Source organism: Corvus moneduloides, chromosome 10 (genome assembly GCF_009650955.1).
Source record: "Corvus moneduloides isolate bCorMon1 chromosome 10, bCorMon1.pri, whole genome shotgun sequence".
Classification (NCBI taxonomy): domain Eukaryota; kingdom Metazoa; phylum Chordata; class Aves; order Passeriformes; family Corvidae; genus Corvus; species Corvus moneduloides.
This window is the reverse complement of record NC_045485.1, coordinates 28361762-28467184: the sequence shown is the minus strand read 5'-3', so window position 1 is coordinate 28467184 and position 105423 is coordinate 28361762. Positions and strand designations below refer to the sequence as shown.

General features: G+C 58.9%; 3 protein-coding genes across 7 annotated transcripts; all 3 read left to right on the top strand.

The window, feature by feature from the left end:
- The first annotated feature begins 3838 nt into the window (after positions 1–3838).
- Positions 3839–39983, top strand: EPPK1 (epiplakin 1). Its single transcript, XM_032118920.1, has 4 exons — positions 3839–3927; positions 8879–24310; positions 34193–34582; positions 36839–39983. The coding sequence occupies exons 2-4, from the start codon at positions 8914–8916 to the stop codon at positions 39850–39852; spliced, it is 18801 nt and encodes a 6266-aa protein (XP_031974811.1). The 5' UTR covers positions 3839–3927; positions 8879–8913; the 3' UTR covers positions 39853–39983.
- A 10607-nt stretch (positions 39984–50590) lies between these two features.
- Positions 50591–74451, top strand: NRBP2 (nuclear receptor binding protein 2). 3 transcript variants are annotated; one of them, XM_032119143.1, is made up of 18 exons: positions 50591–51060; positions 63052–63174; positions 63443–63544; positions 63671–63760; positions 64681–64721; positions 64806–64900; positions 65413–65436; positions 65644–65787; positions 65959–66014; positions 66260–66355; positions 68035–68167; positions 68712–68814; positions 68916–68966; positions 69199–69334; positions 69534–69587; positions 70139–70202; positions 71233–71288; positions 72051–74451. In XM_032119143.1, the coding sequence occupies exons 1-18, from the start codon at positions 50944–50946 to the stop codon at positions 72117–72119; spliced, it is 1554 nt and encodes a 517-aa protein (XP_031975034.1). In that variant the 5' UTR covers positions 50591–50943; the 3' UTR covers positions 72120–74451. The 3 variants fall into 3 exon arrangements, with proteins under 3 accessions (XP_031975034.1, XP_031975035.1, XP_031975036.1); XM_032119145.1 differs by having other exon boundaries at positions 50592–51060; positions 65704–65787; XM_032119144.1 differs by lacking the exon at positions 70139–70202.
- A 1449-nt stretch (positions 74452–75900) lies between these two features.
- On the top strand, positions 75901–98405 carry PUF60 (poly(U) binding splicing factor 60). Of its 3 annotated transcripts, none has more exons than XM_032119128.1 (11): positions 75901–76002; positions 84692–84787; positions 86082–86171; positions 87109–87159; positions 91003–91164; positions 92257–92349; positions 93368–93581; positions 93986–94176; positions 96228–96363; positions 97035–97270; positions 97663–98405. In XM_032119128.1, exons 1-11 carry the CDS (start codon positions 75976–75978, stop codon positions 97960–97962), a joined length of 1596 nt encoding a protein of 531 aa, XP_031975019.1. In that variant the 5' UTR covers positions 75901–75975; the 3' UTR covers positions 97963–98405. The 3 variants fall into 3 exon arrangements, with proteins under 3 accessions (XP_031975019.1, XP_031975022.1, XP_031975021.1); XM_032119131.1 differs by having other exon boundaries at positions 87109–87481; XM_032119130.1 differs by lacking the exon at positions 87109–87159.
- Positions 98406–105423: the final 7018 nt, after the last annotated feature.

Sequence of the window (105423 nt, the reverse complement as noted above, 5' to 3'; positions counted from 1 at the left end):
GGGCCCACACCAAACTGTTTTGTGTTTTTGCTGCAGTGCAGCCCCTGGGGGTGCAGCAAGGCTGGCACTGATACAATGGACAGACACACCCACGTGGAGCGCAGGAATGGGCACACGGGAACTGCACCCACTGAAACTTCACCATCCTCAGGGAGAGGAGGTGGGGAGCAGGGATGCACTGGGAGAGCCTCTGTGGCTCTCCGTGGTTGGTGTCTGCAGCATATGCTGAGTTTGAGGGATCACATTGCCAGGGCAGCAGGTGAGCAGGAGGTAGCAGTGGGGAGTGGGGCTGGACACTCGGCCCCAGGTGGGACCACCATGGTTGGGTGCTCAGCTGTGAGCCCCCGAGTCCCACAGCCCCGCTCATGGGTTGAAGCAGCTGTCCCAGAGCTGGCTGACCCCACTGCAGGGAACCAGAGGCAGGTGCTGCCCTGTTGCCCAGCCACCCCAGCACTCACCCTGGCTGTGGGAACCCTGGCAGGGGAACATGGCCTGCCTGACATCCCGTTCCACACACCCCACGCAGCCAGCCCAGACCTGGCTGGAGCCACTCATTTCATCCCACCCAACAGAGCCTGGGTCCGCCTTGGGGATGAGTGGCCGTGCCCCAGGGCAGGGGACTGGCAAAGGGGAGAGCACTCAGGTGTGTCCCCCCAGACACCTCCGATCCTCTCTCTGGGGTGTGAAGAGAACCGGTGCCAGGGCAGCTCCCCCAGCCCCGAGGCACCGCCCAGCTTGTGCCACTCTGCTCCTGGCTTTCCTGCCCTCAGCACAGCTGTGTCCCAGGCTGCTCCATCTCCCACCCGCAGGCATCGGGCTCTCCTGCCTGCAGCTTGCACCCACCCACATCCTGGGTGAAGCCTTTGCCCGGTGCCTTGGGCTAGTGTGGCTAGGGAAGGAATGAGAGCTACAGGCTGGAGCCCTCCAGGCCCCATCCTGCCCTATGGAAACCACTATCCAGGCACAGGGCCGGGACGGTGGCGGAGCTGGAGGCAATGGCGTGTTGGCAATGGAGGCTGGCAGGGCTGGAGGCCCCAGGGCTGTGTGGCTTGGCATCAACACCATCTCTGATCTCAGCTGGGGCCAGCTTGTGTCCAAGCACATGCATGTGAGTGTGTGGAGCCACTTGCACGGCAAATGTGTGTGAGCATCTGAGCTCACTTGTACGTGAGGTTGTGGGCACCAGTGCTGGGCATCGAAGCCCCAGCGGGCACCTCCCGGTGCTGAGCTCAGCGTCTGACCCCAGCCCCAGTGACGGCTGCGCTCCTGCTCTGCCTCTGCCCTTCCCCAGCATCTGCCCCGAGGGATGGGGAGTGTGGCGACTCACACCCAAGCCGGCCCATCCTCCTTGTGCTGCCACTGCCACTCCGCCGGTGCCACCAGCAGCACACTGACCCCCCCCAGAGCTGGGGCCTGTGCACTTTGCTGCTGGTCCTTGGGCTGTCCGTGAGCCTGGGCTGACAGCAGCTGGGACACACAGACATGGCACAGGGGACTCGTGCTGCCTGGTGATGCAGCGAGCACCAGGGGCTGCGCTGGGGGCATTGGATGGGATGTCCCTGCGTATGGGAGCTCGGCCAGTGGCAGCAGTTTGTGGTGGGTGGAGTGGCTGCTGCTGGGACCCCTCACTGGCTCTGCCAGCTCCGCCCAAGCTCCCGCCACTCCTGCTCAGACCCAGCGCCTTCCCCACAGCCCTTGCTGGCAGCTGGGCATGGCAACTCTGCCAGCGCACCCGTGACACCCGGCTCAGTTGGCCACCAACCCAGCACGGGGGGTTTCCACTGTAGGACAACTCCTCCAACACAGAGTGACCACATCCCAGCGCCTCTGGGCTCCCCCCTCCCCACAGCCATTGTCCCTGTGGCCCCACAGCTTGGCTGGCATGGCAGGGGTGTCACCGAGGCTCCGGGAGCCGTGGCTGCCCACAGGCAGGGGAGAGGTGCCCAGGCTGGTCGCTCCTCGTCCTTGTCGGCAGCCGAGGAGCTTTGATGAAGCTGTGCGTGCTTTGGTTGGATTTGCCCACATCGCAGCTGCTCATTACGGCTCATTAACACCACAGCCCTTTCCCGCCGCCACGGGCAACAACAGTCACCCTGCACTGGCTGGGGGAGTGTTGCAGGGCTCAGCATGGCCCAGTATGGCCCAGCACAACCCAGTATGGCCCAGCACAGTGCACTGGGTCCTGTGTGCAAAGCTGTGCTGCCCCAATAGGCACCTGAGGTCTCCTCCTGCCTGTCCCTTCAGCCCGGCAGAGAGGCCATGCCCCCATCAGCCGTGCCCATCTCGCCGGTCACTGGCCACCATGTCCATGCCTGGTCCCGCTGCAGCCCCGGGGCTGGCTGGACGCCCAGCATGGGTCACAGGGCCGCAGGGCAGCTGCAGAGAGGCTCCGCTGGTCCCTGCCCTGCTGGAGATGAGCAGCTCAGCACCTCAGCAGCAGAAGTTCCGCGGTGCCCGTGCCGAGCCCTCTGTGGTGGCAGTGAACACTTAAGCGCTGTTTGCCGATGGATTAAAGCTCCTCAGCACCTCTCATGAGCAGCACCTCCGCCAACGCCTGGGCAGCCGTCAGAAACTTGTGCCAGTTTCTGGGACACAGCTGCCCCTCCATGGCCCATAGGAGCAGGGAAGAGCACGGTGGCAGCCACCGGCCCCGCCAGGAAGGACGCAGTCCCTGCCGCTCTCACCGGCCCTACTGGTGCTGCCCCTGTTCAGACATCACCCCACAAGTCCAGGGCATTGTGCCAGCCAGTGCCTCTCTTGATTCGGCAGCTCTGGGTGCTCCAGGTGACCCTGCCCGGGTTCCTTCGCCCTCCTGAACCACCAGCTTGGCACTGCCAAAGCAGGGGGCACACAGGGGCCACCCTGCCCAGGTGTTTGGCAGTGCCATTCCAATGGGAATGCCCCTCCACCTGGAGTGCACCACCACTGCCAGGACTGGCTGCACCCACAGCGGGCACCAGGGCTCCGTGCCCACTGGACCACATCGTGCGGCATCGTGGGCTCGCCCAGCCAGCCCCGTGCCTGGATACCGGCACCTCTCCAGATAACACACTCCCACACACCATAAACATCTTGCCCAAGTGCTGCATCCCTCCCGCAGCACCTCGCCCTGCAGGGTGGGACTGGAAGAGGCTGTGGCATGACCCCCCTGCCCCAGTGGCCCCAAAGGCCTCTTTGCCCTGTGTGGTACCCGCTGCTCTCACAGGGCCCACCAAGTACCTGTGGCACTGGGGAGAGGGCTCAGGGTGCTCAGAGGGGAGCAGGAGCAGGATGTGGAGCTGGCTGCAGGGTCTGGAGAGAGGGTGTGGAGCTGGTAACAGAGGCAGGGCAGGGGTGTTTGGGTGACTCAAGCAGCAACAGGATGGTTTGGCATGTTTTGGGCAATTCAGGCTTCATGCACATCCAGGGGTGTGGGCAAGACTGGGGGGAGCAGGGAAGGATCCCTCCTCTACCCCAGCTGCCGTGGTGCTGGGTTTAGGCCTACACTGGGGGTCTGTCAGCCCTGCAGGTGCAGCCTGGCCAATTCGACGAGGCACAGGGGCACTGCTGGCAGTGGGGGGGGTTTGGGGGGGTGATGGAGAGAAGGATGAGGAGCTGCTGGGGATGAAGGCAGTGCTGACCCTGGGGAGGAAGGTCTCTGCTCTTCACTCTCACCTCCTCTGTGGAGGGCACAGCCCACCGGAACAGGGCCACCTTCTGCACCTCAGCCCTTTTGGGACCAGTGAACCCCTGCAAGGAGGGACCCCAGCTCCCAGAGGGAGCTGTGGGGAGGGCTGGCCCGAGAGTTTCTGCGAGGGCTGGGCTGCTGTGTCATCCCCAGGGGCGGGGAAGGGCCAGGTTTTAAACGTGCTCTGGTCCCGGCCAGGAAGCAGCAGTGGAACTCCGGGCACCTGTCAGAGGAGCCCGTTGTGTGACCGCCGTGCACAGGTAGGAGAGCTCGGGCGGAGCGGACCCTGGCTGGGCACCACGGGCCCCCCGTGCCGGGGGCTGCAGGGGATAGAAGCGCTCCCTCGATCCCCGGTATGGGAGGAATGCAGCAGCACTGCCGGTGCCGGGGTGGGACCGTGGGCGTAGGGCAGCAGCCGCACGGGGCTGTGGCACCCTGGGCACTGCCAGCCGTCCTGCGGCACAGGGGGAGGATGGCGGTCCCTGACCCCGGCACTTCCCAGGAGCAGGACAGGAGGTGATGGCTGCCCGGGCAAGACGGGCTCCCGGGAAAAGCCCGTGATGCCTCGAGGCTCCGACGGCGCAGGTGGGCTCGGTGGGTGCTGAGGAAGGGGCAGGTAGTGGGGCAGGGCAGGCGGTGGACTGGCAGCAGCCTCCCACAGTAGCCGGTGAGGCGGGTCCACGGTGCGGTGGGGTCGTCCCTATGGACAGGGTGCGACTTCATGCTACAGCAGCCGCATTCGGGCACCGGGTAGGACCCCGGCGCTGCGGACCCCGCAGCACTGCCCGGGAAGGGGTGCTGAGCTGCCCCCAGCCCGCTCAGAGCAGGGCCCCCCAAAGCGCGGCCCAGCTCCCTCCCTGTTCCCATCACCCTCCGCCACTGCCCCAGAAAACTTCCCTGCTGCTCTCCCTCCCCCGAAACACTGCCGGCCTCAGCCTGTCCCACGAGACACCACCCTGCAGACTCTCCCCGGCCCCGCCAAGCTCCCACCCCCAGCCCCAGCCTCTCCCAGCGCTCTGCAGTCCCTGCCCCAGCAGACAACTCCTCCGCCACCCTCTCCCGACACCATGTCCCCCACTCTGCCAGTAAAACCTGTCCCTTCTCCCGGTCCCTCCCCAGGGCCCCCGGCAGCCTCTCCCTCCCCAGCCGGTGCCGGTCTCCGGGTGCTCCCTGAGGGTGCAGACGTGCGGATTGTCCCGCGGGACGTGGGGCAGCGGCACCGCCGAGTGTGCGAGGAAGGGCCTTGCAAGGGGACTCCCGCGGGTGGCGGTGGGTGCGCGGAGGCCGCGGCTCATACTGGTGCCAGCGACTTCCCTGACGCAGCCGGGAGTGAAAGCCACGGAGCAGTGGTTGGGGCTGCCAGGGAGTGCTGCCCGCGTCGGGGAGAGACCGTGGCCCCGGGCAGGGTGGCAGGTGCCAACACCTCTGCCAGGAATCTCCCTGCCTTCGTCGGCAAAGTCGGTTACTCAAAGTTTCCGATGGGGCTGATGCCTTCTGACGAAAGGGAGCGGAGCCCTTCCCCTGCCGCTCCCCCTCCGCCTCCCCCTGCCCGGGGAGGGGCAGGGGGCAACACCTCGGCCCCTTGATTCCCCAGACCTCCAGGCTTGCAAGCTGCCACAGTTCTGGGTGGTAATGCCAACATTCCATCTGCACTGCGGGGCCAGTGGCCAGTTTGGCTCCGGGAACATGTGGGGACCTGCCTGGGGCTGTCCGGATACTGGAACCACACCGGTGCTGGTGTCCGCGGCCGTCTCAGCTCTGGGACATGCAGGGACCTGCCTGGGGCTCTCCAGACACCGGGGCCACACCGGGGCCACACCGGCGCTGCCACCGCTGCTGTGCCCACGTCACGGCTGGGCTGAGCCCAGCTCCTTCCACGTGCAGCACAGCCGGTGCCATCCAGCCCGGCACCTCTTGCCAGGAAAGGGCTGCAAGACCAGAAACAGCTTTCCCGGCCCCAGGAGTGGGGCGGGCAGAGGTGCTGGGAGGTGCTGCCAGCCCCGCAGGTGTTTTGCATGCGTATGGCACAGGGATGCCATCACCGGCCCGCGTGGGCGTGGGCAGCCGGTGTGAGCCCGTGGGACAGCAGGGACAGCCCTGTGAGGCGGGCTTCTGCCAGCCCACGGCGCAGGACCGAGCAACTGCCCCGGCTCTCAGCCAGCAGCCGGACCCCTTGCACTCCCCCCCAGGACCCCCCTTCCCCCCAGGCAGAGACCCCCGAGTCCTCCTCCCCTCTCCCAGTCCTTCCCGGAGGCAGGCGCAGCCCCGGGGCCTCCCGCCCGTCCCCACCTCTTGGCGCCGGAGCCGGGCGCAATCCTGATCCTTGCAAACACAAACAGCATTGCCTGGGCAGATCCGAGCCGCACTGACATCACCGGGTGGAGGGAGCCGGCTCCTGTTGAGACCTTTCCCTGGGCCGGGCAGCGAGCCCAGAGCACGGCTAGGACAGAGGAGCAAGAGTAAGGAAAAGGTGCTGGCGTGGCCGCGGGGCACGGAATGAGCTGGAGGGACATATGGGGATGAAGCCGGGCGCACGGAACCCCGTTGGAGAGGCTGCTCCTGGGGTGGGCAGGGCCCGGGCACAGCACTCGCCGGCACCGTCATGGTGCTCTTTGCTCCACGCACTTGTTTACACGGGTGAAGCCGGGGAGGACCTGGGTCTGTGAACTCCAGGCAATGAAACAGAGCTGCTCCACAGTGTGCCCACTCGATGTGACCTCTGCGGGAAGGTCAGTGTGGCACCAGCTCTTCCTGGGGCTCTGTGTGGTGAATACCTCGAGGCAGCCCTGCCCGGGCTGTGTCCTTGCAGCCGGGTCCAGAGATGCCGGTGGGCAGCACCGTGACCCCCGTGCTGGGCTGCAGGAGCTTGGGCAGGCGCGTCTCCTTGGTCCTCCACAGCACTTCGTCCGGCCCTGACAGACCCCGCTCGGCACCGGAGCTGGGGCTCTGCCTTGGGGGACGGCGTTCACGAGGGAATGAGCCATCGGAGCTGCCCCCTCGCTCCTCAAACCTGCTCCAAGCCCCTGCTGCAGGACGGCCTCCTGAAGGGTGCTGGCACAGACGCTGTGGAGTCTGCGGGCAGGGAGGCTCCTCTGCCGCCGTGTGCCGCGGCCACAGCCCGGAGGCGGTGGCTGACCGCAGCTCCCAGAGCTCGGCACACCCGTGCTTGACCACAAGCACCTTCCAACCTCCCGGTGTTCATGGCCCAGTGCCGCGGCTGTGGCAGATCCAAGCTGTCAGGATCCAGTTATTAAAGTTATCAGGAATGCCTCTGCCCGAATTAAGGTGCAAACGAGACCATATGCCGAAGTCAATAGCATGGGTTTTATTTGATAGTAAACATGAGAGAGATAGAAAGAGAAATAGAAAGTAGGGCGTGGAGACAGAAATAGAGTGACAGAGACAGAATAAAGAAAATATCACCACTCCGTGGATCCCAGCGATGTTCTGTTGATCCTCTCCAGCTGGTCTTCTCGGTGGTGAAGGTCCCCCCAAAAAGCAAAGAATCCGATGGGTTAATATAGCTCAGGCCAGGTAGGAAACCCCAGGCATCTCCCTGGGTGTGGGGGCAGGATTTGCTGCTGTCTCTTACAACAGACTCCGGGTTTGTCGTATCACGCGCAGCCCTGTGGTGCAAGGCCTCAGGAATGGCTCTGGGCGGCACTTCGGGGGGTCTTTGATGGATTAAGGCACTGCCTCCGGTGCTCCTCACTTGACTGTACCGTGGGTGTGGCCTCCCCGGGGCTGAGGGCTCCACAGCCAGGCCGGTTTGAGTGAGGGAGGATGGGTTCACTGCCCCTGAGCAGAGGTTACCACACAGCGAAACTTCCTCCCCCCACCTCGGCTGGGGGGCAGATCTGTGCAAACCTGCTCCCAGCAAATGAGTCTGTGGGCTACAGCCTCCCCCACCCCGAAGCAAGCCAGAGATGATTCTTAGCACGGCTGCTGGGTTAGGCTCGCATTCTTTTCCTTGTTTACTTGTTTACTTCTCCCCTGAAGAATGGGTTCCCTTATCTAATCTCAGCAGTCTGATTTTCAGTCCAAAGTTCCAGCCAGGCATTCTTTAGAGAGGGGTGGGCTTCGACGGCTCCTTTATTCAGTTTTATGAGCAAAACTTTATCTCAGTGCTTGAGACATGAACTGTTTCAGTCAAGCACATCCCGCAGCTCTGCAAGCAGGAGGGCAGGTTTGGATTAGGTGTAATCTCACCCTAAGGTAGCCGTGGGGGCTCTTTGCCTGGTGGCCACTGCTCACTGAGATGGAGCCTCTGCCTTCCTTGCATTGCTTGGACAGGGTGAGAAGTGGGGCACAGTGGAAGGAGAGGGAGGCTCATGTGGCACCCGTGATGGGAGCACACGGACCTGCATGGCAGCAACCCTAGAATCACAGAATCATGGAATGGTTTGGGCGGAGAGGGACCTTAAAGCCCATCTGGTCCCACCCTGTGACATGGGCAGGGACGCCTTCCACTATCCCAGGTTGCTCCAAGCCCCATCCAACCTGCCCTGGAAAATTTCCAGGGATGGGGCAGCCATAGCTTTTCTGGGAAACCGGTGCCAGGGTCTCCCCAGCCTCACAGGGAAGGATTTCTTCCCAACATCCACCTAACCCTGTTCTCTGGCAGTGGAGAGCCATTTGGCCTTGCCTGACCCTCCATGTCCTTGTCCCCAAGTCCCTCTCCAGCTCTCCTGGAGCCCCTTTAGGCCCTGGAAGGGGCTCTGAGCTCTCCCTGGAGCCTTCCCTTCTCCAGGTGAGCACCCCCAGCTCTCCCAGCCTGGCTCCAGAGCAGAGGGGCTCCAGCCCTGGGAACATCTCTGTGGCCTCCTTTGGACTCTCTCCAGCAGCTCCAAGTTCTTCTGCTGTTGTTCTCCAGGGCTGGGGCAGCTCTGCAGGTGGGGCCTCACCTGAGCAGGGCAGAGCGGCAGAATTCCCCCCTTCCCTGCTGCCCACGCTGGGGGGTCAGCCCAGGGCACAGGGGGTTTGGGAGTCCCAGTGCACGTGGACAGGGCATGTGGAGCTTCTCATCCAGCGACTCCTTGAGTTTGGCCAGATCCCTCAGGATGGCACATCAGGTTTAGACATGCTCAGCCTTTGGCTGTCACTTCCTCCTGCCTGAGAATATTTAAGTTTCTGACTTCCCTGTATTTAACACGCAAAGCATAAAGAAGTTGATTTCTCACTGAGCTTTCCCACTCTCCCCTCTCTCTCCAGAGTCCTGAGAGCTGTGGAAGGCGTGCAGCAGGAGGATGGAGAGCAAGCCAGCAGTGAATGGCCACGCTGTTCCCAGCTCTCCCGGGGAAGACATGCCAGGGACAAACCACTTGTGCCAGGACGTGATGTCATGCAAACAGCAAAAAGCAGCTGGCAGGGATGTGGCGGGTCCGGATGCGCCCAGGGAACCCTCGGAGACAGCTGGCAGCATTGCAGGCGTGTACGTGGAGGCTTCAAAGAGGATAATGAGCTTTTATGAGGCCACCAGAGAGCATCTACTGAGCCTGGATTCAGCCCTCTGCCTCCTTGAGGCCCAGGCAGCCACGGGCTCCATCTCCGACCCGGTGGGGAACTGCCGTGTCCCCGTGGCAGAAGCTGTGCGGATGGGGCTGGTGGGGCTGGAGCTAAAGGAGAGGCTGCTCTCGGCAGACAGAGCTGCTACTGGCTTTGTGGACCCCTACACAGAAGAGAAAATCCCCCTCTACCAGGCGATCCAGAAGGAGCTGGTGGGGAGGGAGCAGGGCATTCGCCTGCTCCAGGCCCAGATGGCAACCGGAGGCGTCATCGACCCAGCCACCGGCAGCCGGCTCCCGGCAGATGTGGCCTGTGAGAGGGGATATTTGGATGAAGAGATGAGGCAGCTCATTTCTGACCCCAGCAATGAGGACAGCAAAGGGTTCCTTGACCCCAGCACTATGGAGAAGGTCTCTTACTCGGAGCTTAGGAAGAGGTGTGTTGTGGATCCGGCCTCAGGCTTCCTCCTCTTGCCACTGCAAATCACATTCCTAGGGCTGGGAGGGAGGGTGAGCAGCAGGGACCTGATGGACTCTGGCATCATCAGCCCTGATGTGTTCCGAGGCCTTGAGGAAGGAAGGATCTCTGCCCAGGAGGTGGCAGAGAATGACATTGTTCAGCACTTCCTGCGTGGGACAAGGAGCGTGGCTGGTGTTGTCTTGCCTTCTGGGGAGCAGAAAAGCCTTTACCAGGCACTGAGGGAGCATCTCCTTGTGCCTGGTGCCGCTCTCATGCTCCTGCAAGTCCAGGCCTCCACTGGCAGCCTGACAGACCCCCTAAAGAACAAAAGCTACTTCGTGGATGAGGCTGTCAGGGTTGGTCTCATTGGCCCAGAGCTTTATGAGAAACTGTCTTCGGCTGAGAAAACCATCACTGGATACAGAGACCCCTCCACCGGGGAAATGCTCTCTCTGTTCCAAGCCATCAGGAAGGGCTTTGTTCCCAGGGATCATGGCCTGTGCCTTCTGGAGGCTCAGGTGGCCACGGGGGGTGTGATTGCTCCGGGCAGGCACCTTCGTGTCCCCATGGAGACAGCCTGCGAGTGGGGGTATCTGGACGAGGCCACCAGACAGCTCCTCTCCAGCCCTCCTGACGACGTGAAGGGGTTCTTCGACCCTGGCTCCGAGGAGAAGCTGAGCTACACGGAGCTGCTCCAGCGCTGCGTCACCAATCCCAGCACAGGGCTCCTGCTGCTGCCGCTCAGTGGGGACGGCCGTGAAGGATCCCAGGGAACACTCACCTTCTTTGACCACAGGACCCAGACGGCTCTGGAAAACACAGAGGTACCCATTGCTGCAGGGAAATTCAAGGGCAAGTCGGTGTCTCTCTGGAAACTGCTCTTCTCCGACTACATTCAGGGTGAGCAAAGAGCTGTGCTCGCTCAGCAGTTCCTGGCAGGAATGCTCTCCCTGCAAGGACTGGGAGAGGCCCTCAGAGCTGCCATTGAGGAAAAGGCTGCTAATGTCACCTTCAAGGGCCTGAGGGACCAGGTGACGGCTGACCAGCTCCTGAGCTCGGAAATTATCAACAAAGACTTGTTTAAGAAACTCAAGGAGGGAGAAACATCGGCCAAAGAAGTCGTCAGCATGGACACTGTCAGGAAGTACCTGCAGGGCACGGGAAGCATCGGTGGGCTGCTGCTCCCCGACTCCCAGGAGAAGATCAGCATCTACCAGGCAAAGCGGAAGGGACTTCTGAGGCCGGGAACGTCTCTGATTCTCCTGGAGGCACAGGCTGCCACGGGGTTTGTCATTGACCCAGCTGCCAACAAGAGGTATTCTGTGGAGGAGGCTTTACGAGCAAACGTCATTGGCCCGGACGTTTACGACAAGCTGCTGGCTGCGGAGAAATCTGTCACTGGCTACAGAGATCCTTACTCAGGGGGTAAGATCTCCCTGTTCCAGGCCATGCAGAAGGAGCTGATCGTAAGGGATCACGGCATCCGCCTGCTCGAGGCCCAGATCGCCACCGGCGGCATCATCGACCCCGTGAACAGCCACCGCATCCCTGTAGAGGTGGCCTACAAGCGTGGCTACTTCGACAAGAAGATGAATTTAATCCTCTCCGACCCCAGCGATGACACCAAGGGCTTCTTCGACCCCAACACCCACGAGAACCTGACGTACCTGCAGCTGAAGGAGAAATGCATCACCGAGCCCTCCACCGGGCTCTGCCTCCTCCCTCTGAACAGCAGGAAGCGGCAGTTCATCGATGAGGCCACCAGGCAGCTGTTCAGGAGCTCCTGGCTGCCCGTCAGGTTTGGGCGCTTAAAGGGGGAGAAGGTCTCTGTGTGGGACCTGCTGAACTCCGAGTACTTCAGTGAGGGGAGGCGCCGGGAGATTTTCAACCACTTCCAACTGAGGAAGCTCAGCCTGGAGCAAATCCGACTCATGTTGGAGGAGGAAATGAAGAAATGGGCCTCCATCAAGTTCCCAGCCATGAGAGGCAATGTGAGTGCTTATCACCTGATGGAAACTGGTATCATTGACAGGGCCCTGTTTGAGCAGGTGCTGGAGGGATCCATCACTCCAGAACAAGTGCTGCACATGGACTCTGTCAGGAAGTACCTCTATGGCCTGGGCAGCATTGGGGGGATTGTGCTCCAGCCATCCAACCAGAGAATGAGCATTTATGAGGCCATGAAGCAGAACATCGTGGTGCCAGGAGTAGCCTTGCCCCTGCTGGAGGCCCAGGCTGCCACGGGCTTCATCATTGACCCTGTGAGCAACCAGAAGCTCCGTGTGGATGAGGCTGTGAGGGAGGGCGTCATTGGGCCAGATGTCCACGAGAAGCTGCAGCACGCGGAAGGGGCCGTGACAGGCTATAAAGACCCTTTCACAGGCAAGAAGATCCCCCTTTTCCAGGCGATGAAAAAGGGCCTGATCGCGGACAAGCAGGCCATGCAGCTCATGGAGGTGCAGATGGCCACAGGAGGCATCATTGACCCAACGTGTGGCCACTACATCCCCCTCAAGTCAGCCCAGCAGCGAGGGTGCCTGGATGAGGACACAAGCAAGGCCCTTTCCAAGCCTAGTGATGACCACAGAGCCTTCTGCCTCCCAGACAGCAAAGAGAGCGTGACCTATGCTGAGCTCATCCAGCGCTGCCAGAAGGACGATGTCTCCGGCTTCCACTTGCTGCCTCTGGCACAGACAGCTGCTCCTGCCTACACTGATGAGCAAATCCAACGGATTTTCAAGGAAACCATGGTGAAGGAAAAAGGAGTCTCCCTCTGGCAGCTCGTGCACTCAGGGTATTTCACCGAGGAACAAAGGAGCAACTTCATGGAGAAGTTTCGGTCAGAGGAGCTGTCGCTGGAGCAGCTGGTCGCTCTTGTGCTCAGACTGGTGGGGGAGATGGAGATGAAAGCCAAGACCCAGATCTCCCTGGAAGGCCTGAGGGGCAGTGTCCCTGTGGTCTGGCTGCTGGACGCGGGCATCATTTCTGAGAGGACGTTTGAAGAACTGGCTCAGGGTGTAAGAACTCCCGAAGAAGTGGCTGCAATGGAGAGTGTAAAGAGGTACTTGCAGGGCACAGGCAGCATTGCTGGGGTCTTCATAGAGGCATCCAAACAGAAGATGAGCTTCTATGATGCCGTGAAAAACAATCTCCTCCTCCCTGGGGTTGCTCTGAGGCTGCTTGAGGCTCAGGCAGCCACAGGATACCTGACTGACCCTGCAACAAACCGGAGGCTCAACGTGAGGGACGCCGTGAGAGCGGCTGTTGTTGGAGAAGAGCTTAGCGAGAAACTCCTTCTGGCTGAGAGGGCTGTGACGGGCTACACAGACCCCTACACCGGGAGCTCCATCTCCCTGTGCCAAGCACTCAGGAAAGAGCTCATCCCCCTGGCAGAGGCTGTGCCCTTGCTGGAGGCCCAGCTGGCCACGGGAGGGGTTGTTGATCCCATCCACCACCTCCACCTGCCGCTCCAGGCTGCCTGCAGGTACGGCTTCTATGACGAGGACCTGAACCAAACCCTCTCTCAGCTGGATGACAGCACCAAGATATTTTTTGACCCAAACACCAAGGAGAACGTGACCTACCAGCAGCTGAAGGACCGGTGCATTTGTGAAGCTGAGTCGGGTCTGTGGCTCCTCCCTCTGTCAGAAAACGCAATGTTCTGTGTGGATGAACAGACCATGAAGGTGCTGAAATCTGTGACTGTTTGTGTCAACGTGGGGCGGTTCAAAGGACAGACCGTGTCTGTCTGGGACCTCCTCAACTCTGAATACTTCTCAGACAGCAAGAGAAGAGAGCTGGTGCAAAAGTACAAAGATGAGAAGACTGAAGTGCTACAAGAAATCACAACGATCATCACCACAATCATCCAAGAGACTGAGGCACAAGGCAAGAAATTTGCTTTCAAGGGCCTGCGGAAAAGAGTGTCTGCCAGTGACCTCTTCCAGTCCCAGCTGATAGACAAAAAAACCCTCGATGAGCTCAACCAGGGGAAGAAAACAGTCAAAGAAGTCACTGAAATGGAGTCTGTCCGCAGGTACCTGGAGGGCAGTAATTTCATAGCAGGGGTCCTTATACAGCCAAGCAATGAGAAGATGAGCATCTACCAGGCCATGTGGAAGGGCATCCTGAGGCCAGGGACCGCCCTGGTGCTGCTGGAGGCGCAGGCAGCCACCGGCTACATCATCGACCCCGAGAAAAACAAGAAGTTTTCAGTGGAGGAAGCATTAGAGGTGGGTCTGATCGGAGGGGAGATTTTTGAAAAGCTGCTCTGTGCAGAGAGAGCTGTGACGGGCTACACTGACCCCTACACCAAAGCCCCAATGTCCCTGTTTGAAGCCATGAACCAAGGGCTGATTGTGAAGAGCCACGGCATCCGCCTGCTCGAGGCCCAGATTGCCACCGGTGGCATCATCGACCCCGTGCACAGCCACCGTGTCCCTGTGGAGGTGGCCTACAAGCGTGGCTACTTCAACCAGGAGATGAATCAGATCCTCTCTGACCCCAGTGATGACACCAAGGGCTTCTTTGACCCCAACACCCATGAGAACCTGACATATATGCAGCTCCTGGAGAGATGTGTCCAAGACCCAGAGACTGGGTTGTACATGCTGCAAGTTGTAAAAGAGAGAGGAAAGTACTTTTACATTGATGAGTCCACAAAACAGGCTTTGCGCTCAAAGCTCTTTCAAGTGAAAGTTGGAAAATTTAAGGACCAAACAGTTTCTGTCTGGGAAGTCCTCTGCTCTCACTACATCTCAGAGCAGAAAAGGAAAGACTTGGTGATGCAGTACAAAAGCAAAACCCTAATGCTGGAAGACCTGATATCCCTCATCTTAAAAATCATTGAGGACACAGAGCGAAAAGGAGAAGCCCTCAAGGTCAAAGGACTGCGGGGGGAGGTGTCGGTATCAGAATTGTTCAACTCTGAGATAATTGACAAGAAAACTCTGGATCAGCTGCAGGATGGGAGTCTCACACTTGCCAGCCTCAGAAAGAGGGACACCATCCAAAGGTACCTGGACAGCACTGGGTGCATCGCTGGGGTTCTCCTCCCATTGAGGAAAGAGAACATGAGCATCTACCAGGCGCTAAAGAAGGGCCTTCTCACAGAGCAATGCGCACTGGGGCTGCTGGAGGCACAGGTGGCCACCGGCTTCCTCATTGACCCCCGGAACAACCAGAAGCTCTCTGTGGATGAGGCCGTCTCATCCGGGCTAGTGGGCAGCGAGCTGCGCGAGCAGCTACTGTCGGCAGAGAAAGCTGTGACAGGATACACAGATCCTCAAACAGGAAATAAAATATCTCTCTTCCAGGCTGTGAGACAGAAGATAATAGCCAGGGATCGCGGCATCCGCCTGCTTGAGGCCCAGCTTGCCACTGGTGGCATCATTGACCCCAGGCATAGCCACCGCCTGCCCATGGAGGTGGCTTGCAAACGTGGACACCTGGATGAGGACACGTTCCTCCTGCTTTCAGATCCAGATCATGGTAGCAAAGGCTTTATAGATCCAAACACTCATGAGAAGATCAGTTACAGCCAGCTCCTGCAGAGGTGTGCCAAAGACGGGGAGAGCGGCTTGTACCTGCTGCAGGTCCTGGAAAAGGAAGGCGACTATTTCTACATTGATGAGCAAACGAAAAATGCCCTGTTGTGTACAAAGGTCCAAGTGCCTGTGGGAAAATACAAGGGACAAGTGTTATCGCTGTGGGAACTTCTCTGCTCTGAGTACATCACAGAGGAGAAAAGAAAAGAACTGGTGAAAAAATACAAAGTGGAATCCCAACATATTGTGCAAGGACTCATTGAGACAATACTAAAGATCATTAGAGAAAAAGAAGAGGACAGAAGTGATGTCTGGTTCCAGGGAATCCGACAGCAAATTACAGCATCAGAACTGCTCAGTGCACAGATAATTACAGAGGAAACAATGGAAAAACTCCAGGAAGGAAAAGAGACGGCACAAAAAATAGCACAAATAGATAGTGTAAGGAGATACCTTGAGGGAACTGGAAGCATTGCCGGCGTGCTGGTGCCCTCCAAGGCCGAGCCTGGCAAGATGGAGAAGATGAGCATCTACCAGGCCATGTGGAAGGGCATCCTGAGGCAGGGCACGGCGCTGGTGCTGCTGGAGGCGCAGGCAGCCACCGGCTTCCTGGTCGACCCAGTCAAGAACCAGAAGCTCTCTGTGGACGAGGCTGTGTCCTCCGGGCTGGTGGGCAGTGAACTACAAAACAAACTTATCAGTGCCGAGAGAGCTGTGACGGGCTACACCCATCCCTACACGGGACAAAAGATGTCCCTGTTCCAGGCCATGAAGCAGGAGCTGATCGTCAGGGATCACGGCATCCGCCTGCTCGAGGCCCAGATCGCCACCGGCGGCATCATCGACCCCGTGCACAGCCACCGCCTGCCCGTGGAGGTGGCCTACAAGCGTGGCTACTTTGACCAGGAGATGAGCCAGATCCTGTCCGACCCCGGCGACGACACCAAGGGCTTCTTCGACCCCAACACCCACGAGAACCTGACGTACCTGCAGCTGCTGCGGCGCTGCGTGCCTGACCCGGACACGGGGCTGCTCATGCTGCAGCTGATGGACAAGGGCTCCGTGCTCTACCAGCTGACCGAGGATGCCCGCAAAGCCCTGCAGGCCGCCCGCACCACCCTGGCGGTGGGGCTCTTCCAGGGCCAGAGCGTCAGCGTCTGGGAGCTCCTCTTCTCCCGCTACGTCCCTGACCACCGGCGCCAGGACCTCCTGCGCCAGTACAAGGCGGAGACGGTCACCATTGCAGAGATGATCGACCTCCTCACGGCCATCATCACCAGGGCTGAGGCCCAGGGCCACAGTGCCAACGTGGCCCCCAAGTCCGCAGAGAGAGAGGTTCTGCCAGAACCCATCCAGAACGGCAGTGCCGCAAACTCCCAGAAGGAATTGGAACAGAAGCGGGAGCAAGAGCGGGACCAGGAGCGACAGCAAGAGCAGGAGCTGGAGCGATCCCTCAAGTCTTACACCGTCGAGGTGTCGGCAGGCGGCTTCCACGGCAGGAAGGTGTCCCTGTGGGAGCTCCTCTTCTCCAAGTTTGTGTTGGAGGCAAAGCGTCGGGAGCTGCTGGGGCAGTTGCGGGCCGGGAGCCTGGCGCTGGCCGAGCTGGCCACGCTCCTCACCCTCCTCGTGGAGGAGGCGACGCAGCGCAGCAGCAGCGTGAAATTCACAGGCCTCAGGAGGCAGGTGAGCGCCTCGGACCTGCTGGACTCGGGCATCATCGACACGGACACGCTGGCCGACCTGGTGCGGGGCACCAAGACGGTGCAGGAGGTGACGCAAATGACCTCGGTCAAGCGCTACCTGGACGGCACGGGCGTCATCGCCGGCGTGCTGGTGCCCTCCAAGGCCGAGCCTGGCAAGATGGAGAAGATGAGCATCTACCAGGCCATGTGGAAGGGCATCCTGAGGCAGGGCACGGCGCTGGTGCTGCTGGAGGCGCAGGCGGCCACCGGCTTCCTGGTCGACCCAGTCAAGAACCAGAAGCTCTCTGTGGACGAGGCTGTGTCCTCCGGGCTGGTGGGCAGCGAGCTGCACGAGAAGCTGCTGTCGGCCGAGCGGGCCGTGACGGGCTACTCTGACCCCTATACGGGCGACAAAATCTCCCTGTTCCAGGCCATGAAGAAGGAGCTGATCGTCAGGGATCACGGCATCCGTCTGCTTGAGGCCCAGATCGCCACCGGCGGCATCATCGACCCCGTGCACAGCCACCGCCTGCCCGTGGAGGTGGCCTACAAGCGTGGCTACTTTGACCAGGAGATGAGCCAGATCCTGTCCGACCCCGGCGACGACACCAAGGGCTTCTTCGACCCCAACACCCACGAGAACCTGACGTACCTGCAGCTGCTGCGGCGCTGCGTGCCTGACCCGGACACGGGGCTGCTCATGCTGCAGCTGATGGACAAGGGCTCCGTGCTCTACCAGCTGACCGAGGATGCCCGCAAAGCCCTGCAGGCCGCCCGCACCACCCTGGCGGTGGGGCTCTTCCAGGGCCAGAGCGTCAGCGTCTGGAAGCTCCTCTTCTCCCGCTACGTCCCTGACCACCGGCGCCAGGACCTCCTGCGCCAGTACAAGGCGGGGACGGTCACCATTGCAGAGATGATCGACCTCCTCACGGCCATCATCACCAGGGCTGAGGCCCAGGGCCACAGTGCCAACGTGGCCCCCAAGTCCGCAGAGAGAGAGGTTCTGCCAGAACCCATCCAGAACGGCAGTGCCGCAAACTCCCAGAAGGAATTGGAACAGAAGCGGGAGCAAGAGCGGGACCAGGAGCGACAGCAAGAGCAGGAGCTGGAGCGATCCCTCAAGTCTTACACCGTCGAGGTGTCGGCAGGCGGCTTCCACGGCAGGAAGGTGTCCCTGTGGGAGCTCCTCTTCTCCAAGTTTGTGTTGGAGGCAAAGCGTCGGGAGCTGCTGGGGCAGTTGCGGGCCGGGAGCCTGGCGCTGGCCGAGCTGGCCACGCTCCTCACCCTCCTCGTGGAGGAGGCGACGCAGCGCAGCAGCAGCGTGAAATTCACAGGCCTCAGGAGGCAGGTGAGCGCCTCGGACCTGCTGGACTCGGGCATCATCGACACGGACACGCTGGCCGACCTGGTGCAGGGCACCAAGACGGTGCAGGAGGTGACGCAAATGACCTCGGTCAAGCGCTACCTGGACGGCACGGGCGTCATCGCCGGCGTGCTGGTGCCCTCCAAGGCCGAGCCTGGCAAGATGGAGAAGATGAGCATCTACCAGGCCATGTGGAAGGGCATCCTGAGGCAGGGCACGGCGCTGGTGCTGCTGGAGGCGCAGGCGGCCACCGGCTTCCTGGTCGACCCAGTCAAGAACCAGAAGCTCTCTGTGGACGAGGCTGTGTCCTCCGGGCTGGTGGGCAGCGAGCTGCACGAGAAGCTGCTGTCGGCCGAGCGGGCCGTGACGGGCTACTCTGACCCCTATACGGGCGACAAAATCTCCCTGTTCCAGGCCATGAAGAAGGAGCTGATCGTCAGGGATCACGGCATCCGCCTGCTCGAGGCCCAGATCGCCACCGGCGGCATCATCGACCCCGTGCACAGCCACCGCCTGCCCGTGGAGGTGGCCTACAAGCGTGGCTACTTTGACCAGGAGATGAGCCAGATCCTGTCCGACCCCGGCGACGACACCAAGGGCTTCTTCGACCCCAACACCCACGAGAACCTGACGTACCTGCAGCTGCTGCAGCGCTGCGTGCCTGACCCGGACACGGGGCTGCTCATGCTGCAGCTGATGGACAAGGGCTCCGTGCTCTACCAGCTGACCGAGGATGCCCGCAAAGCCCTGCAGGCCGCCCGCACCACCCTGGCGGTGGGGCTCTTCCAGGGCCAGAGCGTCAGCGTCTGGGAGCTCCTCTTCTCCCGCTACATCCCTGACCACCGGCGCCAGGACCTCCTGCACCAGTACAAGGCAGGGACGGTCACCATTGCAGAGATGATCGACCTCCTCACGGCCATCATCACCAGGGCTGAGGCCCAGGGCCACAGTGCCAACGTGGCCCCCAAGTCCGCAGAGAGAGAGGTTCTGCCAGAACCCATCCAGAACGGCAGTGCCGCAAACTCCCAGAAGGAATTGGAACAGAAGCGGGAGCAAGAGCGGGACCAGGAGCGACAGCAAGAGCAGGAGCTGGAGCGATCCCTCAAGTCTTACACCGTCGAGGTGTCGGCAGGCGGCTTCCACGGCAGGAAGGTGTCCCTGTGGGAGCTCCTCTTCTCCAAGTTTGTGTTGGAGGCAAAGCGTCGGGAGCTGCTGGGGCAGTTGCGGGCCGGGAGCCTGGCGCTGGCCGAGCTGGCCACGCTCCTCACCCTCCTCGTGGAGGAGGCGACGCAGCGCAGCAGCAGCGTGAAATTCACAGGCCTCAGGAGGCAGGTGAGCGCCTCGGACCTGCTGGACTCGGGCATCATCGACACGGACACGCTGGCCGACCTGGTGCAGGGCACCAAGACGGTGCAGGAGGTGACGCAAATGACCTCGGTCAAGCGCTACCTGGACGGCACGGGCGTCATCGCCGGCGTGCTGGTGCCCTCCAAGGCCGAGCCTGGCAAGATGGAGAAGATGAGCATCTACCAGGCCATGTGGAAGGGCATCCTGAGGCAGGGCACGGCGCTGGTGCTGCTGGAGGCGCAGGCGGCCACCGGCTTCCTGGTCGACCCAGTCAAGAACCAGAAGCTCTCTGTGGACGAGGCTGTGTCCTCCGGGCTGGTGGGCAGCGAGCTGCACGAGAAGCTGCTGTCGGCCGAGCGGGCCGTGACGGGCTACTCTGACCCCTATACGGGCGACAAAATCTCCCTGTTCCAGGCCATGAAGAAGGAGCTGATCGTCAGGGATCACGGCATCCGCCTGCTCGAGGCCCAGATCGCCACCGGCGGCATCATCGACCCCGTGCACAGCCACCGCCTGCCCGTGGAGGTGGCCTACAAGCGTGGCTACTTTGACCAGGAGATGAGCCAGATCCTGTCCGACCCCGGCGACGACACCAAGGGCTTCTTCGACCCCAACACCCACGAGAACCTGACGTACCTGCAGCTGCTGCGGCGCTGCGTGCCTGACCCGGACACGGGGCTGCTCATGCTGCAGCTGATGGACAAGGGCTCCGTGCTCTACCAGCTGACCGAGGATGCCCGCAAAGCCCTGCAGGCCGCCCGCACCACCCTGGCGGTGGGGCTCTTCCAGGGCCAGAGCGTCAGCGTCTGGGAGCTCCTCTTCTCCCGCTACGTCCCTGACCACCGGCGCCAGGACCTCCTGCGCCAGTACAAGGCGGGGACGGTCACCATTGCAGAGATGATCGACCTCCTCACGGCCATCATCACCAGGGCTGAGGCCCAGGGCCACAGTGCCAACGTGGCCCCCAAGTCCGCAGAGAGAGAGGTTCTGCCAGAACCCATCCAGAACGGCAGTGCCGCAAACTCCCAGAAGGAATTGGAACAGAAGCGGGAGCAAGAGCGGGACCAGGAGCGACAGCAAGAGCAGGAGCTGGAGCGATCCCTCAAGTCTTACACCGTCGAGGTGTCGGCAGGCGGCTTCCACGGCAGGAAGGTGTCCCTGTGGGAGCTCCTCTTCTCCAAGTTTGTGTTGGAAGCAAAGCGTCGGGAGCTGCTGGGGCAGTTGCGGGCCGGGAGCCTGGCGCTGGCCGAGCTGGCCACGCTCCTCACCCTCCTCGTGGAGGAGGCGACGCAGCGCAGCAGCAGCGTGAAATTCACAGGCCTCAGGAGGCAGGTGAGCGCCTCGGACCTGCTGGACTCGGGCATCATCGACACGGACACGCTGGCCGACCTGGTGCAGGGCACCAAGACGGTGCAGGAGGTGACGCAAATGACCTCGGTCAAGCGCTACCTGGACGGCACGGGCGTCATCGCCGGCGTGCTGGTGCCCTCCAAGGCCGAGCCTGGCAAGATGGAGAAGATGAGCATCTACCAGGCCATGTGGAAGGGCATCCTGAGGCAGGGCACGGCGCTGGTGCTGCTGGAGGCGCAGGCGGCCACCGGCTTCCTGGTCGACCCAGTCAAGAACCAGAAGCTCTCTGTGGACGAGGCTGTGTCCTCCGGGCTGGTGGGCAGCGAGCTGCACGAGAAGCTGCTGTCGGCCGAGCGGGCCGTGACGGGCTACTCTGACCCCTATACGGGCGACAAAATCTCCCTGTTCCAGGCCATGAAGAAGGAGCTGATCGTCAGGGATCACGGCATCCGCCTGCTCGAGGCCCAGATCGCCACCGGCGGCATCATCGACCCCGTGCACAGCCACCGCCTGCCCGTGGAGGTGGCCTACAAGCGTGGCTACTTTGACCAGGAGATGAGCCAGATCCTGTCCGACCCCGGCGACGACACCAAGGGCTTCTTCGACCCCAACACCCACGAGAACCTGACGTACCTGCAGCTGCTGCGGCGCTGCGTGCCTGACCCGGACACGGGGCTGCTCATGCTGCAGCTGATGGACAAGGGCTCCGTGCTCTACCAGCTGACCGAGGATGCCCGCAAAGCCCTGCAGGCCGCCCGCACCACCCTGGCGGTGGGGCTCTTCCAGGGCCAGAGCGTCAGCGTCTGGGAGCTCCTCTTCTCCCGCTACGTCCCTGACCACCGGCGCCAGGACCTCCTGCGCCAGTACAAGGCGGGGACGGTCACCATTGCAGAGATGATCGACCTCCTCACGGCCATCATCACCAGGGCTGAGGCCCAGGGCCACAGTGCCAACGTGGCCCCCAAGTCCGCAGAGAGAGAGGTTCTGCCAGAACCCATCCAGAACGGCAGTGCCGCAAACTCCCAGAAGGAATTGGAACAGAAGCGGGAGCAAGAGCGGGACCAGGAGCGACAGCAAGAGCAGGAGCTGGAGCGATCCCTCAAGTCTTACACCGTCGAGGTGTCGGCAGGCGGCTTCCACGGCAGGAAGGTGTCCCTGTGGGAGCTCCTCTTCTCCAAGTTTGTGTTGGAAGCAAAGCGTCGGGAGCTGCTGGGGCAGTTGCGGGCCGGGAGCCTGGCGCTGGCCGAGCTGGCCACGCTCCTCACCCTCCTCGTGGAGGAGGCGACGCAGCGCAGCAGCAGCGTGAAATTCACAGGCCTCAGGAGGCAGGTGAGCGCCTCGGACCTGCTGGACTCGGGCATCATCGACACGGACACGCTGGCCGACCTGGTGCAGGGCACCAAGACGGTGCAGGAGGTGACGCAAATGACCTCGGTCAAGCGCTACCTGGACGGCACGGGCGTCATCGCCGGCGTGCTGGTGCCCTCCAAGGCCGAGCCTGGCAAGATGGAGAAGATGAGCATCTACCAGGCCATGTGGAAGGGCATCCTGAGGCAGGGCACGGCGCTGGTGCTGCTGGAGGCGCAGGCGGCCACCGGCTTCCTGGTCGACCCAGTCAAGAACCAGAAGCTCTCTGTGGACGAGGCTGTGTCCTCCGGGCTGGTGGGCAGCGAGCTGCACGAGAAGCTGCTGTCGGCCGAGCGGGCCGTGACGGGCTACTCTGACCCCTATACGGGCGACAAAATCTCCCTGTTCCAGGCCATGAAGAAGGAGCTGATCGTCAGGGATCACGGCATCCGCCTGCTCGAGGCCCAGATCGCCACCGGCGGCATCATCGACCCCGTGCACAGCCACCGCCTGCCCGTGGAGGTGGCCTACAAGCGTGGCTACTTTGACCAGGAGATGAGCCAGATCCTGTCCGACCCCGGCGACGACACCAAGGGCTTCTTCGACCCCAACACCCACGAGAACCTGACGTACCTGCAGCTGCTGCGGCGCTGCGTGCCTGACCCGGACACGGGGCTGCTCATGCTGCAGCTGATGGACAAGGGCTCCGTGCTCTACCAGCTGACCGAGGATGCCCGCAAAGCCCTGCAGGCCGCCCGCACCACCCTGGCGGTGGGGCTCTTCCAGGGCCAGAGCGTCAGCGTCTGGGAGCTCCTCTTCTCCCGCTACGTCCCTGACCACCGGCGCCAGGACCTCCTGCGCCAGTACAAGGCGGGGACGGTCACCATTGCAGAGATGATCGACCTCCTCACGGCCATCATCACCAGGGCTGAGGCCCAGGGCCACAGTGCCAACGTGGCCCCCAAGTCCGCAGAGAGAGAGGTTCTGCCAGAACCCATCCAGAACGGCAGTGCCGCAAACTCCCAGAAGGAATTGGAACAGAAGCGGGAGCAAGAGCGGGACCAGGAGCGACAGCAAGAGCAGGAGCTGGAGCGATCCCTCAAGTCTTACACCGTCGAGGTGTCGGCAGGCGGCTTCCACGGCAGGAAGGTGTCCCTGTGGGAGCTCCTCTTCTCCAAGTTTGTGTTGGAAGCAAAGCGTCGGGAGCTGCTGGGGCAGTTGCGGGCCGGGAGCCTGGCGCTGGCCGAGCTGGCCACGCTCCTCACCCTCCTCGTGGAGGAGGCGACGCAGCGCAGCAGCAGCGTGAAATTCACAGGCCTCAGGAGGCAGGTGAGCGCCTCGGACCTGCTGGACTCGGGCATCATCGACACGGACACGCTGGCCGACCTGGTGCAGGGCACCAAGACGGTGCAGGAGGTGACGCAAATGACCTCGGTCAAGCGCTACCTGGACGGCACGGGCGTCATCGCCGGCGTGCTGGTGCCCTCCAAGGCCGAGCCTGGCAAGATGGAGAAGATGAGCATCTACCAGGCCATGTGGAAGGGCATCCTGAGGCAGGGCACGGCGCTGGTGCTGCTGGAGGCGCAGGCGGCCACCGGCTTCCTGGTCGACCCAGTCAAGAACCAGAAGCTCTCTGTGGACGAGGCTGTGTCCTCCGGGCTGGTGGGCAGCGAGCTGCACGAGAAGCTGCTGTCGGCCGAGCGGGCCGTGACGGGCTACTCTGACCCCTATACGGGCGACAAAATCTCCCTGTTCCAGGCCATGAAGAAGGAGCTGATCGTCAGGGATCACGGCATCCGCCTGCTCGAGGCCCAGATCGCCACCGGCGGCATCATCGACCCCGTGCACAGCCACCGCCTGCCCGTGGAGGTGGCCTACAAGCGTGGCTACTTTGACCAGGAGATGAGCCAGATCCTGTCCGACCCCGGCGACGACACCAAGGGCTTCTTCGACCCCAACACCCACGAGAACCTGACGTACCTGCAGCTGCTGCGGCGCTGCGTGCCTGACCCGGACACGGGCCTTTATTTCCTTAATATTTTTAGAAAATAATTGTAAAACCTTTTGAGTTTTTTCCTTGTTTTTGCCTTGCACAAGAATGTTGCTTTTGTGAATAATTCTTTTGCTACTGGTCTTTGTCTTTTTTTTCAAAGTGTTTTTTTACCGTCTATGATCTCAGTGAGGGAATTTCCTCCATGATCTCTTTCTTTTACCACCAGCCATCTACATCAGGTGCTGCTTTGAAGTGCTTCCCTCGAGCAGTGTTGTTGCAGTGCATTGTGCCTTTTCCTTTGGTCGCCTTTCAGGAACAGAGGAGCCAGTCTGGGTTATCTCAGGTCATTTTGGTGAAGTGTGTCATCCTCATTTTCCTCACACAAGTTTAAGTGCATATCTTTGTTCCGTATCTATACCACTGGTGCTGTGAGTGGTATTTTTATTCTTTTCCTCTGTTTTCTTGCATATGCCAGCTATTTTCCCCAGAAGCTTTGCAGGACGATATTTGGGTTGCAGGTTTTCAAGCCTGAGTTTTGCCTGGAGAGCAGATTTCCACATGGGCAGGATGCCAGGCTTGCGTTGGGTGTCACTGGTGTGGGACACATCATCTCTGTTTCCTCTCCATGCCTCAGCCTGCCCTGCTTTTCTGGGGGTGTCTGGAGTACAAACAGCCCCAGCCCAGAGTGGTTTGGTCTCTTGCTGTGCTTTCCCTCCCTCCATGAAGCCTCTGTGGGGATGGATCCTCACAGGAGCTGAGAGTGTAAGTGGCTGTGCTGTGCTTCCAGTCTGTCCACCCACAGTGGAGCCTCCATTCCCTCCTGCTCCTTCTGTCCTCCCGTGTCCTGAGCTGACTCAGCCCACATTCCATGCTCCAGGAGAGGAACAGCCCCGAGCCACTCTTCCATGGAGTTCAGGGATGAATAATTCTATTGCTGTTTAATAGAAGGAAACTTACCCTCCTTAAATGTGCTGCCTTGGGCTGTTTGCCTTAATTAACGGTAATGTCCTAGAAAATTGACTTTTGGCCAGAGCTTGTACAGCTGATACCTGGGAACAAGTGTAGAGGAGCTGTGGGACTCCTCACCGTAACCTGCTGTGGAGCCCGAAGAATTGCACAGGCTCAGAAAGTGATGGGACAAATTAATGGGAGAGAAGTCACAGAATCATGGAATGGTTTGGGTGGGAAGGGACCTTCTCGTCCCACACCCTGCCATGGGCAGGGACACCTTCCACTATCCCAGATTGCTACAAGCTCCATCCAACCTGGGGATGGCTTCCAGGGATGGAGCAGCCACAACTTCTCTGGACAGCCTCTGCCAGGGCCTCCCCACCCTCACAGGGAAGAATTCCTTCCAACATCCCATCTAAACCTACTTTCTTCCAATTTGAAGCCATCCCCCCTTGTCCTGTCACTCCAGGCCTTTGTCCCAGGTCCCTCTCCAGCTCTCTTACAGCCTCCTTTAGTTACTGAAAAGCCACAACAATGTCTCCCGGGAGTCTTCTCATCCTGGAAACTCAATTCTCCTTTCCATGGAGGTGAGCAGGAGCAGCCGCTGTCGGGTCACTGGGCTGTGTCTGTGCTGCTGCTGTGACATCCGACTGTGTCGGTGCCAGCGCGGTGTCCCTGCGGCTGCTGCACTGTGCCATGATTTGGGACACTCCCAAGGACAGGGCACAAGCCACCCTGGGCTCTGGCAGCACCCAGACCTGGGTCAGGGACCGGCAGGTGCTGGGCTGAGGCCTCCAGGATATTAAACACTGAGTCTGTGGACCTTGTCCTCCGTGCCACACTCCCTCCTCCCCTGCCTCCCTCCCCACCTTCCTTCCCAGTCCTTACAGCCATGGAATCATTTGGGCTGGGAAAGCCCTGTGAGACCATGGAATCCAACTGCTCCCCCAGCACAACCAAGGCCACTTCTAACCCAGGTCCCCACGTGTCAAATCCACACATTTATTGAACACTTCTAGGGATGGGAACTCCACCACTGCCCTGGGCAGCTGTCCCAGGGCTGCACAGCCCTTTCCAGGAGGAATTTTCCCAATATCCCTCCTGAACCTCCCCTGGCACAGCTTGAGGCCATTTCCTCTTGTCCTGTCCCCTGTGCCCTGGGAGCAGAGCCTGACCCCCACCTGGTTCCACCCTCCTGTCAGGGAGTTGTGGACAATGAGGTCTCCCCTGAGCTTCCTTTTCTCCAGGCTGAGCTCCCCGAGCTCCCTCAGCCTCTCCTGGGGCTCCAGACCCTTTCCCAGCTCCATTCCCATCTCTGGACGCACAGGCAGCACCAGGGCTGGGGAGACGAGAGACTGGAGCATCTCTGAGGGATGGGCTGAGGGAGCTGGGCCTGGTCAGCCCTGAGAAGAGACAACTGAGAGGGGACCTGTGCAATGAAGGGAAGTGTCAAACCAGGCTCTGCTCCATGGTGCCAACCACAGGACAGGAGGCAATGGGCAGGAACTGATGCCCAGCGAGTTCCACCTGAGCATGAGGAAGAACTTTTTTCCTGTGCAGTGACCGAGCACTGGAACAGAGACCAGAGCGGGTGTGGAGTCTCCCTCACCAGAGACATTCCAGAGCCATCTGGACACACTCCTGTGCCATGTGGTCTGTGATGACCCTTCCTGAGGATCCCCACTATGGGTCCTTCCAGCCTGACCCATCCTGGTATTCTGTGAGTCTGGGATTTCGTAACCCCGCCGTACCCAATCCAACCCACAGCCCCACTGTGTCCGGGGCACATTTAAGGATCAGCTGCTGAGAAAACTGGAAGTGGAAAACACAAGAACCAAAGGCCCTGCTGAGGCACAGGTAGGGACTCACCTCTCCCCCTCCATCCCTCCCTCGCTGCAGCCCAAAGCCAACCTGCTGGGGAAGCCCTGGGTTCCTTTTGGTGGGGGTGCAATTGGAATACCCCGTGTTCCAGCTCTCCACAGCACAGCAATCCTCCTGGATTCTTGGGTATTGGGAAGATTCCTCCCTGGGAGAGTGGGGAGGCCCTGGCAGAGGTTGCCCAGAGAAGCTGCAGCTGCCCCATTGCTGGAAGTGTCCAAGGCCAGGTTGGATGGAGCTTGGAGCAACCTGGTCTAGCAGAAGGTGTCCCTGCCTATGGCACTGGATGATCTTTAAATTCCCTTCCCAAACCATCCTGTGATTCCATGACTCCTGAGCTCCTGGCAGAGGCACATCTGCCTTTGCTCTGTGGGCACATTTGGGAGTGCTTGGCCAAGCACCACGAGCTGCCACAATTGGCACAGGTCTGCAGGTCCCCAGAGGCCACTGCCCACATCTGGTCTGGCCACAGTGGCCATGTGTGTGGTGGCACTGTCCTCCTGAAGGTGTTGGTGGCCAGGTGCCCCGTGAGCTGAGCCAGTGGTAGAAGGCTCAGCTGGGGGAGCGCAGGCTCAGCCACCCCAGGCAGAGCAGCCACTTTTATCCAGTGACGATCTCTGGGGCAAGGTTTCCCCTGTCTGCTCTCAGCAGGACGTTCTACCAGCACCAGTCACCTGTGTCTTGGGGTGACTTTATGATGTTGTATCCCATATCGCTGCCCTATGCCCAGAAATTAATTCTGTGTCTTTCTATGCCTTTAAACTGAGCCTGAGAGGGGAGAGAGAAAAGTGTACTTTTCAAAGCAGTTTGCAGTTTGTTTTCATGTTCCAAGGACACAGAGATAAAACCTGTCTGCTTCTGCAGCGGCGGGAGCGGGAGGAAGCAGCTTTCCAGCCAGTTTTTGGCTTTCTTTTTCTCCAGAGAGAGACGGAGAGTTGAACTTTTGTTTTCCTGGGACTTCGTTTTTTCCTTTTTTTTTCTCTGCTGGACGGTTTCAACATCAGGATACATTGGGAGGAATTTCCACCGAGACCTTGGCCCTGGAGGTGGGGCCACCACCCCATCCCAGCTCCAAGGATGGGGAGAGAGAGACTACGGAAGGACTCTGAAATTTTCCCAGGTTTTCTCTCTACAGTGAGAGGTATTTATTTAGCATTAGTATCTTTTTCCTGTGTGTTCGTTAAATAAACACTTTTATCTCTTTCACTTTCCTTTGAGGAAAATTCTTTTTTTCCCTGAACCTGGTGGGGGGAGGGATGGTTGTTACCTGCCTTCTCTCAGAGGATATATTTCCAAATTTGCCCAAACTGGCACAACCTGTCACCTGCGTCCTGGGAGAGGGGGTTGGCACAGACGGCTGACCCTCAGAGAAGGGCAGTGGAGCTGCATCTTTGGCCAGCTGGGCAGAAGGTCAGAGCCCACCAGCTCCAGTTAGATCTGCACATCCTCCAGTGCCCAAGATGAGCTCCAGAGATGCCCCCACAGCCTCAGCTGTGGGGGGCTCGGGGGCTTGGGGTCCCCATGGAGCAGGCACTGAATGAGCAGAGCTCTGTCCATACCTGTGCCCTGTCCCAATGTGCCTCAGGGGAAAACAGGAGTGTGGCTGGGGGCAACCTGGGCCAGATCTAAAGCATGTTCCTTCCCCTCGCTGTGCTCCAGAGCTGCTGAGGGAAACTTGGCTGCCAGGAAGCCAAAAAATAAGCAAGTTCCCTGGGAAGGGTGAGGGAAGCATTTGCAGCCATGGTGCACCCCTGGCACCACCCCAGTGACCCGACACCATCCCTGCAGCTCTGGCACCATCCCAGCACGCCCAGATTATCTCCCTCCCGGATCCTGCCACAGGCCAGGTGCCCTGAACACCAGGAAAAGCCTGGCCGATCCCTTTTTCCCAGGAATCATGAGTCGGGGAAGAGGATACTTGATAATCCGTTTCCCACAGAGATCAGAGTTGTGCAATCTCTCCCAGCCAGAATAAAGAGCATTTTTGTCTGTGTCCGTGTCTGCCTGTGCCCGTCCCCTGGGCGCGGGGCTGCTTTGAAAGGGAACATTTTTGTTATTCTTTCCTCCGGAGGCGCCGGCGCTGAGAACAGGCGGGGCAGGGGTGGGGGCCAGCGGCACCTGCAGGGGACGGCAACACCGCCGAGGGTCCAGCCCCGCCGAGGGTCCAGCCCCGCCGAGGGGACGTTCCCCCTCGGGCCCAGCTCTGCCCGCTCACGCAGCTCGGCGGGTCCCGAGTCACTCCGCAGCTGCCCGGAGCTCGCTCCCGGCGCACGGCCGGCTCCACGCCCTGGGAATGCCGGCGCACGAGCTCCCCGCCGTGGGTCGGGCCAGGCAGAGGGGCACCGGGTGCTGCCGGATTTCTCTGGTTACCGGTGTCCCCTGTGTGACAGACAGAACTCTTTCAGACAAACTGGTTGAGCCCTGCACTCCTCGTGGTTCCCTGGGATTGATGCCTTAAACCGGCTGATTTCTGGCCAGGCAAAGCAAAACGCCGGTCAGAAGCAGATCCTCTGATAAGGATTCCTTCTGATAAGACACCGCTGACTCGGCTACGGCAGCACGAGGAGCAGCGCCAAACAGCATCATGGCATTAGAAGGGGCCAGCAACCATCAGAGACCCCCAAAGACCCCCGAAGCACCCCCCGACTCATTTCGGAGGCTTCCTCCAGAGGACAGCACGATTCACAGTGTTGCATCCAGTAGTGTAAAATTGCCCTCCAGGGGAAACACCTGGACACCCCCACCTAAAGCTGAATGTAAATTAACCCACTGGATTCCTGTTTTGTGGGCCCCCACCCCTGATGGATGGAGGCTGTGACCATCAGTCCGACCACGGCCACCGAAATTGCAATGGTCAAGTCTCCTCACTGGGTGATGGGTGGTGGGTGATACCTTTCCTCTCCATTATCTACTGTCCTTCCTTCCTTCCTTCCTTCCTTCCTTCCTTCCTTCCTTCCTTCCTTCCTTCCTTCCTTCCTTCCTTCCTTCCTTCCTTCCTTCCTTCCTTCCTTCCTTCCTTCCTTCTTCTCCTTATATACATTCCTAAGCGATATACTTCTAAATTTTTATAGATGGTAACCAAAACAGCCACATCCTTCCTTTCCACTGAAAGGAATTAAAGCAATCACATTGTTTTAAAATAACCCTGGTCATGTATACACGGGTCATTCAGTGTCGTTTCACTCTGATACACCCCAAGGGGTGGATTAATAAGAACCCTGCCGTGCTCTGCCTGTGCACAGATGTTTCCTAGGGCTGTCCAAGTGCAGGGGCTGCCATCCCCACATCCAGCATAGGCTCTGTGCATCACCCTCCACAGGAAAACGCCCTCAGCAGCCACAGGTCCAGAGGTTCAGGGACCAATGCTCCTGGGACCAATGCTCCCGGGACCAGCCGGAAGGGAGCCGGGAGCAGCGTCAGCACCTGAGCTCTGGCACCAGAGGTTTCCCAAATCAATCACTGAAGGAAAACCCTCCCCGAACACCCCAGTGCTGAAACATCCTTGGGAAAGGCATCTCCCAGCCCTCTGATGTGGTTCATGGCTGCTTCAGCCAAGACTCCCACACCTTTCGGCAGGTGAGGCTGCGGGGCTGTGGATGCCCGAGCCCAGGTGTGTCCCGGGAAGCTGCAGGACCAGCTGGTGAGTCAGCGAGCGCAGGGGCATCCCCGGGGTCTGTGCCCCTCTCTGTGCCCCAGGGAGCTGCGGAGGCAGCGCACAAATGTTTCAGGGGCTCCCCCAGACCTGCACTCACCTGGTGTTGCTTTTCAGCATAAAAACATCAGCCCTTTCTAACACCTGACAGCTTCGAGGCCACACGGGCACAGCGGCGAGGCAGCACCGGCAATCCAGTGCCACTGATTCATGGAATCACACCCGAGTCCAACTGTTCCCCCAGCACGGCCAAGGCCACCACTGTCCTATGTCCTGAAGTGCCACATTCACACAGCTGTTAAATCCCCCCAGGGGTGGGGACTCTACCACTGCCCTGGGTAGCCATGCCAGGGCTGGACAGCCCTTTACTGAAAAGGTATTTTCCCAATATCCCAAAAGAACAATAATAATAAAAATTTTTAAAAAGTATGTGTTATATATATTAATAATTCCCAATAACTTGAGGTCATTTCCTTCCATCCTGTCCCTTGTTCCCTGGGAACAGAGCCCAGCCCCCACCTGGCTGAACCCTCCTGTCAGGGAGTTGTTGAGAGTGAGAAGGTCCCTCCTGATGTGACATGAACTGTCCCCAGATGTGATGCTGTCCCCTCCCTGCCTCCTGCTGCGCACAGGACATGCGGTCACTCAGGGACCTATGGTGCCACCTTGCACAGAGGCACAGGGCCCTGGCAGGTGCCAGAGCACGTGCCAGGGGGGTATCAGGCAGCTCAGCTCTGGCTGCTCACGGGGCAGCTCTGGGAAGCTCCAGGATGTCCCTACGGATGGTCCAGCTCCCAGGGAAGGGGAGAGCTGGGGCCTCTGCAGGTCCACTAACTCCCCAGGCCTGAAGCAAAGTGGTAAGCCAATGTTCTCCCCAGTCAACCCAGCACAGTCTATTTGTGTTCTCACAAGTGTCCCGCTCCTGGCACTTCAAGGAAAGTGACATGTGGAATCACTGTGTTCGAAACCCAAACAGCAGCTGCTGCCCCAGTCACAAACCTCTGACCACGTTCACAGCACAGGAGGCCCAGCGCCAGCCCCAGTGACACATCAGCTGCTTCCAGAGGGAGAAGATAAAACAGGCAAAGCCATGCGTTGCTTGAAGGGACAGCGGCTCCCAGGATCCCTGCAGGTCTCCACCGGCGCAGCTGAAACCCACAGTGCAGTGCTGCAGGGATCCACATCATCCACCCACCAACGGGTCTGCACAGCCTGGCTGGCACCCCTGGACAGTCTCCTCTGCAGGAAGTCTCCAGGACTTGGCACAGACTGGGAGCAGCCTAAGGAACAGCTTCCCCGTGGGGTGGACAGCTTATAGCCCATCCTCCCCATGCAGCTCTTTCCAAAAGCTCGGGATTAATCCCTCAGTCCTCAGGGATAGCCTGGTTGGCTCTCCACCAGAGAGGGGATGACCTGGGAGGGGCATAAGGAGAGGCACCAGCATTTCCACATGACCCAGCTCTGTCAAAGGCACCTGTGAGGTGCCTGTGAGGGAGGTGGGGCTGCTCAGAGCCCGGAGGAGGTGACGCTCAGACCGACTCGCTGTGGATGATGTTTGTCATCGGTGACACCAGCTGCCCCGGGCAGCCAAGGGACAGCAGGTCCGGTTGGCTGGTGGCTGCTCTGTGGGCACATCCCACATATGCAAGTGATCAGAGGAGTCATGCCCTGGATTCTGGAGAGTGTCCCAGAGTGCTCTCCACAGCTGTAACGGGACCAGGGCTCCGGTGCCGTGGGACACATCCACTGCAAGGACATAAAGCACAGCCTGTCTGCCAGCGGCAAAGAAACCTCCGAGGGAAGCTGCCAAATGCTGGCACTTCAGGGGCACCTAAATGAGCTGTGCCAGCTCCAGAGAGTGCTCCAGGGCCACTGGCACACTTTGGAGGAGTGTCCTGCATGGCCATGGCTGTGCCCAAGGAACAGTGGGGAGGACCAACATGGGGTAACTTGGTGCTGCCACACTCAATGGGCCAGGTCTGTGCATGGAGCCTGGGCTGAACTGAGCGGAGCTGAGCGAACAGAGAGGTGGGATCCTACTGCCTGAGAAGGCCAGGTGACCCTGCACCCCTCGCACTCTCTCCTGCCAAGGACGCAGCCCAGGAGGAAGCATTGCTGCAGCCCGGCTGGAATGGCTGAACCTACCGTGAAACAACAAAATCACCGTGGAATCACAGAATGGGTTTGGGTTGAAGTATCCCGAAAGCTCATCCAGTCCCAACCCCCTGCCATGGGCAGGGACACCTTCCACTACCCAAGGTTGCTCCAAGGCCCATCCAACCTGGCCTGGAACACTTCCAGGGATGGGGCAGCTTCTCTGGGCAACCTGTGCCGGGGCCTCACCACCCTCACAGGGAAGAACTTCTTCCTCTAAATAAATCCCTCCTTTTTCAATTAAAAACTGCCCCCCCCCCCCCCCCCCCCCCTTGTCCTGTCACTCTCTGCCCGTGGTAAGAGAAATGCAATTAACGAAGTTCCAGTTATGCCGCAATTACCAAGTGCAGCATCAGGCAGGCTGAGAGCAGATGTCAGGCAGGGAAGGGCTTTGGAGCAGGGAGCGAAGACACCAGGACCGGGTCCTGTATCCACCTCTCCCCCGAGGACAGGGGACCTCCTGCCCAGGTGTGTTCCCTGGAGCCAAACCCCCGCGGTGAGTCAGAGGGAAAAGCTTTCTGTGTGCTGATCAGCCAGTCTGGCGAGCGCCTACGCGAGCAGGAATGTGCTCCTGGAGCAGGACATCCAGGAAAGGCAGGGCCGGGGCCGGCAGCCCCTCCTGCACGCGGGGCACCGAGCCACGGCCACGCGGGGCAGTCACACACCCGGCTGTGGGCAGCTGTCCGTGCTGCCTCACCCACGCCTTGCACACGCACTGTCACACGCGTCCCCACTCACAGGGAGTCACCCACGCCTTGCACATGCACTGTCACACGTGTCCCCACTCACGGGGAGTCACCCACGCCTTGCACACGCACTGTCACGCGTGTCCCCACTCAGAGGGAGTCACCCACGCCTTGCACATGCACTGTCACACGTGTCCCCACTCACGGGGAGTCACCCACGCCTTGCATACGCACTGTCACGCGTGTCCCCACTCAGAGGGAGTCACCCACACTTTGCACACGCACTGTCACACGTGTCCCCACTCACGGGGAGTCACCTGCACACAGAGTCACACCAGAGCCCACACAGTCACACACACACCGAGGCACACACACCTGTGCAGGTTGACAGGAGCACAGACACTGTCACGAGTGTTCCCATGCACATCCGTGGCCAGCACTGTCCCTTCTCTGTCAGCCCAGGCATGGCTACAGGGACAGGCTTGGTCTCTGTCCCGGCTGGGGTGCAGGGACAGCTGCAGGATGCTGGCTGCAGCTCCCAACCAGCCAAGAGACTCAGCCAGGGCAAAGGCTGATCCAACAAGCCCAGATCCGTGGAGACCCCCGTGGCAGCTGGGGCCATGGGCAGGGCTGTCCACAAGCAGCTGTGCTGTCAGAAAAAAGCGGTGGCTGAGTCCAGAAGCCTCCTGGAAAGAGACGTGTCCCACGTTTTGCAGCGGGACTGCTCCCCGTGCCCCAGCCCCTGCCACCTCAGGGGTCCTGGGCTGTGGCTCCGTGGTCAGTGCAGGTCCGTATCCCAGGTATGCTCCCAGGTGTGTCAGCACAGGGCAGGGCCTCCCTGCCATCCCCAGGGGCGGGGGAGGGAAGGATTTAAATTGGGCACTTGCCTCCTCTGCTCACCTGGCTGGCAGTCGGCGGGAGGAGGAGGAGGAGGAGGAGGAGGAGGAGGACCAGGACCGGAGCCTGCCGGCGATCCAGCCGCTCTGGATATACGTCCAGGAGGTAGGACAGAGCCCACCTGAGGGTCACCGAGGCCACCACAGGGGGCCTGCACGGGAAGAGGGGACCTCACCTCTATCCCAAACTCCAGCACGGAGAGGAGGTGGCTGCTGAAACTCTGGGGATGGGTGAGCAGGAGATCTCCAGGCAGAACTTGGTCCTTTCTGGGAAGGGACAAAATGACCGAGTGGCACCAGGGCTGACCGGAGCTGCTGCTCTGCGTGATGTGTTTTGTGTCGCCAGTGCTTCAGCTGAACTGGGATGCGGGAGGGAAACAGCCGGAGGCCGTGGCTGGAGCAGTGGGGCTCGGCCCGGAGCCCGGCGAGGAGGCTGCGAGCGAGTGCTGGGCTGGGCTGGGGGCACTGGTGTGATTCCCCTCCCCGGGGCGCGGGCAGGGCTGGGGACCCCCGCGCTGTGGGGCCACCCTGGCTCGCTCCGGCTGGAAAACCGCTTCCACTGGAGCCTCCTGGGCTGGGCTGCTGCGACAGCTTGCAGAGCCAGCCAGCCCCTGCCCCGGGAGCTGCGTGTGCAGCCCAGCCCCGGCATCAGGAGGCTGATTAGAGACCAGCTAATGACAGGCTGCAGTTGGGAAATGACTTTGCCGTGCAGGGTGTTCACACGACATCCGTGTCCTACAAAGGTGTCGCTGGCTCCAGGGTGTGACACCGCACTCCGGGACCCAGTGCCACCCCAGCAGGCAGCACAACCTGCCCATCGCCTCCCAGCTGCATCCTCGGAGTCGGGCAGGGAGGGAGAGAAGCGGCTGCCAGGGGCTGGAGGCACAAGGTGGGACAGAGCCACGGGCAGGGTGCCCGGAGAGCAAGGGCTGGGCTGGGATTGCTGGGATAAATCTCTCCCCAATCGTGATGCATCTGCCCCAGCATCAATCCAATATTTAAATGGATCAAAAGCAATGACTCAGAGACTTTCCAATCAGTTAGGTAAACATCAGAGACTTAATCTCTGACCTTGATAATGAGTTAAACGTGTTATTAATGTCACTCACCACAGTTTACGGGAGATGGGTGTTCCCAAAGAAATCCTTCGGGTTTCGATTCTGCTGTTTTTACAAGACTGTGGCCTCATCACTGCACAGTGTTGGAGATGCTGAAAGTTTGTTTACAGGGCTTCCCAGGGGACCAAGTGACAACATGTGAGACATCCTGTGAGTGGGTGGCATCCCTGCCCATGGCAGGGGGTGGAACGAGATGAGTTTTAAGTTCTCTTCCCACCCCAGCTATCCTGGGATCCCATGATGCGTCTGTGATTGCTGCATTAAATCATACAGAGCCCAGTTTTGCAGGCAGGAGGGTGATAGGATGGGGTTTGGGGTCTCTGCCCACCTGGTGGCCTTAGAACAAACAGAGACCCGGAGAACCCAGAGACCCACCCCAGCTGCAGCAGCGGCACAGCCAGAGGGAAAGTTTCTCTCAGCTCAGACCAGCTGCTGCCCGTGGATCTGAACAGCCACTCATCCATTCCTAAGACTGTTCCTGTGTCCTGTGGACTGCCAGGGTGGTGTGGGATCCCACAGCACCCAGGAAGATCCCCACGGAGAGCCGTGTGCTGGGCTGTGCCTGTCACCCTGTGTCCTACCATGCTCACAGCCAGCCCGTGACCAGCACAGGGCCAGCCAGGGCGACGGTCTTGGAGGGCAGAAAATTACTGTCAGCACCAGCCAGCACCTCTCTGAGGCTGTGGCATTGTGTCAGGAAGCCACTGCTGTCTCTTGGCATGACCTGAGCTTGGGAAGAGACCACCAGCCAAATCTGCCTGCCCCAGGGCAGCTCCAGGGAGCAGGGAGGGAGCAGGGAGGGAGCAGTGGGGTAGGCAGTGCTCCTGCCTCGTGCTAGCACCCAGTGGCATCAGCCCAAAAGTAAGTGGTGGTTGTGTCACCCAGGAAAGAAGAGAGAAGTGGTTGAGGCCAGAGGTTTGAGGCAGCGTCGGGCTCTGAGAGAGCAGGTGGGTCCTCGGGGGGCTGGAGGGAGGCCAAGGTGTCCATGCTGCTGAGATTATGCTTCTTTGCATGGCACGTGTCTGTCACGAACCTGTGGTGTGTCCCCAGAGCTCTCTGCCTACCCCAGATGCACTCTGGCCCTAGGATTGCTCTGAGGGAGCAGCAAAGCCCCAGATGCCACTCCTCGCTTCTCCCTGGGCTCCTGCGGCCACCTCCAGGGAGAGGTTTCCTCCACACCCACTGTGAAAACCGCACACGGACTTGTGTCTTACCACAGGCTCTGTTTGTTTCTCCCTCCTCAGACACATTCGGTGCCCCACAGGAGCAGGATTCTTCCCCAGAGATGATGCAGAAGATGAGTGGATGCTCCCAGAACAACAAGTCGAGCAGCACAGGGAGTAACCCGGTTGCAGGTGAACACAAAGAGATGGGTGGGGGTGGGAGTAACTTCATCGCTGGAGTCTTCATCCAGGCCAAGCACAAGAAGCTGAGTATCTACGAAGCCATGATGAGGGGGCTGCTGACCCCGGGCACGGCGCTGGTGCTGCTGGAGGCACAGGCAGCGTCTGGACTGCTCACAGACCCCGTGAGGAACGAGCAGCTCTCGGTGAAAGAGGCGCTGGCTCAGGGACTCATCGGTCGGGACTTCTACGAGAAGCTGCTCTCAGCGGAGGGAGCCGTGACAGGGTACACAGAGCCCTACACTGGACACAGGATCTCCCTGTTCCAGGCCATGAAGAAGGAATTCATCGTCAGGGAACACGCCATCCGCCTGCTCCAGGCCCAGATCGCCACTGGTGGCATCATCGACCCCGTGCACAGCCACCGCCTGCCCGTGGAGGTGGCCTACAAGCGTGGCTACTTTGACCAGGAGATGAGCCAGTTCCTCTCTGACCCCGAGAATCAAACAAGAACTTGCTTCGACCCCAACACCCACGAGAACCTGACGTACCTGCAGCTGCTGCAGCGTTGCGTGCCTGACCCGGACACGGGGCTGCTCATGCTGCAGCTGATGGACAAGGGCTCCGTGCTCTACCAGCTGACCGAGGATGCCCGCAAAGCCCTGCAGGCCGCCCGCACCACCCTGGCGGTGGGGCTTTTCCAGGGCCAGAGCGTCAGCGTCTGGGAGCTCCTCTTCTCCCGCTACGTCCCTGACCACCAGAGAGAAGAGCTGCTGAGGAAATACAAGGCGGGGACAATGACCATCCTGCAGATGATGACCGTCCTCACTGCCACCATCACGGGGGCAGAAAGGGAAAACGGGGCTCTGGGCTCATGCACAGCCAAACCCAATAACAAGGTGAGGGCGTCACCCCCGGCTCAGGACACGCAGTCCCAGGAGCAACAGTTGAGAAAGTCCTTGAAGTCTGCAACCGTCCGTGTCACTGCTGGGGAGTTCCGGGGGCAAAACATTTCTGTGCTGGACCTGCTCTTTTCCAAATACGTCCCTCAGGGGAAGCGGCAGGAGCTGCTGGAGCTGTATAGGGCAGGGATACTGACCACGGAGCAGGTGGCCACTGTGGTCACCACCATCGTGAACCGAACAGAAGCCACGAACGCCAAGCTCGTGGCAAATGCCAGGAGCCCACACAGGGCAGCGGCAGTGGCAGGGGAGGATGAAGACGATTGTTCAGCACACCTGGATGACTCCTTGAAGTCCACCACCATCAGTGTGCCGGCTGGGGAGCTGCAGGGAAAGCAGGTCTCACTGTGGGACCTGCTCTTCTCCCACCACATCCCCGAGGAGAAGAGGCAGGAGCTGCTGGAGCTGTACCATGAAAGGTTATTAACTCTGGAGCAGATGACAACTGTTGTCACCACTCTCATTAAGAAAAAAGAATCTACAGGCAGGAAATTCCAAATTACAGTCAAGAGTTCCAACCAGGACACTCTGACAGCAGCAGGAGAGGAGAGGGATGATCCCCCCAAAGAGGAACCGTGGGAAACAGCCTTAAAAACCACAGTGGTCGACATTGAGGTTGGGGAGTTTCGGGGCCACAAGGTCTCCCTGTGGGACCTGCTCCACTCCCACTACATCCCCGAGGAGAACAGGAAGGAGCTCCTGGAGCTGTACGAGGCAGGTGAGTTAACCCTGGAGCAGGTGAAGACCGTTGCCAGCACCATTGTGACCCGGGCAGCAGCAGAAGCAGCAGCAGAGAGGGCAGAGCCAGCAGCACCTGTGAATGAGCCCGGGGCAGAGCCAGCAGCCACAGAGGTTGAACCCACCCCCCTGCATGGGGACAGGGCTTGGGAAGAGACCCTGAAGGCCACCACAGCCGAGGTGTCAGTGGGGGAGTTCCAGGGCAGGCAGATCTCCCTCTGGGACCTGCTCTTCTCCCACCACATCCCCGAGGAGAAGAGGCAGGAGCTGCTGGAGCTGTACCATGCAGGGACATTGGCATTGGAGCAGTTAAAATTTGTTGTCACCACTCTCATTGAGAAAAAAGAATCTACAGGCAGGAAATTCCAAATTACAGTCAAGAGTTCCAACCAGGACACTCTGACAGCAGCAGGAGAGGAGGGGGATGATCCCCCCAAAGAGGAACCATGGGAAACAGCCTTAAAAACCACAGTGGTTGACATTGAGGTTGGGGAGTTTCGGGGCCACAAGGTCTCCCTGTGGGACCTGCTCCACTCCCACTACATCCCCGAGGAGAATAGGAAGGAGCTCCTGGAGCTGTACGAGGCAGGTGAGTTAACCCTGGAGCAGGTGAAGACCGTTGCCAGCACCATTGTGACCCGGGCAGCAGCAGAAGCAGCAGCAGAGAGGGCAGAGCCAGCAGCACCTGTGAATGAGCCCGGGGCAGAGCCAGCAGCCACAGAGGCTGAACCCACCCCCCTGCATGGGGACAGGGCTTGGGAAGAGACCCTGAAGGCCACCACAGCCGAGGTGTCAGTGGGGGAGTTCCAGGGCAGGCAGATCTCCCTCTGGGACCTGCTCTTCTCCCACCACATCCCAGAGGAGAAGAGGCAGGAGCTGCTGGAGCTGTACCGTGGGGGGACACTCCCCATCCAGGAGCTGCTCAGCATCACCAGCAGCCTCGCCATTGACGGCCACGAGAAGCACTTTGGGGCCCTTCCTGCACACACCGTGGATCTTCTGCGTTCTGAGGGCTCCTACATCACCTTTGGCCCATCCCAGGAGCACAGGGTGTCGGTGTGGGAGCTCCTGTCCTCCAAGCAGGTCTCCGAGTACAGGCGGGAGGCGCATCTTGACACCTACCCCTCAGGAGGGCTGACAGTGAACAGAATCACCATCACCACCACCATCACCACCGGCCCCCAGCGCGAGAAGAGCCACCCCTGGCACCACTAACACCGACGCCGGCAGAGGAGGGTCCTGAGCACCTGTGGGACTTGGCTCTCCATGCCCCTCCGTGTGTCACAGCAGCGACAAACCCGTGTGTGGAGTGGGGTGGGAGCTTGGTTAAACTCCTGCTGTCTCAACTCTGGTTGTGCTGAGATTTCTTTTGCCCAGCAGAGCTTTCCCAGAGGGGCTCTGGGGATGTCCAGGAGCCTTGGGACTGCACTGTGCATGCAGAGGCACTCACCGAGGACAGGGACACGTGGAGCCACCACCCAAGTCAGGTGGGCTGGAGAGTGCCCTGGGTGGGAGCAGGCAGAGACCCCAGGGCAGGGGCTGTGGGCAGCAACACCCGGCCCCAGGAGAGCCACAGAGGGACAGACACCTCCTGTTCAGGACAGCTGGGACCCCGGCCCTGCTGCACAGCAGGGCCAGCATCTGGGGCTGTGGGACATGGAGACCTGACCTGTCCCTCAGTTCTGCTGCAGAATGGGGCCACAGGGGTCCCTGGACTGCAGGGTGGGGCTGCGAGGGTCTCTGGGCTGCTGGAACTTGTGGCACATGAGCACTGAAGGAGACGGACACTGGTGCCAGAGCTATGACACCTGTGACAGCGAGAGGTGGCTGGGGGCACCCACAGGCGCGGTGGTGCCTCCATGGAGCACAAGGACACTGCACACAGGGCATGGGGCGCTGCTCCACAGAGGGAACGAGGATGCTGGAAATTCCTAGGAAGGGAGCACAGAAAAGGACAACAGATCCTGAGGCGCTTGTTGTCCCATCCCATTGTCTCATCTCGTTGTCCCATCTCATCCCATCCCATCTCATTGTCCCATCCCATTGTCCCATCTCATCCCATCCCATTGTCCCATCTCATCCCATCCCATCCCATTGTCCCATCCGATCTCATTGTCCGATCCCATCCCGTTGTCCCATCTCATTGTCCCATCCCATTGATCCATCTCATCCCATCCCATCTGTTTGTCCCATCTCATTGTCCCATCCCATCCCGTTGTCCCATCTCATTGTCCCATCCCATCTGATCTCATTGTCCCATTTCATTGTCTCATCCCATCCCTTTGTCCCATCTCATCGATCCCATCCCATCGTCCCATCTCATTGTCATATCCCATTGTTCCATCTCATCCCATCCCATCTCGTTGTCCCATCTCGTTGTCCCATCTCGTTGTCCCATCTCGTTGTCCCATCTCGTTGTCCCATCTCGTTGTCCCATCTCATCCCATCCCGTTGTCCCATCCCATTGTTCCATCCCATCCGTTTGTCCCATCTCATCGATCCCATCCCATCCCTTTGTCCCATCCCATCCCTTTGTCCCATCCCATCCCATCCATTTGTCCCATCCCACTGTCCCACCTCGTGAAGACTCAGAGAAGCACAAGAATGATGAGGCACTGGGAAGGAGAGGGAGGATGAGTGGACTCCTGGGATGGAGAAATGCCCAGGGTGGATGGCACAGCAGCCATGTGCTCCATGTCCTCTCCAGCCCAAGGATCGTGGGTTATTCCCAGTCCAGCATGAGACCAGCTGAGGCTGAGGGAAGGAATTCTGCACACTCGGGGTGGCTAGGCTGAGGAACTTCCCGTGCAGGATGTCCTGGGAGCTAAAAGTTCCCGTGGACTCACACAGCATTTGGAGTAAGTCATGGAGGAAAACCCATCAGGGCTGCTAGCCAAGAGGAGAGGTGGCTGTTTCGGTCATTCCCAGAGCCACCAACACCGTGGGGACACTGGGGCGGTGCTGCCATGTCCGTGCCTTTTCCCCACACCACGTCCCCTCACCATGTCCCACCCACCGGCTGGCAGCTGATGCCATGGACGGGATAGAGGTGACACTGCAGCCCCCCCGCGTCCCTGTTCCCGGCAGGGGCTGGACACCAGCCTGTGCCTCTGGCACCGGGACACGCCGGGGGCTGGGGTGGTGTCGGATGGCTAGGGAGGGCTCGCAGCCAGGATGGGGTAGGATCTGCAGGGACCCGGCGCCAGCTTCAGCCTGCCCGGGGAGCTGGGGTTGGGAGAGCTCCAGACGGCTCCGGGGACTCGGGTTGCACTCCCACAGGAAGTGCTGGATTTCCAAAAAAGCAGCTGAAAGAAAACAGGAGGTTGTGCGAGGGGAGCGCTGAATACATTTGCATAGCTAAAAGCTCGTTGCATAACGGGACGAATCGGAGCAGTCTCCGAGCGCTCCCGGGGGCACGGGGGAGAAATGAAGGGTCGGGCAGCGGGAGCTCCATCCCTGCGGGAATGTCGCACCACAGCGGATGCACCGGGAAACGCCTCAGTGCTGTGGGAGAAGAGGTGGGGGACAGAAAAAGCTCCAGGACGGGACCTGACCTGCCGGAAAAGGAACGGGAAACCAACAAATCCCTCGCTGTGCCCACGGGCGTGAGTGGGAAAGCAGGGGCAGTACCCACAGCAGCTTTCCCTGCAGTCTGATCACAGAATCACGGACACATGGAATGGTTTGGTGAGAAGGAACGTTAAAGCTCATCCCGTTCCACCCCCTGCCCTGGGCAGGGACACCTTCCAGTATCCCAGGTTGCTCCAAGCCCCGTCCAGCCTGGCCTGGAACACTTCCAGGGATCCAGGGGCAGCCACAGCTGCTCTGGGCAACCTGTGCCAGGGCCTCACCATGCTCACAGGGAAGGATTTCTTCCCAATATCCAATCTAAATCTACTCTTTTTCAGCACAAAGCTGTTCCCCCTTGTCCCCTGTCACTGCAGGCCCTTGTGAAAAGTCCCTCTGCTGGGACCCACAGGGGCACACACCCCTGCAGCGGTGCCTTCGAGTGTGGGATGTGGTGCCAGCCTGGCCCATTGCCCCCCTGGAGGCCCCAGCCCACCTGGACACAGCCCAGGGGGCTGGCAGGGCACTCCCAGGCCAGGTTCCGATGGCAGCACCTTCCCCAGGAACCTTCATGCGGAACAGGCAGGCTCTGCCCTTCCTTTTCCAGCAGCCACAAATGTTCTCTGAGTATCCAGCCCAATCTCCTCACATGCAAACCCCTCCATCAGCTGAAGCAGACCCACTCTGGCCCCCTGTTTGTCCCTGATAAGGCTGCCCTGGGCAGTTTTATCTCCCAGCACATCTGTCCTGCCAGAGCTGCTCCTGCTCTGCGTTCCTCCCTCAGTTGTGTCTCTGCCCCTTTTCCGCAGCGAATCCGTGGGTTTTTGGCATGGCTGGTGCTCGGGCTGCACACGGAGCCCTGTCTAGCCGCCGGCACCATCTGCCCCTCTGGAAACACCTCCCGGGGCAGCTGAGAACATGCCATGGCCTCATTACCCTGAGCCCACGTCCCTCCTGAGGCTGCTGAGCCCACACAGGCCTTTTCCTCTTTAATCACCCCTGTGTCCTACACTTCATGGCGTAACTGTTTGTTCAGTGACTCCAGGGCATGACTCTGCATTCGGGCCCATTCCTGATGGTCCCATGACTGTTCCTCCAGCTTCAATGTCACCTGTCCCGGCCCTCTGTACTCCCTCAACTCAGCCTGCTCACCGCACCTGGTGTTTATTGACAAAGCTGCTGATAAAAATATGAAATTAATTTGGCTCTGAGAGCCCATGTTCCCCCTTACAACTCCCCTTCCAGCACACTCCAGTCTCTGGGGCAGACAGGGCACTGCTCGTGTCTCTCTCCCACCTGTGCAGCAGCCAGGCTGTCACAGGGGACAGAAGTTTCCTTTTTGGCTTTGCTGCTGCTGAGATCTGCTGGGGAATGCAAATTGTCCTGGTTTGTCCCAACAGCACAAAGAGAGGGCTCAGCAATGGAGCCCTGGGGTCCCCAGCATCTTCTCCCCAACTCCAGAGGTCACACCTGGCACCAGCTCCATCTGTTACGTTTCTCCTCATGAAAGGTTTGACCTGGAAGGTAAAAAGGAACAAACCAAACTGTTACGATGAAGCTTTGTCCAATTTTCCACTCAACTGGTTCCACATCTTTGCTTTAATCAAAGCTCAGAAAAGTGTTAAAGGTTGTTGGGACAGGGAACTCCCCAGCTGTGACATGACCGAACTCCTCCCTCCATGACAGCCAGGAGATGGTCCTGCAGCCCAAAGTCCTCGTGGGGTCACGATGTCCTCCCTCCTCATCCTCCCTGGGTGGGAGAGGTTCTGCCAAAAGTGTGACATGGGCTGTCCCCTCCTCGCCTCACCAGGAACTGCCCATCCCATCCCCCAACATCCACCAGTGTCCCCTCAGCATGGGGAGTGGGACAGGGGCCTCGGCCAACTCTGCCTGGGGACGGGGCTCCTTTGGGGGTCCTGGGGAGGATCCTGGACAGCAGTGGGATCACAGAGGGATGGGGGCTGAAGGAACCAGCAGAGATTTCAAAGTGAAACCACAGCCTGGAGAAGCAGGGAATTCCCCATCAGCCAAGCACAGGGTTCAGGACATGGAGACTCTGGGGTCGGGGTCTCAGCCACACTCAGCACCAGGTGTGCCCGCACCATCCCCACCAGGAGCTCCACCAGCTCAGCTGCCACCCTTGTGAGTGGGGCCAGGAGTCAGGAAACCCTGACCGGGGCCCTGAGGAGCAGCAGTGAATTCTCCCAGGAGCTGCTGAGGGCCAGCAGGGGCTGACACAAACCAGGTGCCCTTTGTGCATGACCAGCTACAGACAATGGGCAAAGTCCAACAGCTGCCTCCAAAACCCAGCCAGCCTGCTCCAAAATACATCCCCTCTGCTCCAAAATACAACTTTCTGTCTCCAAAACCCAGCCAGCCTGCTCCAAAATACATCACCTCTGCTCCAAAATACAACTTTCTGTCTCCAAAATACAACCAGCCTGCTCCCAAATCCAACCAGCCTGCTCCAAAATCCAATCCCTCTGCTCCAGAATACAACTGTCTCCCAAATCCAACCAGCCTGCTCCAAAAATACAATTACTCTGCTCCCAAATACAATCCCTCTGCTCCCAAATACAATCAGCCTGCTCCAAAATACATCCCCTCTGCCCCAAAATACAACTGTCTCCCAAATCCAACCAGCCTGCTCCAAAAGTACAATTACTCTGCTCCCAAATACAATCCCTCTGCTCCCAAATCTAGCCAGCCTGCTCCAAAATGCAATTGCTCTGCTCCCAAATCCAACTGGCCTGTTCCCAAATACAATCACTCTGCTCCAAAATCCAGCTGGCCTGCTCCCAACTATAATTGTCCTCCAAAACACAACCAGCCAGCTCCGGTGCGAGCAGCTGCTGACAGTGCTCTCAGGGCCCTGACCCCCAACTCCCTTTGTTATCTCTGCCCTGAGAATCACTGAATCATGGAATTGCTGAGGTTGGAAAACCCCTCTGGGCCCACTGAGTCCAACCATCCGCCCAGCACAGCCCAGGCCACCACCAACCCATGTCCCCAAGTGCCAAATCCACGGGGATGTTAAATCCCCCCAGGGATGGGGACTCCCCCCTGCCCTGGGCAGCTGTGCCAGGGCTGCACAGCCCTTTCCAGGAGCTTGTCCCTCAGCCCGTGGCCTGTCCCGTGGTCTGTCCCAAATCCCATGGCTATGCTCTCCCACCTGCCGTGACCCATCCCCTGCCCCACTCACGGCTCAGCCTCTGCCCCCGTTCTGCCCCTCGGCTGCCATTCCCTGCACCCCCCACTCCAAGGGTGGGTGAGCCTTCCCGAGTGGCTTCAGACCAAAATTCCCATTTTTAGCCGCGGTCAGCTCCAGCCAATGCCCTCATCCAAGCAGCGCCCACGGCTCCCGTGGTCAGCCTCACCTCCACACAGGCGCTGGCTCCCTTCCCGCTTCTGGAAGCACTTAAGGAAGAGCTGGAGACGTGTTTCCTGCCCAGCAGGAACACAGGCAGGGCTGGAACGAGCAGAACGAGCCATTCCAAAGGCTGCAGCCCCTCTCCCAGCTCTCAGGCCCGCCCCGTGCCCCGGGGGGATGGCGGGGATGTTTTCAGCGGCACCAGATGTGGAAGCAGTCCCAGAAAACTGCTCTGCCCCTCTCCCGGGATTGCTCTGATCGCGTGTGTTGGATTCCTGCTGACCTGTACCCCCCTAATTCACACACCTGAGTCACCTGCTGACACCAGCGGCGTGTCCACACCTGCTGCAGGTGAGGAGCTGCAGGACAGGGCAGGTTAAAGCCTGGTGCAACTCAGCCCCACCAATGGATCCTCCGGAGTCCTGTGCCGGCCACGTTGGCCCCCAGAGTGCACGGACAAACGTGCTCAGACAGACGGAGCAGCGGGAAGATGTTTTGGCACCTAAACCTTCAACCTCGACACAGAGTGAGCTGTGCAACAACACATGACATCATCACACCCCGGCCCCATCCATCACACACGGATAAAAATAGACACACAGCAAGAGGGGCCTCCCGGCAGCGAGAGGGGAAGGGAAGCAGGGAGCTTCCCCAGCCCCCACGGAACCAGCCTGGGGGTGTTCCCGCAAACCCCAGGGCCTGCAGAGGTTCCAGAGCGGGATGAAAGCAAACTGACCCGAGAGGGGCTCAGAAGCCCCCACGGATTCTGTCAGCTCACAGTCAGAGCTGGCTCAGGGGGATCCATACCTGGGATCCACCTCAAATAATGCAAGGAGCTCCAGGCTGGCTGCACATCCCTGTGGGATAACCCCCTCCAGATCTCCATGCTGGGAAGCCGTTTCAGACCCCCTGCACCTGCCAGCCCCACCAGGGTCAACAGCACCATGGGGTCTGGAGGTCCTGGTCCAAGCCCTGGAGGGAGCCATGCCCAGGGCACCTGGGGACAGGGGTGACAGGAGCCCCAGCTCTGCCCTCTGAGTGCCGCCCGCCCGGGGCAGTGCAGACAGAACTCGCCCCCAGCAGCAAATCCTGCCTGCCTGGCCTCCCACACACCAGAATCCTGGGTGGAAACCAAAACCTGAACCTTTAGACCTGTAATGTCACTGCTGAGATCCCCAAGCTCCTCAGCCAGGAGCTCTGGCCTGCTCCTGTGCTCAGGGCAGCCAGAAAGGAGTTGGGGAAAGGAGGGGTTGATGGCAGCGCAGCCAGGTGAGCTCCTCTGCCAGCAGCATTCCCTCCTGGAGCCCTGCCAGAGGCATTGGACCTTCCTAGGGTCCCTGACTGCAAACTGTGGTGGGAGAAGGTGAGACCGAGCAGAGGGACAACCTGAGAGGGGCTGGCAGAGGGACAGAACAGAATCTGGGACTAAAGGTCTCTGCAGCTGCCCCACACCAGGGGATTCCCAATGGAAATGGCCTTGTAGGGGCTGGTGAAGGAGATGCAGCCAGCTCCTGGGCATGAGAATCCTGGAATCATTTGGGTTGGAAAAGCCCCCTGAGCCCACCAAGTCAAGCTATTCCCCAGCACTGCCCAGGTCACCACTGACCTTGTCCCCAGGTGCCACATCCACACGGATGTTAAATGCCCCCAGGGATGGGGACTCCCCCCTGCCCTGGGTAGCTGTGCCAGGGCTGCACAGCCCTTTCCAGGAAGAATTTTCCCAATATCCCTCCTGAACCTCCCCTGGCCCAACATGAGGCCATTTCCTCTTGTCCTGTCCCCCCTGCCCTTGGAGCAGAGCCCGACCCCCACCTGGTTCCACCCTCCTGTCAGGAAGTTCTAGGGACTGAGAAGTTCCCTCCCCTCGAGCCTCCTTTCCTGCAGTGCCCCCAGCTCCCTCAGCCTCTCCTGGTGCTCCAGACCCTTCTCAGTTCCATTCCTGTCTCTGGACATGCTCCAGCCCTTCAATGTCCTTCTTTTCATGAGAGAGAGGGACAAAACTGCCCCAGGACGAGGTGCCTCAGCAGTGCCAGCACAGGGGGTACTGCCCTCAGCCTGTGGCCACACTGTGGCTGGAACAGCCAGAGGCTGCTGCCCACCCAGGCACACCCGAACACTCTGGCAGGGTTGTGTTGTAGCATTCAGCTCCAGACAGGCAGAGCCCGGGGCTCTGGATGTGGGTGTGGAGCAGCCTGAGGGTCCCATATCCTCGGGACAGCAGTCACAGGCAGGGGTCAAGCACAGGCTGCCTGCACTGCTCGGGCCCTGCTCCCTGTTAGCATTCCCAGCTGGAGCCCTGGGAGCAGCCAGGGGCTGATGCAGGAGATGCGGCAGGAGGCAGATGCTGCAGGAGGTCACACTCACCAGGACGGAGCCCATTTCTCCTGTCTTGGGTGATTTGATGGCTGGGACAACCAGAGGAGGAAGGACCGTGTGCCTCCTGCCTGGAAAGGAACAGCAGGACAGGTATTGCTGCTGTGTATCCTCCAGCAAAAAACAATCCATGGATGGGACACTGAGGATGAGGAGGTGGGACATCGGGATGCTGTCTGGACAGGGGTGATGAGCAGTGGTAACACAGGAGGTGTCACTGCTGCGGGAACAGCCACTGCCCCTGCCCCTGTCCACGGAAGGATTCCCACACCTGGAATGTTGCACTCAAAGTGACCAACCTTGAACGAGGAGATCCAGGGCCCAGCCAGCTACTGCTGCTGGATGGGATTTATGTGCCTCAAAGGACCTTAAGGATTCCCATAGGAGCTGCTGGGCTGGGCCAGGCCAGGGACATGGGAATCTCCAGCCAAGGATGTGTCCTGCATGTGAGCGACAACATGTGGGAGATCCACAGAGTGCCTCTGAAGACCAAACACTTCCCCCCAGAAAGTTGGAAGCAGCTCCCCAGCTCAGACCTGAGCCCACCATGTCCCTGCATCCTATTTTGGCCCATTGCCAACAGCAGATCCCGAGAGGAAAAGCGCAGGGACCTGAGCAGGGGCCAAGCTGTGTTTCATCAGCTGCAGCTCCTGGCAATCCAGAGCGCGGAGCCTCTGGAGCCAGAAGCTGCATCTACGTCTCTGGTTAATAGCCTTCAATCAATTTTTCTCCCACAAATTTGCCTAATGGCTTTTAAAATCCCTTTAAAATCTGCTAGGGCCGCTGCAAACACCCTGAGGTAACGAATTCCGCTGCGTATCACACCGAACACTCACCCCAAGGAACAGTAAAAGATTTCCCTCCTCCATGTACTCCATAGCTCCCATTGGGCTTGCCAGCTGCCTCCCCGTGTGGAATGACATGCCTGGAATGAACAGGCAGGACAGATGTGCCCTGCTGTGCGTTCCCCAGGAAAGGAAAAGGGAGTTGTGGAAGGACAATGAGGTGTGGAACGGTGAAGAGCCTCTCCCCATGCCCACGCCGGCCCCACACTCCAGCCCTGCATGTCCCCAGCTCAAGTGTTCTCCAGCTGAGTAACTGGTTTTACACGAAAGCTTGTCCACACCTCTGCCACCCCTCCCTGCACCACCAGAGCCAGCATTGTAGCTGAACCACCCAGAAACTTCAGCGGCATCAGCAAACTCTGCCAACTCATTGTTCATCCCTTTTCAGGGGGTGCTGGAGGTGATGAAAGGCAGCTCCACGGAGAACCAGAGTCAGCCACGGACAGGAGGTGGTCACAGGAGTGCCATTGGGAACTGGAGCCAGCTGAGGCTGGGAAGTGGTCACAGAAGTGCTACGGAGGCTGTGAAGATGCAGCAGACGGGAAAGGTGCCTGGGTGTGGTGTGTGGTTTGTGTTTGGTTTCAACATTTTTATTCCTCGTCCTTGAACTTATTCCCAGACTTCCCCATGATAAGAACCAGGGGTTGACTTCCCTTCCAGCCCTGTGTGGCACACACGGGACAAGGTCACCCACCGTGGGAGCTTGTGGCACCTGGCACTGACACAGAGCACAGGGGTGCAGCGGGGCTGGATGGGTGCCAGGAGGTGGCTGTGCCCCAGGGGGTGATGATGGGGGAGCCTTTACCACGGCCAGCTTCGGGTTGCACTGACAGTGACAGCACAGACTCACCCAGGTGGGCTCAGACACGGGGCCACCACGGGGCCCTGGCAGTGCCCATGGCAGTGCCACAGGGCTGTAGCTGGAGGCACCAAATACCCGGGTGGCACGGTCAGAGCAGCCCAGTCGGTGGCCCAGCAGAACCTGGTGGTGGCCCACACCAGGAAACACCTCCTGTGTCCCTTCTCCTGTGTCAGGGGCGGGATGTTGTGTACCATACCTGTGTGCACTTCCTGTGTCACCTCGCCCAGAGCCACCGTCATTGCGGTCCCCTCGGTTAACCACGGCGGCCAGAGCAGCCACAGGCTGGAGGGGGAGGACGTGCCCAAACCCAGCCAGGCGCCAGTACAGCAAGGAAGAAGGGTGGGACAACGCGTGGTCGGGCTAAGAGTAACTGGAGACGGCCAGAAAAAGAAAAAGAAACATCCAACAAGCCAGACACTTTCCCAGTAGAATGAAAACATCTGTTGGGCGCTGGGTGGGGGTTGGTCCAGCCGTTTCGGGGTGCCCAGAGCCCGGCGAGGGGGTCCTGCAGGGGTCCAGCCCCCGGCACTCGCGCGGAGCAGTGGCTGCTCGGGAAGATGCCGCGGTGGCCCTGGCACGTCCAGGGACGACTGCGGGAAGCGGGGAGGATGGGAGCCCCCCGAGACGGGGCTGGAGGGGGCAGCGACCGGGGAGAGGCTGGGCAAGGCGGCACCACCGGCATGGAACGCGGCTCCGAGGGGTGGAACAAGCCCCGGGGCCCCGGGCGGGGGCAACCGGCGGGCGCTGGCCGGGGCGGCGCTGAGTCCTGCGGGGAGCGGGGGGAGGACACGGACACGCTCTGGGCGGCCCCGGGGAGGGTCGAGGCTGACGGCGCATCCCGGTGCGGGGTGCGGGAGGTGCCGGGGGTGCCGGCGGTGTGCGGGGTGCGGGGGCCCCTCCCGGCGGGGCGGGGCGTGCGCGGCCGCACGTCCGGAGCGGGGCGGGACGAGACCGGGCCGGCCCCGCGCGGCACCGGCAGAGCGCGGTGGGGCTCACGACGGTGCAGATCCGTGCGGTGCCGCTGGGGTCGGTGCGGCTCGGCTCGGCTCCGTTTCGTTCCCTTCAGCTTTGTTCCGTTCGCTTCGCTTCGCTTCGGTTCGGCGCGCATCAGCTCGGCTCGACGTGATTCGGAGCGGCTCGTGTCGGATTAAAGCGGATCGGATCGGATCGGACTAGAGCTCGGCACAGCCCGGCACATTTCGGTGTAGCTTGGCACAGCTCGGCTCGGCACGGTTCGGCACCGCCCGGCACAGCTCGGCACAGCCTGCACAGCGCGGTTCGCGGCGGGGATGGCGGTGCCGGAGCCGGACGCGCGGCTGGCGCAGGAGAAGGAGGAGGAGAGCGAGGAGGAGAGCGAGGTGCTGGAGGAGAGTCCCTGCGGCCGCTGGCAGAAGCGCCGCGAGCAGGTGGGAGCCGGGCGCGGCGGGACGGGAACGCCGGAGGGCGGCCATGGGAATGCCGGGCAGGGGGACGCCGGGAGACGGGATGTGGATGCCGGGGAATGGGGATGGGGACGCCGCCGCCGGGCCCTGCGGGGCCCCGGGCTGTGCGGGGCGCCCAGCGCGACCCCTCGCCCATCGCGGGGGCCGGGGCGGCCGCAGTCCCCGGGCGCGGGCAGAGCCCGCAGGTGCCCAGGGCACGGCGATGGCCGCGGCCGGAGGGCGATGCGGGGAGCGGTTCCGCGGGGAGCGAGTCCCCGGGGGCGGCCGGAGGCGCGGGGAGCCGGGCTCGGTCATGCCCGGGTCGGGGTGTGCCGGTGTGGAAAGCCGGGCTCGCCTTGTCTCGGTGCGGGGAGCCCGGTGCGGGGAGCGGGCTCATTGTGCCCAGGTGCGCGGGGACCGGGCTCGCCATGCCCTTGCGTGGGGAGCCGATCTCATCGTGCCCCGGTGCGGCTGCTGGTGGGGGGTGCTCCGTGCAAGGAGCCGGGTTTCTCCGTGCCCTGGTCTGGGGTGTCTGGAGCAAGGAGTCGGGCTCATCGCGTCCCAGTGCACGGTGCCAGATGCCCGAAGCCGGGCTCATTGTGCCCCACTGGGAGGGCCCAGGGGCTGGGCTCGCCATGCCCTTGTGTGGGAAGCCGCGGTGTGCCCCGGGGCAGTCCCGGGCACGTTCCGCAGCGCAGGGCTTCGATGCCCGCGGGACCAGCCGTGCTGGGCTGCCGACAGCCGTCCCGCGGGGCTGCTGGGGTGTCCTGGAGGGTTTTGCTGGTCTGGGTCCTTGAGCGGTGCCCGGTGACTGCGACACAGGTCGCAGGATGGTGACCCCTGGGCGCTGGCCCGGAGCTCCTGCGGGGACGGGGACTGGCCGGGTCAATGGTGGGGTGTCGGGGCCGGCCCTCACAGCCCACCCTCAGGGCCGGAGAATCCGGTTCCTCCTCTCCAGAGAAGGGGGTTAGTTCACTTCAGCTCATCTTCCTAGGCCAGGGCACAGCATCGGGACCATCTCCCGAAAAATGGGGCTGGAATCACCCTGTCTCTGTCAGGGCACCCAGGAGCGGGGACCAGAGTCAGTGGGTGAATCCTGACCCCAGCAGGGGCGGGACAGCACCGAGGGAGAGACACGTCAGGCACTGCCAGCACCCGAAGGGGAAAAGGCCCATCCAAGGCCGAACTGCTTCTCTTCCCGTTATCTCCCCTCTCCACGGTTAAGGACCCGGCCCCAGCGTTCAGCTCTGCCTGCGGCTGCATCTCCCAGCCTGAATTCCTAGTCTGGGCTTTGCTGAGATCTTGATAACCTGCTCCTGGCTGATAACCTGCTCCTGGCTGATAACCTGCTCCTGCCAGCGCCGTCAGCACCTGCCCTTCCATCCCTCGGTGCTGCCAGGTGCTTCCACACCCACACAGCCCCCTCCCCCCATTCCTGCTCCCTCCTCCTCTCTGGAAGACACCTTCCCCACACCAGGGTGCCTAATCCTGACCCTGACACTGGTGAAGAGAAGGACATTGAGGAGCTGGAGCACGTGCAGACACAGGAATGGAACTGTGAAGGGTCTGGAGTAGCTGAGGGAGCTGGGAGCCTCAGCCTGGAGAAAAGGAGGCTCAGGAGGAACCTTGTGGCTCTGCACAACTCCCTGACATGAGGGGGCAGCGGGGGGGGTTGGACTCTGCTCTCAGGGAACAGCGACAGGACAAGAGGGAACGGCCTCGAGCTGTGCCAGGGGAGGCTCAGGTGGGATAATGGGAAAATTCCTTCCGTCTGTTCTGGCCAAACAGTGGTGTTTAACGATGAGGATTTCAACACTAATTTTGTGCAGGAGCTCTCTGGAGCGGTGCCGCCATGCTCAGATCTGGCCCAGGGGGTTCATCTTCCTGTGCAGGCGTGGGAGTAGTGGAAACCCCCCCGTGCCATCTCCACACGAGTGCTTTGGGTTGCTGTCTCTGTGCCGTGCTCTCGATCCACAGGGATTTTCCAGCCGGAGCAGTGGGAGGGGTGGGTTGGCCTTTCCAAGGGCAGGACAGCTCTTCCAGGAGAGCTGGAGTGGCAGGAAGGCTCCTTGATTGCCAAGTGGAGGAAGCTTTGTGGAAGAGCCGTGTTTGTGCAAATTCACAGATGCTTCATGACGTGCAGGAAGGGGCTGAGTGCTGCCGATCTGCTCTCCTCTCACTGCCCTCAGCACTCCCGGGATTTGTACCCATAGGGAGCTTCCCTCACTCTCCTGAAGAGTCATTGTAATCATTTATTTCCCTAATCTGGTTTTGTGAGAAGAGTCGAGCCCTGTGTAGGACCTCCGGAGCTATGCCCGATCTCTGGTTTGGAGAGCAGGGCCATCAGGGTGGGAGCGTCCTGGTGGGCAGAGCTTGAAGCTGGAATGCCAACAGAGCAGGGGCAGGTGCCCTGCTTGACCCGGGGTGAAAAGGAGGCTCAGGGGGGACCTTCTCCCTCTCCACAACTCCCTGACAGGAGGGTGCAGCCAGGTGGGGTCAGGCTCATCCCAGGGAACAAGGGACAGGACAAGGGCAAACAGCCTCGAGTTGTACCAGCGGAGGTTTAGGTGGGATATTGGGAAAATTCCTCCTGGAAAGGGCTGCCCAGCACTGCCCAGGGCAGTGGTGGAGTCCCCACCCCCGGGGAGATTTAACATCCCTGTGGATGTGGCACTTGGGGACGTGGGTCAGTGGTGGCCTTGGGGAATGGATGGACTCAGTGGGCTCAGAGGCTTTTGCAACCCAACCCACTCCATGGTTCCATGGTTCTGCAGACTGAAAGGCAGTGTCCGATATATTAACAGTATTGTTCACTGATGGTGTGGGCACAAGGACTGCACCTTGTTTTCACACACAGGGCTGTGCTGGGCCTGCCCTGCCCCCCCCCGGAATGAACCAGCTCCCCTCCCAACCTCCTTTGCCTGTTTGTGATCATTTATTCCTCAGGGATGTGAAGTCACAGGTTGCTGCGAGCAGCTCAGGGAACAGCAGCACTCGGACAAGGTGTGACGAGAAGCAGTGCTGTGGCCCTCGCGGTGTCACAGCCCCAGCCCTGCCCTGCCCTGCCCCTCTCAGTGCTCTCCTGTTGTTTGTGAACTGCTGCTGGCGCAGAATTTTCCACGTGGGAACACCGGGGCTCTTTCAGCCTTGCTTTGATGACCTCATTTGCTTTTCCCACCCACCCTGGGGAATATGAGCAGAAGGGAGAAGAAACTTGGTTTTCTGCTCCTGTGAAAAGTTTTGCACCTTTGCTGGTCTGAGCAGGGGTTGTGGCCGAGCCCCAGCACCTCGTGCTGGGATGAGTCTGGTTTATCCCTGCTGGTTTGCGTTCCCAAACCCTCAATCCACCCAGAAAGGGGGGGTGGGGGGGGCTTGTGACCAGCAGGTGTTTGCTGGTCACGAGTGCTGGTCCCACCATGCTCATCTGTCACATTTTCTGGGTTCAGGCCGTGATTTCCACATCCTCCCCCTCATCTCTCCCACCCATCGGCGCCTGTCAGTCCTGCCCGTTGTGCTCCCTGTGGGAATGCCCTCATGCTCTGGGTTCCTGAGGGCCTTCCCCTTGGGATGAGAGTGGTGTGTGCTGTGGCAAAGCTCAGCTGTGGTTCATGGATGGAACTGTGGAGTTGTTCCTGTAATTTATTCCTCTAAGCAACCCCAGAGCTGTCTCTTGCTCATAATTCTGCTGCTGCTTCCAGTGTGGGATTTGTTTTGGAGCGCCCTTGGACTCCGGTGAGGGAAGGGATGGGGCATCCAGAGGGACCTGGGCAGGCTGGGGAGGTGGGACCGAGGGAACCTCGTGAAGTCCAACAAGGGCAAGGGAAGTTCCCGCATCTGGGTTGGGTCCCAGCACAGACACAGGATGGGGGAATTGGCTGGAGAGAGTCCCTGGGGAGAAGGACCTGGGGGTGCTAGGAAAGGCTGGACATGCCCCAGCCACATGCACTGGGATCCCAAACCCCCTGTGCCCTGGGCTGACCCCCCAGCGTGGGCATCAGGGAAGGGGGAATTCTGCCGCTCTGCCCTGCTCAGGTGAGGCTCCACCTGCAGAGCTGCCCCAGCCCTGGGGAGCAACATCAGGAGCACGTGGAGCTGCTGGAGAGTCCAGAGAGGCCCTGGAGCTGCTCCAGGGCTGGAGCCCCTCTGCTCTGGAGCCAGACTGGGGGAGCTGGGGGTGTTCACCAGGAGAAGAGAAGCTCTGAGGAGAGCTCAGAGCCCCTTCCAGGGCCTAAAGGGGCTCCAGGAGACCTGGAGAGGGACTTGGGGACAAGGGATGGAGGGACAGGACACAGGGAATGTCTTCCCACTGCCAGAGGGCAGGGATATTGGGAAGGAATTCCTGGCTCTGAGGGTGAGGAGGCCCTGGCACAGAGAAGCTGTGTCTGCCCCATGCCTGGAAGTTTTCCGGGCCAGGCTGGACAGGGCTTGGAGCGTCCTGAGACAGTGGAAGGTGTCCCTGTCCATGGCACGGGCTGGCACTGGGGGTCTTGAAGATCCCTTCCTGCCCACTCCATCCTGGGATTCTACAATTCCAACTATGAGCTTTAATTCATCCAGCAGGATGAAAGAAGGGAAAGAGGGAAACGACAGTTCAAATGCAGAGAAGAAAGCAGAATTTGAGGAAAATAAAGTGATTTAAGGAAAAATCAGCAAGAGAGGGAGGTTTTGGGGTGTTGCTGTAGGTTCCCAGAGATCAGAAAACAAAAACAAAACATGGAAAAATAGTGTAAGTGCTGGAATCCCGTGAGGTGCAGGGGGTTCCCATTTTTAGGCATTAATGAGGTTTGCAGTTGGCAGCGGGATCGCCGGTTCCATGGTGGATGATTTGGGAAGGCTCCAACTATGCAATATCTGCCACAGGGTTATTTTTAAAAGCTGCTTTGTTGCCAGCCGTCCCCAGGGATCTGGGCTCGGAGCATGCGGAGCTGTGAGGAGCTTTTCCAGCACGGGGGGGATCAGCTGGAGGACTTGGCTCCTTCTTTTCCTGCCATCTCTTTTGTTCCTGCCTCTTTCTGCTTCTGCAGCTTTTGTTTGCTGCGGGTGAACTCTGCAGGGTGAGTTTGGGGTGACTGCCGAGCTCAGCTGATCTCGCAGGTGAACTTCTGAGACTTTTGGGTTAATATCCAAGAATTTAGGGTTAATGTCCAAGAATTTAGGCTAAGATCCAAAACTTTAGGGTTAATAGCCAAGAATTTGGGGTTAATATCCAACCTTTAGGACAGTGAAGGCTTCACCCTGACTGTGCTCTGAACAGAGGTTTTGGGGCACCCCAGAGGCTTCTAGCTGAGGATAAACCAAGAGGAAATGGAATTCTAGTGGAAAACTCACCAGTAGATAAATGTTGCTGGAAGCAGACAGTGGAGTTCTGTCCCCAGCACGTGTTCCGGGGGTCTGGCAGGGAACAAGCCTTGGCTGTGCCAGATTTAGAGTCCTCCCCATCACCCTCCAAGCTCGTGTGGGCGGTGCGGGGCCTGTTCTGGATGGTGCCTCGGGGCCGCTCTCCCCGTGCCACATTCTCCATTTCACGGAGCCTTTAATCCTTCGGGATCTTACCCGGCCACAACAATCCTGTGCCTTGTTCTCGCTGCTGGGGAGGGAGTTGACGTCAGCCCGCAGTGAGGCTTCAGTGCAGGAACTTGTGGTTTTTCATGCAGGAGCACGCTCCTTTATCCCCATCCATATTCTGCAAGGAATGCCTGGTTGCAGCTCCTTTATCCCCATCTATATTCTGCAAGGAATGCCTGGTTGCAGCTCCTTTATCCCCATCCATATTGTGCACGGGAATTCCTAGCTGCAGCTCCTTTATCCCATTCCTATCCTGCACAGGAATTCCTGGCTGCAGCTCCTTTATCCCATCCCTGTGCTGTACAGGAACTCCTGGCTGCAGCTCCTTTATCCCATTCCTATCCTGTACAGGAACTCCTGGCTGCAGCTGCTTTATCCCATTCCTATCCTGTACAGGAATTCCTGGCTGCAGTGCCTTTATCCCATCCCTGTGCTGCACAGGAACTCCTGGCTGCATCTCCTTTATCCCATCCCTGTGCTGTACAGGAACTCCGGGCTGCAGCTCCTTTATCCCATTCCTATCCTGCAAGGGAATTCCTGGCTGCAGTGCCTTTATCCAATCCCTGTGCTGTACAGGAACTCCTGGCTGCAGCTCCTTTATCCCATCCCTGTGCTGTACAGGAACTCCTGGCTGCAGCCCGGTGCTCTCTGCCTGCTCCAAGGCAGTCCCTGTGTCCTGACTCTCCTCCGTTTCCCAAACGGATGCAGCTCCTCAGCTCCCAGACCGTTCCTTCTGTGCTCCCCCCACCCGAACTGTTACAATTACTGGCATTTGCCATGTTTTCTTCCCTTTCCTGTCTTTATCCAAGCTTTTTTGGCCCTTTCCCTCGCTTTCCCAAGGGGGTGGTTTTGTTTGCAGTGCCCAGATGTCGCAGCCGAGTCCTGCAGGCTTGAGCCCCCTCTGTGCCCCTTGGCTCTTTCCTGCTTTTCCTCTGCTGTAACCGGAGACCTCTCGCAGTCCCAGAGGGTTTTGTATTCCACTGCTGGGCCTGGGGGTGTCCCAGGCCGTGTTACAGCACGGATGAAGCTGCTGGAGTGCTGCGGGTTAGCTCCTCACTGAGCAGTTGGACAGCAAACCTGTGGCAGAGCTTCCTGCAGAGATGACAGACTGGTCACCAAGGGTTTCCTTGGCTTTCCTGGAGCTGCTTTGCTGATGGCTGAGCTGGTTAGCCGGGCAAAACCAGGGAAATCAGACCAAATTCCTCTGAGCTGGGCTGATTCCTGCTGGTCACTGCTCCTGCCCGGCCCACAGAGGCTGCTGGCTGCAGCTTCCCGCTGGGTTCGGATGCTCATCCAGCACACTCTGGTGTATCCTGGCTGAGCACTGCAAAGGCTCCCTGGGTGTTTATCCCCGGGCTGGACTGGTGGGCACTGGGGGCCTGTGCAGTGGGATGGAGTATGGCATTCCCATGGAATGGGGCACAGCATAACCACGGGATGGGGTGCAGGAAGCCCATGGGTAGGGCACAGGAAGCCTATGGGATGGGGCACTGCATGTCCACAGGGATGGGATACAGGATGCCCAGGGATGGGGTACCACCTGCTCATCCTCCCCTTGGGCATCCCCTGCTCCCACTTTCTGCCCCAACCCCTCTGGGTTCCATTTGCCCAGTGCAGGCTGGCACTGGGATCCTCTCCCTTTCCTCCTGGATCCTGCAGAGCCCTGTACCACTGCCAGCCCCATTTCCTGGGAGAGGGTGCTGGGCTTGTCTCACCTCCCAGGGCTGGGCAGTGCTGGGCTGGGGCTGACCCCAGGTTTGTGTCCCCTCCCGGGGCCATGCAGGGCCTGGGGGTAAAGCAAACATTGCTCCAGGCTCCAGGCGTGCGCAGGGAATGGCTTCTCCCAGGAAATAACAACCCTGGTACTGCCCCATGCAGGATCTCTCCTGGCTCTGGTCTGGGCAGTGGAAAAATACTCCTCTGTCCCTTTCCTGCAGCAGTGGCCAGAGAACAGGGATCACAGTGTTTGCTCCAGCAGCTGCTGGGCAGGAGGGAAGGGCAGCTGTAGGCATGGAGGGAAGCAAAGGCTTCCAGCCCTCCCACCCATGGGCTGGGGCACCCTCCAGCTGTGTTCCCGAGGAGCCCTGCTCAAGATCCCGCTGGGAGAGGCAGGATCCCTGTCCGTGGGATTACACAGGGACCCCTGTGCAGCAGGAATCTCCTGTGAATGGACAGTGGCCTCCCACTGCCAGAGGGCACGGTTAGGTGGGATATTGGGAAGGAATTCCTCCCTGTGAGGGTGGTGAGGTGCTGCAATGGATTTCCCAGAGAAGCTGTGGCTGCCCCTGGATCCCTGGAAGTGTCCAAGGCCGGGTCAGACAGGGCTTGGAGCAACCTGGGCTAGTGGAAGGTGTCCCTGCCCATGGCAGGGGGTGAAAGGAGATGAGCTTTAAGGTCTCTTCCTACCCACTGGACTGGACTTTGATAATTCTGTGACAGGGAGAGTTCCTGGGAAAGACCCTCCTGCCCTGGGTGGGGCAGCTCTGCCACTGCCCATCCTGCGAGGTTGTCCCTGACTCTGTCCCTGCCCGCTCTCCCAGGCCGGGAGCACAGCCCCGCACTGGGGTGGTTTTTCTGGTTGACTGAGTGGCCCTGCTGCTTTGTGCCCCAGCTCTGCTCCTTCTTCGAGGCTCCAGGATGGAACTGGTCACCAGTACCTGCCTGTGGCACCAGGTGGCATGGGGTGAGCTGTGCCGGTGGCAGAGCTCACCCCGTGCCTCCCTGCCCTCAGCTGGGGCTCCTCAGCCCGTCGGGCACAGGGCTGAATTAGTGTTGAGATCATGGGTTTGTGAGAGACAGGATCAAATGCTGTACTGGAATCAAAGTATTTTCCATCTCGTGCATTCCCTTCACCTGCTCGTTGTGTAACAGGATCTCACGGACAGAACAGGTTTGTCTGGCACCGCGGATTCCTTGGCAGAGCCGCAGGGCCCGTGGGTGTCCCCAGCCCTGAGTGCTCCTGCCAGCTGATGGATAGGTGGATCTGTCATTGCCCAGGGCTGCTGCTGGTCCCAGTTCCCTCCCTGGGGACAGAGGGGCTGCAGGTGGCCCTTCTGGTGTTGAATGGGGCCCCTGAAGCAGGAGCTGGGAGCTGGGAGCAGAGCCTGGGAGCCTGGAATGTGTTCCCAGCTCGGGAGAGGGGCACGGCAAGGGCACAGAGGGGTCCCTGTGGGGACCTTTGGGGACCTTCAGGATACAGCTCAGGTGTCCCTGACTGGGGCCTCAGCCCTCTCAGCTCATTTTTTTCCTTTCCCATGTTTTCTGAAGCGATTTCTATGTTGCAACAGCCACCCCTGCCCTGCCTGGGGCCACAGCCGGGGACGGCGGGGCACAGCCTCGGTCAGGGCCAGGGGACACGAGGTTTGGGGGGGCAGGGGTGGCTCAGCGCCAGCAGCCCCCGCAGGGACTCCCCCCCTTCCCTGCTGCCCGCGGGGTGTCCCCGTGCCCGGCACTCCCTGCTCCCGTGTCCCACGAGGAGCCGGACACGGCCCTCCCTGTCACCCAGCTCCCGGGACGCTGGGGTGGACAGGCCAGGTTGGGATTCACTCTGCAGAGGTTTTCCAGGCACGCCGCGTTCACTGCTCAGCCCCGAGGGCCGGCAAATCCCACCCGTTCCCGGCACCAAATGTCGGGGTGGCACAAGGAGTGAGCGGGGAATCGTGGAATGGTTCGGGTGGGAAGGGACCTTACAGACCGCCCTGCCATGGGAGCAAAACCTCCTCTCGCCGTTATTCCCAGCCCCATCCACCAGCTGCTCTCGCAGGCCCCAGAGCTGCATCCCCGAGCCCGTTCCCGTGCCTGTCTCAGCCCTCGTTGACGAGAAAACCTCAGAAGGGAGCGATTGAGTGGAAGCTGCAACCTGATCTTTGGTAAACCCGCCCTGCCCTGTCCCCAGCGATCGCTCCGGGCGCCGGTCGAGCCTTTCTGGCAGCGGGGGCTGTCCCAGCCCGGCGCTGGAGAGCCGCCGGTTCCGCTGGTGCTCACCACGAGCAGCGCACGGAGCTGCCGGGAGCCCCGGACAACCACGGGGGACAACCACGGGGGGACAACCACGGGGGGATAACCACGGGGGGATAACCACGGGGGGATAACCACAGAGGATAACCACGGGGGGATAACCACGGGGGGATAACCACGGGGGGATAACCACGGGGGATAACCACGGGGGACAACCACGGGGGAATAACCACGGGGGACAACCACGGAGGATAGCCACGGGGGGATAACCACGGAGGATAACCACGGGGGGATAACCACGGAGGGATAACCACGGGGGGATAACCACGGAGGACAACCACGGAGGATAACCACGGGGGGATAACCACGCGGGATAACCACGGAGACCCTCGCCGCTGCCTTTTGCCCCAGTCAGGCTGTGCGGAAAATGCCGCGTTTATTTATTTATGGAGGCCGGGCCGGAGCTCGGAGCGGGAGCAGCTGGTGGGGATCAGCTTTGCTCCCACTCAGCTCAAGACGGAACACGTTCGTGTCCGCACGGAGCGGGGAAGGTTCCTCCTCTCCGTCACGTTCCAGAGCCTCCCGGAGCCCGGTAGATCCACTGCCCGCGCCCTGAGCACCGGGATGCCCCTCAGGCTCTGAAAGCAGCTTGTTCGGAGCTGTGAGGGACCCCCGGGCTCCTGCTGTGCGTCACCAGGGAGGATGGGCTTTAAGGTCCCTCCAACCCAAAGTCTGTGGTTCCAAGACGATTCTGTGATTTCCACTCTGGCTGTGAGTGCAGTGGGATCACTGGGATCACTGGGAAGGCTGTGGCTGAGTCCTTGGCGGTCCGTGCTGGGCTTTTTGCGGAGCACGTGGAGCCTGTGCCGGGCAGAACAAGGAACAGAGGTGCTTTGTGTGGCCGCAGCACGAACTGGGCCACGAACTGCCTGGGCGTGCCCTGCTAATGAGCTGGGGGTGCTGAGCGCCTACGGCTGCCCCGAGCCCCGCAGGGACCAGCCCTGGCAGCAGGACGAGCCCCGAACCCGGGCAGTGGGATGAGCCCCAGCAGTGGGAGCAGCTCTGGCATCAGGACAAGCCCTGGCAGCAGGATGAGCCCTGAGCCCCAGCCGTGGGCTGAGCCCCAAGCCCCACCATCAGCACGCCAGTACCTGCCCCGGGAGCAGCAGGACAATCCCCCTTTTCTCTCTGGCTTCCCGTGGCGTGGCAGATGGAGTGGGCACTGTGCCCCTGCTCGGCCTGATGGGGGCACAGCCCCAGCCCTGAAGTGCCCCCGACCCCACAGGAAGGGGCAGGAGCAGGTGGGGCTGCAGTCCCACTCCCCAGGGATGCTTTGGGGTAGGCAGTGGGTCAGGATGCAGCGGGTCAGGATGCAGCAGGCACCACTGCTGGGAGGCAGGAGCCCTGTCCTGGGGTGGGAGTCTGAGCCAGGTGCCTTGGAGTGGGTTTTACCTGGGCTGGAGGTGGGTCCTGGTGGTCGTGGCTGGTCTGGGGACCAGGAGGGTCCTTGCAGGATGTCACCTGTGGAGGTGACACCCACAGAGCTGCTCTGCATGGGGTCCTAGGATGGGGATCTGTGACCTCTGGGGATAGGAAGTGCTTGGACAGATCTGGGGGCTGTATGCAGGCTCCTCAGGATGCTCAGAGATGATGTGGTGGCTTTGGTTTGACCACACCTTCTGATTTTCCCTGGACAGTGCAGGTACGGGTGGCTCCCCCACGGCTTCTGGGCTGGGGGGGCAGGGCAGGTCCCCACCTGTATGCAGGAGTGGGGCCCGTGACTGTCACCCCCAGTGAAAAGCCAGAGGGGCCAGCTTGGGACCTGCTCGAAGGGCTGGTTCTCCTGCTCCCTCCTGGCCCAGAGCTCCCAAAGGACAGGCACCAGCTGGAGATTTGCTCCACGCTCCAGTTCCCAGCCAGAGCCTCTTCTGCGGCCACTCCAGGCACCTTAATTCCAAAAAAGCTTTATTTGTAAGACAGTCCCATGTTGCCATGGCAGGGAGTGTTGTAAGAGCATGGAGGCTCTGCTTTTCCTGAGCAGGAATCGGGTTTCAGGCTGATTTATTTATTATTTTGTATTTATTTATTTATGCTTTTACTCTGGGAAGTGTCAGTATCAATCACTCTGGACGTGCCACTGCTCTGCCAGTGACACAGAGGGGATTGCACAACAAAGCTGTAGTCACAAGGTACTCACCCAAGGGGTGGGTTCATGTGGTCAGAAAACCTCTGAATTCCCAGAAGTGGCTGGAGCTGGGGCCGTGGATAAACCAGTCAGATAAACCAGTAAGATCTGGCTGATCAGGCCAGGATGAGCTGTTCCTGTGCCACAGACAAAAGAAAATGGATTTTTTTTTTTTTCTTTTGTGAGTTGCCTGTGGAGCAGGTGGTGCCATCCTCCCCCAGGCCACCCCCGTCCCCTCAGTGCGTTCCTCAAGCCTTCCCTTCCCCCAGGTGAACCAGGGGAACATGCCCGGCATCCAGAGCACCTTCCTGGCCATGGACACGGAGGAGGGCGTGGAGGTGGTGTGGAACGAGCTGCTCTTCACTGACAAGAAGGCCTTCAAAGCACACGAGGTGAGACCCTGAGACCCCCCACACCTTCCTGGGTGGGGCATAGCCTGGCAGGATGGGCCTGGGCCTTCCTTGGCTGCTCCCTCAAAGGCAGCTCCAGTGTCCTCTGCACCGCAGACCAGTGTCCCTGTGATGTCCCCAGCCCTTGGGATGCCCTGCCCCATCCCAGAACCCACACCTTCCCTGTCCTGCCCCATCCCAGAACCCACCACCTCCCCTGTCCTGCCCCATCCCAGGACCCACACCTCCCTTGTGCTCTGTGGGCCCCCAGGAGAAGATCAAGACCATGTTTGAGCAGCTGGTGCTGGTGGATCACCCCAACATTGTGAAGCTCCACAAGTACTGGCTGGATGTGAAGGACTTGAAGGCACGGGTAGGGGGTCTGGGGGGGCACAGGGGAAGCAGGTGGGATCCCAGCTCTGCTCCTCATCCTGCTCCTGGGCCTCCCTTCCCCATGTGGGGCCGGGCTGGGGGGAGCTGACCCCCTGTCCCCTGCTAGGTCATCTTCATCACGGAGTACGTGTCCTCAGGGAGCCTAAAGCAGTTCCTGAAGAAAACCAAGAAGAACCACAAGGCCATGAATGCCCGGGTGAGTTCCCGGGAGCACGACAGGGGGTCCAGCTGGAGCGGGTGGCTCTGGCCGTGTCCCAGGAGGGTCTCTGGGATCTTACAGGGCAGAGCAGGTGGGGGTTGCTGTTCCCTGGGTCACATGGGGACCCTGCTGGACCCCAGGGGAGCCCAAACTGGATCCCACTGGCTCCAAGGTGGGAGTGGCTGCAGTGGGTGACACTGCCCAGGGCTGGCACCTGGGGACAAGGGACCAGCATCCCCTGCAAAGCCACTGCCCAGGGCTGGTGTGAGGGACCTGTGGGATGATCCAGAGCCACCCCTACCGTGTGCAGGGACACCTCCCACTGTCCCAGGCTGCTCCAAGCCCCAGTGTCCAACCTGGCCTTGGACACTGCCAGGGATCCAGGGGCAGCCACAGCTGCTCTGGGCACCCTGTGCCAGGGCCTCACCACCCTCACAGGGAACAATTCCTTCCCAATATCCCATCCATCCCTGCCCTCTGGCAGTGGGAAGCCTTTTCCCTTTGTCCTGTCCCTCGATCTCTTGTCCAAAGTCCCTCCCAGCTCTCCTGCAGCCTTGAGCCATTTGCTGGAGTCATTTGAGCAGGGAACAGGGGCTGCTTTTGTGGGACAGTGTGGGACACACCCCTGAGCCTTAGTCGGGCCTAGTGGGATGTCCCTGTCGCTGGGAAGGGGTGGGAAGGACCCTGAGCCTTGGCAGGGCACAGGGGGATGTCCCTGTCACTGGGAAGGGGTGGGAAGGACCCTGAGCCTTGGCAGGGCACAGGGGGATGTCCCTGTCGTTGGAAAGGGGTGGGAAGGACCCTGAGCCTTGGCAGGGCACAGGGGGATGTCCCTGTCGCTGGGAGGGAGTGGGAAGCCCTGGCCTGGCCGTAGGTGCTGGTGTGTCCTGGCTGACGGAGCTCTGTCCCTGCCCTAGGCCTGGAAGCGCTGGTGCACCCAAATCCTCTCGGCTCTCAGGTGAGGCTCCCCTGGCTCCCTGCCCTGCCCCGCAGGGTCCCGGGGGGTGTGGGCTGTGCTCGGGACACCCCTGTGTCCCCCCAGCTTCCTGCACTCCTGTGAGCCCCCCATCATCCACGGCAACCTCACCAGTGACACCATCTTCATCCAGCACAACGGGCTCATCAAGATCGGCTCCGGTGGGGCAGCGCCGGCCCCACCCCAGGGGTCCGGAGGGGTCTGGGGGTGTCAGAGGGGTTCAAGGGGGTCTGAGGGATCCAAAGGGGTCTGAGGGGTCTGAGATGGTCCAAGGGGGTCTGAGGGGTCCAAGGGGGTCTGAGGGGGTCCGAGGGGTCCAAGGGGTCTGAGGGGTCCAAGGGGGTCTGGGGGGTCTGAGATGGTCCAAGGGGGTCTGAGGGGGTCCGAGGGGTCCAATGGGTCTGAGGGGTCCAAGGGGGTCTGGGAGGTCCAGGGGTTCAAGATGGTCCATGAGGGCCCAGGGGGTCTGAGGGGGCCAGGGGGTCTGAGGGGTCCAAGGGGGTTGGCAGGAGGAAGGGGGCAGGGGTCATGTGGGGTGTGGGGGGGGTCCTAGCCGGGCAGGAGCCCCAAGAGTTGTGGGGTCCCTTTTGGGGTGCCAACCTTGGCATTACCTGTTCTTCTCTGTCCCCTCCTGCCTCCCCAATGCCCGGCTCCCTCTGGCGCTGCCCGGCAGTCTGGCACCGGGTGTTTGCCAATGGTGAGTGACCCATGGCCACCTTCCAGCATGTCCCCTGCCCTGGGGACACCCCCCTGTGGCCCCTGAGCCCCCACCAGTGGGGCACCGGACACAGGGGAGGGGGGGACCTTCATCCCTCTAGGAATTGCTGCTCCTGGGTTGGGAGCGGAGGGGTCTCCTGGGATGGGGTGGGCAGGGGCACACACAGATCCCCCCTCATCCCCTCAGACCCCCACGGGTGGGCACACACAGACCTCCCTCAGACCCTGCCTCGTCTCACCCCCCCAGCGCTCCCGGACGATCTCCGCAGCCCCATCCGGATCGAGCGGGAGGAGCTGCGGAACCTGCACTTCTTCCCTCCGGAATATGGCCGTGAGTGGGGGCTGGGACGGGGGAAAAGGGGGACATGGGGGGTCGGGCACGGGCAGGGAAGAACAGGGGAGGGCAGGAGGAAGTGTCTACAGGGATGGCATGGGGCGGGGGTCTCCAGGTGGGGGTCCAGGCCTGAGGCTCTGTCCTGATGTGTCCTGGTCCGTGTTCCAGAGAAGGCAGATGGGACAGCCGTGGACATCTTCTCCTTCGGGATGTGTGCGCTGGAGGTGCGGAGCGGGATGGACCCTGGGAATGGTGGGACCCTGGCCCTTGTCCGGGGTGTCCTTTGTCCGGGGCTGTCCCTTGATGGGAGGTGTCCCTTGTCCAGGGGTGGCCCTTGTTGGGAGGTGTCCTTTGTCCAGGGGTGTCCTTTGTCCAGGGGTGTCCCTTGTCCAGGGTGTCCCTTGTCCCTGCCCTGTCCGGGGGTGTCCTTTGGGAAGCCCCCATGGACTGGCCGTGCTTCCTCTCGCAGATGGCCGTGCTGGAGATCCAGACCAACGGGGACACGCGGGTCTCGGAGGAGGCCATCGCGCGGGCCCGGCATTCCCTGGATGATCCCAACATGCGGGTGAGTGCAGCTGGAGGAGCCTGCTGGGGGTAAATCCCTGTCCTGCACCACTCCTGGGATGTAAATCCCACCCTGCATCCTTCCTGGGGGTAAATCCCTGTCGTACCCCTCCTGGATGCAAATCCAGCCAGTTCCCAGTAGGTGCAGGTGGGGTCTGGCCCTGTACCATGAGTGCCCGTTTTCCCTCAGAGCTATGGTCTCCTGAGTATCTGTGCCCCCTTCCCAAGCTCCATCTCACTCCTCACCTCCTCAGGAGGCCCACATGGATCCCAGGGAACAGAGAACAAGCTGCCCCACAAATATTTGGGAACAGAGTTTAATAAGGAGACAGGGCAGTTTGGGGGGGTAGTTGGGATTCGGGCTCAGCCAGAGGAAGGCATGGAACAGCCGGAACCTTTGATACCCGTCCATCCTCCCTGACCCACTCAACCCCCCTTCCTCTTCCTTTGGCAGTCTCCAAGACATCCCATAATGAGTATGTACATTCCCCAAATTCTCTTGTTTGATCACAGGATTTCTCGAGGCATCCCACAGTAAATCCTGCCCCTTAGATCCCACAGTTCCCACGACTCGGGAGAGCCAGGGAGTCTCCTCTGCAGAGCATCGGCTCCGGGAGTGGTTGGAGTCACGCCCGAGGGTCTCTGGGGCAGGTGGCTCTGAGGGGTCCAGTCTAGGGGTGCCCACCTTGGGATCACTTTTGGATCTATCCCAGATATCCTGGCCCATTCCCTGTCAGCAGCACGGCAGGAGCTGCAGGAGCAGCGGAAGATTGGGCTCCTCTGCTCTCAGTGAGCAGGAACGGGCAGATCCCTTGGATTCCGCTGCTCATCCTGCCCTTTCCCCACTCCCACCACCACATTCCTGCTCTTGGGGCTGATCCTGGTCCTGCCCCTTCTCCTGCAGCCTTTGTTGGCTCACACCCGGGATGGGGCCAGTGGGGACCCACTTCCCATCTCTGCCCACCTGGAATTCTGCTGTGGCTCCCTGTCCTGGGGCTCCTGCTGCAGAAAGAGCCCTTTGGTTCCATTTCCTGGGAAATTGTATCAAAAATAGTGTGACCTCAGGCCTAGGGCAGTGACCCCTGTGCTGGCACTGCTGGGGCCCCTCCAGTCCTGGGGCAGGTTTGGGGTGCCCAGGTAAGGACATTGAGGTGCTGGAGCGTGTCCAGGGAAGGAAATGGAGCTGGGGAAAGGTCTGGAGCATCAGGAACAGCTGAGGGAGCTGGGAAAGGGGCTCAGCCTGGAGCAAAGGAGGCTCAGGGGGGACCTTCTGGCTCTGCACAACTCCGTGACAGGAGGGGGCAGCCGGGGTGGTTGGGCTCTGCTCCCAAGGAACAGGGACAGGACAAGGGGAAATGGCCTCAGGCTGTGCCAGGGGAGGCTCAGGCTGGACATCAGCAGGAATTTCTTCAAGGAAAGGGTGGTCAGGCCTTGGGAGGGGCTGCCCAGGACAGTGTGGAGTCCCCACCCCTGGAGGTGTCCAAGGAGTGACTTGGACACTCGGTGCTCTGGGCTGGTGACAAGGTGGGGGTCGGGCACAGGGTGGACTCGATGGTCTAGGAGCTCTTTTCCAGCCTTAGTGATTCCTGTGATGGTTCTGTGCTTGTGTGAAATGCTCCTGTGAGAGGAGCAGGGGCATGTCCCGCTCTGTTCCAGCTCGTGCCCCTGCTCTGATCCCAGGAGTTCATCCTGTCCTGCCTGACCCTGAACCCGGACAAGCGCCCGACCGCCCACAACCTCCTCTTCCACCGGGTGCTCTTCGAGGTCCATTCCCTGAAGCTGCTGGCAGCCCATTGCTTCATCAACCACCAGTGTGAGTGCCCGGGACCACCCGGATCTCTGAGCTCATCTTCTCCCAAGGAGCCAGGCAGGGAGAGCTGGGAATGTTCACCATGGAGAAGAGAAGGGTCCAAGGAGACCTCAGAGCCCCTTCCAGTGCCTAAAGGGAGAGCTGGAGAGGTCTTTGGACAAGTGATGGAGTGACAGCACAAGGGGGAATTGTTTCCCACTGCCAGAGGGCAGGGATAGATGAGATAATGGGAAAGAATCCTTCCCTGTGAGGGTGGGGAGGCCCAGAGGTTGCCCAGAGAAGCTGTGGCTGCCCCATCTCTGGAAGTGTTCCAGGCCAGGTTGGACAGGGTTTGGAGCAGGCTGGGATAGGGGAAGGTGTCCCTGTCCATGGCAGGGGCATAGAACTGGATGGGATTTAAGGTCCCTCCCACACAAACCGTCCCGTGATTCCATGTGCAGAGCCTGGGGAGGGAGGCGGTGACTCCCATCCCCTCCCTGGAGTAGGGGCTGCAGGACCCACCCTGCAGGATCCCCCAGCCCCTGAACTCGCTGTGCCTCTGCCCCAGATCTGATGCCAGAGAACGTGGTGGAGGAGAAGATCAAGGAGCTGGACCTGAACATGGTGATGGCCGAGATCCGCAGGGAGGGTCGGCCCGGGGCACAGTGGAGGTGAGGATGGGGGAGATTCCACAGCATCCAGCCTGGAGATCCCAGTGCCGTGGGGAGCAGCCCCTCACCCCCTGAACCCTCCTGTCCTGTTCCCTGCCCAGGTACTCGGAGGTTTCCTTCCTTGAGCTCGACAAGTTCTTGGAGGACGTCAGGTGGGTTGGAGCTCCCAGCTCTGCTCCCAGCTCTGCCTCAGCTCCCCAGGGAATGTGGAGCCAGGATGGGCACAGGGGATTGTCCGTGCTGTCCCCAGCTGTGCTTGGTGCCTCGTCCCTGTGGTGTCCCCAGGCTCGGGGAGCTGCCCACCCCTGCTCCTTCCAGAGCCAGCTCTGCCAGGGCCATAGGGGATGGAATCAGCTCTGTGTCCTCCCTCTGTGTCTGTGCCAGGAATGGGATTTACCCCCTGATGAACTTCGCTGTCTCCAGACCCCACGCCCTCCCACGTGCCTTGTCCCAGCCCCAGGAGGATCCTCAGAAAGCCAAGACTCCCACGCCAGAGCCCTTTGATGTGGAGACCAGGAAGGTAAGGCCAGACCCAGGTGGGGACAGCTCCTCACTGGTCTCCATCCCTGCTGCAGGGACACCTCTCCTGTTAGCCATGGCCCAGGTGAGAGCTGGGAGAGGAATTACAGGGTTTCAGTGGGAATTCCAAAGTCCTGCTTGGGAAGGCCCCAGAGCCAGAGGGGCCCTGTCCAAGCTGATCCCCAGCTGGGCTTTTCCAGGTGGTGCAGATGCAGTGCAACATGGAGCTGAACGAGGACAAGAGCCAGTGGCACGTGAGTACCCGGATCCTGACCCACTCCCGGCGCTGGGAAAGACCTGCTCCCTGCACATCCCGCTGGGAATGGGACTGGGAATGGGGCTGGGAATGGGATTGGGAATGGGATTGGGAATGGGACTGGGGAATGGGACCAGGGAAATGGGATTGGAAAATCAGACTGGGAAATCTGACTGGAAAATGGGAAAGGGAAACCTGCCTGGGATATCAGACTGGGAAATGGTACTGGGAAGTCTGACTGGAAATGGTCTCAGCCAGCTTCCGTGGTACCCAAAGAACTCACTCCTGTCCTGTACAATGAAAGAATTCCCAAAGAAGCCACGAATTCCCCTGGCCTGTGGGACACAGACCTTGAGTGTCTGGATGTCTCTGTCCCTGGTGTTTCCAGACACCTTTGGACTCCCATTTTTTCTAGCCCAGTACTTGCAGGGAGCTGGAATTGCTCCAGGGCACCAGCACTGCCCGAGAGCTCCCACATTCCCGCAGTCCCAGCACCTCCGGGTGCCTCTGGAGGGGCTGGGATGAGCAGACTCTCTCCTGTCTCTGCAGCTCACACTCCTGCTCATCCTGGAGGACAAACTGCACCGACAGCTCAGCTATGACCTGCTGCCCAGTACGTTCCTGCAGGGAATGCTGGGTGTGGATGCTGGGGGATCCCGTGGCCCTGCTGGGATTAAGCTCTGTTGGACACGGAATGTGCCAGCTTCCCAGACAGCTTCCCAACCTTTCCCTTTCCTTCCTTTCACCTCCTCCTCCTCTCTCCTCCTCCTTCTCCTTTTTCCATTCCTTTCCTCTCTTCCTCCTCTTTTTTCTTTTCCTTTCCTCTCTTCCTTTCCTTTCTCCTTTCCTCCTCTCTCCTCTCCTCTTCTTCCCCTCCCTTTCTCTCCTTCTTCTCCTTTACCCTTTCCTTTCTCCTTCCCTATCTCCTTCCCTCCCCTTCTTTGTCTTTCATTTCCCTTCCCTCTCCTTACCTCCCCTTTCCTTTATCCTTTCCTTTTTCCTCTTCTTTCCTTTCTCCCTTGTGGTCCCAGCCCTTTCCCACCTGGCCCTTTTGCTGGTGCCTCTGGCATGAGGGAGTCACCTGCCCATAAAGTGAGAGTTGGGAGGGCAGTGAGTGGATGATCCAATGGCCATTCCAGAGCTGCATTCCCACCAGGACCCACAGAGGGCAGTTCTTGGGGTCCCCGTGGTGCACTCTGCTCTCATTCCCAGCACTGGCACAGTGTCCCCAACACTTTTGCAATGGAAAGGTGGACCCTCCTCTGAGGGGGCCCAGGAAAGGGGCAGGTCCAGCTCCTTCCCAGAACATCAGGAGCCTCTGAAGGCCATGCAGCCAGAGCCCCAGGGCTGCCTCACAGACAAAATCCCCAGAGAAAGCTGGGGAATGGTGCCTGGGAGCTGCTCCTTCCCCAGCCCGTTGCGGGCTCTGCTGCAGGCACTGTCCTGGGGCTTTCCCTGCTGAGCCATACAAAACCTTTCCAAGTGACACATTGTCCTGAGCTGTGTTCTGGGTGCTTGGGAACCTTGTTCCACCTCCCTGGCCCATTTTCCCAGGATGAGCAGCTCCTGCTGTGGCTCTCCCAGGTACAGGAGCTCCACGAGCTGTATCCATGTTCATGTTCTCCTGCTCCTTGTCTCTGCAGCTGATAACTCCAAGGATTTGGCCACAGAGCTGGTGCATTATGGGTTCATCCACGAGGTGAGTCCCTGCTGTCCCCCAGTTTGGAGCCACAGAGCTCCTCCAGCACTGGCCCCTCACAGGCAGGAGTTGGATTCCTGTTCCCTCCGGACTCTGCTCCAGGAGCTGCTCCAAGGGGAACTGCCTGTTGCGGCAATGTTAATTAGCTGGACCTTAAATAATTCTGAGTGGGAGCCCCCAGGGAAGGAGGCTGATTCCTTACTTAAAGAATCACAGAATCGTTAGGTTTGGAAAAGACCTCCAAGATTATCGACTCCAACCTGTGACCAAACATGCGAGGTCACCCTGATGACATCCCCAAGTGCCACATCCACACGTTTATTGAACACTTCCAGGGATGGGAACTCCACCACTGCCCAGGGCAGCTGTGCCAGGGCTGCACAGCCCTTTCCAGGAGGAATTTTCCCAATATCCCTCCTGAACCTCCCCTGGCACAGCTTGAGGCCATTTCCTCTTGTCCTGCCCCTCATTCCCTGGGAGCAGAGCCCGATCCCCACCTGGCTGCACCCTCCTGTCAGGGAGTTGTGGAGAGCCAGAAGGTCTCTCCTGAGCCTCCTTTGCTCCTGGCTGAGCCCCCAAGGCTCCCTCAGCCGCTCCTTTCCTCAGCTCTCTTCCCTCCCCTGGACATGCTCCAGCCCCTCAGTGTCCTGTACCTGGGGACCCCAAACCTGCCCCAGGAATGGCTTGGGATTGGGACTGTGGGAGGCTGGAGGGACCTGGGATAGCCCAGCAAAGGGAGCTGTTGGCACGTTTGGATTTCAGGACGACTGTGAAAAGCTGGCCATGTTCCTGGAGAGCGCCTTCCACAAGCACCGCTCCCAAGCCCTGTGAGTGCCGGGGACCCACTGGAGCCCCATTCCCAGGGGATTAAGGTGCCGGACTGGAGGATCCCACAGGGCTCCCGACCCACCGAACTGCAGCAGGACTCACCTGGCCAGGCCTTGGGCCGAGGGGGATTTGCCCAATCCGTGCTCTGGGAAGGCAACAGCTGACAGAGGACTCAGCAAACACCAGGAATTACATCCTGGGATGTTGGGACTCATGTTCTGGTCCCTGCTCCCAAGGGGAGGTGTGGGGGAGTGGGCAGCACCCCCCAGCAGCCCCTTCCCGGTGGGGTTTGTGAAACTGCTGCAGGAACCCCCAACCGGATCCGTTTCCCTCTGGGAATGATCGGCTTTTCTTGCTGCAGGTCCCAAAGCTATTTTTTCCCTCTTTGCCATCTGGAATGGTCCTTGCTGAGGGGAGGGGAGGAGCAGGCTTGGAAAACCCTGGTGTAGCTTCCCATCTGCCACATTCCAGTCTCAATCCTGAGTTTCTCCAGGTTTAAGGTCTCCACTGTGCTGCCTGTGCTCAGAATCCTCACGATGAGCTGGGACTGTGTGAACTGGACATGATATGGCTTGAGAAGAAATTCCAGAAATCCTGACCCACCACCTGCATCCACACACGTGGATCAGCAGGAATCTCGCTGATGCTCCACAGAATCCTTGTCATTCTCCAGTTTCTCCTACAGCCTTCCAAAATCCCTTGGCATCTTCAGGAGAAAGCCCTGGTGCCTCTTCCTCCCATTCCTCCTGCAGTGACTGGAATGTCAGTCCCTAGCCTGGAGATGGGGGAATTGCCACCGTCACCACCCCAATGCTGCCCTTTGCCAAAGGGACACGTCCTTGACGTGGGGAAAAGTGCAAACAGGAATTTTCTCTGTCCAAGAGTCGTGCGGGGCTGCTCCTGCTGCTCCTACTGTGCCAGGGAAAACTGGCTCTGATATCCTGCTCTGTGCTGTGCCAGTGCTGCTCCTGCTGCTCCCACTGTGCCAGGGAAAACTGGCTCTGATATCCTGCTCTGTGCTGTGCCAGTGCTGCTCCTGCTGCTCCCACTGTGCCAGAGAAAACTGGCTCTGATATCTTGCTCTGTGCTGTGCCAGTGCTGCTCCTGCTGTGCCAGGGAAAACTGACTCTGGCATCCTGCTCTGTGCTGTGCCAGTGCTGCTCCTGCTGCTCCTGCTGTGCCAGGGAAAACTGGCTCTGGCATCCTGCTCTGTGCTGGTGCTGCTCCTGCTGCTCCCGCTGTGCCAGGGAAAACTGGCTCTGGCATCCTGTGCTGTGCCAGTGCTGCTCCCGCTGTACTGGGGGTGTCCAGCTCTGGCACTGTCCTGCTGATCTGCACCATGCTGGTGTTCCATGCTGGCATTCTGTGCTGGTGCTGCTCCTGCTGTGCTGGAGGAATCCGGCTCTGCCATCCTGCGCTGTGCTGTGCCAGTGCTCTGTGCCGTGCCAGGGAAAACTGCCTCTGGCATCCTGTTGTGTGCTGTGCTGGTGCTGCTCCTTCTGCTCAGACTGTGCTGGGGGAATCCGGTTCTGGTGCTGTCCTGGTGATCTGCACCACGCTGGTGCCCCATGCCACTGCTCTGTGCCAGTGCTGCTCCTGCTGTGCAGGGAAAACTGGCTTTGGTATCCTGCTGGTGTTGCGTGCTGGTGCTGCTCCTGCTGTGCCAGGGAGAACTGTCGCTGGCATCCTGCTCTGTGCTGGTGTTCTGTGCCAGTGCTGCTCCTGCTGCTTTTGGTGTGCCACAGGAAGCTGGCTCTGCCATCCTGCTCTCTGCTGGTGCTCTGTGCCGGTGGTGCTCCTGCTGCTCCTGCCGTGCTGTGGGAATCCAGCTCTGGCATCCTGCTCTGTGCTGTGCCAGTGCTGCTCCTGCTGTGCTGTGGGAATCCAGCTCTGGCATCCTGCTCTGTGCTGTGCCAGTGCTGCTCCTGCTGCGCTGTGGGAATCCGGCTCTGGTGCTGTCCTGGTGATCTGCACCGTGCTGGTGTTCCATGCCAGTGCTCTGTGCTGGTGCTGCTCCTGCTGCTCCCACTGTGCCATGGGAAGCTGCCTCTGGCATCCTGCTTCGTGCTGATGTTCCACTCTCTGCTGGACCTCTGTGTGGCACCACCTGCCCCGCACTGCTCGCGCTTTGTGGTGTCGCTCTGGCTGCATCCCACCGGGATTTTATCCGTGCTCAGATGCTGCACTGCCAGCTCGGGCTGCATTCCCGGCCCAGGCTGCATTCCTGGCTCGCTCAGGCTGCATTCCCAGCCTGTGCTGCATCCCCAGCTGTGCCAATGTTCCAACCTGACAAATCAATAAAGCAGCCAGTCCCACTGGAGGGCTCTGCACCAAACTGCTTGTAATTCCTTACTCCAGTGAAACCAAGGAGGAGGGATTCAGGGAACACCTCACAGCTGCTGATTGCCAATCCCCCCAGAGCAGACCTGGCCTGGGCCCCAGACATTCCAGCCCCTCCTTGGCACTTCCCTAATGCACCCCTCCCATGAATCCATGGCTTCAACAGGATCTAACACAGCTTCTCTGACCCTGGAATTCCCTGCCCTTGGTGAACTTTAGCGGCCCAAACTCCCAAAATCCTTTATAAAACGTGGGGACTCTGTGAATTCCTTGGGGGTTTTCCTCAGTCTCGTGTATCTTCTGCAGTGGGAGTACAAGATCCTGGTGCCAGTTCCGCTCTGGAGGTGCCGGGTGTGACAGCACCTGTGTCCTGCTGGGGCTGCTTGTCTTTGAGGCAGAACCCACACGTGGGGAGGGACATCAGGTGGGGCCATCCCAGAGCTGCCCTTCCATCCCCTGGCACAGAAACACAGAATCCCAGGATGGATGGGTGGGAAGGGACCTTCAAGACCCACCAGTGCCATTGCTCCAAGCCCTGTCCAACCTGGCCTGGAACACTTCCAGGGATCCAGGGGCAGCCACAGCTTCTCTGGGCAACCTGTGCCAGGGCCTCCCAACCCTCACAGGGAAGGATTCCTTCCCAAGATCCCATCTATCCCTGCCCTCTGGCAGCGGGAAGCCATTCCCCCTTGTGCTGTTCCTCCAAGCCCTTGTCTAAAGTCCCTCTCCAGCTCTCCTGGAGCCCCTTTAGGCACTGGAAGGGACTCTAAGGTGTCCCCGGAATGTTCTCCTTTCCGGATGAACATTCCCAGCTCTCCCAGCCCGGCTCCGTTCCCTGTGCCGGGGTTTGGCCGTGGCTCTGCATTGAAATTTGGACACCAGGGATTGGGGCCCCTCGAACAGAACCAAGAGAAGGGACAGGACGGGAACAGAGACACCGGGATGGGGATAGGGACATTTCACTCCAGTTCCCGGCAGACGGTCCCGATCCGCCCTCCCATGACACGTCCAGCACCTCCCGGGGCCCACCGCCGGTACCGGGAGGGGGTTCCCGCGGCTCTTCCCCCGCGGCTGCGACCAAGGGCCACCTGGTACCAGCCGGGCCCTCGGGTTTAGCATGTTTTGTCCCGTTTTAGCTGGGTTTACCCAGGTTTAGTGCATTTAGCCGGTTTGAGCCCGTCTTATCCAGGGCCCGGCCCGTTACAGCCCTGCCCATGGCACCAGCAGCTTTGGACCTTCCCGAGACACCGGGCACTGCCGGCCCAGCACCAGCCCAGGGGCGCTAAAGTGCGCAACAGCCGAGCTGGGGCCCTGATCCCCCCGGGATCATATCAGGCCGTGCTTCGCCGCGCCGCCGGTGACCGCGCCTGGGCGGCGCCATCTTGGCAACCGCTCGGGTCACATGACATCCCCGAACTCTCGCGATACCTTTTCTCGTGAGGACCTCCTGTTGCCCGTTTCCCGCGCGCGCGCCGCGGAGCTCTCGCGAGACCCGCGTGCTGTAGACGGGAAGGACAAGATGGCGGCGACAACGACGATGGCGCTGGTGAGGGGGCGATGGGGCGGCGGGACCAGGCCGGGCCGGCTCCTCTCGGCTCCTCGGGGCTCCTCTCGGAGCTGGGGGCGGCCGCCAGGGGGAACCGCGGGTGAGGGGTGGCGGTTCTGAGGGGACGGCGCTGCTTCCCCCCGGTTCTCCTCCGGTTCTGGGCTCCCGACCCGGCCTTCTCCCTGTGGGGGAGGTGTCGGTGCTTCCCCTCCCGGTCCTGAGCCGGTTCTCCTCAGTTCCCTCCCCGCCTGCAGCGGGAATAGGCGACCTCGGGCTCTGCGTGGAACGGTCATGGCTCCTATAGGCCGTGCAGGAAATGAGATCCCCGGGCTCTGCACGGACGACAGTGCTTATCCTGGGCCGTGCAGGGAATGAGATCCCCGGGCTCTGCACGGACGGCAGTGCTTATCCTGGGCCGTGCAGGGAATGAGATCCCCGGGCTCTGCACGGACGGCAGTGCTTATCCTGGGCCGTGCAGGGAATGAGATCCCCGGGCTCTGCACGGACGGCAGTGCTTATCCTGGGCCGTGCAGGGAATGAGATCCCCGGGCTCTGCACGGACGGCAGTGCTTATCCTGGGCCGTGCAGGGAATGAGATCCCCGGGCTCTGCACGGACGGCAGTGCTTATCCTGGGCCGTGCAGGGAATGAGATCCCCGGGCTCTGCACGGACGGCAGTGCTTATCCTGGGCCGTGCAGGGAATGAGATCCCCGGGCTCTGCAAGAACGGCAGTGCTTATCCTGGGCCGTGCAGGAAGTGAGATCCCCGGGCTCTGCACGGACGGCAGTGCTTATCCTGGGCCGTGCAGGGAATGAGATCCCCGGGCTCTGCAAGAACGGCAGTGCTTATCCTGGGCCATGCAGGAAGTGAGATCCCCGGGCTCTGCACGGACGGCAGTGCTTATCCTGGGCCCTGCAGGGAATGGGATCGGGCATCACTCTGCGAGGGACCGCACAGGTCGCTGGTTTTGGGCTGGTGTTTCCAAATCCACTTGTTTAAACTCTCCTTTTTGGGCTACTGTTCCCACGTTCGCCTGTTTAAATGCTCGGTTTGGGGCTGGGTTTCCCAAATCCGCTTGTTTAAGTGCTGGTTTTGGGCTCCAATTCCCAAATCCTCCTGGGCTGCGTCTTATGGGAGTTCTTTATGGGTTCTGAGACATTTTTAGGGCTTTCCTGGATGGGTTGAGGGTGTGAGAGAACAGGAATTTCCGGGCTGTTGGTTTTCCTGGGTTTTAACCGTGAGTAGAGTGATGGAAGTGCTTCCGTGGGCCTGCTGGGCTGGTTCTTGGCTCACTGGGAATTGTGTGAAATGGAAATAGCCTCGCAGGTGCCAGGGCTCAGGGAAGGAGCCTGGGCATACCTGTGGTGCCCGTGGGCTCCCCTTGCAAATCCCCAGATCTCATGGAGTACTGGGCTGGATCTGCAGTCTCTGTGGCACAGCAGGAATTTATTGTTAGGTTTGTCTCCTGTTTCCCCATCATTGTTTCCATGGAAAATACAGGATTTCTCTGAGGAATAGCTCCAATTACAGAGCTGCTCAGCCTTGCTCCAAGGGGCTGCTCCTGATCCCAGAAGGAATTGTGTGTCCTGGAATTTGTTTTGTGAATTCACAGGTGTTGGTGCTCTCATTTGGGAGTAAATATAAATAATTCTCTCTTTGTTTCCTGTCTTATCTTTCCTTAATCCGTTGGATTAGGAAGTTTCCCAGGTGAATGCTGGGAAGGGGGGGGCGGGTCTTACTTTGTGAGGTTCCTTGTGATTCCGCAGGGGATGGGAAGCGAACACCTGGCCTCAGAGTTCCCATTTATCCTGTGAACACACCTGCACAGGGATTTCCAGGTGTCAGGAATCTCTATGGATGCACCTGCACAGGGATTTCCAGGTGTTGGGAATCCCTGTGGACACACCTGCACAGGGATTTCCAGGTGTCGGGACTCTCTATGGACGCACCTGCACAGGGATTTCCAGGTGTCAGGAATCTCTATGGACACACCTGCACAGGGATTTCCTGGTGTTGGGAATCTCTATGGACACACCTGCACAGGGATTTCCAGGTGTTGGGAATCCCTGTGGACACACCTGCACGGGGTGACAGGACAAGAGGACGTGGCCTCAGGCTGTGCCAGGGGAGGTTCAGGTTGGACTTCAGGAGGAATTCCCTTGAGGAAAGGGTGGTCAGGCACTGGAAGGGGCTGCCCAGGGAGTCCCCATCCCTGGAGGTGTCCGAGGAAGGACTGGACGTGGCACTCTACTGCAGGCTAGTGACAAGGTGTAGATTAGGCATAGCTTGGATTTGATAGTATTGGAGGTGTTTTCCAACCTCAGTGATTCCAGGATGCCAGGAGCAATGGGAATCACACAAAGGCAGGTGTGTGGCTGCCTTTCAGATCCAAAATCAGCTCTGATGTTTCTGGGGTACCTTTTCTCAGCCCAGAGCGGCTGATTAACTTCTGCGGGAGGCTGAGGAGGACCAGTGAAAGTCCATTCTACATTCCCTCCTTCCTTCTGACCCAAAGGATTTGGAAAACAACCGCTGTGATGTTTGCACTGGATCATCCTTCCCGGGCAGGGGAGAGCTGTGCTGTGAGACAGAGCAGGGCCCAGGGGATTGTGCATGGAATTCTCAGGGAATCTCTCCATTCCCTGGATGGTACCTTGGTGTTAGTGGTGGCTATGGGATCACCTCTTGAAGCTGATCTGGGCGTTGCTGTCTTGCTAAAGGAATCTTGGGGCTCTGGGACCTTGGGTGGCACCATGTCAGTGCTGTGATAGTGCTCCCAGTTCAGTGTTCCCCTCAGTTCTTGGGCTGGGACCTTCCCACACCCCTTGGGTGTTTTTCCTTTGCTCTCTCCTGACAGTCTTGGCTCTCTGCACCCCTGGAAATGGGTACAATATTCCAGGCCCTTGGGTATTTTTCCTTTGCTCTCTCCTGACAATCTTGGCTCTCTGCACCCCTGGAAGTGGCCACAATATTCACCGATACCATTTGGGAGAACAAAACCTCTGTGGAGGGATTTTGGAGCATTCCCTATCACTATCAGCCCTCATGCCCTCACATCAACTCCTCTGCCAGTGCCTGACTTCCTTCTGCATTCCTGAATCCCGTCTGGGTTGGGTGGGTGGTCCTGCCCTGCAGGAATGTGTGGTCTCCATTCGGGACTTCAGTGACATCAGTTTTATGAGCCTCAGTTCCATTCCCTTGGCTGAGCTGTGCAGTTTGGCAAAAGTCATTTGGGAGCCTGATAGGGTCAGCCACGGAATCATGGAATCACAGCCTGCTTTGGAATGGGAGCAGTCTTAAATCTCATCTGGTTTCACCCCCTGCCCCATCCCTGGGAGCATTCAAGGCCAGGTTGAACAGAGCTTGGAGCAACCTGGGATAGGGGGAGGTGTCCCTGCCCATGCAGGGGTGTGGGACTGGATGAGCCGTGAGGCCCCTTCCCACCCAAACCATTCCATGATTCTGTGTCACTGGCCACGTCTGCCATTGTGGGAGCCATTTGCTCATGAGGTGCTGCAGAAATGGCCCGTTTTGGGAGGTTTTGATTCCTGCCAATCTCTAGGAACACACCTGGGAAGTAGCGGAGAAGCTTTGGATGTGCCCCATGCTCTGGATTCTGCATGTGCCAGCAGTAACTGCCAGCACTGCTGTTCCCAGTTGGGAAAGAGCATTCCATGGGCTGTGGGAAAGGAGTTGCTAAAGCAGCTGAGGAGTCCTAAAGGTTACGGTGCCCACAAGGGCTTCCAGAGTTCCAATGGAATCCTCAAGGGCTTTGATGGTAAATAGGGACAAACTACTGAGATGTGGTTATCTGCCAGGAAGGGCCTTTCCTGGACACTTGCCTGTTGTAGAGGAGTTTGTTTCTGGAAACGGTGGTCAGGCCACTGGAAGGGGCTGCTGCTTGAGGTTGGAAGTCCCCTTGCTTGGAGGTGTCCAAGGAACGACTGGACATGGCACTCAGTACTCTGATCTGGTGATAAGGTGGGGATCAGTCACAGGTTGGACTCCATGATCTTGGCATCTTTTCCAACCTCTGTGATCCTGGGATTCTGTGCTGCTCAGGCTGCTGCTCCTGACAGGCTCAGGTGATGCTCTTCCAGCCTCTCTGCTGTGGGCAGTGTGAAAGTACTCAGCTGAATTCCTGTTCCATGTCTTGGCGAGGAGGTGGAGCAGGGATGGAGCCACACGCCCTGGCCATGTGCTTCATCCTTCCTTTTTGCACTTGTGTCTCCTTGAATATCCGCGTGGTTTGATGCTTGTGGTTCCTAAATGAACGGGATTCTGTGGTTTTTGTCCTTTTTGTGTGTTTATACTTCAGAGAAGTTCTCAACCCTGTAACAAATTTACAGGAATATTTCTGAACTCTTGGAGTTCAAACCCCCTAAAAGGGCTCAGCCATGCTCAGACACCAGAATAGCAGCAGGAGTCTGGGTCCCATATCTATTTCTCTCCAAAGAAGCTCCTGTTCTCTTGCTTCCTCTACCAGCTTTTCCCGAGTTTTTTTCCCTCTTTCCTCGCTCCAGATGGCTGTTAAAAAAAAACGGATGTGGGAATAAGGTTTCAGGGGAGGAGCCTGAGCACAAAGCCCCAGCTGCTCCTTGCTAGATGCTGTTGTTTGGCCCCAGGGAACTGAGCTGGGCCTGTTCCTGGAAGCAGGGTTATCCCAAGGTGCCTGGAAAGAGGAAATCAGCAGTCCAGGCTCTCTTGAGTATGAGGATGGAGGCTGGGATGGGTTTGCACAATGTGCTGCTTTCCAGGGAGCCTGGAGTGACAGGGTGATGATGATCCTTGGGGAGTGTTCCATGGTGAGGGATATATGCTCAGGAATTCCTGTTGGAGCCATGCCATTGGTCAGCAGAGATCACCCCTGGATCTGTGAGTTCTTCCCAGAGGGATGTGTGGTGGCAGGGAGCCTGGAGCCAGCAGTGCCTGGTGCTCCTAGGCACTGCTGGGTCCTTTCAGCCTCGGCTTCATCCTCTGTGTCAGAGCTGGGATGTTCTGGAGCAGTTTTTGGAAGCTGTTCCTGTTAATGAGCCCAAATACGTAAATTATATTAACCTCAGTCCTGCAGTGGGCTGGGTTTGGAAGAATCACAACAGATTGGGCTCCTGGCTTTCTTATTCTGAATAGTTACATTCGGCAGCCCTTCACTCTGTTCTTCTCCCCCCACATCTCAGAGCTCCTGTAGTGGTTTGGTCCAAAATACTCATTCCTTTTTACCTTCTGTGAGATAAGAATTAGGAGAAAAGCAAAGCAGGCACCAAACTTGAAAGAATATAAAGAAGTTTATTAATAGACCTAAAAGAAGAAAAAAAAAAAGAAATCAGACCACACCTTCAGAACACTTCTCCTCCCCCCGCCTTTCCCCCTTCTCCCACTGACGATGTGAAAAGACAACCCTTGAGATGTTCAGTCTGTTTACCACTTCCTTGTTCAATTCATTTAGGAAGTGGAGTCTCTCTTGCTCATGCTATGGAGACATTATCACAATGAGACAGCCGCCCGGGTTGGTTCTCTGCTCGCATGTGAGTCCCTTCCCCGACTTGCAGCTTTTCCCACAACTGCTTTCGAGGGTCCACTCTTGAATTACTGGGGTACAGTTTTAAGGTTGAGCCATTCAGAAACAAAAGTTCTCTTCACCCATCTCTGGGAGCATTTCCATCTCTGAGAATAGAGGCCCTCCTCCTTTCCTGGGAGAAAAAAAAGCATCTTCATCTCTAGGACTATCTCTGGGAGCATCTCTAGGAACTGAGGTCTTCTCCTTCCAATTGGAGCAAGAGTCCTCATCACTTCCATCTCTCCCTTTTCAAACTTCTGATCAAATTACAGCTGCTTCAGCATTTGCTTATTCCAGCACAGGTGCCTTTGCTCACAAGTGCAGTTTGAACGCTCCACCCCACATGCCTTCATGAAATCACAACGGGTACTCTGATGTATCATAGTCCATCACCACCATAGCTTTACAACAGATTTTCACCTTTAAGCATCTCCTCTTTCTCCTCCCTCAGGTTTTCAGCTCTTCACAGCACTAAAAGGGTTAATCTCACCTGGGCCTCACAGCTGGAATTTCTCTTATTGCTGTTGGTCACATTATCTTTGCCAGGCAGCTTCAGCTGAATCTTCATCTTCGGCCGTAGCAGGGCTGGGGGGGCCGCAGGTGGAACGGGGCTGCACGGCTCCAGGATGGCTCCAGGATGGCTCCAGGATGGCTCCAGGATGGCTGTGGCCCAGCTCGGCCTGAGCAGGGCCTGACCCGGGCCCTGCAGCTGCATGTCCCAGCACTGGAAACGGGACAGAGAGCTTCCCGGGGTTTGTCCGTTCTTAAATGTGGACCACAGAGGCAGTCAAAATTCTAAGTGGCTTAAAAAATTGTCCATATTCAAACTGGCCAGCTGATAGGTTCTGTCAGGTCACAGAGGAAGCTGTAAGCACCTCTTTGCAAGAAAATCACTTCCGGGACTATGCTTGCTAACCCATGACAGTTCCTAAATTGGAATAATTAAGTTTTTTAAGCTGGAGGAGATGGGAGGAGCAGTGAGAAAAGGATTTGCAGGCTTTGAGATTGGCTGGGGAGAACACTGGGCCTGAGTGTCCAATGGCAGAGATGTGGGAGGGAACAGGGGCAGCTGGTGACAAACAGGGCTTCAGCCAGGTGGGAAAGGACAAGAAGGGTTTTTTTAATTAATTTCTTGGATGTTCCACAATCAAAATGAATCTTGGAGATGAGGGAGCCTTCTTTTATAAACAGATCAGCATTTCTGGGTTGTGTTTGTGGTTGGGTGGAGATGGCATTTGAGGACATGGTCACTGCTGGCATTGGCAGTGCTGGGGACAGTTGGACTTGGTGGGCTGTGAGGGCTTTTCCAATCTCAACAATTCCATGACACCACATCACTTTGCTGGTCTTGTTTCCAGTTTGGGTGTGGCCTGTGCAGTCGTGGCTTTGTGCACTGGAGTTTGCCAGTTTGCAGCTCCAGCCGCCTCTGTTCCCACGTCAGCTCCCTGTTGGTGCCCTGGTGTTCCCATCATCCATGGCTGGTGTTCTGTCCAGCCATGAACTTCTGAAGGGACTGGGGAAACACCTGCAGCTCTGGATACTGTCCAGACACCTGGAGAACAGAATTTTGTGCTGGGAGGGTTTGTCTCCTGTTTGCTCCATGTTCACTGATCCTAGAAAATGCTCACAACACCCCCCAGGGAGCTGGAGGCTGCACAAAACCAGGAGTCTCCTTCTTGCTGTAAAATAAGTCAGATGATTTGAGGGTATGTCCTGGAATGGTTGGGGTGGGAAGGGAAGCTGTGGCTGCCCCATCCCTGGAGGTGTCCAAGGCCAGGTTGGATGAGGCTTGGAGCAACCTGTTCTAGTGGAAGGTGTCCCTGCCTATGGCAGGGGGTAGAATGGGATGAGCTTTAAAGTCCCTCCAACCCAAGCCATTCCATGGTTCTGTGACAATCCAGGAGAAGCTTTGCAGTTGGTAAAGGAAAAGCTTCAAGTCCTGGTTCCTGCTCTGAAGAGAGGTTTTTCCGTGCTACTTGTACTGGGAGCAGAATCTTCCCACAGGAGCGTGTCCAGGACCACAGGCTGGAGTTTGTCCCCTTTGGTTTTTGGGCGGTTGATGGGAAATGTGGAGTCGAGAGAAGGAACCAGTTCTGTTTTGATGGATGGTGCTGCCAGAACCCACATGAGCACTGAAGGCAGGGCCACATCTGCTGCTGGGGGCTGAGCAAAGGGTCCCAGCAGTGAGATCACCATGCTGGAATTGTGGTTCCAGCAGTGCAGTCATTGGGTTGCTGAATTGCTGGAATCAGTCATGGTTCCAGTAGTGGCATCGCTGTGCTGGAATCACAGTTCCAGCAGTGGGATCACCATCCTGGAGTCACAGTCCTGGCAGTGGGATCACTGTGCTAGAGTCAGTCACAGTCCCAGCAGTATGATTCATGGTTCCAGCAGTGGGATTGCTGTGCTGGAGTCATAGTTCCAGAGAGCTGGAGAGGGACTTTAGACAAGGGCTTGGAGTGACAGAACAAGGGGAATGGCTTCCCACTGCCAGAGGGCAGGATTAGATGGGACATTGGGAAGAAATCCTTCCCTGTGAGGGTGGGGAGGCCCTGGCACAGGTTGTCCAGGGAAGCTGTGGCTGCCCCATCCCTGGAAGTGTTCCAGGTCAGGTTGGACAGGGCTTGGAGCAACCTGGTCTAGTGGAAGGTGTCCCTGCCCATGGCAGGGTGTGGGACTGCGTGAGCATTAAGGTCCCTCCAAAGCATTCCATGATTCTGTGATTTGGGAAAGTTTCAGAGAAGGTTTTAAAACGAGAACTTGAGAAAGTTGGGTCAACAGAGCCGGGAGGGAGAGGTGGGATGAGAACACTGATGGGGACATCAGACATGGGATCTATTGAGGGGATGGAGATGATGTGAGCAAGGATTGAGGATTATCTGATTGTCTGTTCGTGGAAAACATGGTTGGAGAACTCTGTAAGTGTCCAATACATCCCTGGGTTTGTAAAATTGCTGGGATGGCTCTTCCCACAGGGAATGCTGGGAATATGGTTTTTCTGACATACAGGGTTTGGAAAGGGTTTTTAGCCAACTGTGATGTTCTGACATGAAGTGCTTTGGTTTTCTGGGAAGGAAGAGACAGGTCACTCCTGTGAGAACAGTTTTCCATGAGCATTTTCTGTTTCCTTAGGGTACGGAGTCCATTAAGATGGAAAATGGGCAAAGCACAGCAGCAAAGCTGGGGCTGCCCCCTCTCACCCCAGAGCAGCAGGAAGCTCTCCAGAAAGTGAGTAAAACTGATGGGAGTTTGCTGTTTGGGGGGGTGGTGTTGTTTGGGTTTTTAATGAGCCTCTGTCTCTGGTGGGGCCAAAGGGAACTCAGCACCAGATCTCTGGGATCGCAGCCATGCTGGAGGGTCCCACAGGCACATTTGGGCCCAGGAATTACTTGTTTTGGTTTAGAGTTCATAGACACTTTTTGGGATCATGATGGGGAGTTGCTGTTGGGGTGGGTGATAGCAGGTTTGATTTAAAAGTAATTAAGTTCAGAAAAATGGCATCCTAAGTCAGATGGGAATTCTGAGCTGGGGTATGGGTGCCACAAAGTCACTGAGGAGCAGCTGCTTCTCCACAAGGACTGGGGTTGGGATCTGCTCTAGCTGGCCTGTCACTGTCCACACCAGAATGCATCCCAGAACATCCCTGTCCTCGGGATGACAAGGATAGAGAGCTCTGTCCTCACGAGGCTCCATGTGGATGTGCCTGTGCTGTCACAGCTGTCCCTCTGTGTATGGTGGTTGGCTCCCAGCCTCATTCCCTCTGGCTTCTCCAGAGCCTCTGGATGCAAACCTCCTTGTCCATTTCCAGGTTTCCTAAGCTCAAATCCCTTGGGTTAGATCCTCCCATTCCCTGGCAGCTCCCAAACCACAGCCATGGAGACCAGGTGCCCAGGGGGGTGGCTGTGTGTGTGTCCCGGGGAATGTGCACAGGTGTGGGGATGAGGTTTGCCTTGGCACAGAGCCTCCGTGCGGCACGGCTGGAATCTCTGGCTTTGCCAAAATTGGAGAGGACTGAGAGAAACCCCAAAGGAGCCTTGTTGTGTGCAGGCAGAGCCAGAGGTGAACTGGGGCATTTAGGGAGCAGAGCCAGGGAAGAGCTGGTGTGTTTTGGGAGCAGATCCAGAGCAGGCCGGGTGTGCTGAGAGGGGAGAGCCCAGCCCAGGGGTGGCCATGGGGAGGTGGAGGCCCTTCCCTCCTGTAGCACCTGTCTGTGCAGACGCTCTCTGAGAGGAGAGGACTGAAGGAGGCCGTGCCCCACCCTGGGCCCTGCAGGTAAGGGGCTGTGGTGGGATGTGAGGGCGGAAGAGGGGAATGCCGAGCTCCTGGTGCATGCTGCTTCCCTGCGCTGCCCCTCACAACATCCCGCTGTGTCCCAGGGCCTCGAGGTGCTGGGGAGCTGTGGGCAGTGCCGTGGTGCTTAGGGATGGAGACTGGAAGGTTCTGGGAGCTGTGGTGCGGAACCAGGCGTCGCTCCCTGCCCCACTGTGTTGTACTGCCCCTACAGCCCCTGTTTTCCTTCCAGGCCAAGAAGTACGCGATGGAGCAGAGCATCAAGAGCGTGCTGGTGAAACAAACCATCGCCCACCAGCAGCAGCAGCTCACCAACCTCCAGGTGAGACCCCCCTCCGAGCTGCTCCTTCTGCCTCGTGCTCCCCCCGACACGGTGGAGTTCTCAGGGCCCTCGGAACCAGAGCACAGCCCTGAGCCTGCAGCTCGCCCAGGCACCCCAACTGACCTCACAAATTGCCCGCAAATCTCTTTGATTCCAAGAGGAAATGGTTAAAAATTCCTGTCCTGTTGGACGTCCCTCCATGAGATAGAAGAAGCCAAAGACTTTGCCGTGGGTTTTGCTTCTGAGCTATGTTTAAGGTGGTGAAGGCAGAAGTGATCCTGGGAACGATGTCCTGTCACCATCTCCTCTGCCTGAGGGAGGGTCCCTGCATCCCCGTGTCCCAGTGCTGGCCCATTTCCCTCCCCTGCACCCAGGTGCTCTCAATTTTGGAGAAGTTCTGTTGGCTGTTCCTGCTTGTACTGGAATGTCCATACTGGGAGAACCCTTAACTGGGGTTTGACCTCCCCTGCTTCAGATGTTTCTGGAACATGTCTCACTGCCTTTACTTGAAGTCAGGAAGCCCAAAACAAGGGCTTTGCCTGAGGAATCCCTGTGGATGTGCTCTCCTTGCCCGGCAGCTGAGGCCGTTTGGGGCTGTGCCTGGTTCTGAGGGTCTGCTCTAGTTGAGGGGCTCCTTTTAAATGCTGGGGGTGAATCAACGACAGTGGTTGCAGAGGTTACTATTGCCTTGAGTCCCCCCCTGGGATCCCACCCTGCTTCCCGAGGCAGCGGCAGCAGCACAACCCCACCCTGGCCTGGTGGGACTGGACTCGGCAGGGTCCTGGCGCCGGACAGTCCTGGGGACCAGGCAGTGAGGGCCGAGGAAGGAGAGGCCTCTCCGCAGGTGCCCCTGTGCCGCCGCTCTGCTTGAGTTTGTACAAACAGCCGTAGTATGCTCAGCTCCAACAGACTGAACTCTGTCTTTACTGTCTTTCAGATGGCAGCAGTGACAATGGGCTTTGGAGATCCTCTCTCACCTTTACAATCGGTCAATAGACATATTCACTTCTTCTGGGGCACTTGTCTTAGTCAGGGCCTAGCGTGGGGACGTTCGTAGTGGTGCCAATGCTCTTGTCCGCGCCCAGCACAGCCCTCCCACATCCCCACCTGTACTGGACACGCCCAGGAGCAGAGCGAGGTGTCACTGCCCCGAGAAGACCCCAGGCTGTGCAGTCTGCGGGGACACTGCCACTCGGGGGCAAAGACAGCTTTAGATTTCCACCAGTTCTGAACACACCCGTGAAATTGTGGGAGCTGCATTTCTAGGGATGCTACAGTTCTGAGGTCCCGACCTAAAACTAACGGCCAAGGTAACTCACCAAGGGGCGATTTCTTGTGGAACGACCTCCCAGCACCCAGAGCCGGCCGGTGCTGGGGAGGGCCGGGGCGCCGGAGGTTGGCAGAACATGGTGTAGCCCAGGCTCAGATGCTCTTTACTATGTATGGTCCAGACCAGGGGAATATGGCACGTTCCAAGTGCAGCAAAAGCAGGATGGAAGGGACAGAACTGCAGGACTGATCAGAGAACTTGTGTGAGCCTTTGTGCCCGTTCTAATCAGAGGCCACAAAGAGCTGAGCGACGTGGCATGATCCATCCCCTCCTTTTTCCTAGATGTGCTGGACAAAGTGTCCTATGACTCGTCTCTGCACCCAAAGGTTCATTTGTAAATTCCTTTGCATGTTTGTAAATACCTTTCAGTCTTGCTGGAATATGAGATTTGTGCCTAGTGTAAAACACAACCGGAGGTTTGAACTCCAAGAAAAAGGGCACTGAAGTGAAATCCCCACTCTCCCTCCTTTGGCAGTGGGTGGTGTGTCAGTGGGGAGCGAGAATGGATGTTCTGGGACAGGGGTAAGTTTGGAATGGAACAGAGCAACCATCTTGGTGTGGATTTGGCAGAGACGGTGTCGGAGCCCTCATGCCTGGGAATTCCTCCCATCCCTGGGGCTGCTGCCTGACAGTGGAACTCCAGCAATTTGGCTTAAATGACTTTTGGCTCATTCTACCCAGCTGGGCACAGCTGAGTTGGTGGCACAGAAAAGTTTTAATGGCTTATGACCCCCAGGCACTGGGCTGTGACCCCTTTTCCTCAGCTATTCCTCCCTTGGGAGTCACAGGCGGACACAGCCCAGGAGCAGGAGCCTGGTACAGTTCAGAGCAGTCAGGATATCCCATTCTTGCCAGATGCTTCATCCCAGATCCCATTGTGAATGCACAAAGTGCAAACAGCCCCCTGTCCAGCACTTTTCCTGTTGCCAGGGTTCCCCAGTTCCTCCGTGGAACACAGCCTGAACTCCCTGAGCTCTGGGTCTCAGGGCCCAAGTTACAGCTTCCCGTGGGCTCAGTCCTCCCTCCACATGTCACAGTGTAAGATTCCCACGTCCCTTCACCATCCTCTGGTGTCATTGTGTCATGACTGATGCTTGTGCTCAGGGTTGTGCATCGCCTGCTTTGATATAAGAGCACCCCACGGTGAGGTTTTGGCCTGTCCTTAAAAAAACCTCCCAAATCCCTTTAGAGCAGCATCAGTTGGGGGCTGCTGCCTGGCTGAGGCTGCAGGTGCTTTTCCATGTTACCCGAGGAGAAGGAGGCACAGGGGCAGTGAAACCAGTGTGGGGCCTGGTGAGAGCAGTGAGATGTCCAGGCAGGAGGCCCTGACACTGACCTGTGCTGAGCTCAGGTGCCCAGGGCATATCCCCCACCTGGATGCTCCTGTTGGTGACCCACAGACACCAGAGTCAGCACAGCCCACCTCAGCTCTGCCTTTTGCAGGTCCAAAATCCCAGGGTCATTAAGGCTGGAAAAGACCTCCAAGGTCATCGAGTCCAACCTGTGCCTTATCCCCACCTTGTCACCAGCCCAGAGCACTGAGTGCCATGTCCAGGTGTTCCCTGGACACCTCCAGGGATGGGGACTCCACACCTCCCTGGGCAGCCTCTTCCAATGTCTGACCACCCTTTCCAGGAAGGAATTCTGCCATCGGAAAATCCTGAGTCCTCCTCACTCCCCCCCTCTCCTTTAGGGTCCTGTGGCAGGGCAAGGTGGGGATTTCCTCCTGCGGAGGCTTCTTGGGAGAGGCCTCTCCCTGGGACACCCGGGGTGACACTGGTGATGGCTGTGACCCCCAAACGGACACGCTGCAGAGGGGCTTTCCTGCACCAAAGCTGGGGATGTGCTGGAGCACCTGGGAGACCACCCAGCCACTGTCCTGCATGTGTACGTGCCATAGTCCTGCTGGTCACAGCCTGCAGAGTAAAGAGAGCCATGGCCCAGCCATGCTGGGAAATCCTTAAGCCAGGCAAGGGGCAAGCTGGATGTCACCACAGGAGCAGCAGTTGGGGCTGGATGTCACCTCAGGGGCAGAGTCTGGGCTGGATGTCACCACAGGAGCAGCAGTTGGGGTTTAATGTCACCACAGGAGAAACAGCTGGGGCTTGGTGTCACCTCAGGAGCAGCAGTTGGGGTTTGATGTCACCTCAGGGGCAGAGTCTGGGGTGAGAGCCGTCCCTGTTTGCAGTGTCCTGTATGGAGTGGCAGGAGTTAAACCCTCCTAGGTTGTTTTCTCCTGTGGCCAGTGGTAGTCCCAGACAGGTGCTGTAGGGAGCAGGAGCCCCTCGGGTACAGGCTGTGTCTGTGGTGCTGTGCCTGTCACAGATGAGCTCTCCCTCCTTTTGGGTTGCAGCATCTCCAGGCAGAGCTCCTGTGCTCATTAGGGCACCCCAGAAATCAGCCTCAAGAAGGCCCTGAGTGCTTTCCCTCTGCCCCAGGGGTCCCCAGGCATGGCAGAGCTCCTCTGCTCATTAGGGCACCCCAAAAATCGTCCTCCTCAAGGTCCTGGTTGCAGCCCCTCTGCCATGGGGGTGCTCAGAGCTCCCTGCTATGGTGCTGGGCAGGGTCAGAGGCATCACCTACTGCTGCACGTGCTCTGCACCAGCCTCTTCCTGCCCCAGGTGTGTCCCACCTGTCCCAGAGCCATCCCCTCACATGCAGGCAGTGACTCCTCCAGACCCCATGGTGTGGCCACATCTCCAGGGCCACACGTCCCTTAGCAGCTCTAGAGCTGCTCTGGGGGTTACAGACACGAAGGACACACTGTGCTCTGCTTTTGGGATCCCTCCTGTAAGGAATGGCTGGATTTGTCTTGAGAACAGGTTTCCAGGCAGACTTAGGACACAGTAGCAGAAATCCTCTGTGCAGCTGTGTTGGGGCTGCACCAGTAGAGCCAGTGCCGCCAGGCAGGGATGAGTACTGGCACCACACGCTTCCCAGGAGTCCCACTGGGCCACGGGAGTGTTTGGCTTTGCTGTTGAGCTGTGGAAGTGGTGCCCAGTACTGGATCTTGGACTGCTGGGGGTGGGGGGAGGCTCTGGAGCCAGAGGGAGCGGGGGGAGGTTCCCAGTTCCAGACCCTTTGCTGCCAGGGAGGATGGGGCGGGGGTGGGAGTGCCGATGGATCTCTGCTGTCGGGGGGGAGCGGGAGGGATTCTCCCAGTGCCCAGAGCTGAGCCCTTTGCTGCCTGGAGGGGGAAGCTGCCCTAGAGTGAAGGGATTCCCTCCTCCTGCAGGTGTGGCTGGAGATGAGATCAGGCTGGGGGGCACCCGGCCAGAGGGACCGGAATGTGTCTGCCCCAGGATGAGCCGGACTTTATCCGGGACTGAGCCGGATGGATCCGCTCCAGCGCCCTGTGCAGCGAGCAGGGAAATCCTTCTGATCCAGGCTGTGCCAGAGCTGCCGCCGGGGGTGGCTCCCGGGAGGGAAGCAGGAGGGGGAGGAGGCCCCAGTGGCCACGGCCAGCCCAGCACTGACCAGCCAGTCCTTGTCTCGCTACAGATGGCGGCTCAGAGGCAGCGGGCACTCGCCATCATGTGCCGGGTCTACGTGGGCTCCATCTACTACGAGCTGGGGGAGGACACCATCCGCCAGGCCTTCGCCCCCTTCGGGCCCATCAAGAGCATCGACATGTCCTGGGACTCTGTCACCATGAAGCACAAGGTGGGATGGGGCTTCCAGGCTGGTGGGAGGTTCCCTGCCCATGGCACGGGGTGGAACTGGATGAGCTTTAAGGTCCTGTCCCACCCAAACCATTGCGGGATTGCCTGGGTCTGGCAAAGAGCAGGTGAGCTGTCCTGGGAAGGAGTGGAATTCCTTGGGGGCAGCGAGAGCTGGTGCTGATGCCGCAGTGATGAGGCATTTTGGAGTCTTCTGCAAGGATATTTCTTTCAGCCATGTGTCCTAAACACAAAATAACCAGCTTTGCTGGTTATTGAATTGGATGAGATACTGGGAAGCAATTCCTCCCTGTGAGGGTAGTGAAGCCCTGGCACAGGTTGCCCAGAGAATCTGTGGCTGCCCCATCCCTGGAAGTGTCCAAGGTCAGGCTGGATGGGGTTTGGAGCAACCTGGTCTAGTGGAAGGTGTGGAACTGGATGGGCTCTAAGGTCCCTACAACACAAACCTTTCCATGATTCTATGATTCCCAGCCCTCAAGGAACATCCTCCTCTCTTCAAGGCTTTCCAGATGCAGCCAGGAGAGGAAGGGGCCTCTATCCTTGTGAAGAGCAGGTTCCTTTTAGCACTGGGGACGAATGTTTGCAGCTCCCTGATCTGCGTAGGGCAGGAGTCTGTGTGGGAGCCAGGGGTGTGTGGGGTGAAGTGCATGGAATCACGGAGTCATTGAGGTTGGACAAGAGCACTTGAATGAGCACCACATTCAGTCATTCCTCGGACATCACCAGGGATGCCTCCCTGGGCAGCCTGTTCCAATGCCTGACCACCCTTTCAATGAAGAAATTCCTCCTGATGTCCAACCTGAAGCTCTGCTGAAGTGCTGACAAGGCAGCAGCCCTGAGTGAGATGGGGTTTTGCTGTGGGACCTCAGAGACCGAGAGGCTCCAGAATCAGGTGCCCTTGGTGGCACCTCTGCAGGCCATTTTCTGCCATTCTCTAAGGAATCTTCTTGGGCCATGAGCAGGAATCAGTGGGGTGGGAATCAATTTCACCTGTAGGGATCTGCTCCATGGGAAACCTTGGCTGCGTTAGATTGGCACAGCTGGAGTGATTGACAGGTGTCTCCTCCTATCCCAGGGCTTTGCCTTTGTGGAATACGAGGTTCCTGAAGCCGCCCAGCTGGCCCTGGAGCAGATGAATTCTGTCATGCTGGGGGGAAGGAACATCAAGGTGAGTTACATGCCTGCTCTGAAAATTCCTGCTTCTCTTTTCCTGGGAATAATTGTTTCATGCCTGGAAATGCTCCCCACAGCACTGTGATGGGGGAAGGAACCTAAAAGCTGTTCCCTGATGGACCTTGATGTCCAACATGGGGCACACGGCGGCTCTGGGTCCCTCCTCTCCGAGGAGAAACCGCCGGCCTGCGAGTCCCACCTGAGATTAGCTCCAGGGACTTGACTCAGGTTTTCCCACACACACATAGAATTCTCTTGAAGACAAAGTAAAGGTGATTATATCTTATATGATGTCTCTGACATGCCCTGAGGGTGTGCAGGGTCCCATGGCCCAGGGGGTTTAGGAGACCCTGAAAAAAAGGGGTAGGAGCACTGTGATTTGCTTGCAGAATCCTTCTCAATCCCTGGAGGTTGGTGTTTGGTGGGTCAGGGAAGGTAAATGGGAGAGGTACCGGGAGGAGGGAGCAGAGCCCAGATCCTGGTAGTGCCAGCTGTTCCTGGAGCTGTCCCTCTGTTGGTGATAGCCCTTTGAGGTGTCCTGTGGTTTGCACAGGCAGGAAGGGACCAAGTGCTGCCCTGCTCCATGGACTGTCCATGTCACAGAATAATGGAACTGTTCCCATGGGAAAACCCCTCCCAGCTCATCGAGGCCAACCTGTCACCCAGCCCAGAGCACTGAGTGCCATGTCCAGGCGTTCCTTTGACACCTCCAGGGATGGGGATTCCACCACCTCCCTGGGCAGCCCCTTCCAATGCCTGACCACCCTTTCCTTGAAGAAATTCCTCCCGATGTCCAGCCTGAGCCTCCCCTGGCACAGCTCAAGGCCGTTTCCTCTTGTCCTGTCTCCTGTTCCTTGGGAGCAAAGCCCAACCACCCCGGCTGCCCACTCCTACCTCAGAGGCAGAAGGTTCCCCCTAAGCCTCCTTTTCTCCAGGGTGAGGCCCCCAGCTCCCTCAGCTGCACCTGGTGCTCCAGGCCCTTCCCAACTCCATTCCCATCCCTATCCCTGCAGGTGGGGAGGCCCAGCAACATCGGGCAGGCTCAGCCCATCATTGACCAGCTGGCAGAGGAGGCCCGGGCCTTCAACCGCATCTACGTGGCCTCCGTGCACCAGGACCTGTCTGACGACGACATCAAGAGCGTGTTTGAAGCCTTTGGGAAGATCAAATCCTGCACCTTGGCCAGGGACCCCACGACAGGGAAGCACAAAGGCTACGGCTTCATTGGTACAGCCGGGTGGAGCTGGGGCAGGGGCGGGAGTGTCCTCTGCTCTTGGGGGTGGCTTTGGGGTTGGGTTTTCCACTCTAGTGAAGGAATTTTGTTAAGTGATAGGAATAAATTGGGAGCTGGTCAGGGCTGGATTTAGGAATATAATTTATAGCAGCTGTGAGGGTGGTGAGGCCCTGGCACAGGCTGCCCAGAGAAGCTGTGGCTGCCCCATCCCTGTAAGTGTCCAAGGCCTGGTTGGATGGAGCTTGGAGCAATCTGGTCCAGTGGAAGGGGGCCCTGCCTATGGAAGGTGGCAGGGAGTGGGACTGGATGGTCTTGAAGGTCCCTTCCCACCCAGACCATTCCATAATTCCATGATTGAACAACAGAAGGCTCATTTGTGAATGATCTCTTCCTGCAGAATACGAGAAGGCCCAGTCCTCCCAGGATGCCGTCTCCTCCATGAACCTCTTTGACCTGGGGGGTCAGTACCTGCGGGTGGGCAAGGCCGTGACGCCCCCGATGCCACTCCTGACCCCGGCCACACCTGGAGGACTCCCACCCGCGGCTGCTGTTGCTGCTGCCGCCGCCACTGCCAAGATCACGGCACAGGTGAGACGTGGGGAGGGCTCAGGGGAGGCACAGGGACGGCTCAGATGAGGCACGGGCACAGCTCAGGGCACAGCTCAGGTGAGACACGGGGACAGAACAGGGACAGCACAGGTGAGGCACAGGCACAGCTCAGGGCACAGCTCAGGTGAGGCACAGGGACAGCTCAGGGCACAGCACAGGTTGCCCAGAGAAGCTGTGGCTGCCCCATCATCCCTGGAAGTGTCCAAGGCCAGGTTGGATGGGGCCTGGAGCAACCTGGGGTAGGGGAAGGTGTCCCTGCCCATGGCAGGGGGTGGCGCTGGATGAGCTTTAAGGTCCTTTCCAACACAAACCATTCCAGGATGTCATAATTCCGGATCATGCTCTGTCCCAGGATTTCACACATGGAAGCTTATCCCTGGCACCTGGGGAATCTGAGACACCAGATCTTGGAATGATCTGGCACAGAACTGGTGGGGAAGGTTGGAGAGAATTCCTAGTCTGGAAATCAAACCAGCAGTGAGGGAAATGTTTGCAGAAGAGGCTGAAAGAAAGCAGGGAAGGACATGGAAGAGGCAGAGGGATGAGGGTAGGAGCAGTTGTGTGAGCAGCACTCTGGTGAAAGGTCCCACCTGTAGTAGAGTGGAACAGGCCTGGAATGGTTTAGGATGTTGGGAGACAGGAGAGGCAGTGGTGGGGTGGGTTGGATATTGATACAGAACTTGACTTCTCTGATGTAGTTTTCCTGAAGTACCAGGAGCTCCTGGGTGGGAACAGTGGACACAGATTCCCATGGCTGTGCCCCCATCCCTGCCTTGGGCAGCAGGATCCCCCCATGGCACTGTAGCCCATGGAGAAAGAAAATTCCAGCACTGTTGGGTTTTGGGATTTTCTCAGGCAGGAATTGCTGGTCAGTGCAGTCCCTGGTGCTGCTGCAGCAGAGCTGGGGTTAGAAGAGGCTTTTTGGGGAATGTTTCCCTGAGTCAAAGGTGGAGGCAGGAGTGGGAGGAGCTGCCCCTTGCATGGAACTCGCAGGTCCCCAGGAAAGATTCCACAGGTCTGGAAACCTCTGCAGTCAAGGGAGGGATGAAGCTGAGACATGGCTGGAATTACTTGGATCAAAATCACTTTGGGAAAGAACTATGGACTCTTCTTAAGTGAAATGGTAGAGATGTGATACAGATACGGATAAATCCTGCTGTTTGTCAAGAAACTGCGGGATCTGTTCTGTGAGGAGAGTGGCACTAAAGAGAGTGGAGCAAAGGTCATCCCTGTCTACCAGAGGTAGGAAAAGTCAGGCTTGCAAGGAAGTGAAGGAATCAAAAGTGTTGGGAGAAGTTTTTTAGCCATTTCAGTGAGAAGTGGGGGCAGCTGGTAACCAGTGTAGCCAGAAATTCCAGTGGTTTTGTTCCAGCACTTTCCCATTCCCCTTCATTAGGAGCTTCATCTCCAGTGGAAATAGGAGTGGCCTTGTGGGCACTGGGAGCAGAGCCCTGATGGGATGGGTTGGATCCCAGAGTTTGGGTGTTTTATGTAGAGGAGAGCTGGGATATTGCAGCAGCTTTGAGTCGCAGATCCATGAACATGTGGGAGTGGAGGGACAAAACCTTGGGATCTCCTGCTGTGCCACATCAGGGATTACAGGAGCCCTGAGAATACAAGGAAGAGAAGGATGTCAGCAATTAAATCAGGACTACAGTGGCCTGGGAAGCAACAACAACCAAAAACATTGGGGTCCTGGAGTGTGTTTTAGGCACATTGTTTTCCGTACTTCCATGGAAGTGTTTATTGTTAAACTGCATGTTCCTCCCAAATGTTGTTGGAATTCTGGGCACCTGGAGTTGGGGTGTTTATTGGGATGTGAGTTCCAAGAGGAAGTTTTTTTTCCAAGGTGCTTCAGAGTCTGTTTCCCTGCTGGGCTGGGTGACACCTTTCCCTTCCCCAGCAGCACTGGGAGCTCCTGGGAATGGGAGCATCTGGCACATGCCAGGTGTAGGAGAGCTGAGCCTGGCTGGGTGCTCTGCACGTGCCCTGGGGCAGGGCTAACCCGAGGTTTTCTGTGTCCCCCACAGGAAGCCGTGGCAGGAGCTGCAGTGCTGGGCACGCTGGCGACACCAGGGCTTGTGTCCCCTGCCCTGACCCTGGCCCAGCCCCTGGGGGCTCTGCCCCAGGCCGTGATGGCAGCGCAGGCCCCTGGTGTCATCACAGGTGGGACCCCTCCTCCTGCCACCTGTGTCCATTTTCTGCTGTCACCTCTGTGTGTCCCCTTCTGTCACCTGTGTCCCATTCTGTCACCTGTGTCCCTTTCTCCTGGCACTTGTATGTGTCCCCTTCCTCCCATCACCTCTGTGTCCTCTTTGTTCTGTCATGTATGTGTGCTCTTGTCACCTGTGTGCTTGTCCTCCTGTCACCTGCATCTGTCTGTCCCCTCGTCCTGTCGCCCACGTGTGCTCTTCCCTTGTCACCTCTGTGTGTCCCCTTGCTCCTGTCACCTGTGTATGCTCTGCCTCTTGTCACCCATGTCCCTTTTCCACAGATGGGACTCTGTACCTGGGGTCCACTTGGAGCCAGAATCTGCTCCTGGCCCTGCCTGGGCAAGAACTCAGATGTTTTATGGATTAATTTTGGTGTCCCATAGATGGGACAGGCCATGGGTTCCCAGCAGGAACACCTGGCATGGGGGGAAAAGCTGGATAATTGGCACTGGTGTCACTGACCATTGCCCAGGTGTCACTGACCATGGCCTGGGTATCACTGAATGTTTCCCAGGTATCACCATTGTCCAGTGTCACTGACCACTGCCCAAGTGGGCATTGCCCAGATGTCACTGACCATCACCCAGAGGTCACTGACCATCTTCCTGTCCTGTGCCCTCCCAGGTGTGACCCCTGCCCGGCCGCCCATCCCAGTGACCATCCCACAGGTGGGGGTTGTGAATCCCATCCTGGCCAGCCCCCCGGCCCTGGGGCTGGTGGAGGTCAAGAAGGAGAAGGAGGAGGAGGAGGTGTTCCAGGAGTCGGAGCGGCCGGAGATGCTGAGCGAGCAGGAGCACATGAGCATTTCCGGGAGCAGCGCCCGGCACATGGTCATGCAGAAGCTGCTCCGCAAGCAGGAGGTGAGTCCAAGCAGGTCACAGCTGCCTCGTGTGTCCCAGGGTGGGCTCTGCACGCTGGGGGGGCTCAGGAACACCCACAGTACCTCTGAGCTCAGGGGACTCGGGGACACCTGCAGCAGCACAGGGAAAATGAGAGTAGTGCCCAAGGCTCCTTGTGGTTCCAGAGTGTATCCCAGGAAATCCCGGGGATGACACACAGCATTCCCAGCCCACGGGAATTCCTGATCCAGGGGCCAGCCCCTCACAGCCAGCAGCAAACAGACCTGGAAACTCAGTAATTATCCCTGGGAAGCTGAGCCATCAGTCCCATGGAGCGTGCCTGGAATGGCCAGGGTGCTTGGGTGTCTCCTCTGTGTCTCCAGGCGTTAATTCCTCCGTCCCTTCCCTTGCAGTCCACGGTGATGGTGCTGCGGAACATGGTGGATCCCAAGGACATCGATGACGACCTGGAAGGAGAAGTGACGGAGGAGTGCGGGAAGTTCGGGGCTGTGAACAGGGTCATCATCTACCAGGAGAAGCAGGGGGAGGAGGAGGATGCCGAAATCATCGTCAAGATCTTCGTGGAATTCTCCATGGCCTCAGAGACTCACAAGGCCATCCAGGCGCTCAACGGGCGCTGGTTCGCGGGCAGGAAGGTGGTGGCCGAGGTCTACGACCAGGAGAGGTTCGACAACAGCGACCTCTCAGCATGAACTGCATCCCATGGCTGGGCTTGGATCTGGGGAATGGGCCCAACTCTGGTCCCAGGGCCCAGCTGAGCTTGGTTCCAGGGAATTGGTCCAACTCTAGTCCCAGGGCCCAGCTGAGCTTGGATCCAGGGAATTGGTCCAACTCTGGTCCCAGGGCCCAGCTGAGCTTGGATCCAGGGAATTGGTCCATCTCTGGTCTCAGGGCCCAGCTGAGCTTGGCATCTGGGAATTGGTCCAAGTCTGATCCCGGTGCTCGGCCAAACTCCAGTCCGAGGAATCCACCCAACTCTGTTCCAAGGAATTGGCCAAGCTCTACTCCGGGGACTGGCCCTGCCCCCTCTGCCTCCCAGGCTTTTTGTAGCTGTGTGTAAAGGACATTCCAGGACATTCCAGGGCGGGCACAGGGATCTGGTGTCTGGGGAGTTGGGATAAAAACACAAAGCAAGCTGGTGTCACCTGTGTGTCTGTATGACAGGGCTGGCACCTCCTCAGCCCAGTCTGGCACAGGGCTATTATTATATCCAGGGACATTATTACATCCCAGAAACCTAAATTCTTTAAACCCAGAGTTCCAACAGGCTGGCACTGCACTGGCATCTCCACAACCCAGCTTGGCACCTCCTCAGCCCAGGCTGGCATAGGACTGGCACTGCACTGGCATCTCCACAACCCAGCTTGGCACCTCCTCAGCCCAGGCTGGCACCCTGAGGAGCGGGGCTGGGCTTAAAGAGGTGCTGTGGGTGCCCCTGCCCAGCCCCGAGCTCCCTCCAGCCACGCTCAGCTCAGGACCCTGCGGCCCCTTTGGGGCAGGAGCCACCACTTCCCTCCAGGATGGGCCCCAAGGGGTTGGGATGGAGCCAAGGGGGCACTCGGGGTGGGGGTGTCACCCTTGGGGGCTCCTGGCAGAGGGAGGGGGCTGGGGGTGCCGGGAGGGAGGCCTGATGCAGAGGAACTGTGAGCTGAGCCCGTGCTCAGGAATTCCACAGACCTGGGATGCAGCAGGAGGTCTGGAGAAAATGATCCTTTTAGTTGAGGAATCCAAATCGAAGCAGAATGATCTCCAAGGAACTGCAGCAGGGAATTCCGAGCCCAGCCTCCCTCTGGGGGCTGCTGCCAAGCTTGGGCATGTCCTGCAGCAGAGCCTGGGAAACTCAGCCTGGGCTGGAATCGCATGGGCTGCAGCAGAGCCGGGATGCTGAGTCAGCACAGCTGCGATGTTGGGATGCTGGGGTGTCCTGGAGCTGTGTTTAGAGCAGCGGGGGGGGGGGGCCAGGATGCAGGGATGCTGTGTCTGTGGCAGCGGGGATGTTGGGATGCAGGGATGCTGTGTCTGTGGCAGCCGGGGATGTTGGGATGCAGGGATGCTGTGTCTGTGGCAGCTGGGATGCAGGGATGTTGGGATGCTGTGTCTATGGCGGCTGGGATGTTGGGATGCAGGGATGTTGGGATGCTGTGTCTGTGGCAGTGGGGATGTTGGGATGCAGGGATGTTGGGATGCTGTGTCTATGGCGGCTGGGATGTTGGGATGCAGGGATGTTGGGATAGCAGGGCGCTGTGTCTACAGCAGTTGTGGTGCTGTCTTTGGCAGCCCCGAGCTTTCAGGGGTCGCTGCGCAGCCATTGAGCAGTTCTGTCTGGGGGCTCCTGTCAACGGAGGCTCTGGTGTTTAAGGAAAAACATCCCAAAATCCATGGGTAAGCACGGGACCTTCTTCCTTGAGTGCTGCAGCTCAGGGCCTGAGCGTGGCCAAGGCTGGGCTGGACGGGGCTCTCGGCCAGGATGTCCCTGCCCATTGCAGGGGGCTGGACGAGATCAGCTTTAAAGGTCCCTCCCAGTCCAGACTATCCTGCGGTCTGGGAGTCCAACCTTTCTAATCCCTGAAGGAAGCGGCAGCGGGGGGAAGGAGAGGCCAAGAGGCTGCTGGGGATGGGCCTCCACATCTCGGCTCCGCAGCCAAGGGCTCACAGACTCCAGCTCCGTTTTGGAGTAGGGCTCTGAGGCTCCTCGTCCGGCCAGGGATTCACTGTGGGACCAGAGCTTGATTGGGATGTGGCATCCAAGTCCGAGGAGAACGAAGACCCCGTGATTGCTGGGGAAAACAAGCAAGGATGGAGAGGCCCCCAAAGAAGTAAGTGACATGGAAACCGCTCCCCAGGAGAGGACACTGGACGGGCTTTGAGGCCGCCCCGTCCCGAACCATCCCAGAGCCCCCGGGCCCAGGCTGGACGGGGTCTGGAGCAGCCCGGCCCAGGGGAAGGTGTCCCCGCCCATGGCACGGGTGGCACTGGACGGGCTTTGAGGCCGCCCCGTCCCGAACCATCCCAGAGCCCCCGGGCCGGGCTGGGGCGGGGCGGGCGCTCGGCAGCGCCGTCAGCTCGTGCTGCCGCCTGGTGTTGGTAGCCGGAACTGCAGCCGCGGGGCGGCGCATGCGCAATGCCGCTGTTTCCCCGCGCTCGCTGCTGCCCTCCGGTGGACAATTCCCGAAGCACAACTCCGCGGCGAGTTCCAGGAGATGTGCGGGCTAAAGAGGGAAAATCCCCTGATTTGAAGGAAAAAAGAGTTTCCTGAGCGAAACATCAGGTATTTCCATAAACAAATGGGTGGCGGTGCCTCTCTCCCCGAGCCTCGCGCTGCTCTGTGGTCTCAGAAACGCCGTCAGACCCCAACGAGCGGCGCCTGCGCCGAGCTCCTCTCGAGGTTACCGGGAACACGGTCTGCTCCCAGGAACTGCTGCTGGCTAACGAGCTCCTGCTTCAACAAACAGCCTTGGGAACTCATTTTTCTTGCCTGGAGAACAACCCAAGCGGAACAACATTTTCGTTATCGAACTTTCAAAGAAAGTCCCTGACCCAAATTGCAGCTGGGATGGAAAATGACGGTGGCCAAAGTCCACTCTCTTGTGACCTGTGGACGCCGTCCTGAGACCTTTGGAGCTGTCCCGCGCCTCGGCGGGCTGTGCCCAGCATCCCCCCGGCAGCGGGGCCCCACGTCCGCTGTGCTCGGAGAAGCAGCGCCGGAGCCTGGGCTGCTGCCCCGCTGCTCGGGGCTCGGCCCTTCGGCCCTCGGGGAGAGCAGAGGCAGCGACCCTTCCCTGAGCTCTGCGGGATTTCTCAGTGCAAACCTGCCCGTGCGCCTGCACAGCCGCGGTGCCTCCCCTGCGCCCGCACCGCCGGCCCCTGCCCGCTGCAAACTCTTCAGGGCTCTGGGTGGGAGCGCGGATGCGCTGCAGCGAATGCAGCGGGAATGTTCCTCTGGGATCCTTAAATTCTTTAGAGTTGTGGGTAAGTCAGGCTGGGGTGATTTTAGGTTTACACTGACCAATATTAGATTTTTTTCTCTCTGTGTGCTTTATCCATTGAGTAGCAGAGTGAGCTTTGCCAAAGAACTCTGTCGTGCTTTTGCTTTTATTTTAAACCTGCTTCTGCTGATGCTTTTGCCGGGGGTTCCTTAAGTGACCTTCAGACTCTCATGTGCCACAAAATGTTAAATGGCAATATATAACCATGAAACTGCTTGTGGCAGTACCAGCAGTTCACGTCTGGGAATATGTGACCACATGCTGGTAAATTGAATTATTTTTGTAAATTGTTTCTTTTCATTATTGGGGGATTAAAAATTTCATCCATAAGAAAATACCTGAGTTATTTTAAAGCTAAAATGATCCAGTGGCATTTCCATGAGTTGTAGAAGCAGCTGATCATAGCCCTCAGCAGGGCTCAGAGCTCTGCATGGGAGCAGCCGATAGGGAGAGGAAAATGTTTAGAATTTGCCTTATTTACCACAGATTTTAAAATTCCTGCACATTTTTTGTGAAGCATGAGAAGGATTCCTTAGTTGTGCTGCTGAGCTTTAGCTCCTCATTGGAGTTGGGGTTACGAAGACTGTGGCTGAAAGAGTTGTGGAATCATCTTGTCTGTATCTGTTAAATATTTTAAATTACTGGGATTTAAATATTTTAAATTACTGAAAGTTTAATCAGCTGTCAGGGCCTTTTCACTGAAAAATACTTGGCAGAGGTGTTATTTCAGTGAAGGAATTTCAAGCAAAACACAATTCCAGGGTTTTTCACCACAGCACATGAAATGTTCCAACGTGATGCTGAAATAGGGGATCTGAGGCAAAAGAAAGGAATAATGGCCAATCCTGCCCTTCTTTTCCTGAAGCCAAAAGTTGATCCATTCTGGCAGATCAAATGGAACTCTGGGATTTTTGGGAAATGCCCATAAGCCCGTGACTTCAGTTCTGTCCCACAAAGTCTTCTGAAGAAGAAAAATCCTTTTTTTTTTTCCTCTTTTGACCAATTTTTGGGGAGCAATGGAAAAGCAGGATTCCCTTCCCTTTAATGGGAATCTCTGGCACAACTGAGGCAAGCAAGGTGGGTCAGGGTTGATCCCAGCATGTGTCCCTGGCAGAACGGAGTGAGGAAAAGGGCAGGGGGGGTCTGTGGGCGCTGAGGCTCATTAGGGTTAAAGGAATTGGGGTGTGGAAATAGAGTTTGTTTGGGTTTAAATCCTGAATATGTGCAAATTCACAGAATTTGGGCATGAATGCAAGTAAATGAATCTCCAAAGAAAAGTTGCAGAGGACGGGAGTAAGATTTTTTTTTTTTGTTTTTTTCTTTTTTTTTTTTCCTCTTTTCTTTTCTCTTCTCTTCTCCTTTTCCCCTTTAGGTCTTGGAGGGAGCTTGTTGATCTCATCAGGCCTCTTGTCTGGCCATGGCCAGTTTGTTCCTCTGATGAAGTTTCCTGACCTGCAGATTTTCTGAGCTTTGACAGGGAAGCCACAGAATCACTGAATCACAGAATCACAGAACCACTGAGGCTGGAAAAAACCTCTGAGATCATCCAGTCCAACCTGTGACGGACCCCTGCCCTGTCACCCAGACCATGGCACCATGTGCCACATCCAGTCTTTCCTCAAACTCCTCCAGGGACAATGATCCCACCACCTGCTTGGGCAGCCCATTCCAATATCAAATCACCCTTTCTATGAAAAAATTCTTCCTAATGTCCGACCTAAACATCCCCTGATACAGCTTAAGACCATGTCCTCTCGTCCTATTGCTTTTTTCCTGGGAGTAGAGCCTGACCCTCTCCTAGCTCCACCTTCCTGTCAGGGAGTGGGGGAGAGTGAGAAGGTCCCCCTAAGTCTCCTTTTCTCCAGGCTGAGCCCCCTCAACTCTCAGCTGGCACTGGTCTGCCACCTTCTCAACCCATTCTGGCTGCAGTGTGGCACCTCCTCAGCCCAGGCTGGCACAGGACTGGCACTGCACTGGCATCTCCACAACCCAGCTTGGCACCTCCTCAGCCCAGGCTGGCACCCTGAGGAGCAGGGCTGGGCTTAAAGAGGTGCTGTGGGTGCCCCTGCCCAGCCCCGAGCTCCCTCCAGCCACGCTCAGCTCAGGACCCTGCGGCCCCTTTGGGGCAGGAGCCACCACTTCCCTCCAGGATGGGCCCCAAGGGGTTGGGATGGAGCCAAGGGGGCACTCGGGGTGGGGGTGTCACCCTTGGGGGCTCCTGGCAGAGGGAGGGGGCTGGGGGTGCCGGGAGGGAGGCCTGATGCAGAGGAACTGTGAGCTGAGCCCGTGCTCAGGAATTCCACAGACCTGGGATGCAGCAGGAGGTCTGGAGAAAATGATCCTTTTAGTTGAGGAATCCAAATCGAAGCAGAATGATCTCCAAGGAACTGCAGCAGGGAATTCCGAGCCCAGCCTCCCTCTGGGGGCTGCTGCCAAGCTTGGGTGTGTCCTGCAGCAGAGCCTGGGAAACTCAGCCTGGGCTGGAATCGCATGGGCTGCAGCAGAGCCGGGATGCTGAGTCAGCACAGCTGCGATGTTGGGATGCTGGGGTGTCCTGGAGCTGTGTTTAGTGCAGCGGGGGGGGCAGGATGCAGGGATGCTGTGTCTGTGGCAGCGGGGATGTTGGGATGCAGGGATGCTGTGTCTGTGGCAGCCGGGGATGTTGGGATGCAGGGATGTTGGGATGCAGGGATGCTGTGTCTGTGGCAGCGGGGATGTTGGGATGCAGGGATGTTGGGATGCAGGGATGCTGTATCTGTGGCAGCTGGGATGTTGGGATGCAGGGATGCTGTGTCTATGGCGGCTGGGATGTTGGGATGCAGGGATGTTGGGATGCTGTGTCTGTGGCAGCTGGGATGTTGGGATGCAGGGATGTTGGGATGCTGTGTCTGTGGCAGCTGGGATGTTGGGATGCAGGGATGTTGGGATACCAGGGTGATGTGTCTACAGCAGTTGTGGTGCTGTCTTTGGCAGCCCCGAGCTTTCAGGGGTAGCTGCAGCAGCCATTGAGCAGCTCTGTCTGGGGGCACCTGTCAACGGAGGCTCTGGTGTTTAAGGAAAAACATCCCAAAATCCATGGGTAAGCACGGGACCTTCTTCCTTGAGTGCTGCAGCTCAGGGCCTGAGCGTGGCCAAGGCTGGGCTGGACGGGGCTCTCGGCCAGGATGTCCCTGCCCATTGCAGGGGGCTGGACGAGATCAGCTTTAAAGGTCCCTCCCAGTCCAGACTATCCTGCGATCTGGGAGTCCAACCTTTCTAATCCCTGAAGGAAGCGGCAGCGAGGGGAAGGAGAGGCCAAGAGGCTGCTGGGGATGGGCCTCCACATCTCGGCTCCGCAGCCAAGGGCTCACAGACTCCAGCTCTGTTTTGGAGCAGGGGTCTGAAACTCCAGGCCTTGTTCAGACCAGGGCCTCCCTGTGGGCATAGAGGTCCTGGTGTGGAGCAGGAGCAGCTACAGTGGAGGCTGGAGAAACACTGAACCCCAGAGCCTGGTGCCAGCAGGACAGGATTGGCTCCAGGCTTTTGAGTTTGGATCATTTTGGGGGAAAAGGGAACTCAGGTGCTCCTGCTCCTCTGCTGAGGATTACTTCCCTGAAAAATCAGGCTGGAGGTCTCATCCCCAATGCATACAGGTGCTTCAGTAAGCTCAGTCAAGCATTCCATGATTACCGGATTCACCTGAAACTGGTTCTGGTCCATTCCTGTAGCTGTCACTCCTGCTTCCCCCCACCTTTCCCAGTGTGGAAACACTTTTTTCCAAGTCCCTTTGATGTGAATAATTAATCACCAGCTGGAATCCTGCATCTGGACACCCCATCAGAGTGTTCTTCCCACTTGGTAGATGGGCAGGAAGAGCCCAAATCACTTGGGAAGCGACAGCCTGAAGCAAAGCAGCTGCACAAGGAGGTTGCTCAGTGTCTCACTGGTGCTTGGACAGGCTCTGTTCATATCAGCTTCATCTCAGGTAAATGGTTCAACTTGGCGGGAATAAGGGAAGATCCTGATTTGTCAGTGTTTTGCTGTGTGTACTGCCTGGTGTGGAGATCTTTGTTTCCATGGTTGTTGGGAGAGGCAGTTGGAATAACAGGGCTGGCATTGCCAACACATGAGTGCCCTGTCCTTCCAAACTCCCACCTGGCAGGGGGAGACTGGGCAGCACTGGTGAGT

What these genes read in the sequence shown, in the direction of transcription:
- PUF60 (XM_032119128.1), top strand. Translation starts at nt 75,976, where the DNA reads ATGGCGGCGACAACGACGATGGCGCTG. An exon ending in CTCTCTCACCTTTACAATCG is followed by an intron (nt 87,160 to 91,002) that starts GTCAATAGACAT and finishes GTCTCGCTACAG; the next exon opens with ATGGCGGCTCAGAGGCAGCG. An exon ending in AGCTGCTCCGCAAGCAGGAG is followed by an intron (nt 97,271 to 97,662) that starts GTGAGTCCAAGC and finishes CTTCCCTTGCAG; the next exon opens with TCCACGGTGATGGTGCTGCG.
- NRBP2 (XM_032119143.1), top strand. Translation starts at nt 50,944, where the DNA reads ATGGCGGTGCCGGAGCCGGACGCGCGGCTGGCGCAGGAGAAGGAGGAG. An exon ending in TGAAGGACTTGAAGGCACGG is followed by an intron (nt 63,545 to 63,670) that starts GTAGGGGGTCTG and finishes GTCCCCTGCTAG; the next exon opens with GTCATCTTCATCACGGAGTA. An exon ending in CGGCCCGGGGCACAGTGGAG is followed by an intron (nt 68,815 to 68,915) that starts GTGAGGATGGGG and finishes TTCCCTGCCCAG; the next exon opens with GTACTCGGAGGTTTCCTTCC.
- EPPK1 (XM_032118920.1), top strand. Translation starts at nt 8,914, where the DNA reads ATGGAGAGCAAGCCAGCAGTGAATGGCCACGCTGTTCCCAGCTCTCCC. An exon ending in TTATTTCCTTAATATTTTTA is followed by an intron (nt 24,311 to 34,192) that starts GAAAATAATTGT and finishes CCCCCGTGGCAG; the next exon opens with CTGGGGCCATGGGCAGGGCT. An exon ending in TCTGGATATACGTCCAGGAG is followed by an intron (nt 34,583 to 36,838) that starts GTAGGACAGAGC and finishes CTCCCTCCTCAG; the next exon opens with ACACATTCGGTGCCCCACAG.